This window comes from Cricetulus griseus, chromosome 3, assembly GCF_003668045.3.
Source record: "Cricetulus griseus strain 17A/GY chromosome 3, alternate assembly CriGri-PICRH-1.0, whole genome shotgun sequence".
Taxonomy (NCBI): domain Eukaryota; kingdom Metazoa; phylum Chordata; class Mammalia; order Rodentia; family Cricetidae; genus Cricetulus; species Cricetulus griseus.
Genome location: NC_048596.1, coordinates 266,881,030 through 267,025,208, shown reverse-complemented (window position 1 = coordinate 267,025,208; position 144,179 = coordinate 266,881,030). Strand labels below are relative to the sequence as shown.

General features: G+C 43.8%; 1 protein-coding gene across 1 annotated transcript; it reads right to left on the bottom strand.

The window, feature by feature from the left end:
* Positions 1–42,463: 42,463 nt before the first annotated feature.
* On the bottom strand, positions 42,464–91,890 carry Rnf144b (ring finger protein 144B). The gene is made up of 7 exons (XM_035441533.1): positions 91,726–91,890; positions 71,482–71,586; positions 60,862–60,922; positions 49,753–49,948; positions 47,712–47,856; positions 44,002–44,091; positions 42,464–42,604 (listed from the first exon to the last, which is right to left on the bottom strand). The coding sequence occupies exons 1-7, from the start codon at positions 91,888–91,890 to the stop codon at positions 42,464–42,466; spliced, it is 903 nt and encodes a 300-aa protein (XP_035297424.1).
* Between the last annotated feature and the right edge of the window lie 52,289 nt (positions 91,891–144,179).

Genomic DNA, 144,179 nt, shown 5'->3' with positions numbered 1-144,179 from the left:
CACACACACACACACACACACACACACACACACACACACACATTGAATAAATAAATTAATCCATCCTTAAAGGGCTAAGGAGATGGCTCATACAGGACTTGGTGCTTGTCAAATTTGAACTTTCATGACAATCACCCACCCGGAGGATATGTTAAAACTCTCACTACAAGCCTCACTCCCAGAACCTGATTCATGGTCTCTGGGGGATGGAGGGACAGGATCTAAGTCCCCAAGGGTTGCTGGTGCTGCTCCTGAGTCCATGGTGTCCTTGATGGAGCTTCCCTGTCTCACACTGACAGGAAGAAATACTCAGCAGCAGTTTCATCTCCAGCAAGATTATCTCCCAAATGACCCCAGCGTCTATTTGATGACTCACAGCTGCCTGCCAGCTGGGTACTTATTATGAACAACTTGGTTGCCATGGAATTCTATGGGATGGCACCCTGAGAAGCTCAGGTTAGGCTCTTCCCTGGTACAAACATTTAAAAAGTGGAAACCTTTATGGTAAAGGTGCTTTGCAGCCAAGCCTGATGCATCACCAGGACCCACGTGGTAGAAGGAGAGAACTAACTCCTGTGAGTGCTCTTTTGATCTCCACACTCATAAAACACAATTGATATTCTTGTTTTAATTCAGCTTTTAGCTTGGACAAGAGAAGGAGCTGAATTTTTATCTACATACAACTTCCGGATTGAAATTCCTTTCCCAAATCATGTATCATGTACAGGGGTGGGGGACACCTTATGAATGATTTTTCAAAAGTGATTAGATGTTTAATGCTGATATTCATGTCATGTATCCGGCCATCAATCAACCTATCAGGAATGGGGTATAAACCTTTGTGTCTGTTTTTGTTTAATTTGTCTACCAATAATCTACTTATAAACGGGGCAATCTCTTTTTCATATCCGTATCGTTACCCAACTCTGTTCCTCTGTCTTCATCCTCTAAACCTCTCCCACTATACCCTACAGGAAAAATCTCTCCTTTCTTTTTTGATTCTGTCTGATGGGGGGGATGGATCAGTCTGACTCCATCTTGCCCCTCCGAAACTCACTAGGCTACCTGATGGCCTCCAGTACTCCAATCAAGCAGCAGGTGGCACCCAAAAACCGTTCTATGAGAGCAACTGCACAGGAATGCTTGCAGTCTATCTTAAGGAAGCCAGTATTTCACAGACAGGGTGGCCTCAGAAATTCGGGAATGACTGAAAATAAACTGATACTCTAGCGATATAACCACAGTCAACCCTCTGATTCAACTCCAGGCACAAGCCATGCTGCCTCAAGGCACCTTCACAAGCCTCTGACCTTAATCGACTTGGCTGCTAACAAGAATCAGAATTCCATATAGCCACCCTCCCCCAAAGGGACCATGTGGGAGTCAAATGCCATCCTGCATTCAAAAGGCTCTGGTAAGCTGTGGCAGGGTGCTTGTTAATTGCCATTAGCAAGCGTTTCCCCCGAGATCAGAGAGCACCCAGGAAGGAAGCACTGTTCAGAGACACGAGACGCTGCCTAAGAATGGACGTGAGCTCCAGCTCACTTTCCATCCTCAACTGCGCAAGTGAAGATCAGACGTGCTCAATTCAGGTCCCAAGAATTTGCCCTCCAGGCTCCCTGGTTGTCTGACCATACCTGCTTCAGTTGCAGCCTTAGGCAGATGTCCCAAGGGACATACTTCCTTTCATCTCTGGAACTCCCAGTGAAACAAACCAAAGCAAGATGAAAAAGAGTCTCCTGGCAGCCCAGACTGTCCCCTTCTAACCCTGAGTGCTTTGTCCTAGGAAAGTACCATAAAGAACAGAGTGACACTGCCTTGGAAATGCCCACAAGGACACAGGGAAGTGGTGGATCCTGTCAGCCCCAATGACCTGTTGATGGACGTAGGAGAGAGGAAGGGAGGTGAACAATTGTCTCAGTTCCTTAGTACCCGATGCTGAGCAAGACCCATTGTAACGTTTGATTATCTCAGATTCAACCTTGGACCTTAAATGTTTGAAAAACCCTGAACTAGGGAAAGATAGGGAGCTCTAGGGAGCAAATAAATCCAGAGAGAGTGACCCATGGTATGTTTGTCTTTGTGTTTGCGTTTTTTGACAGTGTCTTATTATGTGGCTCAGGCTAGTCTGAACTCACTATATAGCCCATGCTGCCTGCAAACTCAGAATGATCCTCTTGTCTTGGCTTCCGGAATGCTAACATTGCAGGTGTAAGGCACCACACCCATCTCCAAACCATGTTCTTGATGCCAGAGTTCCCAGCTCCCTGTCTGTGTGGCAGGTATAAAGTTGTTGTCTGTCCTCTGTGGCTTACCACACTTGTCAACACTGGTTCCTTCCCTCGAACTGCTCTTCTGGGGTTGCTGTGTAGCTCACTGCTTAGTAGCTGTACTCTCTTGGGCCAGTAGACTCAACAGGCATCCTCCCTGGGGAGCGTACAAGGCCACTGGAGAGACCATTTGCTCCAAAACAAGACTATAGAGCCAGTCTTCCTTTCTGTCCTGAGAGTGTGAAGTAAAGAAGAAGTAAACTGGGCTAGAAAAGTACCAACGAGAACTCAGTGTGGTGTCTGTCATACACCTGTATTCCCAGCATTAAAGGGGAGAGACACAGGCAGGTGAGGAGTTCAAGGCCAGCCTTAGCTACAAAACCAAGTTTGAGTCCAGCCTGGTCTACAGAAGACCCTGAAACAGAATTACAAAGAGCTACCAAGGAGGGCCACCAATCTTTGGAAGAGACTTTTGAACAGTCGCCCCTTTAAATAATCCTTCAAAACTGACATAAAATTGGCATGCTTTCGAATGAGACTGGGGAAAGCAGGCATAGCTCTCAGGGTACCCACTCCCCCCACACAGTCCCCCATGTTGTCTCTTATACGAGAATGACTTCCACAGACATTATCAAATCAGAAATGAGACACGAAGCTCATTTGGTCATCCTCAAAGACAGCAGAAAGCTTTGCTTCAAAGAAGAGGCTGAACAGCCCACTTGCATAACCAGGGGAGCAGTGTTTGGACCAATGACAGGATACCTCGCAATCAAATGAAGGGTTATGTTTGCACCAATCATTGTACAGCTCTTATGCAAATGAAAATGTGTGTGTGTGTGTGTGTGTGTGTGTGTGTGTGTGTGTGTGTGTGTGTGTTTTACAACAATCACAGCAGTCCTTCTAAAAGATACAAGGGAAAGAGCTCCTTCTTGGCCTTGGTGGAAATGGCTACAAGGTCCTCCAAGTTCACTGAGGCTTATGAAAGCAAAAAGTTTTATTCAGACTTCGTGAAATAGCCCTGGCTGAAACTGCACCTACAGGAGCCCATGTAATCAGCCGCAATTGTTGTGTAGTTTCCTAAAGACATATATGCAGTATTCCAAACAGCTGGGACTGGCATAAGGGTAGTCCTGCTGGCTGTTCTTTTTGTTCAAGGCTGCTAGGGAAGAGGGGGAGAGTCCAACAGCTGCTGATGGGGGAACCAAATTGCCCATCTCCCAGTAAACATCAGGTGTGTTTACAATGGGGCCTAAAAATGTGATGATTTTAACTGATAGTGCCTGTGCTGTAGCGATGTTTTCGTATCTGCCCAATGCCCCAGGGAAGAGGGAGGGTGCCCCATATTCTGTCTTGTCATGCGAGATGATGTAGAATTTGAAGAAAATTCAAAGAGTGACCTGATTCCCTACCTCATGACATTGATAGAGGCCAAGTGGAAACTGTCCCTGTTCAGATGTTCCTGAAGTCTTAGCCTCATGGCAGTGGCTTCCTTAGTCTCCTGACTTCCTGTTGAGGAAGCTTTAGTTAATAGATACCTTATCATAAAACACATCCTTGATTTCTCTTTATCTTCCACACTATTGCGGTAAACCTTAACATGTGAAGCAGCCATGTTTCAATGAGACCACAATGCAAAGAAGTTTGTTTCCTGACTCAAATCATCACAAGTCTTTCCTTCTGGACACACTAAGCCTGCTCGTACTCTGCCTCATAGCACAATATGTATCACACAGTATGTATCACTATGCTAAAGACTGTAATGATAACTCTTTCCACCACCCGTCTGAGTTCCACTGCCACTTAGGGCCCCCAAATAACACACAGAGACTTATGTTAGGTACAATGCTGCTGGCTAATGACTAGGATTCTCATTTGTTAGCTCTGTCTTAAGTATCAACCATAACCATTAATCTACACATTTTATAAGGACTTATCTTATCGAGGACGCCAGTGGTATGCATCCTCTCTTGCCAGGATCTCATGGCGACTCCTGTCTTTACTACATTTCCCAGAATCCTCCTCAACTCCTAGTCCTGCCTATCTTGCTTCTCTGTTGGTATTTCCCTATTTAAGTATTGTTGGCTAATAGGGCCAAATAAGACAAACATATTCACAGAAGGACTTTCCCCCATCAAAAGACAGTAGCTGGTGAGCACTGCCTAGACAAATCAGGGCTTCACTCTGTTTCTGGAAGTTTTGGAACACAGTTCAGATCCCTGAACAAAACACAGCCTGAGTTTTGACTTAAGAGGTTTTGATCTTATCACATTTTCCAACATCTCCAGATCTGCTACTGTATTTGTTAAAGGTGTCAAACCAAAGACAACCCTGCCTGTGGAACCATGAGCTTATCAAATTCCCAGCACTTGATAAACTACCAGGTGATCTTCAAAGGCAGCCTACTGAAATTAAAATAAAGTACAGTACATGTTTCAGAGACTTTTCACTTTGCAGCAGGGACAGTCAACAGCCCTTGTTGGAGGATGGAAGAAGCCCTGAGATACACCTAGCATTTCAGTCAACTGTTAAAAGACAGAAGCCAGTGAGCTTTGTCTTCCTTATGCGGGTCTGGAATCATGAAGGTTGGACTAGACAATCCCTGACATCCTTCCTTCTGCAAGTCTCTGTAATTCCATACTGTTTTGCAGATATTCTCATAGATAGTCATATTGATGTGACTTAGTTGCTTCCACCCAGTAGAGACATGTTTATGATAGACTGCCCTGGAAAACAAACTACTATAAGACACTCACTGTTGCAAAATGGGGTTATCCTTGCTGCAATTTTCCCAGTAGCTGCTTTACTTGGCTGAAGGGCCTCAGAAGCCTAGTAGCCACCAGCTATTGCTGAGTCTGTGGGATTCTTTTTTTTTGCAGCCCAGGCAGTATCTTGAAAGCACCCCAACAAAGGCCTGCTCTGACTCACAAGGTTCTCACCCTGTTTAAACTCCCACTTTGTTTCCCTTGAAACATTATCTACAAAGGTCTAACTACTGCCCAGCCCTGTTTATCTTAGATGTATGTTCCAAATCTTGTTTTTCCTGGTACACAGGTAGAAAAGTAAAGAAACCACTCACAGTTGCTGCTGCTGTGTGTCTTCCTGAACAAGAAAAAAAAAAAAAAAAGAGTAATAGAGGCAAGGGACAAAATAGATGACATGATCTATTAGTCAGCTTCCTGTCAGCACAACAAATACCTGGATAATTACAGAGATGATGTTAATTCCCCCTTGTGAATCTGAATGTTTCTGTCTCTGATCAGTAGGCTCTGCTCACTCTAGACTTGGGGGTTTTAAGAGGTAGGACATAGTGGGAGGTATTTTGTGAGGTGTGGTCTCCTCTCTCATTCACTTCCCGGCCTTGAAGTAAATAGTGTTGCCCTGCTGACCATCCTAACCAGGAGACCTAAGTCTATCATCTCCCAATAGCGCCAAGCAGAAGACCAAACTATAGGGTCTATTGGGGAATACTTAAAATTCAAACTATGTCACCTGGAAAATACTAAACAGGAAAAAAATGGAGGAGAAAAAAAGCATCAATAAATAGTGAGTTGGGAAGGAATTGAGACATGACCTCTCTACATCTCATATTAGACTAGTCACGATGGCTGACAGGTCAGTCGTGTGGATTGCTTCTCAAATGCTTCTGGGAGATTTTAAGCATAAAGTCCTAAATGAGAGCTTCCCTTTCTAGCGTGAGGAAGATGTTGAAATCAGGATGGCCTTAGAGGAGCTGGCGGACAAATAATGAACCAGAGTGCATGGGATGCCACCTCCCTACAGCAAAGCTGGGGGAGCAGATGCTCTTTCTTGACAGAATTAAAGCCTTCCAAATGTTACAACCTTGTGTCCCACCCACCCCACCCCAGTTCATATCTTAAAGCTGGTATTCTGAGCCCCTAGTGTGGCAGTGTTGGAAGTGGGGTCCTGATGGGGGAGGTCCTTCTGTGTATATGATTGTCTTATTGGTTGATAAATAAAGTATTGTTGGCCAATAGGAAAACAAGATGGGTGGAACTGGGAGTCAAGGAGGATTCTGGGAAATGTAGGAGAAAGACAGAGTCACCATGTGAGCCTGGGAAGACAGGATGCTCGCCACTGGCATCCGATAAGATAAGTCTTATAAAATATATAGATTTATGATAATTAAGACTGAGCTAGCAGATGAGAAATCCTAGTCATTGGCCAAGCAGCATTTGTACCTAATAAAAGTCTCTGTGTGTTACTTGGGACCTTAACATGGTGGCAGGCAGAACTTTGGCAGCCTGGCAGAAAGCGCCCACGTGGCAGCAGAGCTCAGGCGGCTTGGCAGAAAGACTTATTGTTACAGGGTCCTTTGGAAGGTTTAAGTGAGGTCATACAAATGAGAAGTTGATAATGAAACTGATATTCTTATACTAAGAGTCCAGAGCTCTCTTAGAAAGGTCACGTGAGCACACAGTGAGACAGCACTGATCTGCACGCCTAGAGAAGAGGCCTTAAATGGAGCCTCCACTGTGGACCCCTTGAATCTGGACTTCCCAGACTCCAGAATCAGGAGTAATAGCTTCCATTGCTTTGGCTGTTTCATTAAGGCACACTGAGAAAACCATGACATCAGCAGAGATCCCGGTCCATCAGTGAAGATCTGTATGAGCCTCTTAGGTAGATGCTAGAGGCCCTTAGGTGGGGGCTAGAGCCCCTTACATGGATGCTGGAGCCTCTTAGGTGGATGGTAGAGCCCCTTAGTTGGGGGCTATAATGCAGAGATGCTTTGAGCTGCAGATTTAATCAGCATCTGCTGTGTTCCTAGGGAGACATGAACAAGCAGCCATTTGCCCCAGAGAAGGCACTGACAATAGATCAAAGAGACGATCCCATCCTAGCTGGATAAACCAGTGAGTTTATTGAGGTCACTTAACGCAGCATGGACAGCTGTGTCACTGAAAAGTCTACCAAAGCATGGGTGAGTACAAAAACTTCATCCCTAGAGCTCCCTGACCAACTTGCCATCAGCTGCCCCAGGGAGTCTCCCCTCCCCCACATCTGGCATTACTCATGTGGGAAGGGATCTGTTGAGTCTAATACAGCAGCGCCCTGAACCTTGTAAGTTTGATTTACTTCCTGAGCCTCCTGAGTTTCATTTACTTCATGAATCTTAAGAACCTCCCTCCTCTCTCCAAGGAAGAAGGCTTCAATTCATTAGGAGGAATTCGCTACTTGACAGCGCCACAAAAAAAAAAAAAGTGAAAATAAACCCCAAGAGTCATTATTAAATTGGATTTTCAAGATGAGCAGCCATTCACCATTATTCAAATGTTCTCCATGGGCAAACCTTCACAGACTACTTGATGGTGAAAGAGAAAGGAAAAGGCCTAATTTTAAATGCAATTAACAAACTTATTTGGGAGGCATTAGGTTACTTACATAGGAATAAGAAACTCTGCCTATACTCTGAGACAATAGAGTTAAAACTGTACTAACTTATGCTCTGGTAAACCTAAATGCCCCTCCCTCTTTTCTGGAAAAGGGCATGGCCAGCAGGTTCTGTTTGCTGAAGACAAAATTGTCTTAACCAGAAACCTGCAAATATCAGCCTCTGTAGAACTTGCTCAGCTTCAGGTAAAGTCTCTTTGGGGTGAGCATAAGAAAGTCAGGGGTCACACAGACAGGGTTATGACAGTGCCTAACCCCATATAAACCGTGAAATATTTCTGACTGAGGCTGGATCTCCCAAGGCAAGGGCTAAAGGCAGCAGCTGCGTGCTGACCAAAGAGATTTTCTCTCATCTCCGAATACTGAGAATTTTTGTTGGAGAAGAGTCTAAGTTTCTCTGACTTTTCCAGCCATTTGCCCATACCCATGGCGGCACTAACCCATGTGCTGGCACACACTGTCACTGGCTTTTTCCATTTCTATCCTCTCTGGGGATCTGTTTTCAGCAGGTCCCATTTATTTTCAACCTCCACAAATGCACAGAATAATATTTGCATATAAAGGGAAATCCATAAACATTTGATTTGTTGGCCCATGAAGATCATCAAGTTTTGTGGACACAAGAGCGTTGATTTGTTAGCGATCACTTGTGTCACAGGTGGAGTTCTCTGAGAAAAATCTCTACAGCCAACGGCACAAAGCAGATGTGATTCACTTCTTCACATTCAACCCTTCTCTCCATGAGCCAGAGCTAGGCTGGGGGCTTCTGGAGTGGGAAGGTTCCAGAAGCAGAATATACTGTGTGTGTAACCTTACACTGAAGCAGAGCTGGAGGCTCTAGGAGACTTTTGGCCTGCGTTGAGGAATACTAGAACTGAAAGTCTTCAAGTGTGGGGCTCAGGGGTCGACACTGAGACTAATTGTTCATCTGACAAGAGATTTATTAGGAGAGATGTCAATGCCTAGACAGGCAGACAACAGCATAGGAAGTGGGAGGGGCACTGAGGAGAGACCATGCCCGTGTGACAGATGTGGGGGAGGTGTTCCTTCTTATTGTTTTTACAGTAAGGAGGGGGATGGGAAGGAATTTGAAAAGTTTCTCCCCCCTTTTTTTTTTTTTTTTTTTTTTTGGTCCAAAGTCCTCTATTGCTGGGGTAATCAGCGAGTACTCAGTTAAAGAATGTCAGGTGATCAATAACTATCTTTCCTCACTGGCTGTAACACGGGGTATACAGGGTAGGAAAAGGCTGGAATCTAGAGAAACAAGTTGCTTTTTATTTTTTTCTAGGATCCAAATGACTGCAGTTTGGGGAGTTGTCACAATTGAACCAAAATGAAGGAGCTTCATGGCCCTGGTTAGCAAGAACCAGGCAACTCTCCCCACCCCACCCCCCGATTTTTTTTTATTTAGAAACAAGATTTTTTACATGTGGATCCCAGTTCCCTCTCCCTCCCCGCCTCCCCTACCATCCCCCCAACTAAAACCCTACCTATCACATATCCTTTCTGCTCCCCAGGGAGGGTGAGACCTTCCATAGGGGGTCATCAGAGTCTGTCATATCCTTTGGGATAGGGCCTAGGCCCACCCCAGTGTGTCTTGGCTCAGGGGGTATCCCTCTATGTGGAATTGAAGGGACCAGCTCCCCATTTCAGCAGCCATAACAGCCAAACACATGCTTGTCTGACTTTGCCTTAGTCACTAAGAGGTCAGATGCCTGCCTTGTGGCAAGGAACCAATCAGAAGTTAGCTGGTGGCGCTATGCTTTACGGCTCTGGATGTGCTTTATGGACAAGTGCACAGCAATGACGCACAGAGCATAGCAACCATCCTGGGAGGGCCTATGGGCCATAACAATCAGTTGACCAATCAACACAGGGCAAGCCCTCCAAGCCTGGAGCCACACCAATCCTGAGCCTGTGTGTACCCCTAGACATTCCCCTTATGCTGCCCTACAAGATCTCTATGCAGACGCTTGGAGCTGTCTTTTCTAGCCATCCGCCATGGTGGATGGATGAAAGGCCCTGGCTAACATGGAGTTAGCTTGTTAAACAACTATAATAAAGCCTCATGCTGTTTGCATCAAGCTTACAACTCCGCATGGTGATTGGGGTGGCCGAGGTCCTGGGCTGAGATCCTGGAGGCCTGAGCTTTCTGGGGGTCTTACAGAATGGGCTCCACACCTATGAACCAGGCAGCTTTTATGAAAAAAAAAAAAAGAAAAAAAAAAGAGTAACATAGTGTCCTTTCGCCAGAGGGGATTATGGGAAGTGGGTAAGAGGTTGACAGAAATCGTTTGTTCAAAGTTATGATCAAATTCCCACCTTGTTACTCACTAAGAGTGCTAACACTGCCCAGCCTACCCCAACCTGCAAGGTCTGGCCCAGTTTCGTAAAAATCAAACTAACAAAGGACTACAAAAGCAATCAATAGTGCTTACCTCTTAGGCAATGCAAGAACTGCTTCCTGAAACTTTAGAATTTTATATGTAACATTGTGCTAGGTAGGTCTTCCTATAAACCATACTGTTACAATTTTAACAAAGTTTTCTTAGCAGCAGCTGTTGGCACTTTCTCCCTAGCTAGAACTGGAGCTTTGAAAAGATCTGCAGAGCTTGTTTTGCTCAGGCTGCTGTGCAGGCAGGATTCTGGCCTGGGAATCATGGATGCATCAGGAGAGAGATCAGCCTTAGGGAGTTGCTAACTTCTCGCTGTCTGGGTTCCTTCCTGGTAGTACAGGAATCCTGCCCACTTCCTTGAGTACATCTCTGAAACTGCTAATGCAGCAGAAGACTAGAGACTGAAGAAAGCTGCATTAAGATGAACATATGAAAAAATCCAGCAGGCAAAGGAAAAAAAAAAAAACAACAAAAAAAAAAAAACAAAAAAACCTTGGTCCAGCTGCAGCTGGGGTCTGTGTTGATGTCTGTAGCCTGTAGCCCCTGTCACCTCAGGGGCCCATAGGAACTATTTGAGATGAAATTAGAGGGCCATGCTACCCCAGCCCTGCCCTTTACTAGCCCAGGGAAAGCTCGTCTTGCCTTTCACTGGACAGCAAGAGAGCTAGCCCCAGCCCTCATGAGAGAGCAACCTCCCTCCCCACTCTGCACTGGGGAGAGATGGCCCCAGCAGTCACCCTGGGTGAGGGAGAACTGACCCTGATGACAAGGGCATAGGAGACCTGGCTCCAGCGCTTGCCTGAGTTGGGGCAGGCCCAGTAGCCTGGACTGACCATCTCAACTACCACCCAGGCCCTCACCCAGGCCTGGGGTTTGCCCACCCTAAAATCTACCCCATCTAGGACCCGCTGGAGCTGGTGAAGGGAATGGTACCTGCAGGATCTCCATAACTCGAAGCAGCCACCAGATATCCCAGAGGAGTTTCAATGAGGATCCAGTGATGATGGTGACCAGAAAGCAGAGGCCTTGAACCAGACCAATGACTCATTGCAATGAACACTTGTTAGTAAAGCTGATTGGACAAAAGGGTATATGCTGTGTGACACACCACTCCCAATGTCACCAGGACAAATGAAGAGGTGTTGCAGAGGGGGAAAGAAGGAGAAGGAAAGACTTGTTTTGTTTTGTTTTGTTCTTATTTTTGTTTGTTTGTTTGTTTGCTTGCTTGCTTTGTTTTGATTTTTTAAAATTTTCTTTTGAAGTGTTGCTGAGGGATGAGGGGAGATTATGGGGAGACCCAGAGGTGAGCAGAACTGGGATGCATGATGTAAAACTCCCAAAGAATCAATAAAGAAGCCGGGCACATGCCTTTAATCCCAGCGCTCAGGAGATAGAGGCAGTAGGATCTCTGTGAGTTCAAGGCCAGCCTGGTTTATAAAGCTACAAAGAGAAACAAAAAAGAATCAATAAAAAGTTAAATTAAAAAAAAAAGACTAAAAGCCTTGAACTGAGCATGCTCAGAAAAGTCTGCACTAGCGGAAAGACAAGAGAAGGGTGTGCTACTGAACTGTCACTATGGTTTGAAGGTTCATCCACTAGTGCTTCAGCACTTTTTGGACTTTTCTCTCACTTGCTCACTCCCATTCTTGAAGTGCTTTCCTCCTCCTCCTCCTCCTCCTCCTCCTCCTCCTCCTCTTTTATTTTCCTTCTTTGGTTTTTCATGACAGGGTTTCTCTGTGTAGCCCTGGCTGTCTTGGAACTCACGCTGTAGACCAGGCTGGCCCCCAACTCACAGAGGTCTGCCTGCCTGTGCGGAGAGTAAAGGTGTCTCCATTCTAATCACGTCCTTCATCTGTTTCTTTGCTTTGGGATGCAAGACCCTGGGAACTTCAGCAGATAGCCTGGGATTCAGATCTGTACCTAAAATACTAAGATATCACCAACACCATACCCCAAATGATGCCTGGTAGATACTATTATCCAACGTGTCTATCTTTCTGCCCTGGGGAACACACCCTACTCCAGGCCACCACCTTCAACACAGTTCACAGGATCACATCTGCATCTCTCTATTTTACTTAGGGTAGGTTTTGTTGAACTAGTTCGAAATGTGATACTCCAGCTGAAACAGATGAGTGAGTCACAGTCTCTGTTCAGAAATGCTGGTTTCCAAAAATACATGAAACAGATTCCAACGATGAAGCATTCTTCGCCATGGCTTGCACACTAAGAAAGGTAATCTGATAGGTGAATGTTTTCTGTGCTTTCAAGGTCTCTGAAAACATCAAAGTGGGAGGAATGCCATAACTCAAAACATTATAAAGAGACCAGATCCCCATTCATGCCAAATCCCCAAAGCATCCCCCAAACAGAAAATCTACCACCATCCTCCACCCAAACAGCAGAATGGCACAGCCCAGCAGAATCAGCCACAACCCAAAAGTACACATCTGTCTTCATTTGCATGGTGGGAATTGCATGATGGGAAATTTATGGGGAATGTACTTCTGTGTATGTTCATCTCATTGATTGTTGATTATTCTGTTTTGCCAATGAGGCAGCAAGTTAGACGGGAGGAGTCAAAGAGGATTCTGGGAAATGTAATAGAGAAGTGGTGATCCAGGCAGGAAATGACATAGCAGGGAGACTCATATTTAAGGAAGGACAAGCAGGAAGTGGCTCCCTTTTCCCCTCCGCTCTTCCTCCAGATTCACGATGTGATCCACCAGCAAGGGAGGACTCCAATGGAAAGTGTCTGATAAGTCTTATAAAATATATAGATTTATGATAATTAAGACTGAGCTAACAGATGAGAAATCCTAGTCATTGGCCAAGCAGCATTTGTACCTAATATAAGTTTCTGTATTATTTTGTCCATCCAATGGCGGGCAGAACTCAGGCGGCTGGCGTAAAGCACACAAGTGGTGGTAGGGCTCCGGCGGCTTTTGGTGGAAAGATTTATCGTAACAGGAAATAGCAAACACAGTGACTTGCCTATCAGAAATGATTATCAGCCAATCAGGACAGCCCTTGCTTATATGTCAGGAATTACACTACTGTAAATTGCTGCCACTGTGTCTCATCCTTGTGGCTATTGCCAGCAGGCAAGTGGTGCTCCTGTTACTTCAAAGAACAAAGAATAATGTCGGTGTCACACAACAGAATGCATAAACAAAGAGAAAGCTAGCTCTGCAAGGCAATTATTTTTGCAAGCCTGGCTAACAAGCACACTAGACCGAGACTTTCTTTTACCCAGGATGTCAGTGGTGACTGTGTCTCATCCCATAGGAGGAGCACTTTAATATTATCTGACTCTATTGGCTAGTGCAAAGGGGAAGGTTTTGGAAATCAGTGCTTGCCAGGCTAAATACATTTGATAAAAAAAAAACAACTTTCTCATATGTCCATGTATAACGAGAGCAAAGACGATCCATAGTCCGTGAGGTTAAGATATCTTTATTCAGATAAACACTGGCCAAGCATAAGCCAGAGCGTGCCCAGAGGCAGCAGGCTAGGGAGGGAGAGAGAGGACTCCCAGGTGTCTGCTGCCCCCTTAAGAACTTTGCATCATCCTGAACCTCCCCTGACCACACGCTGGCAGGCGTGGTCAAGCACTCCTGTAGCTAGCTCCTAGGAGGCCGGCCTACAGTGTCTCCCTACATCCATGACCGGCTCTTGGCATATGCACTAACCTAACTGTTTTCTTTCTACTCTGGCCTAAAGTGTGAATTCTTTTACCAAGCAGATACTATCCCTGAGAGCTGTTAATTTCTGATTCTAACCAATAAAAGCAACTCTGGTGCCTGCCCGGTCCAACTGCACATTCCTGTGATTAGAGGATTTCCAGGGTGCCCAAGAGGTAAGTGAATGCTAAGGAAGGAGCCCATAAATAGCTTCGACATTCTTCCTGGTTTGGCTGCTTAAGTGACAAACGTCAGGCCTTTGTGTTCTGGGCATTCCTGTGGAAATGACTCCCATGTCTTCTCTTCCTGCTCGTGTGTTCCTATTCCACACACTCTCACATACAGAGTGTGTGTGCACACATGGCTTCTGAGGAACAGTACTTGAGGCTGACATTTGACTAACACACACACACGTGTGTGTAAACACACACATGCACACTCACAGATGTACATATGCAATACACAAGAATAATTTCTAATGTTTTACAGAACACTGGGTGTGAGACTAGATTTCACCATTATCTGTTATATATTTTATAAATAACTGGAGGAAGTAGCTTCCAAATAAAAATTCTAAGGATATCCAAGTGTCAGTTTTCCTGGTTTTATCAATACATATTGCTGTATGCATGTTGAAATATTACACGTGCCCCAAAAATATATATAATAATTAATCAACAAATTATCTTAATGGAAAAAAAAAACCTTGTGAGGTTTGATATGCAAGCTGACCTACATTAAAGTCACAATTTCATGTATACATAATAACAGTCTTCACTAAATCTCATGTTCCGCTCAATTCCCAGCCACGATTCTTTCCCTGGAAAGCGAGCTGAGCTGAGACCCTTCAGAGGGGAACAGTGTCCTACAAACCCATAGTTTCTATGTCCCCTTTCAGGCCTCCCCAGCAACTCACTAACTTCGTGTGTGTGACTCTACGGTACAAGGCTGGAGCCCCCTTTGCAGTGGTTCGGACAATATTTCTGGCCTTAGCTTGTTCCCAGGATCAGAACAATGGCAGACCTCCTCACTCCCCCACCCAGGTTTGAAGAACGCCCTTTGTGAGGCCAGTCTGTGACAGAAGACAGGACGCTCAGTGGCCTTACAGCAGGACGCCTGGTTCATTTGCATATGGTGACTCCCCTTCAGTGGCTACTAACAGAAAGGAAGCTTTCTTTTTTCCCTTTCAGGCTCACTGTAGCCTTGATGCTTCAGAATACATTACCTGAGTGAGAAGAGCCAAAGGAGACTGCACAGAGGGAACGGTTTCTCTGCAAGTGGGTTCCACCCAGTGGATCCGGGGGCGCTGAGCAGCCCAGGAGCTCCAAAGCAGGACTAAGACCCATCCCCTCGCCCGAGGGCTCTTCTCTATTCACTCATAGTCAGACCACCAGTTTAAATGGCTTAAAGACATTACATAGATCCACCCTAACTTGAGCAACCAAGAGAAGGTCTGAGGTCTATCACCTCTACGTGGGCTTTCCTTATCCACATTGCTGGAAAGCCTACACTCTCATGTACGTTCCCTGGAAAGCAAACATAGGGGTCAAGGTCTATGAACCCAGCATGTGCTCCCCAGGGAAGCCCATGAGTCACTCAAGCTGCAGGCTTTCCCCTGCCCGCCCTCCCGCCCGCCCGAGTGACTCATTCTATCACTCTTTCCTCTTCTCCCTCCAGCTGTTTGCATAAGGCTCACTCCTTCGTGTCCCGTAACGCCCTGCCCTCCACGAATCTAGTAGCATAACTTGCTTCTCAATTTTAAGTCTCGTCTCCACGGTGCTCAAAATTTCTTCTGCGATGCTCTATGCAGCTTAGAGATAATAAATCAGACTCCCTGGGTGACTTCAAGACCTGTCTATCCACCCTGACTACCCTTTCTCCAGCGATGCCAACTTGGACCAAAATAAGTTGTTAGGTACCTGTTGTATTATGGGGACAGACTCACCTCTGTGCCTTTGCACAAAGCAGCCCGAGGAGCCTCCTTAATCTTTCAGGGACGTCAACACAGTAAAACTGGAACCTTCTCTTCAACACATAAAAAAAAAATTTTTTTCAAAGGGAAGCTAGTATGAATCAGAGTTTAGGTTTATTCAACACACACACACACACACACACACACACACAGACTGCACACCAAAGAACATGAGTGTGGGCTTCTCAAAGAAGAGCTGCAGTTTGTCAAAAGACATCTTTAACTTGGACTTTGAGCATAGGTGTCAAGAGATGGAGTATCATCTTGGTAGGAGGCCTCTGTAGGCAAGCAGTCTCAGGCAATAAAGAGCTAGAAGAAAGCCCCAGCTGCTAGCATTTGTACACACTAACCAATGCTCATAAATGCTCATACTCAGATCCCTGAGGAGAACTTTGTCACCCTCCTTCAGCCTGGCCCATTTAGGTAATGACTTTGCCAAATTGTCCCATGGGTCAGGTGGCCTTGAGTCCTCAACAGGCTCTTGCCCATGTAAAAATAAACATTCACTCAGTTCCCTCTTGCCATGGTGTCTTCTCACAGTGGTGTTTGTTTTATTCTACTATCTATAAACTGAGTTTATACACACCAGATCCTTTATTCACTTATGATACAATTGATAATGATAGTTTGGAAAGTCTGTCTGCTTCTTTATATATGTCTTTATATATGTATGCTTCTAAATATATATATATTTAAAATTAATGAGCACTTACTACATGTCTGGTTATTGATATCATATACATAGAAAACGCTGAGACATCGGGCAAGGGTTTGGCAAACCACATGTACAAGCAATCTGGCCCCCTTCCTGTTTATATAAATAAAGTTTTATTGGAACACAGCCATGCCCACTGATTTACATGCCATCTACATGTGCTTTCTCATTACAGCAGCAGCACTGACTACTTCCCACAGAGACCATAGGGCCCTAAGAGACTAAAATATTTATTATTTGACACTTTACAGAAAAATTTTGCCAGCTTCTGCCAAAGGCAGTTCTCCACAGCTAGAAGTTCTGCTTCTAATAAATATCTCTCTACTTCCCTGAAGGGTGGGTCAGAAGGGCTCTTAACCCATTTATGTAGACACTGTCCCCATATCACATAACAGGTCTAGAAAGCAAGCATGGGGATGAAGAACAAAAATTAAAGCACAGATACAAATGCATTTCAAGTTTTAGAATTAATTGATACCACAAGTGAGATTCAGACCCCTTAAGTGACTGTTAGGAACCATGTTGATAGATGTGCATGACCCAACCCAGCTGGTACCAATGAAAGCCCAAGCAGAACAAAGGCACTAATTTTCTTCCCTTCAATCCTCTTTCCATCCTTTCCTGGGGTGCAGTGTGCTTCTCAGAATACAGCCCTTATTTCAAGAAGCAATATCCCATGGGTACATTAAGCCAAGCAGCCCCACTCTGAGGCAATTCATGCAAAACTTAAAATATAGACATTAGATTCCCTATCATAATTTCTCTTTATTCATCTATACTACCCTGCAGGTAAGTTCCTAGTCCAAATAAAATACAATTTATTCAGTTTGTGTGTGTGTGTGTGTGTGTGTGTGTGTGTGTGTGTGTGTGAGAGAGAGAGAGAGAGAGAGAGAGAGAGAGAGAGAGAGAGAGAGAGAGAGAGAATGTGCGTGTATGCACAAATGGAGCACTTGTAGATGTCACCACAGTGTGCTGGTAGTTTCCACAAATCTTTTTATGATACGAGTGGAGTTAATTATTGTGTCATGCTGAACCCAACAGACACTGGTTTGAATTTGTGCATTTAGAACATGCTCAGCAGAGAAGCATGCATTTTTCTTCCAGAAACTGGAAATTTCCTCAGCAGTATCCTACATCTAAATCTCAGTTCTCCAGAGTTGGTAGAACATCCAAGATGAAACACTCTACCCAAGCACAGATGTGTAGATGGAAGTTTCTGTCCTGCCCGGTCCTGTAATCCTACAGTCCCAAATAAACACACAATTGTAGGGGACAGTAATCCACGCCTGTTAGAGGCTGTCTACAGGTGTGCCTGACTATGCCTATCAAGGTGTGGTCAAGGTGAGGTCAGGATGACTCAGCATGGGCTCTTAAGGGACTACAGAGCACATGGAAGCCCCTTCTTCTCCTTGACCTCGCTGCTCAGCTGCCCTGGGCACACTCTGGCTTGCATTTGGTTGGTATTTATCTCGATAAAGGTATCTTGACCTTATGGATTATCGATTGTCTCTTGTGGTCACACAATATACAGTGCCTTATATTAATTATAAATTGTTTGGCCTATTGGTCAGGCTTATTACTAACAAACTCTTACAACTTAAGTTAACCCTTTTTTCTTTTCTTTTCTTTTTTTTTTTTTTTTTTTGGTTTTTCAAGACAGGGTTTCTCTGTGGCTTTGGAGGCTGTCCTGGAACTAGCTCTTGTAGACCAGGCTGGTCTCGAACTCACAGAGATCCGCCTGCCTCTGCCTCCTGAGTGCTGGGATTAAAGGTGTGCGCCACCAATGCCCAGCTCCATAATTCTTATCTATGTTTAGCCACATGGCTTGGTACCTTTTCTCAATAAGGCATTCTCATCTTGCTGTGCCTGGCTGGCAATCACATCTCTCTGTCTTTCCTCTTCCCAGAGTTCACCTACTCTGGTAGCCCTGACTATACTTCCTGCCTGGCTACTGGCCAATCAGCATTTTATTAAACCAATACGAGTGACAAATCTTTACAGTGAACAAGAGCATTGTCCCACATCATAGATCTGTTCTATAACCATAACTCCCTTCCCTTTCCCCTGCAGCCTGCTATACCCAGGAAAATGAAAGCAAGCCTGGTAGTTACTTGTTTGGTTACCAGTGAAAATACTTGAAAAAAGTAAATGGAAGGAAGGAAGGAAGGAAGGAAGGAAGGAAGGAAGGAAGGAAGGTCAGGCTTACTTTGGCTCACATTTGGAAGGTATATAGTCTGTCACTGAGACAGGTACTTGAGGCAACTGGTCATTTTTCAGCTGCAATTGGGAAGCAGAGAGAAATGAATGCTGGCACTCAGTTGGCTTCCTCTTTTTATTCAGCCTGTGAGCCTGGCCCATGGGATGGGTGTAGCTGTAGCATGAATTCTAATTGGTATTAATAATAAAAACCCAGAGTCAGATATAGGGGTAAAAACTGAAGATAAAGTGTTATGCCCAAATTCTGAAACCCCCAAATCACCAACAGGCCTATTTCAATGCAAAAGCAGAGTCTTTAATTGCAGTTGTTTAATGAGCTAACCCCATTAGCTGGGGCCTTTCATCCATCCATCCATCCACCACGGCAGATTGCTGGAAAAAGACCCCAAGAAACCACAAGGAGAGGGGATCTTATAGGGCAGTGTAAGGGGAGTGTCTAGGGGTACGAAACAGTCTCAGGATTGGTGCACTTCCAGGCTTGGACAACCTGCCCTGTGTTGATTGGTCAACTGGTTGTTATGGCCCATAAGCCCTCCCAGGGCAGTTGCTATGCTCTGCATGTCACTGTTGTGTACTTGTCTGTAAAGTACACTCAGAGCCATAAAGCACAGCCCTGCCAGCTGACTTCTGATTGGTTCCTTGCCACAAGGAGGGCATCTGACCTCCTAGTGACCAGGACTGGAGGGGCAAGGTCATTCGAGCACATGTTAGCCTGTAATGGCTGCTAAAAAGGGGGTGGGGGGGAGGTGTTCCCTTCAAGAGAAGCAGAGTGGCCAGCTACTACAGAGTTCTCACCTCTGCCAATGTTCAGACTGAAAGGGCAATCCTGTCCTCAGACTGCTTAGACTGCACTCTTCCTCAGACTGCACTGCTTCCTCAGCCTGACCTGCACTCCTGTCTCCACCTGCCTTATATTTCTCTGTAGTGTGTCAGGGCCTCTATAATATTTTGGAAATATATTCTACCTGGTCATGAGATCTGAGAGCTCAGAATTTCTATTGTCTCTTAGATGACAGCTGATTACCACTGGATGGCCTGGCCTCAGTGGGGAATGGCTCCTATTCTAAATAACAAAAGACTTGGACCAGGGCAACTCTACACCCACCCTGAGGGCTAGTGAGACATGCTGGTGTGGGGGTATCTGAGGGCTTGAGTACATGCTGCAAAGAAGGATTAAGGGAAATATTTGCTACCAGCCCTTTATATATGATAATAGATGTCTTCTGCCATTGTCCCCACCTTTGGATGGTTATTTAAGATGGTGCTACAATAAACCGTGGCCTTCAGTATTAACTGACAGCCTTCCCTGATATGATCAGATGTCTCTGTCTCGTCTTAATTTAACGCCATTGGAGAGTTAGCATATCCCTCGTCCACATTCCTCCACTCAGGGTCAGACCCGGGGCTGTTCGTCTGGTTCCGATTGCAGCCCCAAAGACATGGGTCCATGATGAATGGCCTCTGCAACGTGGGGCTAATGCAGACTGGACACGAAAGTAGTGCTGGGATTAAAGGCATGCACCAGCTTCTACGGCCAACTAGTGTGGCTGTGGGGATTAAAGGTGCGTGCCACCACTGCCTGGCTCTACGGCTGACTAGTGAGGCTAGCTTTGCACTCTGATCTTCAGGCAAGCTTTATTTGTTAGATAAACAAAACATCACCTCATGTGACCATAGTTAAGGCACTCTTTCGACCTTGATACACCTAATTTAGGAACCCCTAACAGGCAGTCTTTCTACCTTTATTTCACCTAACCTAGGAGCCCGTCACAGGCATGTCCAGAGGCCTGTCTCCTAGGCAGTTCTGCATCCCGTCAAGGTGACACTTAGTATTGACCATCATCTGTGCCCTAATTTGAATAAGGGCACCATAACCTCCTAGTATTAAAAGAAAACAAAGGGGATGGAGAGGTAGCCCAGTGGGTAGTGCTCTTGCCACACAAACGGGAGGACAGGGTCCACAGAACCCTCCTAACAGCTGAGCTGGCATGGTGGCCCACCTGTAGTTCTGTAACTCAGGAAGTAGAGACAGAATGGTAACCTGGGTCAGCTATTAACTAGACTAGCCAAAACGATAGCTCAGGGTTCAGTGAGGGACCCTGCCTTAATACATGAGGTGAAGAGCAATAGAAGTCATTTCCTGTCAACATCCAGCCTCTTATGCATGTACACACATGTGCACATGTCCATAAACACATGTATACACATACACATACACATGAGCAAAAAGAAAGCAAAAAGTTGCCGGGTGTTGGTGGCACTCACCTTTAATCCCAGCACTCGGGAGCCAGAGGCTGGCGGATCTTTGTGAGTTCGAGGCCAGCCTGGTATACAATGTGAGTGCAAGGATAGGCTCCAAAGCTACACAAAGAAACCCTGTCTCAGAAAAAACAAACAAACAAACAAACAAACAAAAACAAAAAAAAAGTTGAGACATGGAGAGACTAAATTTCTTTTTTAATTTATAATAATTTTTGTGTTTTGAAAGTATAATTACATAATTTCCCTCCTTTCCTTTCTTCTTTCCAACCCCTCCAATGTACTCTCCTTGGTCTCTCTCAAATTCAAGGTCTCTTTTTTCTTTAGGTGTGTGTGTGTGTGCATGTGTGTGTGTAAATAGATACAACCTATTCAGTCTATATAATGTTATCTGTCTGTCTGTGATCTCAGGGCTGACCCTTTGGTATTGGATAACCAGGGAGGACTTTCCCCGGGGAGAAGACCAGTTTTCCTGCAAAAGATTGAGTTTCTGTAGAAGGCATTCTCATCTCCACTAACTCAATGCCAAGTCCAAGATTTAAGGTTAGTAAAGACTTCTGTCTCTTAACAGACAGGCAGTCACAGGCAGTAGTCACCACAGTGGAAAGTTGGCCACCAGTACCTGCTCCGGGTGTGTCTCATACATTTGCATCTAATTGGCAAGGCAGCTTTAGGACATCCGGAAAATATAATGTCATACATGGCTCAGATCAAAGCCAAAGTAAGCCTCACTAGCAACTGTGGGCTTCAACTGCCAAAACCAGGCGTGGAGCCCTGGGATCTGTCTTAAACACAGGCAAACACCCACTAGTTTATTTAGGGAAAACCTCTAAAAACAAAAAACAAAACTTGATTTAACTATTTGGGATTCTAAACCTGAAGGAAAACAAACAAACAAACAAAACCCCCTTCAGGGCAGCTGCAGTGGGGATAGTTGGGAAAAGACCATCTATGTTCATCCTGCCTCCGAGCAAATACAAAATTAGTTAATATTCTCTCTGGTCTTCCATGCAGTGAGAGAGGTCAGCTTTTCAGTAAGATTTGGAAATGTCAACTGTACCTGAAAACACAGTCTTAAGAGCAAATAAAATGTATCCTTTCGCTCAAAAAAGAAAAACAAAGAAAACCAAAACCAAACAAAACCAAAAGCCGTGCTTCTTTCTGATTACAGTGTTATACAAAATAAATGATAAGTGATTTCACTTAATCTTGTATTTAGATTCTTAAAAATCACGAGTCTTTCCAGAAAAATACCCATAATACTCTTTTGCATGCAATTTTAGTCAACAGCTTTCTCAAAGAAAAAACCTCCTCAAAGGTCTGTGTATGTATTGTTTGTGTGTATGTGTGTATGTGAGTGTGTGTGTGAGTGTGTGTATGTAAGTGTGTGTGTATATGAGTGTGTGTGTGTGTGAGTGAGTGTATATGAGTGTGAGTGTGTGTGTGAGTGAGTGTGTGTGAGTGTGTGTATGTGAGTGTGTGTATATATGAGTGTGAGTGTGAGTGTGTGTGTGTGAGTGTGTGTATGTAAGTGTGTGTGTATATGAGTGTGAGTGTGTGTGTGTGTGTGTGTGTGTGTGTGTGTGTGTGTGTGTGTGTTGTAGGATAAAGATTCCCTTATTGAATCTGTTCAGTGAAAGGACAAAACTAGTCACTAAAAGATGGTTTGCTACATAGGTTTATCATCACTACTGTATAATTCAAGCCAGGCAGAGCCAGTGGCCCACGCTACAGGACAGTCCCACCACCACCACCACCCCACCCTCCCCCCTGCTCTCCTCACTAAAAATTGCTACTTCTACTTTGTATGTTCCTTAGAATGTTTTCTGTGCACAATAGGAATGATACAGCCCAAACTCTCAAGGAATCCTAATATGAAAAAAAAAAAATTTTTAACGAGACAGTGGAAGCCAGCATCCAGACACAGGCATCATTCCTGCCTTTGAATGTTTATTGAGCATCTCTCGTGTGACTGGTGCTATGTCAAACATGAGAAGCAACATGCTAACCAGGTACTCATAGAGCCATAACCAAGGTTCAGCCTTGATTTACAATAATGTCATCAAAACTCATCATAAAAAAAACGATAATGACACTTACGCCTTATGAGTGAATGTCAATATTGCTCTAAAATGTGACACCAAAGTACCACAAACAACATCTAAATGCCACCTCTTACAGTTCTGTAATCACTGCTGTGGGAAAACATGATTATATTATGAATAATAAGAATTCGAGTCAAGCATCACCCCTGAAAGAGCGTGGCAACACTGGAATCAGAACAAAGCATCCCTGCTCCTAAGACTTAGGTACAGTGTTAACATTTCCAAAGTAAGGCCTGAGTCACAAACCTCTTGCTAAACATACACACATCACCAGTGGATTCTACTAGAGTAGGGGACCTAAGAGTCGAGGGAAAGAAATGAACAAGAAACAAAGCCATGGGCTGTCACGTCCTTGAATGTACCTACCCCTGCATCGTTTCTCTCTGCAGCCCCCTTTCTTTTCCCCTCCCCATTTTAATGTTACTGACTAGTATTTCAAAATACCCAGTCAAATTCTACATTACCAGATAAGGGACACAAAGAAGCCCAAACTGTATAAAAGCCTCAACCATGGAGTGTTGGGAAGGGGGGGGGGAGTCTAGCCTCTGGATACCAATCCCTTGAAGCTTAGGTGCATCCTCAAAGGAATGCCTGGGTACCCTGTTCTCTGTCCGAGTGACCCATAATAGTGCAATCACTGGAGGAAACCCAAGAGGAGGAGATCTTGGCTCATGTCCACCGCAGTTCTGCCAGCCTCAGCTGAGGGACATTTTCAGGATGTGAGTCCATCATTGGTCATCTATGATCATGCCTCTCAGCTGGCACAGACCTTACAATGTATGTGTTACTGCTGCTATCTTCCCACTACCCCCAAAACATCCAAGTCTTTTCCCATATATTCTTGGAATGCTCCTTTTCAGTCAAATTGCCAACAGCAGATTCTGAAATGCCTTTTTATTTTTATTTATTTTTTTAAGATTTATTTATTTATTATATATAGTGTTCTGTCTGCATGTTTGCCTGCACACCAGAAGAGGGCACCAGATCTCATTATAGATGGTTGTGAGCCACCATGTGATTGCTGGGAATTGAACCCAGGACCTCTGGAAGTGCAGGCATCTCTGAGCCATCTCTCCGGCCCCCTTATTTTTATTTTTTTTAAACAGGGTATCAAATGCCTCAGGCTAGCTTCAGGTTTGCTATTTAGCTGAGGGTGATGTTGACCTTCTGATCTTCCTGCCTCTACCTCCCACCTGATGACACTGTAGTATTGAGACACCATTTGTGTGTGGCAGCCCTGACTACAGTCAGGTTGTCATATGTGTTAAGCCAGCACTCTGTCATTGAGCTATGTCCTAAATCCCTGGACTGCCATCTTTGACTAACTGTAATCTCCCATGTCATAAGGTAGCTTTCAACACTCAAGTGACTCCACATGACCCATGGTACCTGCTAAAGTTGCTAAAACCAAGGGGCAGAAAGTCTGTAGAATCAACAGGAATTATAAACTATTTCAATTGTGGGAACTTTGTCTGAAATCAGTATCATGCCAGGCATCTCACTGAGAATGTACTCCAGTTTATCACCTATATCTAAAGAGTAATAACCAGTTCTGCAGGATTAAAAAAAAAAGTAACTACAACTCCCACTAAGGAAGAATCTTGGGTTTCTTGAACTGGTAAAGATGACTCATTGTTGGCTGGCAAGATAGTTCAATGGGCTTGCACAGTGCCCCTCTGCCCCAACTCGAAGGAAGAGGAGAAGGAAGGGAGGGAAGAAGGAAGGAAGGAAGGAAGGAAGGAAGGAAGGAAGGAAGGAAGGAAGGAAGGACAAGAAGAGGGAGGAGGAGGAGGAGAAGAAGGAAAAAGACAAAACACCTGATGAGAATGGAGAAACCAGAGCCATGGAGAAGGACCCAGTGAGAGAAGACAAGACAAACCAGCCAGGGCACACTGAGACATCAATTTTGTAATTAGAAAATCATCAACTCTTACTGATCTATCAAGGCAGAGACACAGCACTAAGAAATTCAGACCGGTTTCTGACTTTCATTCCTCAGGCAAAATATTGGAATAGAAATGTCAAAAGCTTTCTGAGCAAATATTGAGATAAAGAAAACCAATAGACTGAGCGTAACTAAAGAGATGAACATCCAGGGGAAGCACTTGAGAGAAAAAGTCACACAATGTCCTTAGGAGAACGGAGGCAAAGAAAGCAGAGGCTGGGTATGGAAACACCAGGGGAGGGGGTGCAGCCAGAAAGAGGATAACCTGACAGACTCGGGAGCCTGAACAACAGAGGGCAAGAAGAGGCTCTGAAATTGGGAATTTGCTGAAGTACCACAGCAGGAACAACCAAGCACACTGCCCGTCTGTCTTCCCCAACCCACTTCCACCAGCAGAAGATGGAAACAAGCACTTATTAGCCCTAGGCTAAGTAAGTTCTCAATCTATGGGTCATGTCCCCTCTGGGGGCCACATATCACATATCCTGCTTATCAGATGTTTATATTACAAGACAAAACAATGTATAGTTGAGGGTCACTATAACACGAGGAATTATTAAGATTGTATTAAGATTATATTAAGATTATTAAGATTGTATTAAGAGTGGCATTTTTGCCATTTTTATAAAGGATTTTATGTATATATCATGCATGCATGCGCACCTTGTACATGTCTGGTGACCACAGGAGAACCTCAGATTCCCTAGAACTGGAGTTATGTATGGCTCTGAGCCATCATGCAGCTACTGGGAATTGAACCTGGGTCCTCTGCAAGAGCAACAAGTGCTTTTAACCACTGAGTCATCTTTCCAGCAGTGATTTGTCATATTTTTTAGGAAAAAAATATGTATGTGTAGAAAACTAAACCTGCCTGAGTAAAACAATTACTGAACTAGAGTAGAAATTAGCATGATTTGTACTATTGTCGAAATATCAGCAATTTAGTCATTCATTCATTAACTCTTCAGATTTTGTTGGAGACTTCCAGAGCTGATGTCATTGTGTTAAATGATGTTTTGATTAAACAAGAAAGAATGAGAAGTGATGCTCTCTACTAAGAACAAATGGTGATTGAAAAAGCCTTTAAAAAGAGTTAAAATCAACAGAGACTTAAAATTAAGGGCTGGGGAAATGGCTCAGTGGGTAAGATCCTTGCCATGTGTCTTAGGGTTACTATGCTGTGATGAAACACCATGACCAAAAGCAGCCTGGGGAGGAAAGGGTTATTTGGCTTACAGTTTCACATCACAGTCCATTGAGCGAAGTCAAGGCAGGAACTCAAACCCAGCAGGAACCTGCAGGCCTAGTGGAAGCAGTCCATAGAGGACTGCTACTTACTGGCTTGCTCCCAGGACCTACTCAGCCTGCTTCATTTTTTATAGAACCTAGGACTACCAGCTCAGGAGTGTCCCCACCCACAACAGCTGGGCCCACCCCCATCAATCACTAATTAAGAAAATGATCTACAGGCTTGCCTACAGCAGGCTCTTACAGAGGCATTTCTTCAATTGAGGTTCCCGCCTCTCAGGTGACTTTAACTTGTATCCAGTTTATATAAAACTATCCAGGTCACCATGCAGGTGTGAGAACCTTCATTTGGCTCCCCAGAACCCATGTAAAGGCCAACAAGTCATGTATGTCCATGATCCCAGGGCTCTGGAGACACCCCAGACACTTGACAGCTAGTTGGCCTACTGTATACAGAAGCACACAAGAGAAACCAAGGAAGAAGGCTGGGTTGACCTATGCACTCCACCCCCCCCACCCCCCATCCCCCCACCCCTGTGCCTCCTCTGCAGGGCGGGGGTGGGGTAGGTGGGGGGAGTGAGTTTGTGTGTGTGTGTGTGTGTGTGTGTGTGTGTGTAAAGATTAAAATTAAATAAGCAAAGTAACATGCACTTATAATTGCAGCGCTCTGGCTGAAGCAGGAGAACTACAACTTTGAGGCCAGCCTGGGCTATGTACAGTCCTTATCTAAATAATAATAATAATAATAATACATAAAGTAAAATGTTCTTAAATCTAAGAGCTCATTGTTTGAAAAGAAATGAAAAATAGAAGTAGACAAGTGTCTGGCTATTAGAAAATGACTTCCAGGAAACCAGATAAAACAGGCTCAAATTCAGAGATTTTTTTTCTTTTTTTTCTTTTCAAAACAAAATACATGACTCAGTTCTTTAAAACTTCACCTTGGGTGCAACAGACTGTTGGCAGAATGATGAAGAAACTGTTTTTGATACCAGCATCTACAAAACAGCTCAGGAGGAACAGCCTGTATAAACGGAGGACATGACCTCTACAAGGTATCGTTAAGGAGAACGGTTTTTATTGTAGGTGTGTGGGAGCGTACAGCCAGAGGCATCTATCTGGAAGAGTCCAGAGCAGAGAGAGAAAGCGGTAGACAGAGCCTGGACTTGGTCATGAGCAGGATGTGGGGGGAGGGGGACCTGAGTGTGGCCAAAGGAGACCAAGACTGCCTGGGGCGGGGTACGGGGGGGTTGGAAAAGACCCATCTATGTGCAAGAGCACATAGATGATAGACGAAACCATAGGGTTATAAAGGAATGGGTGGTTGGGGGGTCCATGACCTGGAGAAGCTTAGGGTAGGGGCAGGGTGAGAAGAGCTGAGGAGAGCCAGGATGCCCCGTGGACTCTGTAACAGGTGCTTGTGACAGGAGGGAACCCGGAGGCCAGAATGGGTTTTGGTATACCAACAGGCACCACAGGTAGCTTTTGTCCCGTCTGGCAATGATGAGGAAATGGCACCAGGATTTGAGGGTGTGGAGTTTCCTTGGGACCAGACACTGCCTGCACAGTCCTTGAAGCTTGGCTTCCCCGCTCTGAAGGTCAGCCAGGGAGCTTTCCTGCGTGCAGGGTCACACCTCATGAGAGCCATGCAAATTCCTGGTCCTAGCTAGCAGCTTCTCTTTTCTTTGCCCCACCCTCCTCAAATGACTATTGAGGAACACGAAGCCAATGTGGACACAATAAGGTAGTGTCCTGCTCACTCCTTCCGTATCCTGCTAAGCAGGGTACCAACAGCTGCAGTCACACACACAAACGGGCTCCATGAGCACAGCGCTGAAGAAAGTTCTAAGCCGGTCCTCGGTAACCGGATTACTCTGGGGTATCACCACATCCTTCAGTTCTCTGGGAAGATGGAAGGGCACAGCAACGGTTTGTCTCATGAGCAGACAGACAGCCATGGGGAAAGGCATGTTCAAAAGAAATTCCTTTCCAAGGAAATGAAAGCAACACAGCCAATTAACTTCCTGAAAACATTTCCGGAATGCAGCACCATTTCCGGTGCTGTTGAGCTGGTTCTGTACCTATGTGCACAGCAGGGCTTTCTCCCGAAAGAGGTAGTGGCTGGGTGGAAACTATTTCTTAGACAAGTGAGTTCATAAATAGGAGAGCCTCTCCTCTGCTTTTCCTAAGAATGAACTCTGCTTGCTTACATGCATGGAGCCAGGCTGTTCTTTGTCAGAGCAGTGGGTCATTTTGTGTATTTCCTGCTTTGTTCCAGAGATGATTTCAGGGTGAGTCCTATAAGCCTCCATTACAAAGCCCGCTCTAAACCTTCTCTGGAGAAGAGGGATAGCAAGGGCACACACGGAAGCTTTAAGAATGGATACTGCAAAGTGCTCAAGGCAGAAAAGCAGGGCTGTGGGGGATAGCTCAGTGGGTAAAGGGGCTTGCTGCCGAAGCAGTGAGAGCAGAGTTCAGATCTCAGCATCACATAAAAGCTGGGCTTGTCAGAACACACCTGTAACCTCAGCACTGACTAGGGAGGGGAACAGGACAAAGAGGTTCCTGGAACTCACTGGACAGCAAGTCTAGCCAAGATGGTGAGCTGGATGAGTCTCTAGAGACACAGTGGAAAGAAAAGGAAGAAGGGCAAAATCAACGTCTGACCTCCATATGACACACGGACAAGCACACCCACACATGGTCCACTCGTGTATCTCTGTTCCCTCCCTCTCTCCTCTCCCTCCTTTCTCTTCTCTCTCTCTGTCTCTCTCTTCTCTCTGCTCTCTCTCCTCTCTCTCCCCTCTCTCTCTCCTCTCCCTCCTCTTTCTCTCCTCTCTCTCTGTCTCTTCTCTCTCTCTCTCTCTCTCTCTCTCTCTCTCTCTCTCTCTGCTCTCTCCTCTCCCCTTTCTCTCCTCTCTCTCCCCTCTCTCTCCTGTCTCTCTGTCTCTCTCCTTTCTCTCGCCTCCTCTCTCTGTCTCTCTCTCTCCTCTCCCTCCTCTTTCTCTCCTCTCTGCGCTCTCTCCTCTCCCCTTTCTCTCCTCTCTCTCCTCTCTCTCCCCTCTCCCCTCTCTGTCTCCTCTCTCCCCTTCTCTCTCCTCTCCCCTCTCCTCTCTCTCCTCTCCCCTCTCCTCTCTCTCTTTCTGTCTCCTCTCTCTCTCTCCCCTCCCTCTCACCTCTCTCCCCTCTCTCTTCTCTCTCTCCTCTCTCTCCGTTTCTCTCTCCTTTCTCTCTCCCCTCTCTCTGTCTCTCTGTCTCCTCTCTCTCCCCTTCTCTCTCCTCTCCCCTCTCCTCTCTCTCTCTCCACTCTCTCTGTCTCTCTCTCCCCTCTCTCTGTCTCTCTCCCCCCTCTCTCCTCTCTCTCTCCCCTCTCTCTTGGGAGAAAGGAGATGAGAAAAATATAATGAAAAAGTTTTCTTTTTCTAAGATAGGATTTATCTGTGTAGCTGGTTGTGTTGGGACTCACTATGTAGACCAGGCTGCTCTCAAATTCACAGAGATCCACCTGCCTCTGCCTTCTGAGTGCTGCAATTAAAGGTGTGTGCTCAGCTTTAATGAAAAAGTTTGAAACCACTGGTTCTGTTGATGATATAGTCATCCAAATGTCAAAATGCTCTTGATTTTGTTATGTCTTCTTTGTCTTACTCAATCTCTCTATTACTATGGACCAAGTCTTCATTGGCAGATGCCTGCACTATTGCAGTAGTACTCTAACCCACTATGCTATTCCCAGCTTCCTTCCTTACAATGCAGGTGTACACTTCTGACAATTCTGACACACCGCTGCCAGAATAACCTGCTAAAATGCGGCTTTCACATTAGCACCCTTCATTCAACCTTAGACCCCTCAGCCAGTTCTGTGATACAATGCTTTGGCATCCAAACATGTCTCTCTGCTTTGTTCCAGTGCCTCTCTCGTCAATGGCACCGTTTCCGGAGCCACCTTGCTTTCCTCCTGATCACTGTCTGTAGCACCTTTGCTGTCCACGCTGCTAATGATCTTTCAGGGCTGATGCAGTACCACATCTGCACAACTCTAATGGGCACACTTCAGCCAGGTCCCCTGTCCTCAGCACCAGGGCACCTACATAGGCATTCACACAACCTGAGCCAGTGTGGTTATGCCATCTCTCTTTAGAGCAACGAATTGTTTCTCCTATACCAATCTAAGCCACTGCTGTCTCAGAGGGTAAAGGTTGCTTGCTGCAAAAGCCTAAGGAATTGGGTTCAGTTCCCAAAACCCACATAACTTGGGAAAAGAGAATGGACTCTGTACAGTTGTCCTCCATATGCATGCTATGGTGCAGGCAAACACACCACACACACACAGACACACACACACAGACACACACACACAGACACACACACACACAAGCCATACAAGCATACACACAGTAACGATAGAGTTAAACTACAAAAAAAAAAAAAAAGAGGGAGAAGGAGAGAGGAGGAGGAAGAGGAAGAGGAGGAGGAAGAGGAAGAGGAGGAGGAGGAGAGGTTGAAGAAGAAGAAGAAGAAGAAGAAGAAGAAGAAGAAGAAGAAGAAGAAGAAGAAGAAGAAGACCACCTAAGCAAATAAACCAGTACAATTTTAAAATGAAACATGAGCTGTCAAATATGCGTCAAATAACCCTCAAAAGTTATTTTGAACGACACTTTTCCAGGTCATCTGTTCCTTCTAGATGTGAGTTTCTTGAACCAGCAATGAACACTTGTGTGGCAATGCTAAGAATTACTCTATGGATTCCAAATGAGGAACAGGAGGAAAGCACAGCCATCTCCCCTTTCATCTTTATTGATGCAATTGATGTTTACTTTTAATTGCATCAACACGGGTAACAGCAATTAACTCTGAAGCTTTCCTTCCAAGTCTGAGGCTCCTTTGGTTATTGGATGTTTGTGGTATCAGATGTAAATGCTAGGAATACAGTTTAGTATGAATGTTCTCAAAAAGGCCTAAATGGAGACATTTTCCCCCAAACAGGAGCTGTCCACAGCAAGAGCCTCTTATTATGCTTTCAAACAATCTAAGGAATAAAAAGCATGTTTTAGTTCAAAACAAAAAAAAATGTTTTTGAAAGCATTTTGAGGGTTTAATTGACTTTTTCTCTTAATTTACTTGTTTTGAAAGCCAGACTAATTTTTGTCTTCTACTTTCGAAGGTGAAATTTATTATTTGAACCTGAACAAAAATGTCTTTGTCTCCGAGTAGATGTGCTTATCCATACCTGTCTCTCTCCCTATCTTCTACTCCAGCTACAGGGGCTCCAAAACCCTCTTCCAGCTTCCGCAGGCATGGGTACATATGTGGTTCCCGTACACAGATGAAGGCAAATACCCTTGCACACAAAATTAAAAATAAAACTTAAAACTTTGAAATAATGCCGGGCAATGGTGGTGCACACCTTTAATCTCAGCAATCAGGAGGCAGAGACAGACAATTCTCTGTGAGTTCCAAAACAGCCAGGATGACACAGAGAAACCCTGTCTCGAAACAAACAAAAAACACCCAGCTTTTAAATACTAGTGAGACACTCTAGGATGGTTCCTGTGGAATGTGAACTGAGGTTTTAGCTTTCCGCTTAGCGTTACGCCACTTCCCCCAAAGTCCCATCTTCATTCTGTAAAGTTGGGCATGTTAATAACCTCTTTGTGAAATAATAGGAAGAGTGGAAGAAAATGTTTTGACTGCACCATGCTGGGCTGGAGATGTGTCTTAACTAGTATCTTAGTCAATGTTCTATGACTGTGAAGAGACACCACGACCACAGCAACTCTTATAAAGGAAAACATTTAATTGAGGTCTTGGCATTAACATCATGGTGAGACATGGTGGCATGCAGACAGACATGGTGCTGGAGAAATAGCTGAGAGTCTTACGTTTTGCAGGCAATAATAGTAAGTAGATTGAGACAATGGTTGGTATCCTAAGCATAGGAAATCTCAACCCCCCCTCCCGCCCCCACAGTGGCACACTTCCTCCCACAAGGCCACACCCACTCCAACAAAGCCACACCTAATAGTGCCACTCCCTGTGAGATTCTGGAGGCCTTTCACATTCAAACCACCACAGCTGGTAAAGTGCTTGTCTGGCTGGCATTTAGAAAGCCTTGAGCTCAGGCTCCAGCACTGTTTAAACTCGGGATAGCACTGCTTGCCTGTGATCCCAGCACACAGAAAGCTGAGAGAGGAAGATGATTGTGAGATCAAGGGTCAACCTGGGCTACATGAGAGCCTGTCTCCAAACAAGTAACAACAAAAACCTGATGGAAGGCACACCAATTCCAAACAAAAACTAAAATATGATGACAGTCAGCATAAAAATGCAAGTGGTTTGTTTGTTTTGTTTTTGCTTTTGTTTGGTTTGGGGTTTTTTGAAATAGAGCTTTTCTGTGTATTTAACCCAAAGTCTAGAACACAATCACCTCCGTGAGACCAACTTCAACGCAAAAACAAAGTCTTTATTTTTGAATTAACCTGGATCCTTCCATCTGTCTGAAACAACAGCAGCAGCAATGATGACATCAGCAGCAGCAGCAGCAACAGTGACAGGAGCAGAGCAGGAAAGACCCAGAGCAGTGAGAGAAGGGGATTTTTATAGAGAAGACATGGGAATTCCAAGCCTCCAGGCTTGGGATTGGCTGCCCCCATGGGGTGGGTGAGGGGAATTCCAAGCCTGCAGGCTTGGGATGGGCTGCCTTTCTGGGCTAGGGTCTAGAAAAAGTCAAAGTATGGCTCTAGGGGGGGGGGGGGGGGGGGGGGTGTTACTACTTCCCCAGGCTGACAGTCTATGGGAATCGCGCCTCTAGATTAGGGGTTACTACTTCACTATTTCTCTGAAAAGGTTGCCCCCCCCCCATAGGCTGGAGGTTACTACTTCACTGCTCAAGGATTGGTCAGTTATCCCTGCTCAGAGATTGTTTGGTTTTGTGTCAGGGGCAGAGATGGCTCCAGTTTCAAGCCAAACTGTGTTAATTTCTATGGTTCTTTTTGGCTTTTAGACTCCAATTTTAGGGTCTACGTGAATTTCTTTTACAGGTTCCAATTCTAGGGGCAGAGTATGTTTTGGAATCAGGGTATTCCCCCCACTCCCGACTCTAGGTTTAGGGATAAAGTGTCTTTTTCACTGGCTCGGGTCCCAAATCTGTGGTGTGTTTCTTTCACTGGGTTGGGGCTCAGAGCCAAACCATTCAGGGACTGTGTAGGGGCTGCAGATCAGGAATCTGCTGGGGCCTGGGTCTCTCACTGTGTAGCCCTGGCTGTCCTGGAACTCACTTCCTAGACAAGGCCAGTCTCAAACTCACAGAGATCTGTCTGCCTCTGCGAGTGCTACCACACCAGGCCCTTGTTTTGTTTTTTAACACAACTTTCCCCAGCAAAAATCATAGGTTTGAGGTTATTTGCTTACCTGACATCCCTGAAGCCCTGGGTTTGGTCCCCAGCACTGCATAAGCTGGGCATGGTGGTGAATACCTTGTAAGACTTTCTAGCACTTGGGAGATGGAAGCAGGAGTATCAGAATCAAGGTCATCTTTATCCACTGAGCAAATTGGGGGTAGCTTGGCTACATGATCAAAAAAAGCTACTGTATGGGAAAAAAATTAGAATGATTTAAAACATATATTTTTTCTCTGTCTACCATATTCTAACTGAACAGAATATTATTTTATTTGGGAAATATTTATGAAAAGCAGCATATGGGAACATTTCTTTTTAAACTATAAAGACAATACATGTACAGAGAGGTTCTAGCTGCTCACAAACAGAAAGTTCCAATGTGTTTCAGTACCCACTGCCAACTTCATCTAGGACTCTTTTTGGAACCATGTCTGGCTGTTGTGGGACAAAATCTTTCCTGGGGAGAAGAAACGGACACATCTACTCACCGCAGATAGGGAACCGCCAAAGTACAGATAACCATCGAAGTCCAACTTGGTGAACCAATGAGTTTTATTGGGTTCACTTACAGAAACAGAAATGACTCAAAGACAGCTGCATCACCAAAGCCCACCCCAGCATGGGTGACAGCTCACAGAGCTGGGGACATGGAGCACACAGCACAGCCTGCAGGCCGATCAACCGGTTGGAGAGTGTCCTTCCCAGGTGCCTCAGTTGGTCTAAACCTCTTCTAGGCAGCTCAGCTGGATTTTGCTTCTTTCAGGAAGCTGGTCTAGTCTTAGTCTCCTTTGCAGCTCTGTTCCACTAGTGTTAGAGGGACTCTCAGCTTTTTTGTTTACTTCTTGCAGGGAGGGACCTAGTTATTCTGGTCAGTTTCAGGGACTTCCTGGAGATACCTTGAGTTGTTTACCTTCCTGCTCCAGGAGCTTCCCTATACATTAGAATTCTTCAATCTTAAAGAAAACTGTTATAAAACACTCGTCCCTTCTTTCATCAATTACATTCTTTCTGCCCCTTTTTCTGCAGTGATCACCAAGCCTTGGAGGGGGGTTGACTGTATAGATGTGCTTCTATGGCTAAGAAACAGTTGCTTGCTCAAGAGCTTCAGCAATCATTCTGAGTTGAGGTTGACAACTGTGATCTATGGCCTATGAGTGTAGACACAAACATAGTTTAGAGGGCAGTTTGACAGGCTCATTAAACCCACATAGTAAAACGATAGAAGTTACTTCCCACTGGAACCTGGGACCTCCCAAGCCACAGGTTTTTGTCCTGGCTCACAGTACCAGACATGAATTTCCTCTTGTGGAGCAGGCCTTAAAGCCAGTCTGAAGGCTGTTGGTCTTACCCAAGATAGCTGAGCCAACTATTGCACAAGCAGGCACATCTTGCCTAGCATGTTGGTATTTCAGCATGCAGGGTCCATATAAAGCAGGGATGTTGGTGACAGTTCTCCATCAGCAGTCTGCATAGCCCCTTCTGGCACCACTATCAGAGAGGTCCCATCAGTGGTGGAGATGTTATCCTGTGTTTGTGTTTGTACTTCTTCCATTAGAAGTTGTGTTTGCATGTTTCTGGGTTGGATGGATGACTTGTTGGTTAGTGAGACATAAGCTGGACAGCAGCCTGCACTGAGCTATACCCCTGTCTTCTTCAAGGATGCCTTACAGAGCTTAACTGCGACCTCTGGTAGATCTCAGGAGATGGATTTCTAGCTCTACCTGAAAACAAAACTGGACACTCTAGCCAGTTCTCCCAGCTAACTCCCCCAATCCCCTTGCATCTCACAGAAACACCTATCTGCCATGACAGCCTGGGTATTCTAGAGCTGTACTGTCCCAGGCTCCTTGCAGCAAAGACTGGACATGTGATGTGATTCCAACCAATGGGAAGGTAAAATGAGACCCATCACAGGGCTTCTAGGACAAGACCTGGTCCCCAATACCATTCGTTGTTCTGTTTCTGACAACAGACATGTAAAATTTGACATGGGTATATGTGACTACCTGCTTAAGCAGCTTCCCTCACAGGATGGAATGTTTCAATCTCAGAGGACACCATTACACAACACTGGCTCAGCATTCGTCCTCCCCCAAGCAGTGACATGCACAAATGCCATTGTGCCTCTCATTCCTCTTGCCTCCCTAACAAATACCACTTAGAAGCACCTTGACCTTGAGGATTCCACCCAGTCTTCCTGAACTGACCAAATGACATGTATAACAAACAGTTGTCCCCAGACCACACCAGCAGTCAAGGGGGGAACCAGGTTAGAACTGAAGCCTTCTGGCTGAAAGCAGAGCTATCAGTCCCAACCCGACGCCTCCTGGATTGGCAGAGGGCAGGGAAGACAAACAGATTGTGACAGCACATTGTCCAGCCCTCTCCCAGCGCTCATTCGCGTGCTCCTGCTATGTCAAAGTCCCAGCGCCAAGCTGGAACTTGGAACAGGCCAGTCTGAAGCCCATTAGGGCTCTGGGTGAACTGTAAAAATTCATTTGTTCTTGAACAAATTGGCTTGGGTCCAAAACGTAAGTCCATGCTAATCAATGGTCAATTTTATAACTCACCTCAAGGAAAGCTAGTGTCTGTTTGAATGTGTTCATCACCAAAAGGAGATACACACCCTTGAATCACGGCAGACCACTGCAGAGCTGGAAGACAGACTTAGTTTCTTCATCAGGTGCCTGGTGTGACTGGCTTCATGGTTCTTGGGAAAGTATTGTCCTTGTTTCTTTGGGTGAAAGGAATTAGCTGGAACAAATCAAACTGCTCCTAAGAGCACTGATGGGAAAGTTGGACAGGAGAAGTGCCCCCTCTACAACTGGGCCGAAGAATGTCACCACAATAGGCCTGTGGCCATGACCATTGAGAGAATAATCAGAAAAGCAATGAGCTGATCCCAAAGCTGCCTTTCTAGAACTAGTGAGAGAGATTGCCAGGCAAGCAGAGTGCAGCTACTACCATGCTTTAGAAGGCTAGAGGAGAGTATCTGGTGAGTTTGTTTGACAATATTCATCTATGTGCCATCCATGCCAAGAGAGCCACCATCATGCCCAAAGGCATCAGTTGGCTCATCAGATATGAAGAGAGAGCGCTTATGTGAAGGTAGTTTTCACAGCATTTGGTAGCAAGTTCTATTAAGATACTCTTAATTTGTGACTTTTGGGTAAGAAAGTTCTTTACATTTCTATTATATATAGTATTCTGTCTGCATGTATGCCTGCAGGCCAGAAGAGGACACAAGATCTCATTACAAATGGTTGTGAGCCATCCTGTGGTTGCTGGGAATTGAATTCAGGACCTCTGGAAAACCTGCTAGTGTTGTTCTTAACCACTGAGCCATCTCTCCAGCCCTAGTAATTTCTTTATAATAGGATGTGTTTGAATTTAAGTTACTCCAGCTCCCACTTAGGATGAATATTGAAAAGTGACTGCCCACAGACCTCAAGGATGTCACTCTGGCTCAGGACTGACAAGCTGCTGTATGCAGAAGGGGTGAGGAAATGCTCTTGCTTCCGCCAATTCACAGCTGTGCGTGTTAATGACTTGGTAGGTAGAAATTCAGGTACTAGAATTGATAAACAATATGCAGGATCCTATTGCAATAAAACTGCTGATAGCCTGGGGAACAAAGGCAAAAATGAGAATCAATATAGCACTGCTAAAATTGAAAACCATAAAGGCAGAAAATGGAATACAAAGTACAATTTCATGCACATCAGAAAACCATTCTGTAGGTTCATTAGAAGCTCCTTTCTAGTATCCGAAACTGTCAAGTTGGTTCATTTAATAACTAGCCACACACTCACAAGTTGGTAATGATTCCAGGAGAGGATCTGGATCTGTGTTAACTCTGAGTTGGCATGGATGCATGGAAAGGGAGCTATGGAAATGTGCCTGTAGGACAGAAGCAAGCACTCTGTGTCTGAAGTCATGACCTTGGTGAGTGTTGTGCTCTGACATTAGCAAGTGAACTTGTTACTTCTGTAGCAAATCACCCTCCATCTCCTGTCCTTCTCCAGGCAAGTCTCAGGGATGATGGGATGGGGGATGGGCTTGATTTCATGAGTACCACCTACTCTGGGAATGTTCTCACACACACAAACTTTAACTATGATAACTTCATATATATGTACAGGTATGTATATATCTATAAATACATATATAAAACTATACCTACACACACACAAAAAAAAATCCGGTCTGTTAGGGCACTGTAATCCTTTGAGGAAGGCTTGCACTCTTTTTCTGGTTGCTATTCAATATCTGACCCTTGCGTTGACAAGAACACTACTAGCCCATTGCTTTCTCTGAGAAATGAATATGGATCATCTTATGGGAAGATTCCCCAAATTCTTTAAATAATTTATGTAAAAATATAAAACGTTGTAATTCCTTAAAGTTATAATAATTATAAGAAATACATTTTTTCCTCATAATCTAGATCTGGACGTGCTCTTTAGGGCCTGAAGATAAAATAGATTTATTATCTACCAAGGGAAAATAATTGAATTGCAGGAAAACCTAATCATAATTCTCCAAATTCACTAGATGCATAATTTACATTGCAACAAGTTTGCTGGCTAGGGCACTGATTAAACTCACTGCTTTATGAAATGGTTCATTCAATATTTCTTTGGGAATGCAAATTGAAGCTTAGAAAATAGCAAGCATACTCTGGAAATTCACTAATGTTGGCATTCTAGGAGATGATTAAGAAAATTAAAAAAACTATAACCCCAAATGTCTTACTGCCTCCCCCCTCACATGCACACACAAACTTGAGTTATTACAGAGTGAAACTGAAATAGTCAGTTGGTTGCAAATGTTAAGGTATCACTGAAAGGGGAAAATAACATTAGCAAACAGACGACATCACTTCAATAAAGTGAATCTTCAGCCCTGCAGAGACACAAGGCCTAGCTGTTAACCAACTTCTGGCACTCAACCTTAGGGGAATCCTGCCCTGAATACTAATCAAATGGAAATGACCATAAGCTAATACTCTCATATAATTCCTTTCTTTAAATCCATAACAAGGAAACCCATCCTTCTAAGAGGTTTTCAGAAGGTAGAACTGACCTTGGCATTCAGTCTAATCCTCGTTTTTTACCCAACCCTACTTTGACACAAAGCAATGGTTTGTGGTGCGGTTGTTAAGATGGCTAAAGATGCCTTATTTCGGATTGCTTCTCTGAGTGGTATTGACCCCTGTGTACTGCTGAGGTGAACTTTCCCACACAGTATGATGAAGTCTGCATTGAGGGATGCCTTTGCACTTCCCCTGTTCTTCAAGAAACACAACACTAAGAATCATTATCTAGATATACATTTTGGTTGTTTTTGTAAATTCCAAGCCTGGGATTTCATAGTGGTGTAGTTGGTTCTTAGCGAATAAGACTGAACATTGTACAGGACAAAGGCTAACACGTTTGGTTTCCTGCTCACATTTATTGGGGCTAAAGAGACTAAAACAGTTAATTTTCTTCCCAAAGAATTGAAAAAATATATATAATACAACAGCAATTTAAGTAAGCACATGACAAAACTTCCTAGATCATGAACCAACATGAGATGTGATAGCCTATAGATATCAATTGAGACAGCTTTATACAATGTCATTCATCTAAGGCATGTGTGAACCGGTTCTCACGGCCGCATGTGTGGACACAGTTTCACATACATAAAGGCGTCTGTCTGCTCATGGACAGAGAGATATGTCCTTTAGGATCACCGGGCACAGAAGGATAAAACAGCAAACTTGGTTACTGAGTAATTTTAAAGGGGAAACTTGGCTTCCAAGAAACAGTTTTGTACATCCAAAAATCAATGAGGATTTTCCACTTGAATGAAGAGAATTATTTTGTGATGCAAACTACAAGAAAATTCACACGGAATTATTTGCTTTCCAAAGGCCACTTTCAAAGTACAGATTTCAAATGCAGAGCAAATACCCACGGCATGAACAAATAGGATGGCTGGGATTCTAGCACTTGCTTCTGCATGGCTTCCCACCTGTCTTCCCTAATGGATTCTAGTGGGGGAAACCTCAGAGCGGGCAAGGTCTGGATGATGGACCATCGTATCCAGTAAGATTTCTGGAAGGTGTAAACCTGATGGGCTTTGAAACCTATTTCAAATGGACTAGAAAATTTTTGCCACAGCCCAACACTTTTGATAAGAATCTTCCTAAAGGACAAGGAGGAGGCTGAAGGACAGAGTAAGCAAACTCTCCAGAGGACAATGCAAGGTGAAAACACCAGCCTCCCCCATCACGGCTCCCTCTTTGTGTCTTGGTAATCAAGGATGAGTTAAGCTGGTGCTGTGCCCTGGGATGTGCCAGAGATACAGACACTTGGGTTCTAGCTACCAAGTTCTCCAGTAGGTTCAGACATACCTTCTCACACACATTTTGCCACATAAGGAAGAAGACACCATTATTCAGGCACTTTGCAACATTAAAAAAAAAAAAAAATCCAGTTAGGTAAAAATCAGTTTAACAAACAATCCCCATCCCAGCCAAAAAATAAAATCAAAACTAACGCTTTTATAAAAAATCCCTGGAAGGCAATTTCCCTCAATTTCCCCAGGGAAATAGCATAGACCCTCTTTTCCACCTTTACTCCAAATCCACCAGCTCTTACTTCTGAGACAGCCGCATTCAGGTTTCCTGAAGTCCGTGCCAGTTAGAGCCATGCTCAGAGAATTTGCTAATGTTGGCTAGTGTTGGTGTTGCTGACACTCTTGCTACAAAAATCCAAATTCAGTTGTGTTCCTGTCATGCCCTGAGCTGCAACAAAGGCCGCTCCCCCTCAAGGGAGGCCGCTGACTATGCCTGTGCAAGTTAACCACTCACACAGATGCACATTTATATTGGGACTAATATGACATACCTTTTCAGAAGAGGGTTTTTGTTTTTCTCAAGTGCTTAGACATTCAATGAAAAACAGAGCTAATTTATATGGAGACATTTCTAATAAGTGATTCAAATGACTTGGGCTGGTTGCCATTCCAAAGTTTTCCAGCATTCTATGATTTATACAAACTGGTGAATAAAAAAAGTACACGGCCAATAATATGTACTGCACATATACATCAGCTATTGATACATGTGTGTATGTTAAAGATCCTTGAATATATACATTCCCCCTTAGGAAATGTCCATCCCACTGCAGAGGCAAGGCGTCAGTCTTTGATAAGAGATCCAGGATAGCAGCAGTTTAAACATTCTAGTCACCAAGTTACCGTGGAAAACAGAATAGGCCCTGAATAGTCTCCCTGCCTTGAGGAGACGTCTCCATTAACACGGAACACAAACTGCTCTTAAGAAGCACCAGGCTGCATTGCTAATGGCAACTGTATAATCCTGTCACTAGAGAAAATATGTTCACCTTTTTAAAATCTATTTGCTGACTAATGGTCTAATGGGCAGGATGAGTCACACTGAGGTGGCACAAATCCAAACTACTAAAGACACATGAAACACTTCCATTTGATTTCTTGTTGTCATTTTATCTGTTTCTTGAGGACACAGAAAGTGCTCAGATTGTCTGAACAGCTCCCAGGAGAACGATACTAAATTAGGCTGAGCAAAGAGCTGCTCTAACTTGCGTCTGAAAGTATGTAAATAACCTGATTATCACTTTACAGACAGCATAAAATCACACTAGGCATTGTTTTAAAAGATTTGTTTTTGAATCTACCCTCCTGGGTGAGTTATAAACTTATAACAAAAATTCACATGTGTACTAAGTAAAAAAAAAATACCTTTTATGCTGACAGATAAATCATTTAGTCATAGAAAGGTACAAGGTCTTTTATCTAATCTTACTTTGTGTCATCTGTTGGACACCTCCATGCTTGTCTGGGAGAGTCACATGGATTCTAGATGTATGTATGTATGGATGGATGGATGGATGGATGGATGGATGGGTGGGTGGATGGATGGACGGATGGACTATAATGTGTACTGCTGATATACACTTTCCAGTCCAACTCCTAATCTGAGGGCCCAAGAAAGGACCCTTCCACAAAGGCTTTGAAGCTGGCCTACCCACACCCATATAAAACACTTTTATAGACCACAGCTGCAGGCTGTGAGCGGTGCACTGGTTACTTTAGAAGAATAATGTCTGCCAAACAACAGACACTAAATTAGGCCATGTAGTTTTACATGTTACAACCTTTTCCTGGGAAGGGACAACTCCCTCTGAACAGCAGTTTCTTCTGCCTGAAGATGAGATTACACAGGGAGAGAGCTATTATGTTTCTGCCAAGTCACTGTGGGAACACTGAAGAAGTGCTCGCAGTAGCTGGCACAGGCACGCCAGCCAGTGCATCGACTCCTGAGATAAGCAGCCAGCTCTATTGCTCATAGAACTTCTTACTATGCTAGTCTTATCCTTCCCCTCTGACTCTTGGCTTCTGCCATGTGACTCGTGGCAGTGGAATCAACACAGACTTTTGCTCAGTTTGCAATGCCACCAAGCACAGCAATGCCATTATTACACTGAATATTCATCCAGGCTCCTTAGGTTTGGACGGAAGATGAGCAGCCTGGTGGGATCCTTTGGATGGCAAGATGGTGATGCGTTAAGAGTTTCCCAGGCAAGGGCGAAGCTCCCAGCCTGCTCCACAGACACAGTCTGGACTGTTGCATCTCGACACGCAGGAACACTGGCACCCGGGACTTGGCCTTTTCCAACACCGAATGCTGTCAGGCAAGTTCAGGGTCTGGACACAGAGGCACTTCCAAAGTTTGGCAAGGAGAAGGAGGCAAGGTTGCTAAGTGGGGCTTTATCGCTGCGCTGTCTCATATAACCCAGATGTCTGTGTAGGTAACTAAGTTGTGGATGGATCATGCTTTTTCTTCTTGCCTCGACAGGACTTGCAGACACAGCAGATTATACATGGAGAGGCCAGGAGTAGCAGGGGTGAAGTCACCAAGGCAATAATGCCTAATCCCACAAGGATCCCTACCACCTATAAATTGAAGAGAAAATCCTGTTTCAGAAGTTACATCATCGTGGATGTGTACATGCTTCCAAGTGTAATGGCCTTTATGGTGTGAATGTGTGTGTCTCCCCCTTCCAAATCCCCATGTTGAAACCTTCATGCTCAGTGTGATGGCACTTGGAGAGGGGAGCCCTAGCTGAGACTCTGGAGCCTTGGTGGTACCAGGGAGCTCAAGAGTTCTCCTCCACTCTCAGCTTTCTGCCGTGGGAGAACACAGCAATAAAACTATCATCTATGAACAGGAGGAGTGCCATGAGTGTCACGCCTCATTGCCAACATATCTAGATCTAGAATCATCTAAGAAACACACCCCTGAATGTGTCTGTGGGCACATTTAATCAGGATTAACTGAGAAGGGAAAATGTGTGATGCCATCCCATGGGCTGGGCATTGGATTGAATAACAAAAATAAAAAAGAAGAAAGCCTGATGGATGCTCGTATTCCCCTTTCACTGATTCCTGCTCTGCTAAGACATAAGGAGGCCCAGCCTCAAGTTCCACTGGCGTGAACTCTGCCATGTCTTCCCCACCATGATGGACCATATGTCCTCAAACCATGAGCCAAATTGAACTCTTGCTCCTTTAAGTCCTGAGACAAGTGTCTAACATAAGGACCCTCAGCAGAACCCGTCCACATTGATACCCGAAGTTCAGACTTGCAGCATCCACAACTAGAAAGAAGCCATCTTTGTTGTTCCAGTCACCCGGTCTATAATAAATAGTCTGTTAGATGAATGACTAGGATGCTGTCTCAGGCACATTTAGCAATGTTCTAAACTGGACACAAATTACAAAGCCACAAAGGACTAAATCAAGGGAACAAACAAAAGGCTGACTCAAGCTTAACGGTTAACTCCAAACCCTGAACTGTGGGTGTTGGCTCGTTCTCTATCAGGGCTTCTCTAACAGTCTCACAGGGACATTAATAATGTTTGTTAGGATATGAGCATTGGTTTCCTCAAAGGGAGCATAGCCTTTGATAAATACAAAACACTATTAAAAAACAAACCACAACTCCCTTTGAACCTGCCACATAAACACACAATGACATGTACAGAGGGATCCGAGGCCCGGCAGGAGCCCATCGTATTGGGGAACTCTCCTTTGATGGCTGGTGTGCTCTAACTGCTTGGAGGAAACTCCTCCCATGTTTTGCAAGAGCAAAGAACATGGGTATTCACTTGGCTGCTCACTGTAGTGCTCAGTTCTCTGGTGCCTCTGTCCCTCAGCAATTGTGCTCTTGAATTAACTTCAGGGGGCTGCCCCATTGTTCTCTCTCTCCTTGTACCAGAACCTCCCAAGAGGGCATGGGAAAGCAAGGAAGCTACCTAAGTCCAATGCATCTCATGGAGGAGGGAGGGTACCTGTGTTCGGTTCCACATTACCGATGCTCTCGAGTGGCCCAGCTTATTCCTGCATGGCCCTTTGTCATAATGCCTGAGGAATATGTCATTCTGAAACACAAAGAGAGGAGTTTCAGTAAGTGCACAAAGTGGAGTCGAGAGGTGGATATTAGGTGCACAGGTCACCTAACGATATGAATGACTTCTTCTAGGAATCCCAACCCGTCCTCTTCAGCTTGGCTTGCAGCTCTGTAAATCACCCAGGAGACAAATCGTAACAAACTATTGGCTGAGGCAACAGAAAACCGAATGACCCGATCAACCATCTCCGACAGGTAACTGACAGTGAGCTCTAGCAGAGGTTTGCACGGAACATGAGAACCATAAGCCAGGAGCATGCCTGACGTGAGAAATGCCACCAACTGACAGCTAATGGGGAAGGGAAGCCGGTTAAGAAAGTAATGAACGAAATAAAGAGACAGGGAAACAGGAACTTGATGAGAGGGAAGCTACTGAGGAGAAAGAAGGCAATGGCTCTGCCAAGAGAAATAACTCGGAGCTGGATTTGTGGGGGGAGGGTAAAGATGAACTACAGTTTGGACATGCTGAACTTGTCATCCAAGCAATACAACCAAAGGCAGCCCATTACTTACACCTGGTCTTTGAAGGAGAGACTTGGGCATTACTATACAAAAATTGGGGGAAAAAAATCACAGAACTCAAGGAGATTAATCTAGAAGGGTAGCTGCCTGAGAAGCAAATGTCTTCAGAGAAGACCCCATGAATAGATGAGGAGTCCTGAAAGAAGACTAAAGAAACTGAGATACAGTCGGAGAGGCAACGTCAAAGAGATAGAAGAGATGGCAACTGGCTAAGACGTCCAATGCAGCAGAGAACCTGGGAAAGCTAAGGATGTTGATCTTTTCCAGTAAGAAGGAAATTATGCAAAACCTTGGAAAGAATATATTCAGGGTGTAGCCGCATGGCTATGTGGCATGTCTTATGCTGACTGGAGGAAGGCGGATGTCAGCAGCAAGAGGTGACTGGGCTCTCTGGAAGCTTGGCTTCTGAATACAAAAAAAAAAAATGGACTGTCAGTTTAAGGAGGCTGGCTCCTCTCCAAATGGTAAAGGAGTAGAAGTTGAGGTCACATGAAAGAGAAAACAAAACTGAAGGTAACAAGTCTGTGAGGTGCCATTGCAGCCTCTGACGTGGCACGGTAGGAGCAAACTCAGTGCCCAGCACAGAGTCTCTCTGTTTGGTGGCTGTCTCAGACGTGGGCCTTAGAAAAGCCTCCTTTGTCACAGGTTCTCAACTTTCCCACAAACACATCAACACCCACCGAGTGGCACAGAATACTGCCATGCAGAAAAGCATCTTTGACACCAGCCGATGCCCTCATCTAAAACAGAGAAAGCAAGGTCACAAGGCACAGTGACAGAAAAGCGTGCTTTAACATCTGAAGTCCATGTGTTCAGACATTTAACATCTGTCCCATTGCATCTCGAAGGCCCACACAGCACAAGTGTCTGAACAGAGTGTTCACAACACCACTCGGCAGACATACTCCAGCCAAAGAATGGGGGTCTGGTGCACACACTGAGTCCCTTACGTTCTTCCCTCCTGAAAAGAAGCACGCGGGCTCAGCTGCCTGGTAGACAGAAACGCAGTTTCTGGTCTGGGGACACCAAGGAGAAAACCCTAGGATCTCTTTCGAATGTGTAAATCGTGTAAAATACCACACCCACTTGTCATCTAAAGGACAATGTTGCAGCAAAGTTACTCAAAGTGGAAACCATTTGTGTGCCGTTTAAATTCTTTTCGAATCCACCTGCAGCTCTCCAATCTACTGCACTTCCTTTAAAAAAAGACCAAGCTCACAGAGATGTCTCCTCACGATGTCCTCAACAGTTTACCTAACTTGCAGCTGACTTGTGCCAGTAGGCATTCCATTAATGACACCTTCGCTTAGGATACTACAGCACGCAGCAAACTGCTAGTTGAATGAAACCCGGCTGTAAAGCAAAAGCAAGAGCCGATGAAGAGACACCAGTGTAAGTGTGTACTGTCTTATGTCACTTGATACAAGCTAGTCAGCGGAGGAGGGAGCCCCAACTGACAAAATGTCTCTACAAGATTGGGCTGTAGGCAAGCCTATGGGGCATTTTCTTAATTGGTGATTGATGGGGGAAGAGCCCAGCCCATTGTGGGTGGTTCCTCTCTTGGACTGGTGGTCCTGGGCTCTTTATGAAATCAGGCTGAACAAGCCACAAGGAACAAGTCAGTAAGCAGCACCCTCCATGGCTTCTGCATCAGCTCCTGCCTCCAGGTCCCTGTCCCGCTTAAGTTCCTGACCTAACTTTCTTTGATGATGAACTAGGATGTGGAAGTGTAACCAAATAAACCCTTTGGTTACCAAGTTTCTTTGGTCATGGTGTTTCGTCATAGCGATAGTAACCCTAACTAAGACATGTGTGACCGAGGTCTGACCCCAATATGGACACCCATTGTAGCTTCAAATTGCCCTGACAGGAGTATCCATAAGCAGTTTGCACCACCTCAAACGTTAAAAGATTGGGAATGAAGCCCATCGTTCTCAGCCACCCTTCCTACAGCTGAGGTCACTGTTCACGTTGGCACAGGGCTGAATGGAAATGCAGCTGACTGTGAGAAGACACACTATCAGGTAGTGAAGGAGAACATGATAAGACAAGTCCCAGGATCTAGCAAGTGGCAAGGCAGTACTTCCTGTCACACCGCCACACAAAACACAGGGACGAGAGACAGCAGCTTCTCTGATTGCAAGGAGGCAGGATGCCGGCCCCTCCAAGATGCTCATGGCTGCGTCTCCAGTGACCATGTCTGCACGTGAAGGACCTTGGCCTGGAGGAGATTATCCTTTGTGATACAAATGTGTCTGGTCCCATTTCATGGGAGAGCGAGTCCTTCCTGCTTGTGGTCAGTGGGAATGAGAACCATGACGGGGTCAGAAAGAGGCGATGTTGCTACCATTGGAGATAGGGAAACAGAATCAAGTCTACAATGCAAGCAACCCCATCTCTAGAAGAGAGAAAAGCAAAGAACTGGATTCTCAGCTAGGCTGCAGACAGTGAGATTCATATTAGACTTCTAATGCACAGACACAGTTCTGAGTTGCTTTAAGCCATAAAGCTTGCCATCATTTGTTACAACAGTATTATAAAACAAATGCACTATTTACATGACATTGACATGATATTTACATGACAGACGTAACTTCCTCCAAAGCATAAAATGCCTTTAAAACACAATGCAGTCTTGAAAGCAAGAGTGGCATATCTAAGGTACCACAAAGAGGTCTCATGGTGTCTGCAGCGGCAATGGGGATGTGACTCGGTGGCACGGTGCTTACCTAGCATGCACAATGACTGGGTCCAGTGCCCGGTGCCATGGAACAAATGAAAGCGAAGGGAACGAGGATGTGAGAAGTAAAAGGAAGGAGGGGGAGGGGAAGAAGGGAAGAAGGGAGACGCGGAAGTAAAGAAGGACCAATGGAAGGCACCAGGCTGAGGAAATCTCGCTAAGAAAAGCAACTTCCTTTTGCAGGGGAATAAGAGGCTCTGAGGTTACGGGAAGGACAGTAGGGCTCTGACTGCTGCGGCACAGACTACAGAAAGGACGGTGGGGCTCTGACGGCTGCGGCGCAGGCACAGCAAAGGGCAAACGAGCAGCCTGTTGCGAGGCGCGCTTACGTCCAGGTTCTGCAGACAGTACCAGCAAAACGTGTGCTTGCAGTTTTTGCACATCATCTGGGCACAGCCTTCATTGCGCTCAATGTAAATGCGGCAAACCGGGCATTGTTTAATGGGGGCGTTGGCCTCCGTCCCAAAGAGGGCCCTAAAACAAAACAGATGAGATGTGTTCAGTCAGGGGTCACCCACCTGATTGCCAGGGCCGCTAAGCGGATGGTCAATACATTCTGTTTGCTGTGTTTAGTTCACTTCCAAAGAAAAGGGTGGGAGGAAAAAAATGGGAGACATGGATTATTAGTTGTTCAGATAGCTCAATAAGAAAGAATTTATTTATTTTGGCTCCTAATGAATTATATAATTACACTTTCCACAGCTGGCTGACTTTATTGCTTTGCCAAATTAATACTTCATTCCTGGATCACACATTCTCTGAATGAGAAGTCCATGGAGGGAGTTAGACTGTGAGAAGTGCGATGCGGTCTCTATAATGACCTGCTCATTAAATGAGGGGAAGAGGTGGGATCCAGTTAGCAAAGCTCACAGAGGTGCCAACTATTATCGAAAAGGCCTCCTCCAAGTTGCTGAATAGGCCAGTGTGTGACCGCAGCAGAAAGGGACACAGGACACAGTGGTTCAGGTTGAGCAAGGAGGGAATCAGAACACCCCATCTCACTCCACTGACAGACAGCGTATCAAAGCCAGCACCCAGCACACAGAGACATGGCAATTCACAAAATGTTGTCAAACCTATGGTCAGATGTGGTGCTGGAAATAACATAGCGCAGACAGTATTTCTATTTTAATATTCTCCTTTGGGCTGGAGAGATAGCTCAGCAGGTAAAGATACCTGCTGCTAAACCTGATTACCTGAGTTTAATCCCTGGGATCCATGTAGTAAAAGGAAAAAAAAATCTCTCACAAGTTGCTCTCTGACCTCCACATATGATGGCACAGGTCCACACATGTACACATGTGCACGCACGCGAATGCACACACACACACACACACACACACACACACACACACACACACACACACACGAGTAAATGTAATAAAAACTTTAATACCCCCTTTTCCCAATGGGGATACATACTCATAAGAGGCTGAGTGTCTTAGATGAGGCTACCTGGATGTCACAAATAGTGCCAGAACTCAAGTCACCCCTCTCCTCTGACCTCTTTAAACTAACAGGGGGAGGCTAACGACTATGCAAGACACTGCTTTAAATCTGATGGAGATGGCACAGAGCACTTCATGTATCAGTGTTCTCTTTCCTCTGGGCTTGGTCTGATATTCAAGCATAGCACCAAAGCCAGGCAGTATGACTATTCCTGAAGACAGGTTCTGCATAGTCTGAGGGCAGTGGGTGAGTAAGCCAACTGGCCAGGAACACTGGTGTTTTGTTCTTGCTCATGCAGAACAGCCTTTGCCTCAAGCGAAGCATGGGATCCAACACAAAGGTCTCTCACTCTGCTCCCAGCTACTGCTATAAAAACCCAGGCACCCGCCAGTTGAATTGCTTCACAACGTAAATCTCAGGCCTGGCACCACCTTTCATGACATAAAGCATTAGGAACGACTCTTTCTTCTCGTATTTTCTAAGCACTTAGGAAGACAGTCCACCTGTCTGTGTGCTCTGTAGGACTGGCATACCCCACAAGCTGGCCATTTAATCAGGTAAGATCATCTCTCTGTTATTTTGTAAACAGGAAGAATGGGCTACACCAGTGATGGGTAAATGTGGTTTTAGACAAGCCCTGACTTTCTGCTGAAACCTACTGAGCAATCAGCCTCTCCACCCAAAGGGAATGAACTGAAACAAATTTAACATGACCTGGAAGGTTCCCCATAGGATAAAGAGTTAGAATCCCTTTAGACATACTGTTCTGGTTAGTGTCTGTTACCATCTTACTAATTTTTCTCAGGATATTTCTACAGTGAATGCCTAAGAGCCATGCTCTAACTCCTTCCCAAAGGTGCTGATGTGAGGTTTGAGAAGAACACTGGGGATAATCCCAAAGATACTTCATCCCTTCCTTACCCATGCTCTGGCACAATGGACTGTTCTCTACAGGCAGCCTCCCCATGCCAAGCATCCTTGCAACACGAGCAGAATTTCAGCTGGCAAGAAGGACACTCCACCATCACAGGCTTCCCTGGGTCTCCTGCTGCAATATGGCACACTGTCTGGCAGTCTGCCACAGGGCACCATGTGCGTAGGGGGTCCATGTGAACCTCTGAAACATAAAGAAGGAAATGGTGATGGGCTTTCTCCCATCCAAGCATTAAGCTTGCTCCCCTTCATTGGCCTTTTTTTTTTTTTTTAATAGAGCAACACGTGTAGCATAGTATCAGTAGAAGAGTGGCCATCTACATGACTGACAGTCTTCATAATGGATCCAAGCCCATCAGCTACCACCCACCATCCAGAGCACAAGGTCATCCCCACCACACTCTCAAGGTAGGAACAAATAGAGCAAGTCTCTCTGCTCTTGTTAATAGGTATGCTATGGTCTTTAACCAAAAACTATATCTTACCTTTAAGCACTCAAAATGGGCAAAAACTTGCCAGGCAATAGTGGCACATGCCCTTAATCCCAGCACTTGGGAGGCAAGGGCAAGTGGATATCTGAGAGTTCAAGGCCAGCCTGATCTACAGAGCAAGTTCCAGGACATCAAGGACTGTTACACAGAGAAACCCTGTCTAGAACAAACAAACAAACAAACAAACAAAAAGGCAAAAACATGTCTCTTCTATGATGAGCTAAGGTACCATCTTGGAGGAAAGGGTGCAGAACATCAACACAGGAGAACAAAAGCATTCTACATAAAAGAACATGTGCATTGGGCTCTGAGATACAGTTCCTACAGCAGGTAATTGGAAAACAAGGATTCAAATAGTTTAGGATCAAATAACATCCAGTGTGGCTTAGCTAGAAAGTCAGACTTAAGTGGTTTGCTGTCTTCCCAGTGAACAAATTAGGGACTATTTACAAAGTGCCTGTAGGCTCTTAAAACAAACAGGAACTTTCTCAGGCTATAAAGTGATAGCCAGCCATTTAACAGTGGCTAGATCCATGCAGCACACAGGAGAAAGGGTAAGATCGGCAAGTGGATAGCCAGCCATCTGGTTAAGTTTTAAAGTCTCTCTTGTTTTCCCATTTCTTGCTCAAGATCAGATCCCATTTCTCTTCATCCACTATGCCTTATGATGAGACATATGAGGCTAGTAGAGGGCAGCAGTAAAGTAGCCTTTCTTTTTCTGAATGGATATACTTTACAAATTTCTTACTGATGATGTTTCCCTCTTAACCTCTGAGGTTAACTCCAACCCATTATGACTAAATTAATAAGTTGTATAATGGGAGAAGTTATGACATGTTTCTATCAACATATTGTTTCAGGCATCCAAAGCGGTACAATGAAAGCAGAAATGATGAATGAGGGAACAATTACAGATTCTGATAAATTGCTATAAGGTAGTTTAGAACCCAGGGAAGCTGCTGCCCATGGTCCAACACAACAAACACCAGGAAAGGATCTGAGCCACCGAAAACAGTGATCTGAACTTCCCAGCATCATGATAGGACATGAGGACCAGGCAGAAAATCATGGCATCAGGGCAAGGATGGCAGCATCACAGTTCTCCACAGAGATGTGTACCAGATGCAGCATTAGGGGAGTCTGTTGTTGTGCTAAGACCTTGGTGAATTCAGACAAACGTAATGGCATGACAACACTAGGTGGAACAATCTTAATAGGCCACTGTCATAGAGAGGTCTCATTTATGTGGTCCAGATGTTATCCTGTGGTCATGTTTGTTCTTCCTCCATTAGAAGTTGTGTTTGCATATTTCTGGGTTGGATAGATGACTTGTTGGTTAGTGAGACATAAGCTGGACAGCAGCCTGCACTGAGCTATTTATACCCCTGTCTTCTTCAAGGATGCCTTACAGAGCTTAACTACGATCAAAGGCAGATCTCAGGAGATGGATTTCTAGCTCTACCTGAAAATAAAACTGGCCACTGTAGCCAGTTCTCCCAGCTAACTCTCCCAATCCCCTTGCATCTCACAGAAACACCTGTCTGCCATGACAGCCTGGGTATTCTAGAGCTGTACTGTCCCAGGCTCCTTGCAGCAAAGACTGGACATGTGATGTGATTCCAACCAATGGGAAGGTAAAATGAGACTCATCACAGGGCTTCTAGGACAAGACCTGGTGCCCAATACCATTCATTGTTCTGTCTCTGACCATAGGCTTGTGAAGTTAAGACACTGGGACAAGCATAAGGACTCTGAGGAACAGCTGGTTTAAGACATTTGAGCTGACAAATCAATCAAAGACACCACTGCCCACCTAAGGACTTCCTGTATAAGAAGTAGGAAGATGTCCTTGTGTTCAAGACATTTTCAGACACTCCATTCCCTGTAGCTGAAAGCATATTAACTTACAAAGCTACTTCTAGTAACAGTGAGTAAATAATCACACTATAGTGCTGTTTCTCCCACAGGGAAGATTTTACTGAGAGAACTATAGGACCATGTCCGAGATGACCTTAGAAGTTTTTCCTATACCCATAGTTTTATCAAGATGTACAGCACATGGAAATTATACAAGCAAATAGAAACAAATCAACACACATTATTCTGTAGAAACCTCGTGCACTATAACACAAATTCATGTACTTTTTAAGAAAAGTTAATACATTGTATCACAAAATAAAGTTTTATATAATACATTCATGTAGTTGAGCATTGTTTATATTTTTTAAAAATATAGGGAAAATGTATAAAATAATAGTAGATGTGTTAATGAAAAGACCAGATTAGGAAATAGTATAAATGAGAAATATTTCTAAAACTATGTATATAGAGACATATTTCAACTGCTTCCAGAATACTCTTTAAAGTAACAGCTTTTCCTGAGATGAAGGTCAATAGTTAGGTGAAAATGGATTTTCTTTATTGTGAATGTGAATTTTTAAAAATTACACTTATTTATTGTGTTTTGTGATTGTGTGCATGCCACTGTGTGCATGATGTCAGAGGACAACTTGTAGGGCCTGGCCCCTTCCTTCTGCCATGTGAGACCCAGGGATTGAACACAGGTCTTCAGGCATGGTGGGAAGGCCCTTTACCCACGGAGACATCTCTCTGGCCCATGTGATTTTTTTTTAAGGCACAAATATCACTTGTGTAAGTTTTTTTGTTTGTTTGTTTTGGGTTTTGTTGTTGTTGTTTGTTTTTTTTTTTCAAGACAGGGTTTCTCTGTGGCTTTGGAGGCTGTCCTGGAACTAGCTCTTGTAGACCAGGCTGGCCTCAAACTCAGAGATCCTCTTGCCTCTGTCTCCTAAGTGCTGGGATTAAAGGCATGTGCCACCAACGCCAGGCTGTATAAGTTTTTAAATTGTTTTTTTAAAGCTATTTTCTGAAGCCAAGCATAGTGGCTCACATTCGTAACCTCAGCACTCAGGAGGGAGGTGTCACTCAGAAAGACAACAATCATTTTTCCTGGTATCAAGACCAGTTGTTACACCTTCTAGAACTCTGTTCTTGATAACTCTCACCCATTTTACTTCCTGTCATCCTACCTATCATATCTTCCCGAATGTTCTGAAGTAAAGGGTTTGCTGAAAACACCTTAATAAATTGCTCCCCCCCCCAAAAGTCACCAGCAAAACCCCTCTGGGTGCACTCCCAAGTGCCCCTTCTAGCTGATGTCTCACCTTCCATGTCCAGTGGTTTGGGCTCTGTCTTCTCCCTTTCTGACCATTACTCTCCTTTCTCCTGTGCCACTAATACTGCTCTTAACTAGCATCCCTGGATACTGTTCTTGCTCCTGACTAGCATCCCTGGACACTCTTCTACTTATTTATGTCATAACTAAGGCTCAGCTCTCATAATTTGACTTTGAGGCACTGCCTCTCTTCACTAAAAGACTGAAAACTAGTCATGTCTATTTCTCACTCTTAATTCAATGACTGATTTCAAGTTCTTGTTAGGGATTTGGGCATATGAAACACAAAACATAAAGATTTCTGTGCTCAGAAATCTCAGAGTATGAAGATCACCGTATAGAAGGAGAGAAAGATTTAAAACAAAATAACACCTAAGAAACAAAAAAAAAACTAGCAATGCAAATGGTTGGGAGTGCATCTCCCAAGACGACAAAAATGAAATTATTAATAAACACCTGTGAGCCATGCTTGGGGATGGAGATAAGGGTACTTAAGAGCTACTTACAGAAAGCCCTCTATGCTTTCCTTCTTGTCCACATACTCATAATAAAATTTCCTGTTTTAATTAAGTCTAACATCAAAAGGCAAAAGTGGTTTCTTCTAATCACAGACAAAGCAGATAACACACGCTGAGATGAAACATGAGAAGATTAAGCCAGAAAAGGGCAAAAGCACTATATAAACACAGATTTTTTAAAAAAGAAGTCCCTTAGGTGGCAAGGGTGCAGCCAGTCTGCACATGGAGGCACAAGGGGAAAAGTCTCTATCCAGATGTTAGAATTAAGCTTCTGTACTTAAAGGACACATCCTGATGGGCCCTGGCAGCTCTCAAGCCAAATGCATCTCTCCCCAGATCCAAGGTGAGTGGTACCACACTGGCAGATTGAAATCAACCACAGCAAAGTGGCAAGCATTACCAGCTAGAGGGTCACAGAACAGAGGCTAAGCTGAATAAACACACCAATACACAAAACCTATGTCATTCAGCACATAAAATCACGAAGCACCCAGTAGGAAAATAAAGAGCCAAGCTTGCATAGCCTAAAAGGAAGAGTAGCCAGAACCGCCAACAGTGACGGGGCTTTTCAGTACAGCTCGTGGCCAACGGTTTCTCCTTCCTAATCATCCTTGATACGGACAGACACACACACCTGTAATAAAACCCACATGTGTACACAGCTTTCAGATGGTATTTGTTTTTATATGCTAAACTTGGTATTCATTAATGGCTTGCTGCACATCTTCCTGGGCTCTTCGACCTGAGTGAGTGGGTCCCCTACCCTGGAGTACAGGCTGTTTCCACCATGTAGGATGGAAGTACATCCAAGGCAGGTGCCTCTGGAACCCTCTACAAGGTTTCAAACACCTCTCCTGCTCTCAATCAGAGGGTTACACTCTGTGCGTTCTGGTCAACCTCAGCAGTCTAAGGTCTTTCCTCTTCTACACACAGAGTCAGAAGAAAAAGACAGATGAGGTACATGTGAATGCAGTCACTATGTGAGTCTCCATCTGTCACTCAGCATCACTACTTAGGTTACATGATTAAAGCCTAGGGGGCATCTGTCCACACAGCAGGGCACTCAAGGAACAGGATGTCATCATTTGTGCCTAAGAGGTCTGCTTGGATGGATACTGTTTCCACACAGACTTGAACAGGCCCTAAGAGGCTTCTAAGTACTGTCCTGGTCTTTACTCTGCTTATCATGCCCTAAACCTTAAAAGTAACGTTAATGAATAATCCGGTAGAAAGAGACAAATCAAGTCACACTCCTGAAAGTCCTTCCACTTCTGCTTCTGTGGTAACATCGGGAGTTAAGTCAAGCAGGGGTTAGGGAAGAGTAGACTGTCCAAAAGAGGAAGTGGTTCGGGAACACAGAAACGGGAAAAAGGGAGTTTTATTTCTTGCAATCCAACAGCCATGCCCAAGACTTCTACAGATGCACACAAAAAAACATTTTTGAATGAAAAAAAAAAAAAAAAAAAAGAAGTGTCTTGGTGCCTCTGGTTGAAAAGCACAAAGGCCATTTAAGTGCAAGGCTCCTTTCTCTAGTCTCCAGTTTGTCAGGGCCAAGTCCCCAGAGAGCTGACGCACATTTTCTGCCCTGTCTATGGGCTATTACTAATTTGGTTATTATTACTAGTCGGGCGGTGGTGGTGTACGCCTTTAATCCCAGCACTCAGGAGGCAGAGGCAAATGGATCTCTGTGAGTTCGAGGCCAGCCTGGTCTCCAGAGAAAGACCAGGAGGCCAGGACAGGCTCTAAAGCTACACAGAGAAACCCTGTCTCAAAACACAACAAAAAAGAAATTACTAGAGATAAGCTTTTGAGAGTGGTCCTGCTTTCATGCTTATTCATAACTGTACATTTTTAATAATCACATTTAAGCCCCTTCGGTTGGAATCATAAACTGCAAGTGGTTTTGATCTGCTTCTAAAGTTTACCTAGATGATGCATATGTAAAGGATTGCCCACCCAAGAAACCATCAGCCACACTTTTCAAAAACAGAAGACAACCCAGAGTGGGAGGCAACTGAAGCCAGCTAGGGGAACCAAATGCTCAAGAACACGGAGTCTCACCCCTTAGAAAAGCGACTGTTTAACCCAACACTTCCCGGCTTTGAAATGAGATGGTGAAGATTAACATCCCACTCCATAACACACTAAACACACTGACTGCACACGGCACGCTCGCCACAGTCCAAAGTCAAATTCTTCAGCTCCCCAACCATTCTTGATTTTGAGTAACATCGAGTTCTTTGAAAGAAAACCTACAAATATGTGCTTCTTATTGTGATGCTTTTCATGTAAGGGATTGAGAAATCAGTTTGATGAGTTGTAAGTGTGTATGTGCATGCATGAATGAGTACATACATTCCAGGTACAGATACCAAAACCCTGAAAGTCCTTTACATAAAATGGCACAGTATTTACATGCTTTCAATCATCCCCAGCTCCCTTAAAACACTGACAACAATGTAAATGCTATATGGATAATTGTTATATTATTTAGGGAATAATGAAAAATGGGTATATATATATATATATATATATATATATATATATATATATATAATATTCAGTACAGAAGTAACTTTTTTAAAAATTCGTTTTTTGATCCAAGGTTGGCTAAATCTGTGGTTGCAAGAACCACAAATATGAGGCTGATCATAAGATGCATTTCTTACTCTAGGTTACTGATAACCGAAAAAACACAGTAACCTCCACAAGGCAGGCTCTGTCATCGTGTAAGTGACTTACACATGTGTGAAACTGGAAGTCTCTTTTGGAAGACTCATGTGCCAAACTCCCAAAGACACTTTACAGTACATGAACTTCCTCCCTTGGCTTCTTCCATTCTGAGGGTTCCCTATTTCCCCTCTCATCCTCAGCGGTGGACCTTCCCTCTCCTTCCACCTGTGAGGAAAGAGCACGTAGAAGAAACAGCTGTGCACATCAGTCTGCAAGCCTGTGTGCACCGTGGCTGGGCCTTCCTCCGGCAACCCAGGATAAGAAATACATTTTAGAGTCAGTCCTCTCTGTCTGCAGGCTCTTCGTGCATAGATTCTTCTGTCTAGCAACCTGCAGTGTGCTCCACTGCTCATAGTCTCAAGAATTTCCTGTGTATAATTGTACCCATTCCTCTCCTACATCAACCCCTCTTCTTCAGACTTAAATTCACATGCAAGACGCTTATCAGGCAAAGGCAATTGCTATGCAACACAGGCCTGGGGACCTGATTTTAATCCCTGGAACCCACAGACAACTCCATGAAATTGACCAGCTCCAAGGAGAGACCAACTCCACAAAGGTTTCCTCTGACTTCCATACATGCCCTGGCACGCATGCCTCTCCCCTGACATCACACACATACAGCATGATAATAATAAATATGCAAATTCAAAAGACAAGCAAACAGGAGGGAGCTGTAGGGGGAAAGGGTTTCAGTTGGGAAATAGTTAAAAGAGGACACTGGGGGATATGATTGAAGTTTATTATATAAATTATGAAATCACGAATGAGTAATTTTTTTTAAATCCATAAACCTAGACTATAAGAATCTAGACAAGCCAGGTGGTGGTGGCACACGCCTTTAATCCCAGCCCTTGGAAGGCAGAGGCAGGGGATCTCAGTGAGTTCACAGTCAGCCTGGTCTACAAAGTGAGTTCCAGGACAGTCAGGACTGTAGCACAGAGAAACCCTGTTTTGAAAAAAACATAAAAAAAAAAGAATTTAGACAAAAGCAGTCTACCCCAATGGTGACCTCAAAACTATACATTATGGTGAGCATGACATAATATATGTCCATGCACATGATTTAAAAGTGATTAATCATGACATACTTCATCGGAGAGGCAAATTCACAGACTTTGAACTTGGAATTTATTCTGCAAAGGAGATCTGGTGGCTGAAGTAAAGACCCAAGGCTATTTATCTTGTGACTACTTGTTCATGCAGCTGTACAAAGCAAGAAAAGCCATTTCAAACTTCTCTACTTCTGTATTCTGACAATTATTAGGAAATCGAAAAAGCCTGGGAAATGAAAATTGCCACGAGATCTAAGATCTATGCCTGCCCCACATGACTATTCTGTTTTCAAAACCTGAATCCAGTCAAGCTCAGCATTGGGGTTGGGGTGAAAGGGGAAGAGGAAAACAAAACAAAACTGAATCCTCAACTCTTGTTTTCTCCACGTGACAACCAGCTGCATTTGATGCGTGCCATATGCAATTTGTTTTTATTCTGTTGTATACCTTCTCAACCAACAACAGTGGTTTTCCTGTCATCCTCTGACATTGTGAGCCTACTCCAAAAGAGATACCACAGGAATTTTTATTATTGTGGGAAACATCACACACCCAATTTAATTTAATTATCAGCTGAAATAAATCAGGCTGTATTAATTTTTATGACCCAATACATATTTAATTATGCTGAAGTTAATTTGCTTTTGATACCTCAAAGAGGAGGGGTCCTCTGCAGATAGTAAAAATGCCACTAAACTAAAGCAATCAGAATTAACATCTGCTATCGTCAATATGGTCCATGTAGACAGGGTAGCCACCATCAAACAGACTGCTCTCAAGAGAGCTGGAAAGACTCAAAGATTTTTAAATTTGGAATAACATCTAAAGTCATTTGTTCTAACACTATTACAAGACCCACAAAAGTTTACATAACTCAAGTTTTGTGAGTTTCCGATGAGCCCTTAAGTTACAGCTGGCTATCCAAAAGAAATCATGGTATTAAATAAAAGTTAATAGCTGCTATCTCCACAGGACTCTTTTCTCTTTAATATGACTATGTTGGATATCCTACCACATTAAGTCATAATCTCTTAGAAGATGGTTAGAGAAAGTAGGATTCGTACCTAAAATAAGGGGAAATTATTCTAAAGGAGATGAACATGGTGTGTTGTATAGAATTTGGACAGAGTGTCAAGCTTCTAAATGACATTCTAGAAGCTAGGAAACTAAGGATGGAAACCCTCAGTAAAATATGTAAGCTAAGATGAAGAGAAAACAAGTGATGCTGTTGTACTCTACTGAAAGAAGTGGCTGTCGAGGTACAGGAAACATGAAGCTGAGGAGAAAGTGTGCCTGTCAAGAAAGTTGTGAGGGATACGGCGGATCATCATTGTCCAAAAAGATGGACTCAAGACTCATGCTTGAAGACCTGTCCAGAACTGTAAAGCATTACACAATTTCTTGAGCTAGTCCTACAGTAGAACACCTACCTAGACTTTGTAGGTGGAGAAAAATAAATTGTATGCATAAATAAAATTATTTGATTGATTTATCATGGACAAAAGTAGAGACATACAACACCATCTACAAAAGATACCCTGGTTGTAAAGCCTGCCTAACTTTTTGTAATTAGGCAGAACACACTACCACATGTCAAGAAGGTGTGAGCCAATCATAAGAAAAGTTGAACACTAGGGGACTCAAAAAGTCCCACAAATCGAAATACCACCTGGGGAAAGAGCATGAACATGTCTGTTGATTTTTTTTTCCATGTGTACCTCACTCACAAGGTTAGTAACCCCACTTGGATGCAAAGACCTATTTGTCCAGGTAACTAAAAACTGTTCTGTTTCCATTAACAATATGTCAATCATTACACCTATGGCAATATGAAGATGTCCATCCTTTGAGGGCTGTTAGTATGATCTCATTTAAGGAAAGGGGACACAAGAAGAATAGTGTGTAATGTAAAGGAGATTAATTCTTATTACCAACAACTGTTGATATTTTGAACAAGACAAGGCAATAGTCAAAGGACATGACTTACGGATAAAATATTCATCATTGAGAACCACAGAAAGTTTTAACTTTGGAAGCCATTAGCACTTGTCTAACTAATGTTATTACATCCCCTATCTGTAAACAATAAGAAGAAAGCCTGCTGCTGAGGGCTAGGTAGTGCAGTTGTTAGGGAGGATGACAGTAGAGCGAGGGAATGCTATTATGGAGGCCACAAGATGTCTCTTGATATCAGCTTGATGTATCAGCCTTATGAGTTTAATTGGGTGATCCACCCATGACAGAACAAAATAATGCAGAGTTCACAGACCATAGGACCAAAAAAGACTATAGCTGAAGAAAGTGACAGTTCCAAACCAAGACGTTGGCTCTCAGAAGCTTTGTTCACACTAGATTAGGGCTGGGAATCTACTCAGTGAGACTATACTAAGCCTATGCAGGAAACATCTTCCTCCAACTTCTCAAACACTAAAAAGATAGACAGGTTTAAGGGTGGCAGGAGGGAATGGACTCCTTGAAAGGATCTGTCAGAGCCAACAGGAATAAAAACACATACCCTACAGATAGACAGGCTGTGTAAGGAAAAAGACTATGAAAATTGCTCCAAGGCCAAAGTAAGGACATAGCCCAGCACTTTGTAAATGCTATTATAATAACACATCCAGATTGTTAGGTATCACCATGACTACAAAAGTAGTACCAAATGGATAGCCAAAGGATACTTTGTCATGAGGACCAATAACAATGTTTTGGCTGGTTAATGTTTTAAGATGATCTTCAAGAGTGAGAAAAATGGTGATAAAACTCTATGTTGAGAGTTATTTTCCTCCGAGTTATTATTATGAAACCATCTTACTTTCGCAATGCCTTTCTGGACACAGCCCAAATTAAAAATACAAAGCAACCGACCTAATGAAAAGTCCATTTCCTGCTAGTCTGCATTTTTGTTTGTTTATTTGCTTTCTTTCCTGCTAGCTACGGCTGGGAGAGTTGAAATTGCATGTGGCAATTACTGTTTGACACCTTTTGTAATCCCCTTGTGGTTCTGAGGACAGCCCACGAGTGCTTTAATCTTGCATGAGAGCTCCTATAAAGACAATCTGTGTAAACACCACGTTCACCACCACAACAAACAGAAGAAGGTGTACCTCGTTCAAACTTTAACCGCTGATAAAGTTGATACTCGGCCACAGGCACCAGACAGGCAATCTGAAATCAGAGACATTGGAAAGAGATGAGATTTTGGTCCATGGAGGGTCCCGCATCACCAGCCCTTCTGCTGTCTTTCTCTGACTTTGCCTCTGTACCCTCTCTTCCTGGGGTCTGGAAACCATTGTCTCCCCTTGTCCATGCAGTAACACATGCAGCAGTTTGCAAAGCATCCCACTCCTCTCGCCACGGCTAGGCATCCGCTCAGGCCGCGAGTAACAAAACTCACTGGTTGCCTCCACTCCTTGGTCAGCAGCTACTAACCAAGTTTTGATACTTGGGGCTCTCACATTGTGTACAGGCATGGAAGAAGCTCTTCCCTTCTCTACACTCCCTGAAAAAGAAACTTTCAAAAGACCATCGCTGTAGTTTTAGATCTTTAAAAACTAAGGTCAAGTAGACATCGCCTCAGTAAATATGCAAATTTTACATAGAAATGGTACACTCTGGCTGGGCAGTGGTGGCACATACCTTTAATGCCAGCACTCGAGAGGCAGAGGCAGGCAGGTACCTGTGAGTTCGAGGCCAATCTGGTCTACAGAGCAAGTTCCAAGACAGGCTCCAAAGCTACAGAGAAAGCCTGTCTCTAGGAAGAAAGAAAGAAAGAAAAAAGAAAGAAAGAAAGAAAGAAAGAAAGAAAGAAAGAAAGAAAGAAAGAAAGGGTGAAAGAGAAAAGGAAAAAAAAGAAAGAAATGGCACACTCTGAATGATACAAACTTTTCTACTGGCCAAATTCTCTTGACTTATACCACACTGACATTATTATACAATGGCAACAAGGGAATGTCCCATTTCCACTTTGTATAGCAGTGATTCATAATAACAGAGACACTTCACATTAAACATCTTAAAATTATATTTCAAAGTCAGAGGGAAGAAAAGCTAACTGTTCTTATAAACTAGAATTCTAAAAATATTAGTTACATTGACAGCAATATATAACTATGCTGATGCCGCCAAATTACAAATGAGAAATAGAACAATTTCAGACCAGCCTCCCAAAAAATTCAACAAGTTAATATGGGCCCCTCCTCTTACCCTTGGTAATTCCAGCATTAAACTGTTAAGCTACTACATGTATGCACTATTATATACATTATGCTTATATGAACTATAGATAGGATTTTGTTACAAAATACACTTAAATAAAAACATTTTTGCAATTGACAAAACAAAGCCTGCTTTGAGAAAATTATAGTAAGAGGATGATGTAAATAGAATTGTGTTTAGTAAATACAGAATATTTTAAAAGAACATTCAAAATATAATTATGTACCTCAAAAGTAGTCTCAATATGTTTATTTCACAATCAGACCAAGTTAACAAAATGAATTAAAGACCACAAAATAAGCAAGTTCAGTCTTCTGCATACCTAACTCAGTATGATAAATTCAATTTGTTCTGAAAAATTATTCCCTTCAAACTTTCTTTTACCAAATTCAGAAAAAAAAATGTGTTTTCATCTGGTACCTTAAAGAAAAGTCCCTTAGCAAACCTTGTGAGAAAAATAGGGCCACTTTCATGATACATGCATTTTGCTATAGTTCTGTTAAAAGTATGATTGGACTTCAGCAATGTGGAAAGTTAGATTCGTTCATTTGCTACAAAAAAGCTCCCCTGAAAGTCAAAGGTATTGTGAATAAATTCAGAGTTGAAGAAAGAAAATCCAAGCAATAGACACTACAAAACAGAGTTCATTGCCTGACTTTGTCACTGGCCACTATGTGTGGAGGGCAAATGATCCAATGCTACTTCAACTTTGGGCCCAGGCTGACTGGGGTAGGCATCATCTGGTCCTGAGGGGGTGCTCCCTCACCCTGTCTCTACCTTCCTCTTCCCAAATGCTACTGAGATCACTGATTCTATGCAACAGTCATGAGACCTCCTCACCCTCCACTAAAATGGTGTGTGGACTGATGCTGACCTTCTTTAAGCCCATCAAAGGAAGCGCCTAATATAAGCGGTTTTATAACCTATAATAGCCAAGCCACATAATATTTATGGAGACAAGCAAATAGGAAAGTGTTTTAGAAAGAGATCATATGTTAATGAGAAAAATGACAGAAAGTGACACAGTAAAAACCACTAACAATAGGGTCGGATGTTTATTTTAAATTAGAAAGGCAGATTTCATCTGACCAACACTTTATGACCAACAGGAAAGGTATAAATCTCTAACATTTTGTGTGTTGACCTAGTTTACTTTTCCCATTTATTATTTCATGAAGTCAAATATTTATTTAGAATCCAGGCTTTAACAAAGAAAGTCGACTTTTCCACTGAAGTTTGCAGTCACAGAGAGTTACCAGTGCTCACTCTGACCCTTCTGGAGTACAGATAAAACTCACAGCACACTCATTTCTCTACCAGCTCTGCCCTTCAGGCTTGTATCTTTTCAATATGCTTGCTGACAGCCCACCATGGGCAAAGGACTTGGCAGGACATCTGGGCTACGCACAAGATGTGCTCAAAGAGTGAAACCACTTAGAAGACAATATACACATTTAAAAGGCAAAATGAATCTACTCCCTGATTTTGTCACCTCTTATATTTTGTGAATTAAAACTAATGTCCTAAAATGTTAGATGAGAGATAGACCTGGTTTAAAACACACACACACACACACACACACTATCCAGAGTATTAATTCTTGGCTACACTGTCATTTGAGAGCTAAGTTATAACTTTTAACACTTCCATTTGGACAATTATAAAATTTAAATAATTCTGTTAGGATGAGTTCTGGAAGGTTCCATAAGGCTGCAGGTGAAAGGGTTGCTGCAGGTACTTGAGGATATTCACAAGTGCCCAAAAACTTTCAGGTAACTAGACTGAATCCCAGGAGACAATAAATGAGATTATAAAGAGCCATCTTACATCTACCTTTATCCTCTTTTCCCCCAACAGAGATATTCAAAATTGTCCAAAGTCATGCTGTAATGCTCTTTTGAAACTTTTTATTCCCAAATAAATGTCAGACTCATAACTTGTCGTAAAGGTGGAATAAAGACTTCCCAAGTGCTGCTCTCTCAACATCTCCTAAAGGGAACCTTGTATAAAAACCATCATTAATTATTAAATTGGCATAATACAACTAAATGATTGCCAGGAATTATTAAAATTTCACACATTCTCCCACTAATGTCCTTTTCCAGTCTGGTACCCAATCCAAGCTGCAGCCTGCATCTAGCTGCAGTGTCTCCTGGGCCTTCTGTGGCCGTTTTTAGTTTCTCTTTTCCCCTCCTGCTCTCCACATGTTTGAAGTATACAGGCCAGCTATCTGCATATGCTGTTCTCCAACTGTGGCTGTCCTGATGCCTTCTCGTGATTAGGTTTAGGCTGCTATCATATGTGACTTGGGGGCTATCAGAAGGCACATGGGGACCACAATACTGGTGATGTTAACACCTTGATTTGATTAAGGCAATCAACACCAGATTTCTCTGTCCTTTGTAATTTGTACATATCTTGCAGGAGGGTTTTAAGTCTGGGTCCTTTTTAAAACCTGTCCGTCACATGTGAATGGATGCCTACAGAAGGGGGAGATGGGGTTAGAGTTTGTTGTAAGCAATCCAACCTGGGTACTGGGAACCAAACTTGGGTCCTCCAGAAGAGTGGGAAATGCATTTAAGCATTAAGGCACCTCTCCAGGCACTTAATTAAAGACATTTAAGATAGATATTGCCCTTTCAATAATTAAGAGACACACAAGATGGAGACAAAGACACAGAAGACTGTACACACACACACACACACACACACACACACACACACACACACACACAAGTCAGAGTACAGGCAGAGAGAGAGGAAAGGACATGTGTAATCACCTTCACTGGTTCAGGGCATTATCTGAACAGGTTTTGTGTTTTAACTGAGTTTTAACTGAATTTTAAGCACACAAACATGAGTTCTAGGTGGTCTCACTGCGACTGTGAGGTGGTAAAATGTTTATGCATTAGATACCAACTAAAAATTAAGTAACTTAGGCTAGGGCAATGGCTCAATGGATAAAACCACTTGCCCTCAAAGTCTGGTAGCATATGTTCCATTCCCAGAACCCACTGTGGAAGGGAAGAACTGGCTCCCAAAAGTCATCCTGTGACCTGGACATATGTGTGTCCCTAAACACATCTCAGGCACCTTACTAATAAATACAAATAAAATAATTCTACTGTAGCGGTTCCTTTCTTCCCTTGCTTACTTATTCACTTTAAACCTCTATAGACACGTGGGCACTGGATACTATGTCATTCACTGAGCTTCTCTATTAGCAAACATCTGTATTTAAGGACAGCTCTGAGTGTCTTCCAAGCATGGAGAGACACTGCTGCAGCTGGAAAGAGGGCTCAGCAGCTAAAAGCACCCACAATCCTTGCAGAGAACCTGGGTGTGGTTCCTAGCATGCTCATGACCGCCCACAACCATCCATGACTCCAGTTCCAGGGCATTCAACACCCTCATCTAACTGCCATGGATACCATGCACGCACCTGGTACACAAGAGGCATGCAGACACAACACTTACATACCTAAAGTGAATCTAAAAAATTTTTTTAAGAGATTGCAGCCTGATTCAACTAAAACTCCCCAGTTTAATTTAGTTATTGTTTTTCCATATCACCTTTGAAATTTGTTCTAATCCACTAGTTAAGTAGAAATTCCCCTCTCCTTGAACCCAAGCATAAAAAATACTTTTCTTCCTCATCCTTCCAGACAGTCTTTTGAATAATTTTTAAAAAAGAAAGAAAAAGAAACAATCTAAAGAGAGCAAGAGAAATAACATCAGACATTAAAAACAAAGATCTTTGTTTTAATCTTGATTTTTGGTAAGAATGAACCCAGGGATGCTTACTCACTACTCAGCTGCATTTGTGCTGTCTTTTCTAGTCCTTCCACAGCACAGCAGAACCAGGAAACCAGAGTTCTTGCCCATGGGGAACCAGGACAGCTACACACATGGGAGCCTGAACAACTAAACACATGGGAGCCAGGACAGTTATGAACATGGGAGCCAGGACAGCTACACACATGGGAACCTGGACAACTACACTCATGGGAGCCAGGACATTATGAACATGGGAGCCAAGACAGCTACATACATGAGAGCCTGAACAACTACACACTTGGGAGCCAGGACAGCTACACACATGAGAGCCTGGACAGCTACACACATGGGAGCCAGGACAGCTACACACATGGGAGCCTGGACAGCTACACACATGGGAGCCAGGACAGCTACACACTTGGGAACCTGGACAACTACACACATGGGAGCCTGGACAGCTACACACATGGGAGCCAGGACAGCTACACACATGGGAGCCTAGACAACTACACACATGGGAGCCTGGACAGCTACACTCAACAGCTGGCGGGGCATCTCCAACAGCCACAGCTGAGGTGAAACAAAAAGTGGGCTCAGCTTTTTAATTCACTGTTTGCTAGAACCATAATATGGAAGCAAGCGCCCCACCCATATTAACACTCACCCCTAAGAATAAGAAGGGAGGGAGGAGAGAGAAGAGGGAGCCCACCCATCACAAATACTTATGCAGAAAGCTATAGATGACCCCAGAAGAAATCTGGGTCATGCAGCATATCTTTTTTCTAACAAAAACACAAAAATGTCATAGTTAATTTTAAGTTAAGGACAGGCTTCAGGAAGTACTGCCTATTGGTTTATAAAGTCCGGCCAGTAGGAAGAAGAAGTCAAGGTTTTATTCAGGTTTGGCCCTTTAAACCAGCTGCTGAAAGAAAGAAAGAAAGAAAGAAAGAAAGAAAGAAAGAAAGAAAGAAAGAAAGAAAGATAGAAAGAAAGAAAGGTAAAGAACCAGGTTGAACAGTAGACTACAATAGATGAGTGCAATTGGCCATGAATAGATTGTTATGACCCGTCAAGCAAGATCTGGGCTATTTCTGAGGTGCTGTGACTTGCAAACGTGGAGACAGGAAAGATCACTTGTTCGAAGCTAATACAGAAACTAGCAAACTCTTCTGTCTCAACCCCCAAACACAGGCGGCCCCTTCTACCAGCAGAAAGGAGTGCATCCACCCATTCATCTGAGTACAACACCTAAACTAAACACCAAATCCTGAATGGAAAGAGCCAGAGGGCATCACAGCAGGAAAGGGCAGGGGATGAAAGGTTCATCCTTAACCCAGATGGCTGCTCACACTATCCCTTGCCTTGCCTCAGGCTGCACACCTAGGGGTTAAAAGACACACTCAAGCGTACAGCTGAGACAGCTTCAGCTAAACAGCTGCCTAGTTTTCCTGTGTAGCTTTTAAAGAATCTCAGAGATTTTATTTTTCACTTACATGGGGCTTTAAATACCTCTCAAAATGAAAATTTAAATGTGTTCAAAAAAGTAAATTTCAGCTGGGAACCTCAAAAATATCTCTTCACTATGGTTTGGCAGATCCCTTTGTCCCCTCCTGCCTCCAAAGTGTAGCTTTTCTCCAGCCCACACATATCACAATGGATGGCTATTAGAAACACAGCCGTCCCTTCCCATTTGTACCCCGCCGTCACAGTCAGGGGAACAGTCTCACTAGCCAGGGCATCTTCTTCTTTCTGTCCCTGCTCCCCACTGTGGGAGGAAAGACTGTTAAAGGGTAAGGACAGCCAGGTGTGAAGAAAGTTTGGTTCCTATAGCTCCAGCTGCCTCTCCCAAAGCCACCTTAAATAAACACTTCCCCCCCCAACCCCCAAGGAAAAACTGTGGTTTGCCCATGTAACCTCAGATGTCCTTAGCCCTTCTCCTTCTCGCCATGCCAGCGGGTTCTACGCTCTAAATCCATTCCTACAGAAGTTCTGAGCCCCTGTTCCTGGCAAGGCCAACTGTACCCACCCTTCCTCTGGTGCATGCTGGGAGTAAAAGGCATGCTGGTTATTCTAGGGCCCCAGGACTTGGAAAGAGGCTTGGTGCCTGAGAGGCGGGTGAGAAGTGCTTGCCTCCCCTGCCAACCGCCAGTAGGGAAAAGCCCAGTTTCTTTGGCCCTGCAGTGACAGGTACTGTTCAAATGGTTTTATGTGCTTGTCACACTAATGTCACACAGCACGGACAAACAGTGTAGGCTCTCCCCACAGGGGCATGCTCCTTCTCCAACACTGCAGGGAACTGCTGAGATTAAACATCGCCTTTCAATACAGAGCTTTACTTAAGGTAATAATGACAGAAATAACAGTCTGCGTCCTGTGTTCATAATTCCATGTTGGACAAGTTCCTGGTTCTGGTACATGGGAAAACCCTGCGGAGCAATGGGTGAAAGTACCAGATGATGCAATGGAGGAAAACATGACTTTCCCCTGGCTCCCAGAAAGGTCACCTCTAAGCCACGAGTCACTGTCGATCACCAGCTTTTGGGACAATGAAAGGGAAGCTGCCATGTTCTCCTGTCTCCTGTGTAAGCAAACAGGGCTTGAACTGGGCATTAAAATGCTTTACTAATGAGGCTCTTCTTGACAGATAAACACGAAGAGGCAGAGCCACAGCTGAGCCAATTTAGAGGCTTCAGGAAGACAGACAGGGAGGCCAGCCAAGTGAACAAGCCGGACCTACACAGGAAAGCACACACACAAAGAGCTTAACCAGCTGCAGGCAGAGTCATTTCTAACAAGTATATTAAAGCATTACCTGTATGATTAAATATTGTCCTCAAGTGCAAGGAGGAAGACCATCATGGCGGAGTCCAGTCATAGGAATGGGCCCCCCTATGATATAGTTACAGTGGCAGACTATGGGCCACGTAGTAGCATAAGGATTATACAGAATGAAACCATTATGTTAGGAAGGGGGTGGCACAGCCCGAGTTCATCTGTGTGTGAATGAGTGAATGAATCCCAAATAAAACAGATAAAAGCTAATTAGATCTCCAATATAATCTGGGCTCGGGTCAAAATTCCAAAGGAGAACCACCCCCACTGCCATGACACGGTTTTAGCACTGGAGACTGCCAAGTTGTAGCAGGTTGGTTAAGAACTTGACTGTCGTAGCTGAATCCTCATCATTAGCTGAGCTCTCTGTAAAGCCAGGGGGAATAGAAATGGCCCACAAATGCCCTGGCGAGTCTTACTGTTCAACTAATGAGAAAAAGACGTGGTAAATTTTAAATTAGTTTAGTGTAGAATAGTTTTGTCCTGTTTTCCCAAATATACTTTGAAATTTTTATGAATTTTGAGAAATATTATGGACTTGTTTGGTTTTAATATAGCCTTAAAGTAAAATTGCTTTGGGGAGAAAAACTAAATACAGCTAGTAGCAGCTAGAAAGGCGAGAGACTGTATTCCAGGAAAGAACAGGCAGAATGCTACCAGGAAATGGGTATGCAAGGATAGTCAGAAAACCTAAGGTCTGCTCCGTGAATGGCTCAACTCCCCACGTGTCTGAACACATTGGCCCTAGCAGTCAACATCCAAGATATTGCTGCCATGTGCTGCCATGTGATGTTCAGGGTAACACCATGCAACTAGGCTTTCCACAGTGACAGACATTTCCTGCTCTGAGCTGTCAATCATGTAGCCAGCATTCACCATGAATAGCTATGAACACTTCAAAGCAATTTTTAAGTGACCCACCAGAAAGATAAAGTTTCTTTTATAGACTTTTAATTAAACTACAATTAAATATCCATATCTGACTGTCAACTGCTGGGCTGGGTCTAGATTAATTTCATAAGCTTTGTTTGAAACCTCACCAAACTGTTCATTTATATTTAATAGATTTTCTATATAGGAATTGAATAAGATTTCTCCCAAATGCAGCATTTACAGCCTACTCTACATCTCTTGCATTTCACTTTTTTGTTTTGTTTAGTTTTTCGAGACAAGGTTTCTCTGTAGCTTTGGAGCCTGTTCTGGAACTCTGTAGAATAGGCTGGCCTCAATCTCATAGAGATCTGCCTGTCTCTGCCTCCCAAGTGCTGAGACTAAAGGTGTGAGTCACCACAGGCATTTCACTTTCATAACTGTCTGGCTCATTGCATGTTTACAGCCTCTCTGCTAGGTCAGACACTCCTCCAGGATGGTGCTGGGCTGCTTTGGCCTCCACTCAGTCCCTGCACAGGGTGGTACCTGAAACTTGTGCTCTATGTATCCTTGGCACAGGTTAGACATCAGAAAAATGATTCAGAAACGACAGCACCAAGATTGATGCTCTCAGATACTTAGACTCCTTTTAAGAGTGACTGTTACATAACACCAGTGAGCAGTGTCGTGGGCAGGTAGTCTCTTGTATTTTAGTCTCTTGTACTTTAGTCTCTTCATACCACTATTCAATGCAAAAGTAAGCAGTGACCCTTGGGACAGGATTTGTGTGTTCAATACTTTCAAGAAAACTTTGGCTTCAATATTTTCTTAAAATGAGTCAATTCTACATCATTACAAACTCCTTTTAGGCTTCCTTTAAAAGCTCTTCTTAAAAAATAAAAACTTATCTCACTTATACCAGTGTTCATAAACAACACACAGGACAGACTGAGTCAGGGTAGAAGGAGATATACCACTTTCTACCTACTTTTCTAACAAATCAAAGGATATGTTTTAAGAAATGTGTATTTAGAAAGATGTCTATCTATATGTACACACAGATATCTCCCTATATACATACCACAGAGCCCTAATTCTCAAGTCTTTTGCTGCACATTTGGTCTACCTACTTTGTGGGGGTCAAGAAAACTGGATGAGAATTCTAGTTCTTTCTAGATCGGTCCTTTGAGGTTAAGTCACTTACAGCCTCTGAACTTCAGTTTCTGTAGCTAAAGAAAACAACAAACTTCACGAGGCTTGTGGGAAAGTACACAAGCCAAAGAAGCAACAGGAAGAGTGCCCGGTGCTAAGCAGGTGCCCGGTGCTTATCGAATGGACAGCTTATTTCATCAGTTTCTTGGGAGCACTTCTGGAGGATTACACATTCTCTTACACAAGAGTTCATTATATTCAAGCGAACAGAGCCTGAAGGTCCAGAGGCAGATTTCAGGCCAGCCAATGAGGGGGGATCAAACAAACAAAAGAATGAGATAAACTGCAACCTGGAGAGAAAGGAAAACTTGCTCCAAGAGGAAAGACCTACCTGATGCCTGAGGCAGCCCCACTGAAAGGCCTCTCTCCTCACTCTTGGGAAATGTTTCAACCTCGGGCTACCTCTGCAGAAGGCTACCTTATGAAACAAACAAACTCCTATACACCCGGGATCATTTATTTATATATTGCATAACTCCCTCACTTATGGTCTATCTATCTTCAAAGTTTTCAGGCTTAAGAGACCATTCACTGAGCATCCTTCAAGCCTCACCCTTGGTAAGTTTGATTTCTAGCATTGTTGCCTGTTTTAAGAGCTCCTACAATGCGTGACGTGGCATACATAAACAGAACCGAGATAAACGGCCGTGCTCACAGCTTGTATAAAAGATTCCAGCTCTGTGTGGCAATAAAACACTCCTTTAAAAAGTTAGCCTCTGTATTTTGTCACTAACTCCCTAGTATGCAATACTTAAGAGTCCAGATGCTAAGACATAATTCAGCAGGGCAGAAGGGAAGGCGACAGCATGCATCCATACCTCTGTTTCTTGCAGGGTCCCGTGTTTTATGCACACCATGTCAGGACAAGTGATGGGAGACCCACATCCTTCTCGGATTGACAGCATCATATACTGTCGCAGGCACTATAAGAAGGGGGAAAGAAGCAGATATTTTAAACATCACATCCACTACAGTAGCGCAAAGGTTACATAAGAGAGCATCCACAGCGTCTTCCTAAATTGGCTGTCCTGGGGTTCCTGTACTCAGGAAACATAAGTTATCACAAGTGTGGGTACTAAAGAGCCATCACTTTGGAAAGAATGCAGAGCCAGAAGATTAATCACAGATGACTTCATTTTAAGCGTTTTTTCAAGTCAGACTCCCACGTGCTCACTCAGTTTGTCTGCCTTAGACTGGGAAAAGAAGAAGCACTTTCGAATCCACAGCAAAAGCCTCCATGCTTAGTTTCTTTTCAAACCCGATTTGATTTCCCAATTCTAGTTTGTTTGTTTGTTTGTTTGTTTTAATTTTGTATGTATTATTTTATTTTATGTGTATGAATGTTTTTCATGTGTGTGTGTGTGTGTGTGTGTGTGTGTGTGTGTGTGTGTGTGTATGTGACACAGAGGTCAGAAGGGGGCATCAGATCCTCCAGAGCTGGAAATATGGATGGTTAATGAACCACCACGAGGGTGCTCAGAACTGACCCCAATCCTCTGCAATCCTCTTAACCATCCCCCCATTTCCCTAGCACCCCCAATTCTGTTTTTAATCTAGTGAACCTCTCTTGTAAGTTTACCTGAAAGTAGAATGACCCTCACTCTGGGATCCCGGACCTAAGATACCCAAACAGAATCAAAATACTGATAAGGACTGAGTTATACAGGAAAAAGTCAGGTGGCTTCCTGCTGGCTTCGGATAGCAAAGACAACTTGAAAGAACAGGCCATCCCAAAAACAGAAGCCTTACTGGATGCCACCATGTTGACAAGGGTTTTGATGTGTTTTGTTATTGTGTTTTGCTTTCTTTTGTTTGTTTTGTTTTTGGACATAGGGTTTCACTATGTAGCCCAGGAAGAACTAGAACTTTCCGTCCACCTGCCTCAGCCTTCCAAACTGCATGTCCCACCAGGTCCTCTTGAAGAGCTTGGGACAGGAAAATTAAAGAATGAGTTCCAGGACAGCCAGAACTGTTACACAGAGAAACTCTGTCTTACAAAAGACAAAAAAACAAAGAATCAGTGCTGTGCATCATTACATAAACCATTAAATCAGAGTCTGTGGTCAGAATCTAGCACAGAATCGTGAAATCTATGACTTTTCCTGACCTCTTAAAATTAGTTTTCTTCATGTGAAGACGGAACCCAAGCAGCACTGTTATATTTCATTTAAAATCGTGTATTTTTCTAACTGAAATGACAAACCATACACTGTCACACAAAGGCTGCCATCCCAGGGGACCTTGCAAAGGGCTGCCTACCACTCTGCTTCTAGAGATTCCCCTGTCTCCCTTCAGCCACACGGTTCCAATACTACTGCCTTTACCCTCTCCTGCCAGCAGCCACTCACAGAAACTGAGGAAAACAGGCTCTAAAAATATGTGCTGCCCAGGCTCAAGGGGAAAGTATATGAGAAAAACAAAGTGATACTGTGTGACAAACTTCAGAGCATAGCAGCTGAGGTGTACACCTGCTGACAGTGGCAAATGACTCTACCTAGGACCCAGATGCATGTCCTCATCATTTGTAAACTAGGGAAGATAATGTCTGTTTAGTTACAGGGTTTCATGTGTGCACACACAGAGAGAGACAGACACACACACACACCCCTAAAACGAGGCCTTTGTAAGTTTCTGAATTGCTTCATCTTAGACCAGTCCACCCTTTGGAGTTCTGACATCTCCTTTCCAGACTCTCTCCAAGGAACCGGTTAAACCACCTGGAGCAGAGACGCTGCCCAGACAGAAAAGGTGTGTGAGCCAGAACATTCCACCAGCCTGTAGACAAGCTTCTCCTCAGGACTCTTTGGGGTACAGAGAAAGCTTAATGTTGCATAGTAACTAGAGAGCTATCACTCAAGTTTAATAGGCAAAAATGATTACTTAAACTTACATTGCAAATTTGTACAGTTGAACCATCAAGGTTCCCCACTGGCTTATAGTAGATGTTCCATTTGCTAATGCCAGGTCCATAGGTGTTTTGCAAACCATAATATGTCAACTAATGAATTTAGAAGATTTCCACACAAGCATTCCCATGTCTCCAAAAAATACAGTGTGCTGCAATTTTTGGAGCAAGGTTGGAGCTGTATGCACAGTTGGACCACAGGTGTTGAGTGCATTCTTTTTATTCTGAGACACTTTTTTGTTTGAGATGCTGAAGCATTAGTGTAGGTGGTTAAGCAGCTGGGAGCTCAGGCACATGACAGGCCATCAGTGTGGCCATGCACTTTACCCAAAGTAGAGGAAGAACAGTTAGTCCCAGCCACTGCTCCGTATCACATTTTTCAAGTGCCTGTGTTCATGGTTTCCATTAGCTTTCACTGAAAAATACCATCTCAAACCTTCTCCTCATCCCTTCAGCTGGCTAAAGAAGCACAAAAGAATCAAAAATATTTTACAAGAACTAAACAAGTCAAACTCTGGTAAAAAACTAACAATTCTGGAGAAAAAAAAAACCTGGCACCTAGCTTACACAGAAAGAGAAACACACAAAACTACCACCATTTGCTACGTTTAACAATTGCATGTCATTAAACTTGAGCAGTGTACAGATCTTGCAGTTTTCTATATGACTGACAAAGTCTAAGGTGATGTTTCAAAAACATTTCAAAAGCCCAGATGACTAATAAAAGGGAGAATTGGTCTTTTTGTGTCGTTACCTTTCATTTAAATGGCTTGAAGGAGCATAGATAAATACTTGAAGACCTTAAAGGTCATAAATAAAACCAAGACTCCTCACCTCACTCACTCTACAGCCCACAAGGATTTCAATTCGATGTAGTCAAGCATTCAACCACCAAACACATGGCAAGCCAGGTGATTCGTATTGTTCCTTCCAACTCAGTCTATGAGTTATGTCAATGGAATTTTTCAAGGAAGGGTTTTTTTCAAGGTTGTTGTTCACCCTATGTCAAAGGACATGGCGTTCTTCATAAGATGTTCTCAACAGTCTTAGAGACATGGCGAAAAAGCTTGTAATGTACCCATCTAAGAACAAGCTACGGGCATAGACAGATAGGCAGAAAATAGCTGGATAGATGACAGATAATTGATAGATGATAGATGGATAATTGATAGGTGATCGATTGTTGATAGATGATTAATGGATTATAGATGATAGGCAGATGATAGATAGACAGATAGATAATACATGAATGATAGGTAGACAGTCAATATATAATTGACTGATAGACTGATTGATGGATGATAGGTAGATAGGGGATATATAGATGATTGATAGACCAATTAATGGATGATAAATTTCTGGTTTTGTGTGTCCTTTACTATACTGCTTGTTTCACTCAGAGCTTCCATCTGTACCTTGTCAGAAAGGCCTTCTCAGCTAAGACCAATTCCCTACCTCTATGGGTCTCTTTCCATGGTGTATTTCCTTATCTACTTGTATTTCCTCATCTATCTTGTGTTCTGAAGGATCCTAGAAAAATGCAATGCCCCAATACACATCACTGAATGACTCACACATCAGATGAACTCTGAATTCTCTTCTCATGAAAGTATCACCCTGTTTTTGTTTGTTGGTTTGGTTTGTCTGTTTTGTTTTTTTGAGACAGGGTTTCTCTGTGTAGCAGCTCTGGCTGTCCTGGAACTTGTTTTGTAGACCAGGCTGGTCTCAAACTCATGGAGATCCACCTGCTGCCAAGTGCTGTTATTAAAAGTATGCCCCACCATGCCCAACTGGCCCTTCTTTAGATTACTATAGCTTTGTTGTTGAGTTCTGTAGTCAGGAGGTGAGGTCTCTGACTTTGTGGCTCTTTTTCAAGGTTACTTGGACTGCTTTAGTTTTTTTTTTTTTTCAATTTGTAACACGTGGCCACTTGACCAGTATTGAATGCTCCAATAAAGTGTCTTTCCACTTATTTAGTCTCTCTTACTAATAATGTATATTTTTCAGAGTATCCATTTTACGTATTTTCATTAAATCTATTCCTCAGTATTTTATTCCTTTTTAAGTTATTATAAATGTAACTGTTTTTCCACAACTGCACTGTATTATTCCTTGATAGAACAGAGAAATACTGTTGATTTTTGTACACTGTTCTTGTCTTCCATCACCTCACTAAACTGATACCTGAGATTTTAAATCTGGAGTGATTGCTATGTGCAGCCATGTCTGAGAACGCACTCCACCCCACCCACCCCCACCCCAGTGTTACTTTGGGAGATACAGTTATGTCTTTCATTACTTCTGTATCACTAAGTGGTGTTGACTAAAATGAATCTCAGAGAGATGAGTCTCTCCATCAAGATCCACAATGAAAATAGGCTGTAACTAGTTCCAGGCGAAGGACTAAAGGAAACTTAATGGGGAAATTACATTAACAACATTTAAATGCCTTTCCTTTAGGGAATCTTTAAATGCTTTAAAATGGTTCTGCTGCTCTTTCTGGAAAGGGTACAAAGCTCCAGTCTGTAAGTCTGAGAAGAGTCATTCAATATGGGGGATTAAGTCTGGGCTCCAGTCAAAAGTGCCTCCAGTCCCACCAACAGAGAGCAATCAAACACTTCTATCTTTATCTCAAGTGATCAAATACCCAAATTAAGACATTTGGTGACAGGAATAACTGTGAGGAGAAATTCCATGAAAAAGCTGCGGTCTGGTCCAGTCATCACGACAAAGCAGTAAGATATGGGAACTGAAAGAACATTCCCCCCAGAGCAGTGAACAAGGTCTTGTGGCAGAGACATCTGCTTCCAACAGAAGGAACTCAAGAACTCTCCTAGAGACCTTGGGGGCTTTTTCTTTTGCCCTATCTGGGCCTCCTTTGTTACCAAATCGTACTCTGTTCCCAAAGAGACCCATCTGGCCCAGCTGCTACCTATAACACAACACACCCAAGAAAGTCACCCACAACTCAAGGAGAAAGAAAGCAAAAGGCTTGCCAAGTTTACATCCTTCCATTTCCTCCAAAGAATCACCACCCTCAAGCCACAGCCCTCAGCTGGCACTGGGGCTCCCGAAAGACTGGCACAGGCAGGGAGATAAGCATACCCCGATTCCACACTGGTAGGCTACACACATCAGTCTCCTCCCTGCTCCTGTGAGAGGCCCAACCTGACCTCTTAACACAGCACCTCTCATCCTCTTAGATGTGAATACAGACTCAGTTATAGGAAGGGAAACGAAACTCAGATTGATAAAGGGTCAGAAAATCTCCGGCCATGATGGAGGGTTTTGGAGATTATTTAAATAGAGTACCACCATTCAACCTCGTCTATGAAAACACGGTGAGCTCGGTGTTCTCTTAGAGAATTCAGCGCTGCGTGTTCAAATCATGTAACAAACATAAAGAATAGTGAGGCAAATGAAAGGGGTGTGTAATGAGTAGAAGGGCTACGTGTGTGAGTCTGCTGTGATTTGAAGGAGTGTGCCCCCTTCAAAACTCATGTCCAATTCAATCCCCAGTGTCACAGGATTGCAAGGACTGATCTTTGGGACTCAACTAAGTCTCGTGCCTCTTAGAATTCCTTTCAGCATTATTATGAGGTTGAGTGACTTCAAAGGGGACTCTGGGGTTCTGTTCTCTTCCTCTTTTGTGTGTTGCTGTCCTGATGGTGAGGTGAGTGGCTTCCTCTGTCAAGTACCTCTGCCATAATGTACTGACTTAACCACAGGCAGAATGCACCAAAACCAGCTGTGAGCCTAAGCAGCCCTTCTCGTGAGAGCCTGGGTTGATTGGCTCAGGCATTCAGTGTGGGGGTGGGGAGTTAACAAGCATTCTATGGGAAGCCTGGTTGCTCTCTCACAGAAACTCTGAAATTGGTATTATCCCATTTCAAGTGAACCACACGAATAATTTAGCCTCAATTCTCATGACCAATGGTTACAGAATTTGAGGTTTAAACCAATATCTAAGTGAGTCTCTGTCCTTCTATGTTTTCCTACTGTATTGGCTGATTTCTCAGTTGTTAGAACAAAAGGATGAGAAAATACTAGAATCTCTACAACTTGAAAACAGCATTTTGGGGGCTGGAAAGATGGCTCAATGGTTAAGAGCACTTTCTGCTCTTCCGGAGGACTACCCAAGTTCAGGTCCCAGCACCCACACTGGATAGTTCAAAACTGCCTTTACTCTAGCTCCAGGAGGTTAGACATCCTCTTCTTGCCTTGGCAAGTACCCACATACCTCTCTCTCTCTCTCTCTCTCTCTCTCTCTCTCTCTCTCTCTCTCTCTCACACACACACACACACACACATATGCACCACACACACACACACACACACACACACAAATAAAAAATAAGTTAATAAGTTAAACTAAGAAATATTTGAAGAAAAGTATTTTTTTCTTTCTGATGATTATCAAGTGCCACCAAGATAGCCCAGTAGGTGCACCAAGTGCCATGAAGACTGATGACCCACAAGACAGAAGGAGAGAACTAACTCAAACAAGCTGTCCTCTAACCTCTGCATGTGTACCAGGGCAGGTGCTGCTCCCCACAAAATAAATGAATAGAAGCATAATAGTGAAATAATACTACCAATATAATAAAACAGAAAACTACTAAAGATCAGTCATGGGTCATATTAAACAGTCTGCCACTGACACAGAAGCCAGGACAAGCAGGCACTGCAGCCATAACTTTTTCCAGTTGTGAGAACAAACAGCCTATGCCCTATGCAATCATCTACAACCCACTCACAGCAAACAGGAATTACCTGGAAACTGAGCTGTTCCTGGGAATACCGGCAAGCAATGCTCCTAAGCTGGGTGAGTGGAGGGAGCAGGGGAGACAGCTGAAGGCCAAGGTCTGGGCTTCTGCATTGAGTTTTCTCAACATCAGCTAATGTGCCAGTGGCTGGGAGCTCCAGCCGAGCAAACCAGACCTCTAGGCCTCTCAGACTTGCTCTGCTCAAGAAGCTTGCCCGAAGTCACACTGTTGGCAACTGAGTCCCATGGCCGTCACTGTGCTGAGATTACATGTTCACTCTCTGTTCTCTGGAAAACTTGAATTATTTTCTTTAGTGAGTTACTCCTTGTATCTGCTTTATGCCAAGTTGTCCTACACAGAATTTTCCAGAACCGGCTGTCTGATTTGCAATAACAGGAACTACAGGTAGGTCATAAAAACTTCATGTGAGCCTCTACCCATTATCTAACAATGAAACTCTAGAGAGCTGGTTATGGATGAGACCATATTATTGTGTGTTTTTTAAATTATTTTTTATTTAATTATTATGTACTTTTATAGAACTAGTTCTTGTTTCATCCAAACAACATTACAATCCAGGAATCAAGGTTATGGATCTAGGGGGTTGGAGAGAAAGCTCAGAGGTTAAAATCACTGGCTGCTCTTTCAGAGTACCTGGGTTCAATTCCTAGCACCCATATAGCTGCCTGTAACTCCCATTCCAGGGGATTTGATGCCTTCTTTTGACCTCTACAGGGACCAGACACATGCTTGGTAAACAAACAGAAATGCAAGGCAAAACATTCATACAATAAAATTTTAAAAGATACAAAAAAAGACTATGGATCTAAAGCAAGTCACCTACTCACATTGGTTCCCTTATCTGTAGACTGCTGGGTAGAAATGAAAAAATAAACAAAACACAAATATGCAGTACATAACACACTGAAGATATCAAACTTCTATGCTTTTTCTCTTTCCTTGATTCCACTTTACAGATGTATAAGCTGAAGGTGGGAGAGACGGAGTCAACATTGTAAATCCATGTGGCAAATAACCCACATGCTTTTCAGATGGTCAAACCCCAAAGACCCAGACTGGGTGCTGGAAGTGATGTAGTGCCTTCAGTTAACACAGCCGTTTATTCCCATGGAAACCGGGTGATGATTTTTTTTTTTTCACTTGATTCGGAAGGGACTGGTTATGTATCTGGAATCCACCATGTGGGTATACATAGCAAATCCTTTATGTTTGGCTGAAATGCTAAAAAGGAAAAACTGGATTTTTGGCTTCAATTTACATAACTCATTCAAATATCCTTTCGCATTTGGTTACATCTTATCACTACACGTGACAAAGCACCTTCCACTGCTGTAGAAACATTATTACTGCATTGTCCTTTCACTGTTACATGCTCCCTTTGTATAGTTGTTTTCAATTATAGTCCATTTTTTAAAATGTGATAATACAGTATAAAATCAGACAAGACTGCCCTGGTATGGGGACACTGTAGACTTTGTTATAGGGTAGATTCAAGAGGTTAGTTTATTTTGCTACAACTGACTTCCTCTTGAGGAGGCAGTGTGCATGCAACCCTAGCATGTACTCTCCTCGCACACAGACTAGAGAGGGTGAAAAGTTTGAAAAGACCCAGAGTGTCACAACAGAGCCTATCACTATGTTGGGAAGGTCATATGGCCTTGACTCAAAAGGTAGGTAACTTTCAATTCTCCTTCTAGAACTTTCTATATTTAGATGTTCAAGAATTTCCATCTGCAATAGCAAAAACTTAATATCTTAGCAGAAACTTAAAATCCATTATTATAGGAGGTGCCTAGTTAAGCAAATTATTATATATGTGATATGTGTGTTAAGTGTGGGTGTGTTCATGCCATGGAGGTCAGACAACAGCTTTCAGGATCCAGTCATCTCTTTTCACCTTTATGTGGGGTCAGGAGATTACACTCAGGTCATCTGGCTCGTGAGGAAAGTATATTTACCTGCTGAGCCATCTCGACAGCTCTGGGTCTTTTTCTTTCTTCAGTGTGACACAGCTATACCATAGGACACTATGCAACACTTTGTTGTAGATAGGTCTATCTATTCTTATATGGAAATGTCCACAGTATACTAAATTATATGTGTAAAACTCAAGCTAAGTGGTATGTGCTGATAACATACCCATATCTGTGTATATAAGTTTATATACTAGAGAAGATCCTAGAAGGAGTATAGAGGAATTATTGATATACTAAAGAGTTTTTTATTTCTTTTTATCTTCATTTAATACCAGCACATCATGATTATAATTAAAAGTTAGCCCCTCTAATGTAAAGGGAGTGAGGAAAACAGGGCAGGAGGAAGGGGGGGGAGTAACTGAGGTCTAGTGTTATTTCTAGTTAGTTCTCCAGTCTCACACGTGTACTAAAAGCTTTACATTGATCTGGAGTCTCTGACACTGAAAGCCATTCTGAGTTGGCAGTGAAGGAAGGCGAGTGTTCATCCGGGCAGCCTCTCCTGTGGGCTCTGCTGTCAGGGCCCTCCTATCCCTGCTGGCTTCCTGGCTGCACAAAAAGATCAGCAGAGGAGCCAGATTCTGCACGTCCTGTTCCTAAATCACTACAAATCTGCAGAAGTAGTTGGAATTACCTGGAGTCTGGCGACAATACAGAGGACTTGCCTGTCTCAAATACTTTCAGAAATTGGCAACTAGGCAAAGGATTTGCTGGAAATGGCTGAGTGGGCCTCAGAACATGGATGAGCAGATCCGAAAGTACCATTACCTCAGAGAGCAAGCCACTGTCATATATCAGTGTCATGATCTTGACAGTGGGATGTTCTTTAATGCCAGATTGGAGTCACAATAAGGACACAGTGGGTTGAATAAGGAATGGAGTTCCTTGACCAGGCGATAACCTCACTAGGAGTTAAGCTGGTGGAATAAGAAAGGCCCCAGTAGAAAAGCATGGAAGTGTCAGTTGACTCCTATTAAGAGGTAGGAGCAAGTGACCTGCACAGACACTATGTGACATGAACGAAAGAAGTTGGTTGGCCGCACAAAGGGACACAAGCATTCTCATGTTGGTGACTTGACAAGAAGAGCTAACACTTACGAACTCTGACATCAAAGTTATCCTAATGGATAACCAAGAGGAGAAACTGGGGACATCCAGACCACAAGTTGGGCTCTGTCATACCACAGAAGTTGAGAGGCCTGTTGTTCCACGAGCCCTCCTCCCAGCCTGCTGCCCTTCCTTACCCTCCTCTAGCATGCTCACTTCCCGCCCGTTTTCCACCCTATTCCAAAGCCACCCTCATACCCTTCTCAAAAACAAAGCCCCAGCAGCTCGTCTGTCTTCCCCTTGGAACTGTCCACATGACCTCTATCTAGTTTCTGCCTGTCTCTCTAGACTCATGCCCGGGCACAGGCCCCCTGCCAAGCAGACATTCCAGAATGATCTTTCACTTTAGTTTCTTTGTATCCTACTCTTCCCTCATATTGTGCCCTCAGACAAGGCTGAACCTCCTTCTCGGGACGCGCAAGACCCCACCAACACCATGATCAAGCAGTCTCCTACATTAGCTTTCAGTCTCTGCCCCTCAGAAAGCTTTTGCTGTCCTCTTCCTTGTGATTTGGCTGGGCCTCCACATGTGCCCACACCCTGCCTCTTTATCTGAGGGTCTGTTCCCCCCAAAGCAGCATGGGGACCTCTGACATCCACCTTTCACACTCTAGCACTGCACCACGGCAACAGCAGCAGATGGGTAGAATCTGGGCTAAGATGAGAATAGGCTTAGGAAAAATAGGAAAGGGGCACGTTTTCCAGGTATCAATAAACTAACTTCTGTGGCTTGGTGAGACGTTCTGAACACACCTCTGACTGTGGTTTTTGCTTTTTGGACTGCTGTCACAGTATGATACATCATATGAAGAGTTAAGCATGAGCAAAACTCTGCCTCGGAGAACTTGAAAGTTGAGTCGGGAGAGAGGTGGGGAGGATCTGGGAGGACTTGGAGGACTTGGAGGACGGTAAAGAATGTGATCAAAATATATTGCATGGGAAAATTTTAATAACTTTAAAAGTGCTTTACAGTATGGCTTGGAATAAAAGAACAAGCTACTGAGCGGCCATTTCTATTGACCAACCCACCACCTTTCTGGAACCTTCTTGTGAAAAAGAACTACAACTTTGATCCATATCATAGCACGACCTCCTGACTCCAGTTTTCTCAGACAGAGGAAAACCTGAAGTACTTGTTCAGCTCCCAATCAAGTCAAGATGCTGCAGATTTGAGACTTTTTCAAAAGAACTGTGGTGGAGAGGATGAAATACTATTTGTTAATTACATGTACCAAGAAGTCGAGTCCATTCCAAGAGTTTCACCCACGGAAACAAAGCATATCAGTCAGTTTCTATAAAACTGTGTGGCTGCACTAATAAAGCAATAAAGAACGTCTAAATTATCATGGGTTGTTAATCTAGACAATAGAAGGGAGAAGGTTATGTCAGGATTGTGAGTTGCTCACGTAAAAAGAATAGAAAACATGGTTCCAGGTTATGGATCTTAGGGGCTTTCATGAGAAGAAGAATTTCAAGACTGTCTTCAACTGGATTGCCTAGAAATGGGATCTCATTGGCAGGGGAGACAGTTCAGGGGACAAAGTGCTCACTGCCCAAGTGTGAGAACCTGAGTTTGGGTCTCCAGATGCCATGTGAAAACCAAGTAGGTGAGATGGCTGCCTGTAACGCCAGCACTCAGGAAACAGAGATAAGAGCTCCCCGGGACAAACCAGCTACCGTTGAGTTCCCAGTTCAGTGAGAGAACTTGCCTCGGTAAATAAAGTGGAGGGTGATTGAGAAAGACACACATGCATGCACATTTACACATATACCCATACGCCTGTAAGACATGGACACACATCACACATATACACATGGAGAGAAAGAGAGAAAGCATGGAAGCACAAAAGTTGTTCTAGGATCTAGAACATTCATGGAATGACCTTCCCCACAAATGCTATTCATGAAGAAGACAGCAAGTAAGAGACCCCAGTACACAGCACATCTGGAACCACTGGAATTCAGGGAGTCCTGACATCCAGAAAGGGGCTTTAGCGATTGGCACGGCCTTTCCCACTCATGAGGAGTGGAAGAACACGAATGAACGTGCAAGGAGAGGATGGAGTCATGAGTGAGCGTGCACTATTGGCATGGGTGCAGCTGTGTCAAGGATCCCGATGTCTCAGACCCACCCACTGGAATGGCAAAGCCTTCCCTGGGTCAGGCTCAGGGATCTGGCAATGCCTTCGCTGGTCAGCGTGTGGATGCTGACAGCGTGTGCACAAAACAGCCATCACAGTTCCCGCCCTCAGGATGACCGCAGCCTGAGACTGCACCCCTCCAGAGTACACAATACACGTGCTGAGGTTCCCAGCTGTGTAGTAGTATGTATTCCATCAGAGTGAGCACAGCCCACCTGACCCTTTTCTGTATGCGTGTCTGTCTTTTTTTTCAATCCCTCCCCATCCTGGAGCGGTTTCTAGGACCAAGCCATCTAGGATGTGGCACACACCTATTGCCTATTAAACCAAAACAGCAATACTTTATTGGTCTGGAGCCATTCCCTGGGACATGGAAGATGGAGCACAGGCTTGAAGAGGGATTTAATTCTTTCCCTCACCTATAACCAGGGATCTAAAGGTGAAAGACAAATGCCTATCGGAGCAGAACCCAAAGCTTAATGAGGTAGCAGCCTCACAAACTACTATCTCTCATAGAATGAACTGGCTAGTAGGACTCTCAGTTCAAAGAAAATTAAGAAAATTAAGCCTGGTGTCATGGCACACTCCTATAATTCCAGCATTTAGGAGCCTGAGACAGGAGGATCACAAGTTTGAGACCATCCTTGTTTACCTGATGAGACCCTGTTTTTTTTGGGGGGGGTGTTTGTTTTAAAGAGAAATAGAGAAGAGAGGGAAAGAGAAAAAATTATGAGAAAAAAATCTTATGAATTTCTACACAGTAAGAAACCAAACCAACCCCCCACCTCAGGAAGGATGTGGAGATATGAATGAAATCAGAGAGCTACTGGTGCATTATGAGCAGAGCTGGAACCCAGCCAACATCAGAAGCTGGCCCAGGAGGGCTCCCTCACTGTACCAAGGAATGGCACCAAAGAGGGATTGTACAGTGATTTAATCCAGGACACAAAGGACCTTCATTCAAATAACAGAAAGCCAGTGAGTAGAGGTCATGTTCAACCACTAAAAGTCAAATTAGATTTCAAGCAGTTTTGTTTCAGTGTGTACAATTAGTACTTACAGATAAATTTTATTCAGAAAACAGATTTCAATCAATATAGGTGAAACATTTCAAATTAGTTTAGCTGAATAGACAGCGTATTCATCCCAATCTTCAAACTTTTCTAGCCAAATAGAGCCAAAGCCAGTAGAAGCACACTGCTAGCTAGCTGTTGCCCGGGTGTGTATTAAGTGTTTTATCTAGGTGATCTATACATTTGCCATGATCTTCTGAGATGACTTTTTATTGTACTTGTATGATCAAAAAGAAGCATGAAGGTATTTATGGCTCTGAGACATAACCAGCTCTTCTAAGCCACTGTCATTTCTGGCTTGGATTATCCTATTTGCACTCTGTGCTTGTTACGTTTCCCAATACCTGACAGTGACTATTCAAGGAGGAAGGGTATGTATGGGCTCACAGTTCTAGAAGTGCTTGTGCATCATAGGTAAGAAAGGCATGAGAACAGAAGCAGCTTAGTCTGTGGCAGCTTGCTCACATAGTGGCAGTCAAGAACACAGACAAATAGTCTGCAGCCAGGAGGCTAGGCAAAGTATATCACCCCCTTTCTTCAGAGAGCTCTCTCTGTCTCTGTCTCTGTCTCTGTCTTTCTGTCTCTGTCTCTCTGTCTCTCTGTCTCTCTGTCTCTCTGTCTCTCTCTCTCTCTCTGTGTGTGTGTGTGTGTGTGTGTGTGTGTGTGCGCGCGCACATATATGTGCATGCATAAATGTCTACCATCCACATTAACGTCCTTCTGCATCAGGACCCACCAAGCACACTCTCAGCTTCAGACTTCTATCCTGCTTCCCTCTTCTTCTAGGTATTTTGATGGCTTGTGCCTCCTTTCTCTTGGGTTTCCACTCCAATAATACCCTACCAATGAGACTGAACCTAGAATAATGGAGAACCCCTGTCCCCATAGCCCTCACTGGCTCCCTTGTCTTCCTTTGTGCTTTGAGTTCACATATTATCTGACCTCTCTATTTACACAGCATTTTTTTTTTACCATGAACTATTTGAAAAGCAGGCTTTCATACAACTGTTCACCGTTACAGTCTAACCATGCCAGAATTATTCCTGATACATAAATACTTACTGAATTAAATCCAGGCAAGACTTGATGCCCATTCTCTTAAGTGACAAACTACACAGGCTTCCAGGACTTCTTCCTTGGGGTGAGGGACCCGGCAACCTAAAGTCCCTTCCAACACCAGGACAGTAAGGCTACAGCAAAGTCATTAGACCCCTGGGAACGTGGTTTTCAGTTGCTTCTCTTCCTCTCCTGACATTATTTACTACTTGCCTTGAATAAGTGAGTATTGAGCACAGGGCTTGGATGAGATCATGGGTCCAGGAAATCAGCGCCTTCTTGAGTCATCTCTAACCTATTTCCCATGCTGTTACTATTCATTCTTAGCCCTCAGATGCCACCAGACTGGCAGGAGCTCAGCTGTCAGTAGGAAAACAACATCAAACCTGGCATTGTAAGCCAGTGATTTAACCGGTGGATACAAAAGCCATCACATAACCATTAAAACAGATAAACAGAGAGTGCACTGAGGTCATTTTACAAGACAAAGTTAAAGTCATTTGATTGATGATTGACTGCTCAAAAGCCAAGCCAGGGAAAAGCATCAATCCAGCCTTGTAACTTCATATGACCTAGACTCAGATGCTACAGAATAACAGAGTGACAGGATACATCTATCCATCCAAGATCAGTCAAATATACAGGAATCAGGACAGGGAGACAATTCCAAAGCTTCAGGACAAAGCTGCAGGGTACGTGAGGAAGACCAACAGAAAAGGGCTGTGACGTCACCCTGAAATAAAAAGCCTCCTTGTTTCCATGAGTTCTGGGTAAAATTAACTTCAAATGGCTGTGCCCTTTCACCACCAAAACCCAAAACAGAACAACAAGCAAACAAAAATCTGCAGACTAACAAATAATGACATCTGGGGAAAATCCCATCTGGATCCTGTAGGTCTGCCAAAGGTGTGATCATTGGTCCACCTTAAAGTTGTCATTTCAACCTTACAATCATTTTTAGAGTTATTGTAAACAATGCAAATATCATGTTTTTTTAAAATCTTTTCTGACCCTAGTGTTTGCTTTGCAAACATCTGTGTCTTGTATCTATTCTGTAGAGTTGCACTTTAACACTGTAATGAGATACTAGCTTGCCTGATATGAGAAAAGTAACTATTGGGTACTTATTTGCTAGCCTGGTTGCCTAATCTTTTTTTTTTTAATTAATAAGGTTTAAACTTTTTTTCCTAAATCTTTAAGATGGGTATTCACAAATAAGGTTGCAGTGAGGCAGGACGGGCAGGGAGAAAACTAGTCTTGAGAGTGTCTTTGATTAAAACACAAGACTAAGATTTGAAGATTTGTTTTTACTTTTCCTCATTATTTTCCTGTCATTATCGTTGAAAAAAAAAAGGTTGTTTTGTTTTGTTTGGCTTCGTTGGTGACTCCTGACCTACTTTTGGGATGTAGCCACAGTATGTTTATCTCTGCCTTTGGGTAAATGGCTGATGAGGAAGATGAAGATGGTCAAGCTCACATCTTTATCAGCACTCCTTCCTCTGGAGCAGTTTTAAAAGATGGAATGGCTCAATGTGGAGTGGGATGTAGGAAAGGAACAACAGCGATGCTAGCTTACTCCAGAGTTGGAAGTGAGCTAGCCGCCTCTTTACGAGAGTTCTCATTTGATGAACTTCTATCCCAAGACAGGCATTATCAACTCCTCTTGCTCAGAAGCAGAAGTCAGATGGCTTGACCTTGCCTCAAATCTACCACCACTTGGGGGCAAAGCCTGAGCCAGTCTGGCTCCTCCTGTCTTTCTCTCTGGGCTCTCCACCACAACTGGGCTGCATCACAAGGGGGGAAGGGAGGTGGAATAGGAAAATGTCATCACTTTCTCAATAAGGGTACCAGTTAGGACCCAGGAAAGAAGAACTACAGGTTCTTGGCTTCATTTCAGTTACCAACCATGTGCACACATATGAGCACACACACACACACACACACACACACACACACGCACGCACGCACGCACGCACGCACGCACGCACGCACGCACACACACGCACACGCACACGTGCGCACACACACGCATGCACATACACAGGCAGTTCTTCCTGAACTGTAAATGTCTTCCAGAGCATCTGGGGGCTTTTCTTAAAGGTCACCCAACAGGCCTTGAAGGAAAGAAGGGCTTGATTGAAAAAGTCTTGTTTCCTCTCACTTTTTAAACATTGGAAAATCCATTTGGCTGCAAGAAATGAATAGTAAAAGAATTCTAACTACCCAGAGCCAATAAAGGGTAATGGAAAAAGGCAGGAATATGGCTGGACTCTATTTTCTTTTCACTGAACACATCCTGTCTTTAATCTGGAAGGTAAATAGGCCATGCCCAACATACCAACTCTTTCCAGGTGAAATTATCTAGGTTATAAAAACAAGCAACAACTGTGCCCTCATTATCCTTCATTCATGGCTGACAGGAACAGTATCCAAAGCAAACCAGAGGTGAGGCAAGTACTGCCCGCAAAAGAGCCAATCCATGATTTCCACCACTTTGAAAACTGACTTTTGTAATTTTTTCCCCTTGACTTAAACTGTCCAGAATTATCTGAAAGAACAAGTTGCAGTAGCTATAAATGAGTCAGGTGTGATGGCTAAGGCTGCACTCTTAGTCCTTGGGAGGCTGAGACAGGAAGATTGTTCAAGAACAACCTGGGCTATCCACCAAGTGTGAGGCTAGCCAAGGCTATACAGCAAGGCCCTGCCTCAAAAAAAGGAGAGAAAAGATCCAGAAAAGATGTGGTTTGAAGGAAAATGACCGCCAAAGACTCATAGGGAGTGGTGCTATTAGGAAGCGTGGCCTTGCAGGAGGAAGTGAGTCGCCAGTGGTGGGCTTTGAGGTTTCAGAAGCCCAAGCCCAGTGTCATTCTCTCTTCCTGCTGCCTGCCAATCTGGATAGAGAACTCTCAGCTCCTTCTCCAGCACTGTCTGCCTGCCTGCTGCCATGATTCCCACCATGATAATAATGGGCTAAACAAACCTCTGAACTGTAAACCAGCCCCAATTAGATACTTTTCTTTATAAAAATTGCTGTGGTCATGATTTCTCTTCACAACAATAGAAACCCTAAATAAGACAGAAGTGAAGCTTGGATTTTGATGTTTCCATTATTTGTATTGACAAATGAAAATAAAGAAAAAAGGAAAGAGAAACTCTCTTCATTCCACCTATTGTTAATTTACAACCTTCCTGAGATATTTAGCCTTCAGAGCACAAGAAATAATTCCACAGTTTCTCTCATTATAATCCTAACATATCTACCCCTTTGACTCCATAGTGCACCTAAAGCTTTCATCCATATAATGAGGACTGTGCCCACATCTGTATCCTCAACTTCCTTACTTTATGCTGCACGTTCTTCTCCATATTAAAACCAAGCATGGGGCTCAACAGAAGAAACCACCTCCACAGGCAGAGCTTCTTAAGGGATGTTTATTGGTAGTGAAATGCTCTGTACCCCTTTCTCTGATGTCGTTTAGAGCCAGGATTACCTACATTAGATGGTCTAAAGCAGAATCTTCAGAGCACCTGTCGTGGGCAAATCAATATGTTAAAAAGCATCAGGGGCTGAAGAGATGGCTCGGTAATTAGGAGCACTGGCTGCTCTTCCAGAGGACCCTGGTTCAAGTCCCAGCACCCACATGGTAGCTCATAACTATCTGTAACTCCAGTTCTAGGGAACTGCCTTGAGCACTGGGTATACATGTGATACACAGGCATACATGAAGGAAAAGCACTCATACCAAAAAAGAAGGAGGAGGAGGAGGAGGAGGAGGAGGAGGAGGAGGAGGAGGAAGAAGAAGAAGAAGAAGAAGAAGAAGAAGAAGAAGAAGAAGAAGAAGAAGAAGAAGAAGAAGAAGGTGGCAGAATCTGGCAACTGAACCCAAGTCCTTTGCAAAAGCAGCAAGTGCTTTTAAACAATGAGCCATCTCTCAAGCCCCTAGAACACTTTTTTGGATAAAATGAAGAAATAAATCTCTAAAAGTAAAATATGTTCAAGTAGTACTTCAGGCAGGTCCGACTCTAATTGCAAATTTACAGGCACTAATGCAATCACACACATCCAGTTTACTGCCTTAGTAGCTCATAGGTAATGAGGTATCAGGAGGCCAGGGAAGGCTAATGCTTATAGGTACAAAAACTCCCAGAAAATGGAGAGTACCGAAAATATCAAGCCATGTGACTTTCTGCTTCTGAGCCCTCTGTAACAAGGAAGTATGAATCTAGCTGACAGAATAATGCAATTATTCAAACTCCAGCTCCCAAATCGCAGAAGAAATGAGAAACAGTGGTACTGTTTTTAATTAGGAACTAAAATCTATTGAAACAACAGTGTGTCAACATTAGCTTCTTGTAAAGATGAAATGCAGCCTTTGGCTTGCTATTCTTTTCCCAGCACTGACATACAAGCTTGAATGAATCCTGCACTATAAACTCTCACAGAAAAAAATCGAATCGCATATCCTGCCCTTAAACACCAGGCACCCTCAGAGGAAAACTTTCATCCTGGTTCACACTAAATGTTGCCTCTGGTTTGTGTTCCTAGGAGAGGGGAGAGTCAAAAAAAAAAAAAAAAAGACAGAGAAGCCATTGCTTCTGACAGACGGGTTCAGAATCCAAGCAAGACCAAAGGAAAATAGTCGCCCTGGGATGGTGACACCTCTTCCTCCCTTTCCTTAAAGCAACACATACTGGCAAGATGAAGTAACATCAAAGTGACTCCTAACCCCCTAAAGCTCAGTGTCTTCCCTGGACCCACCCCACCCCCTCTATTGGACTCTGCTTTCCTCCCAAGCCCTGTCTCCTAGTCTTCTGTAACTCTCCTGTTTTCTATGCAACCCTCTTCGGTGGATTATGACAGTGACTCTCAACTTTCCTAATGCTGTGACCCTTTAATCAGTTACTCACATTGTGGTGACCCTCAACCATACAATTATTTTCATTGCTACTTCATAACTGTAACTTTGCTACTGTTATGAATTATAATGTAAATATCTGATATGCAGAATATCTGATATATGACCCCTGTGAAAGGGTTGTTTGACCCCCAAAGGGGTCATGACCCACAGGTTGAGAACCTCTGAATTATAAGTTCCTAGGAGCAGAGATCTTTTCTGGGTTTTGTTTCTATGGCTGAGAATTCCTGGTGCCCTAGAACAGTTCCCAGGACACATGTGCTGCCTGACAGCTGCCTGTTGGATGAATAAATGGTGTCATCCTTTGCTGTCTTTCAGTCCTATGAGAACCTTTCCTTCTGGCTCCTGTCTTGATACATTAACCAAGCATCCTTCAAGGAAACCAGTAACATAGGTGACAGGAATTGATAACAGACATCACTCAAAGAGGCAAGTTCATCCCTGGACACCCATGTCACTGTCGTTGCTATTGACTAGAGCAGAGGAAGAATTATTCAGCACATCTTAGAAGAATAGAAAATATGAAAGAATATTCATCATTATCTGATTTTTTTTTTTATCATTCACAACACCTGGTGAGCTAGAGGTGACGGTTAACTCAGACATGCTGAAAGTTTTGTTTTGTTCCTGAACTAGAATTGTCAGAATAAAAAGATTCTCCTTACTCAGTAATTATATTTCTCTGAATGTTGTGAGATGCACCTATAATCCCAGAACTCAGGAGGCTGAGCAGGAAGATCATGAGTTCAAATACAGCCTGGGCTACACAGCAAGTTAAAAGCAAGCTGGAGCTACATATGTACACACTTCCCTAGCATTTTTTAGACTCTGGGGTTATACCAAACTCTGCCTTCACCACATAACATAAAACCTAAATAAATAAATAATAATTCATTATACACATTATTTACTTAATAAAAACCACTAATCTGTTCACTATTCTTGATGCTATTTGCAAAGTGAACCGAATGTGTTGTGCTTTCCACAGCAGGATCAGACTATAGCAAATTCAATACACCACAGAAGTATATCCTGTAGCTTTCATAATTTTTCCCATAGTTCTTCATGGACTTCTCCATGGTAGAAAAATTAAGGAAAACTTACAGATGTACAGAAGATGCACTGGCATTCTTGGAGCATGGTCACCTTATCCAAAGGTTGTTCACACAGGCAGAGCTTGCAAGTGACAATGGGGACAGGAGTCAGGTCTCCGGAAGTTGGGTTTTCGGCAGTCATGGTCAGATAGTGAAGCCCGTCGATGGAGTCCATCAGTCTGTCTTCAACTTCCTCTATCCCTACAGGAAAACCCAAAGTAAGAAACGTCATTGACATCCATACAGCTAATGTCAAACACATGTATTTGGGGGTCTGGCTGGGCAAATCCTCCTCACCCTCGGTGAATTCTAAAAGTGCAGTTGATGTGTTTTCGAGAGCCGTGGATAGAGTACTGCTGATCTTGGCAAGGTCTTCTCCATGCCCTGAAATTTAAGCTGACCTCACTTCACTGTCCTGATTCCTATCATGTAAACTAGCTGTGGGAGTTAAACGATCACTAGACATCAAGGAGAAGGGATGAGGAGATGTTGGTCAAGTGCACAGTTCCAGGCAGACAGGAAGAGTAAGTTTTGGAGAACAATAGGGCAGCACAGTGACTCCAACTAATGATGATGATGACGATGGCAGTGTGTACTTGGCAATTGCTGAGAGCAGATTTTAAATGATTCTCATCAGGAAAACAGAAATAAGCATGAGAGGTGATGATTGCATTAATGATCTTGATTTACTCATTTTGTGTATATGTATACCATCTTAAAACGTCACATTGTGTATCGTTAATTATGCCTTGTAAAGCTGGCAGAGAAGATAGAAAATTAGTGCTATAAACAAACAAGCCTTCTGGGAGGCACATGTATTGATTTGAATAAGAAATGTCCCCCATAGACTTATGCATCTGAGCACCTGGTCTCCAGGTGGTTGCCCTATTTGGGGAAGTTATGAAACCTTTAGGAGGTGGAGCTTTGCTAGAGAAAATATTGGCTGTGAGAGTTTATAGCCTTACCCCACTTCTAGTTCTCTCTCTCTCTCTCTCTCTCTCTCTCTCTCTCTCTCTCTCTCTCTCTCTCTCTCTGTTTCCTGGGGTATCAAGGAAATGTGAGCAGCCAGCTTCCTGCCCTAGCTACCTGTAGCCATGCCATCCCTCGCCATTATGGACTCTAACCTCTGGAAGTGTCAGCCAAAATAAACTCCTTCTTCCTTAAGTCACTTCTGGTCTGGTTAAAATGGTATTTTATCAGCAACAGAAGTAACTAATACAGCACATCACTACAATCACCACAGTTCATTCAACTGGCTCAGAAAATATAAATAGGGTGTCTCTCAAATAAAAAAAAGGTTGGGCTGTAGCTCAGTGACATAGCACTTGTCTAGGATGTGTATGGGCCTGGGTTCTATCACCAGAAACACTAGAAGGAAATTATCATGTGGTCCAGCAATTTCACTACTGGACATGTGTTCCCAAAGGATCTGAAATCAGGGTCTTAAAGAGGTATTTCTAGCCGGGCGTTGGTGGCACATGCCTTTAATCCCAGCACTCGGGAGGCAGAGGCAGGCGGATCTCTGTGAGTTCCAGGCCAGCCTGGTCTCCAGAGCTACACAGAGAAACCCTGTCTTGAAAAGTCAAAAAAAAAAAAAAAGAGGTATTTCTACATCTTTGCATTATTAATATTATTCACAGAAGCATTGTTCATGACTGCCAGAAGGGAAATCAAGCTAAGCACGAATCAACAGATGAATGAACAGAGTGCAACAAGCATAAGAAGAGCAATGCAATCAAGAAACACAGTAAATACAGCAATTGTGAGGCTGCAGCTAATCCAGTAGACCACTTTGAAAAAAAAAAGTTTTATATGCCAGAAGTACACACTAAAATACTAAGAAAAGGTTTAGTGGAACAAATATATAAGCCATTGGCATAGTTTCTTATTATCATTAACCAGGATTCACTATGTGTAATTATACATGCTGTTTATGACTGGTAATGCTATGTAGGTTTGTTTATACCAGTGTCACACAAACATGGGTAATGTGTTAAGTTACAATATAATGACAGCTGTAGCTGTCACTGAGGGATGGGGATTTTTCAACTACATGAATATCTTTTAGGACCATCACCGTATACATCAGGATGAGCTTCATGACTTATATATAAATACAAGAACACTAAAGTAAGAATGAAAGAAAAATGGAGTTGATAGAAAAGGGAAAAGTCAATGGCATCTTCACTCATCCACTAGAAAGAGTCAGCAGTGACTAAAATGAGTAACAATAGATAACTTGGTTTGAAATAACTTAAAGAGGAAACTAAGCAATGATCGGCTTCCAATATGGAAGTCATGCTATTCCCGGAAAAGGCCCAATAAAGTGTTCTCATTCTGCTAATAATTAAAGACTTAGCATCCAAGAGCAGACTGAAATCAAATTAACGTACACATCAAGCTTGAGGCTTTGAAACGTCAGACTTCCCTTTAGGGTCATGTAAGAGAGAAAAATAAATGATGTCACCTCTTTCCAGTCTATGACTAGATAATGATCCGATTGGTCATCTTCTTAAGACTTCCCAGTGCACCACTCTCGAGGTCTCACCAATTTCCCTTCAAGTGTGTTTTCTCATCTGAATGCAACCAGTGAATGCATCCTAAGTAGGGCAACAGGAACTGGCACAATTCAAAATCACTGCAGACCTCAAACGTGACCCTTCAGAGCCAACTAGAGCCAGGGATGGCAGCACACATCTGTAATCCTAGAACTCAGGAGGCAGAGACAGTAGACTCTTTAGTTCAAAGTGAGCCTGGGCTACATAGTGAGATCATGTGTCAAAACTAATTAAAGAAATAAATAAGAATTTAAGATGCCAGTTGGAGGATGCTGCTGGGACCAACGCTGATTGTTCTTTAAATCTAGCCACTGCTCACTTTCTTATGTCTTTGCCTAGTATCACTTTCAAGAAGGAAACTTTATATAGGACAATTTTAAATTATTACTATTATTAGTGTGTATGTGTGTACATGCACGTGTGATGTGTGTATGTGAGTGTGGTCATGTGTGTGCCATAGTGCATGTCTGGAGATCAGAGGAGAATTTGAAAGAGTTGGTTCTCTCTTTCCAAAGTGAGTTTCAGGAATTGAACTGTGTGTTCTAGAAACCAACTCGTGTTGTAAGACTTGTACTGGAAGTGCCTCACTGTCTCCAGCCTCCCTTGTGCTGGGATTAAAAGCATGGGATCCCAAGTGCTAGGATCACATTTGTGTGAGCTCTGTTTCTGTTTTAAATAGATTCAATCTCGTGTAGCCCGAGGTGGCCTTGAACTCACAGAGATCCATCTGTCTCTGTCTCCAGAGTGCTGGGATTAAAGGTATGTACCACCACTGCCTGGTCTCTATGGCTAGCTTTGCACTCTGATCTTCAGGCAAGCTTTATTTGTTATAGCATAAACAACATATCACCACACTGACAATTTACCTCCTTTCCCTTTCAGGATTCAGGAAAAGCCTTCCTTCCAGAGAGAGCTGCCAGCTCACTGGGACTGGCCTCCTCCTGGTTTGTATGACTTGTTCTGTCTCATACCTCACACTCCTAATCTAAGATAAGAAATCGGTTTGATTTATCCACCCTTCCACTTGCAAGGTGACAATGCTAATATTACTTTTACAGTTATTCCAAATGCAACTGTGCCTCTTACTGGGTGTCCAGAGTCCCCTGGGAAAGAAGCTTGGCAGAGCCTACCAGGGCATGTTGGAAAGAAGAGAATTCTGGCAGCCACCTTCACGTTTCAACTTTCAAAGGCTTGTGGCAGGTTTCGCTTGTTTACATATGTCTAACTCCTTGGCCAGATCCTGTGAGGAAAGCAAGCAGCTTTAGACCGTTCTGTGTTGTACAAAACTACCAGGAGCGGAGAACCTTCTATGTGCTCCAAGTGTTGTTATGAGAAGCAAGTGCTGTCCGATAGGGAAGGGCAGGAGAGTCACTTCCCTCATGTGTTTTCATTAGGCTTGCCAAAGAAAGGAATACTTGAGACACTGTGCTAGAAGCACGGGTTGCATGAATTTCCATATTCCACTGGAGGCCTGAAAAAGCAATCTGCTCCTGAAACTCCGAGGGTGGTGAGAGCCGACATGCAGAGTATTTTTAACTTATGTAGCTTGTGCTTGTTTGACTATCCAGAGTCAAAGCAGTGTGTGTGTGTGTGAGTGTGTGTGTGTGTGTGTGTGTGTGTGTGTGTGTGTGTGTGTGTGTGTGTACACACGAGATAATCTAACTGGAAGGTAAAGCATTTGATTAGGGTACTAATATAGTTATTTGGGAATTTCTCTACATTATCTTACCACCTTGCAAAACATTTAGAGAATCGGACAGGGCACAATTTCAGAAACTGAGCAAAAGAGAACACCAGTCAAGTGAACCAGCTGGATATTACTGACAAACCAGAATTTCAATAATGGTCCAGCTTATCTGTACTGAGGTCTTAATTCCTAGCTACACTGCAGTGACCTGAGGTCAAGGACCAAGCAGGAGGAATAATCTCAAAATGTTGTTATGACCTAGAAAGACACCAGACCATCCTATGAGGAGGGAGCTTCCAAGAAAAGGCTTCAGGAAGGGTAGACCACGGGTGGTACAGTTCAAGTGCCAGTCTGTGCAATGGAGAGAGTCTTGGGCTTTCTCTACCCTAGTAGAACTAGTAGAATGGGAAATAGCAGCATTCTGAAGTTCACTCCCCTGCCTCATTAAGAAATCTCTTCTAATACTAGATAAGCACAACACTGAAAACTGATGTAGTTAATCCCTTGGTATTCACTTGGTTCAAAACACCCTCAGACGCCAAAACTCATAGATGCTCACATCTTACATAAAATGTCATGATATTGCATATAACCAATGCATAGCCTCCCAGATACCTTAAATAATATCTAATACAATAGAAAATCCATATGAATAATCATTATATTGTACTGTTTAGGAAAAATCTGTATAAGCTTAGTATACATGCAACTATTTTTCCCAGTTGGCTTTTTTTTTTTTTTTTACCAATTATTTTTCAAGGGATGGAGGGGCACAGGCTTGCCCCAGTGCCCATGTGAAGTCGAGACGGAAACTTGCAGGTGGCAGTTTCTCCTTCCACCATGTGGGTCCTGGGGATCAAACTCAGGTTGCCGGCCTTGGCAGCTCTGTGAGCCTTTATCAGCTGATCCATCTTGCTGTCCCTTCCTGAATACCTTTTAAGTTGTTTTATTTTCTCATTATTAGTAGTGCATGCATGTGTGTGTATATCATGTGTGTGGAGGTGCCAACAGGAGACAGAAGAAGGCATCAGATCCCTTGGAGCTAGAGCCACAGGTGTTCTTCCTGATGTGGGGGTGGAAATCAGTCTCTGGTCCTCTGCAAGAGCAGTGATTGCTCTTAGCTGCTGAGCCAACTTTTCCAGGCCACTTTCATCCACTGTCAAATCCACAGGTCTGGAACCTGAGGATACGAAGTTGGCTGTACTGTGTTGACCTCTGCTTGCTGCCCAGTGGAGTGGTTTATTTAGTGACTGGCCCATGTTTTTTAACAGGACCTATTGGTGCCTTAAATGGTACTGGCTACAGCTAGTAAACTGTTGCCATTAGCCATTTCTAAAACTGCGCTCTAGACCTAGTGTTGAAAGGAATGCAGGTGTATTCACTGGGGACGAAGCGAGAGCAACAGCAAGGGCAGAGAAGGTGCTAAGGGAAGATGGGCTCCTAGCAGCCCTCCACACTAGCCAGTGTGCTTCTCTTTCCTGCTTTGCTCTCTGACCAGTGTTCTGATCATTCAGGGACGAGATGAACTCGTGCATATCAGTAACATCACTAACAGTTGCCCCATGACAGCAAGAACAGATGGGTCACAGGCAGACCCAACAGTATCCAGAGAAACACAACTTCTGAAGCATATGTAGTTCAAATCTTTGCAACTGCCTCTAAGGAAATAGTGTTCAAGACCAGGGAGCACAAACAAGGTGTCCCTCACGATGGACTTGGCCATTACTGATAACAGAGATAGGGGAATCTTCACTGGAACCATCACGTCCAAATATTTAGTTCGTAGTTGCAATGAGACTAATACCCATCCCCTGAGCCTCGAGGCAGAGGTGCTGAGAAATGTGGCTTATGACTTGTACAGAAGGACTTGTCTCCTCTCCACAGCCTCATACCTTCATCCAGAGGAATCGAGAGACAAAAACCAGAACCCTAAGTCCACAGTTCCTGGGTCTTTAGCTCTTTATCTCAACAGTTTGGAGGATAGAAATAAGATCACAACTTTGTAGCTTGCAGACCACAATCTTCTGGGAATGGCACTGATGTGTGAACTCAGCCACACACTGCTTAACAACTGGAGAGATGCAGTCACTGTGTGAGCACCATAGTGTGCAACACTAACTGAGAGGATGTGGGTCAGTCACTCAGCCTGGCCTCTTGCTGTAATAAGAGACATGGCGAACACAAGATGAGAGAGGCTGCTCCCTACCTGTGAAATGTGGCATGATGCACATTTCCAAATACACAGTGTAATCATAAATAATATGTCACTTACGGGTAATAGACCCAGGTAATAATAAAACAAAATATAACACAAATCAGTAGCATTGTTGCTTATTATCATCAACTATGGCATACTGTATATAATTATAATATATACTGTACTGCTGTGCAACAGGTATACCAGTGCCTTCATTTACACAAGAATGGGGTGCTCACTAGGCAATAGGAATGTGCTGGATTCATTACAAGCAGCGGGACCACCATCACGTGCGCAGTAGGCAGGCCATGGATGGAAACGTCATTATCTAGGTATATCTTGATCACTGTCATCTTCCTGGTGGGTGGAGAGGAGGGATGAACATGAGGAAGAAGGAATGGAGGCCTCTTTGGGGAGGGGACAGTGTCACATGTAGCCCAGGATGGCCTTGAACGTCATCACTGTCCTCCTGCCTCTACATCCTGAGTGCAAGGGTTCTGTGCAAATACCTCTGTGCCTGGTGTTGTGTGGTGCTGGGCCTGAGCCAGAGGTTCATGCATACCAGGCAAGCATTCCATCAACTTAGCTACATCTCCAGTACCACCAGGGGTGTCTTAAATCTCAGCAAGGACTGTTTTTTTTAAAAAAATATATTTGCTGTTTAAAATTCCCTTATGAATAAAGTCCAGGAAACTATTTTGATGCAACCTAACTTTAAAAATGTTTTCTCTACAAAATAAATATTGGAAGAGATATGTGAACATGACCATATATATATATATATATATATATATATATATATATCATGAGATGCTAACCCAGAACCCACCTGAGCATAGAGCATCTGGGATGTCTAGTTTTATACTTTACAAAACCGTGTTCCTTTTTCTAAAAAAACTCAGTTCCTTTTGCGTGTCTTTGTTGCATGCTCTCTTTATGCTGGAAGGTGATGTTCAAGAAGTAAAAAGCCATTCCAGCTTTCTGAACAATGCAAACTTATCAAAGAAGGTGGGGTGAATATGAGAGCCGCAGCTTGGCACTGTTCTTGGCACTGTGGTTTTACATTCACCAGGGCAGCTCCCTCCTCAGCACCACCATGTCCCGCCCACCCCTTTCTTTAAGCATTGGTTCCCCCACAATTATTCATCCAGCCCTACTGAATAATTTTCTTCCCTTTGCCTGGCACAACAACAAAGCCCCGGAGCAGGAAGGAATGCCTCTAACAGGCGGGTTGGACAATAATGTAATCAGCAGATCAAGGAGACCTGGTGCTCAGAAAGCCCTACAGAACAAGAACCAGGCTGACTTCTAGGACCAGGACATTGCCAGGAAACCACAGCCACCAAAGTATGAACATCTCAACCAAAAGACTTTTCTCCAAGTGAATAAAAGCATAGGTAAATATTACCTCCTCCTGTAAAAGCCGTAAGCTTCCACAGACATTTTAATTAGAAACAAATTTTCATGAGACCAGCTTGGAGGTAGAGATGCTTACCTCACACATGGAAGAAGGTTCCGGGTATATATTTTTGCATGCCATTCCCAAATAATCTCATAACCAGGGTCCATAATGCCGTAAACAAAGTCAAGCCACAAAGGACCAAATGGCATACCTGTTAGGCGACGGGATGGTAAGGTGACAAAACCCAGGCCCTCTGTGCCCTCTGTGCAGAAGGAGGCTAGTTAGAGGTTCTCCAGAGATGATACCACATAATTACATAAAGAAAAACTTGTGGATTTATGGTCACAGCCACAAGCCCATGAAAGAAAGGCATTAATTATCTTATTCTCACTTCCCAAGGAACAAGTTGATGGAAGGGGCTAATTTGAACTCATGACTTCAGGGACATAAACCTCCCACAGCATGTCCCTAATCAATATGACCAGCCATGGGACCTCCTGCTCTGAACATGAGGCCCGTACTTGATTGGAGTGGCGTTTTCCACTTAAGGGAACTGGGGACTGGAGAGATGGCTCAGCAGTTACATGTCCTTACTGCTCTTGCAAAGGACCCTGGATCTCTTCCCAGAATCCACAGTAGGTGACTCACAACCATCTATAACTCCAGCTCCAGGGATCTGATACCCCCCCCTTCCCTCTATGGACACCTGCACATACACGGTGCACCCAAACTCACATAGGCACATAGGTGCACATAGGCACCTGTGAATCCAACAGATTTGGTGTATTAGTAATAAGGATGGAAAACAGAATCCAGTTACACACAAGCTGTTCATCCCATGTTGGAGGAGTGCTGGTCACTTTTACTCTCTGAAGTGTAGTTTTCTGTTCTGTTTTGTTTTGTTTTCCAGACTCATTTGTTTTATGTGTATGACTGCTTTGCCTGCATGTATGTGCGTATACTACATGCATGACTGACACCCACAGAAGCCAAAAGAAGCATCAGATCCCCAAACTGGAATTACAACCAGGTGTAAACTGCCATGTGGATGGTAGGAACCAAACCTGGGTCCTACATCTTAGTCACCTCTCCCATCCCCAGGCCCCAACTTTTCTGTTTTTAATAACTACTGAAATGTGATACATTAGCTTTGGAACTACTCCATGACTAGTTCATAGCAAATGCCAAATTCAATTGAAAAAAAAATGTTAGCCCAAAATTAACAGCTCACCTGTAAGTAAATGAAAACATCTAAAATAGGCTGGCGAGGTAGCTCTGCTGTAAAGGCAGTTACCGCCAGTCCTGACTACAGGAGTTTGATCCCCACAACCCACAAGGTGAAAGGTCCTGAAAATTGCCCTTTGACCTCCATACACACAGTCAGTCAATCAATGTAATGCATTTTTTTTTCAAAAAAAATTAAATGTTCAAGGCTGAGGGTGTGTCTCAGGGGTAGAGAACCAAATCTTAGGTTTAAACCTCTTGCAATGCAAAAATCAGACAAAGTGAAACAAACAAATATAGCTGCTATCATAACTCTCTAACTTACATAAGTCTCAAGTGACATCAGGAAGACAGTGTCAAAAAACAAATAACAAAGAGACATGACTGAAATGAGAAACAACAAAATGGTTTTCACATTCTAGAAAAACAACATAAATTAAAGGTTGTCACCTTATCCAAACTCAGTTCCAAGTTAGGACACAGGCCACCACACCTAACACATCTTTACATTCCCAGCCAGCATCTAGCATAGAACCTTGGAAAGAATCACTCAACAACAGACAAATTTTATGACTATATATTAAAGGCCTGGTTCTCATCCACATTCACTCCTGGCAAATCAAACGAAAAGATATTGATAAGTTAGTATAACTAGGGAGCGTCTACATGTTGAAGCAGAAATTTCTAGAAGAATGTCTCTAGACTGAGGAGCAGCAGCCTCAGATAATCTCCTTAAAGTGCCAGACGTGACTTGTGTCAGTCTGGTCCCCTTCCACAATGTCCAGAATAATCAGCCACACAAAGCATAGTCAGTCAGTCCTCTGAACAGTTTGGACTTTGCTCTTGCAGCAGCCTCTGAGGGCTGTGTGATTCCTGACTGCTGTCTACCTAAGGGGACACAAGGCCATGTCAGAGCCAGGGGACAAACAGAAGGCTGGACTCACAGGAATATCGGAGAAACAATTTCCAGTGTGTCTAAATGTTCCCAGGCTTCTAAAATATTGAAACAATTTTTCCAAAAAGAAATTTCAAGTACATTTTTTTCTTTCTGATTAAAAGTATTCACACTGTTGAAAAAGAAAGATGTTTTCCGGAAGCATCTTGCTGGGTAGATAAAATAAGCTTTTTTCTTTCTAGAGAGAGAGTACTTTTCCCTTTGCTTGTACAATTTGGCCACACACACACACACACACACACACACCCCAAAAAAGGCTCATAATCTGAGATCCCAAAACTGATTATTTAAAAAAAAAAAAAAAGACATGTCTTACACTGACCTAGTTTAGGAATCTGGATGCCTTTAAAACTGCCAGTGAACTGAGATCCATTCATGAGAATGGGGCTTTTGAACGAGGAGAATATTCTTCAGGGCTCAGCACAAAGATATTTGGCATCAATGACTGTAAATATTTGTGAAGCCCTGGGTAAATGGTTGGTGTTTGACCACACTCAAGCCTACCTTCTAGCATGATACTGCAAGCCTGAGTTATCTAGGGTGATTGGCCTGGGGGATTTTAGGTCAAGTTTTCTCTTACTGTTTATTTTAAATAAAAAGCCAAGCCTGCCAATTCTGCTACTTGACGTCTTTTCCACATTCACTGTGCATGTCAATCTAGATAGTTCTCACTCATCCAGACAGACACTTAGAAGGCACTCTGGAAACAGAATTCTCTCCCCCTGCCCTCGCTCTCCTCTCTCCTTCCCTCCACCATTTCCAATTTGATGCCCACTCCAAACCAGAAAATACCAACCAAAGGTACCCAAGGAGGTGGAGGAACGAGTAGCCTTGGACTCCAAGTGGTTTTGTGGACCTGCTTTGGATCCCTTTCCTTTCTCCCCTCTCTTCAAGGTAGTTTCAGAAGTGCTTAACGGTCTGATGCCCAGAAAGAAAAGAGAGAGAGAGAGAGAGAGAGAGAGAGAGAGAGAGAGAGAGAGAGATTTACAAAGATCCAGTAAGGAGGAGGGGGAGCCAGCGAGGATTCAGACGTAAATGGAAGCAGAAACCAAAAGGCTCACCTCAGAGAAAGCTGCAGCAGATATTTTAACTGCCAGTAACCCAGTGAAGACTGGCTGGGCTCCTTCTGCCTTTTACCCACACCCTAAAACCTGAGTCATCTCAAAGTTCATTTATTTTGCTTCTGGGCAGAGACACCCCTCATCTGCTGCTTGGGAAATGCTGAGGACATTATGCTTCCGTTCCTACCTCCCCGTGTTCAAATCAACAGTCAGAAATGCCTAATCAAAACCCTGAAAGTCATGCTAGGACTTCCAGCTCATGTTTTGGTAAGGTACCTGAGGCAGAAAGCAAGAAGAAAGTGACAGACCCAATGGAAACATACAGAGAACTGTACTCCCAGACATCAGAGTGTAAAAGGGGTGCACAGCTTGAGGGAACACGCCAGAAAAAGGGGCTCTGGAAGGGACTAGCCACAATACCTTTCCCCTGTGAAAACAGGATCAGTTTCATTTTAACATCAACTTGAAAACAGGACAGAGCCTCTCTCTTTTCTATTAGCAATTACCTGATAGAAATAATCACTATAATGTACAGACTCCACCGTTAACATGACATGTTATTCATAGCTCTGTGTGTCAACATATTACCGTGCATTTCCAAATAACAGAAGGTAGAGAGCCAAGACGATGCCAACTGTCAGTCTCTACTCAAGACACGCCAGAGGACTGGTCCAATATGCAATCTATGATACATTCTATAAAGTCCATTTTATTAGAAATGAAACTAATTTGTTTTGACCTTTTCAAAGACACTTTTTTTTTAAGTTAACAGGTGTTTGAGGCACTCGGAATATATGCAGTTCTGCATGGCTTAAGCCCTGGAAACAGCATTTAGCAAAAACCACCGGATAGCCGCGCTCCCTTCCCTCTCGGTATCTTACGCTAACAGCCTTCCTGGCTTGCACCGCCTGCATCCTGCACACAAGCACCCCTTCTAGACCTACCTGACTGGGGCTGAGGTCTTCGGGCTGCTGGATTCTCTCTAGCAGGTCCAGCCTGGGCCAGCCGGGGCAGCTGGCACACCGGGAAGGAGGGGCTCTCTCATTTTCTCCCCTCTCCCTGCGTGCTAGTGCTACGCCTGGCTGACAGCTTTACACTTTTGCAGGATTGCCACAGGACTCCACGCCCAGACCTACAGCTCGGGAAGAGGAGGAGTCCCTCTCCGCCTCCTTGTCTTGACAGGCAGGAACCTTGCAGAACCAGCCAGCAGCTTGGGGCGCAGCAGCCAGAGCGTTTATTTATACAGGAAGCTCGGCGCCGCACTTCCTACTTCCCATCTGGGTCGCACTTCGACTGCAGGTGATGGCCTTAACCCTGTCCGATCCCATGCAGGCAGAGCACAAGGCAGTGTGTCTCTCTGGTCGGGACCTGGTGCTGCCGCGGGAATTCCGAGCTGGGTGCGAGCAGCCATCCCACTGCGCTTCCTCCTGCCCACCCGCAAGCGGCACCCTGGCCTTCTTCGCGCTTGCTGTCTCTCTATGTAGATCATCACAGGCCACCTTTCCTCTGCTACTTTTAACAGCCCTAATTTGCCTTCTCACCTCCCTCCAAACTCTACCCCTGCACATCTTCTCAAAACTCAGTGTGTACCTGTGTCTGTGCCTGTGCGCCTGATGTGGGCAAATCAAGTTAGGAGAGGTCTTAGTTTACTTACAATGATTTCACTTCAAGTGCTTTGTCAACAAATGATGTGGAAAAGCACGCCAGTAACGTACCTAGTTCTGTTCTCGCTTAATGACAATCTAACAGCTAACCCAGAAACAGGAGTAGTGTGCCACCACTGCGGACATTTAATTAAGTACTGTGTTTTTAATAGACGGCATGCCTCCTCACTCTCACTGCCAGCCTCCATAGGTCACAAGATCAGGCCCAGACCTGTTGAACATTGCAGGTTTAAAAGATCCTTCCTCTGGCACAGCAGTTTGTCTGTGGGCTCTCTGCAACCTTACTTTACTGTAGCTGCTAAGGTCAGCATGGGCTCACAGGGGCTTTCTGGGGCAGGTGAATATGTGCAGTGACTTAGCAGCCATCTACCCCTTGGCCCCAGTGAAAGCCAAGTGCAAAAGAAGACTGTGAGTGTGTGTGTGTGTGTGTGTGTGTGTGTGTGTGTGAGAGAGAGAGAGAGAGAGAGAGAGAGAGAGAGAGAGAGAGAGAGAGGGAGAGAGAGAGAGAGAGAGAGAGAGAGAGAGAGAGAGAGAGAGAGAGAGAAACAAATAAGTTTAAAGACAATGTCTAGGGAGATTTAAGCAGCTGGCTCAATCGAGACAACCACTGTAATAAGATCAAAATCTGTATCAGTGAGAAAGATATATATTAGTGAACTGGGAGGAATAGCTGGCTTCAGACTGAGTGGGTCCCAAATAACCTACCCCCAGAAAGTAGCCATTCCTGATGGACAGGAGACAGGAAAGATAAGCAGAGCACATCCAGACAGGCCAGTTCATTCCTTAGTGTTGATGCCAATCTCCTGAGCCTCAAGCCAAAGCTCCATGGAGTCCACTTTTGACATCACCACACAATTAAGGTGCTGGCTCTTATCAGCAAGATAGGGGAAGATGCCACTGCCAATATGAATGAAAATTGCATGTTAGGCAATAACCGTGCTGCCTGCGAACACAGAGATTCTCTGTTTTTTAACAGAACTGAATCACATCTCCATGGATTATTTTCAACCATGTGAGTTTACAGACATCACAGTCAAACAGTTAATACTAAACACTCTGAAAGTTACGGTACTGTGCAAAGACTCTTTCAGACCTGCCTAAGGGGTCTGTGGGTGAATGTTCACCCACTCCAATGGTTTACTGATCTCTCAGATAAGCTGCCTGGGGCTAGAAAGGTAAAGGTAAGTGAGACAGGTCCCTGTCCCCAGAGACCTCTCAACCCAGTGCGAGAGTGAGACAAACACACCATTTAGTAGGACATCATGACCGTATGACATCCTTGAACACCATGTGCTGTGGCGACACAGAGAAGAACCGTCTCACCAAAGGGGGGGCTTGCTGGAGAGGATCAAGGAATGTTTCTTTCAAGTCATGGTTTCAAACTGGGTCTTGAAGTGGCTTAGAGGGACATGTGGAGAAGCCTGAGCCAGGCAGACAGGTGGCTAGTGGGGGTGAAGTCAGACTTAGACTGAAGCTCTTCATCATGTAGACAGAGCCAGGGTGTTTAGGTTGAGAGAAGGACTGAAGGGCAAATGGAAAGGGACTTCAGGAACAGAATTGGTAGAATTCGGCATCTATTTGGATGTAGGAGAGGAGAGAAAGCAGAGACTGGGCTGCTGGTGTAGCTGCGGGTGGGGAGCGAAGAAAAAGGAAGTCGATGAAGACCCAGCTTCCATCCTGCAGAATCCGATGAACCTTTAGGCCAATTGCAAGGGCCATCTAGTGGACTCTCCGAAGAGGGCTGACTGTGTAGAAAGCCAGTCAGGAACTCATTCATTTAGGCAGTGGCCACAGTTGAAATTACCAAGAGGTAAGGTTACCCACCAAAATTAGCACACTTTGAGGGAATCATGGACTTCTGACCCTCACACTCTACCGCTCACTTTTAATAGCCATGTGACCTCCCTCAAGCTATTCAACATTGCAGAAATTAACCGCACATGGGATAAGGATATAGTTGGGTTATTTATTAAAGGGAGATCACTTACATGAGAAACCGATAACCGCGAATCCAGTCTCAGCAGCACTCCGGGACCCGACCGGAACCCCGAAAAGAGAACGAGTCCCCTCTCCTCGGATCTTTATTCCATATACCTGTAGCCACGCCCCCCAATGGGCGTGGTTAGCGCCAAGGTGCGTACAGATCTCTCCCTACATAACATAGTCCAACTTTTACACCCATCAGACAGCGTTTTCATCTAATATTAAGAAGGGTGAGAGACTGGAAAGATGGTCCAGTGGTTAAGAGCCCTGGCTGCTCTTCCAGAGGACCAGGCTCAATTCCCAGCACCCACATGGCAGTCCCAACTGTCGGTAACTCTAGTCCCAAGCGAATCAGACCTCCTCTTCTGGCTTCCAGGGACACTGAATACCTGTCACACACAGACATACATGCAGGCAGTACATTCACACACACAATAAAATATTTTCTGAAAGTATGATGTGCAATGTATAGGTTGCTGCGAAAGTAAATGAGAGCTCTGTGAAGCTGCTAGAGCGGTGTCGGAAGAAACAGAAACTATCCAAATCCTGGGAAGGGGATAGAATGTCAGCCTCTGTCACTCTGGCACGGAGGGTGGTGCAATGCTCAGCTGTGCACTGTTTTCCTGGCTGATACAAAATAGGAACTGAGTCAATGATACACATCAAGGGGGGAAGTGAAATAAGGAAGGAGAGAAGGGGTTAGAAAAGGGCCCAGAGATGCAGCGGTATTTGGTAGGTACGAAGAAGGAAGCCTTCGTGCGCCTGAGAAAGAATTGCTTCATTTAGACCAGAAAAACAAATAGCCCACTGATACATCTCAGAATCTAAACACTATGAGAAAGTCTTCTTCTCTTTCTGAGTGAGAGCATGGTTTATAAATTGCTCACCAGTCTAATCCTAGGATCAGGATCTTAATAAAGCATTCTTTCTTATTCAGAATCTCAGATCTTCCCAAAGAAAAGCCATACCAAAATCTTGATTAATGATTAAAATATATTAACTTGTAATGTATTCAGTCATAGAAAAGCGATACCCAATGGAATCCAAAGCAAATTTAAGGTTTTCCAAGTAGATACTTGTAATGCCAGCACTTAGGAGGCTGAGCTAGGAGGATTGCCACATGTTTGAAGCTAGCCTGAGCTACATAATAACATCCCTATCTTAAAAGAAAAACAAAAAAACTAAAAAGGAAAAACAGAAAAATTTTCCCTGGATCTGGAGCCAATGAATTAAATATAATTAACAGTCTATGTATGTATAAAACAACAATAATATGTATCCATATTTCATGATAGGCATTATACAATAGGCAATGTTATAAAATCTTGTAGTCTGTCATAAGAAAAGATTGACTGGGCTATCAAGGTGTTCGGCAGTAAAGGTATTTGTTGCCAAGCCTGTGTTTAATCCCTGGAACCTACATGGCTGAAAGACAGAATGCTGACTCCCACAAGTTGTCTTCTGACCTCCACATCCACAGGGTTCCCCACATATATTCAATATTCACCTTTTTATTTAAAGAAGTCTTGACAGGTATGGTGGTAGACACTGTAAATCCAGCACTCAAGTGGCTGAGACTAGAACATCATGAGTTCAAGTCCAGGCTGAGCTACACAGCAAGCAAGACCTTATCTCAAAAAGAAAATTTGTCACGATAAACTTTTAAGTCAGGCAGGGCCATGGTGGTGCACGCCTTTAACCCCAGCACTAGGGAGGCAGAGGCAGGCAGATCTCTGTGAGTGCAAGGCCAGCCTGGTCTACAGAGTGAGTTCCAGGACAGGCTTCAAAGCTACTCAGAGAAACCTGTCTTGAAAAACCAAAATAAACAAAAAAGAAACAAACAAACAAAAACACTTTTAAATCAAACTTAAGACAATTCACAACATTATTAAGAAAGATTTTCCTAACAGTTCTGCTGGAGCCAGCTATATCAACAGCTATCACGTCATTTTTCATTCATGCATAAAGAAGGCATTACATTCAAAATGGGCAAAATCGGTTTAGAAGTCACTGATCTTAGTGAAAAGTCACAGTATGGAAACAACCACAGCAGGAAACAGACAAATTCCTGAGGCTTACAGGTTCGTACTGTCCTCTTGGAGGCAAAGGATTCTTCTGTTTTGTTTTGTTTTTCAAGACAGGGTTTCTCTGTGTAGCCCTAGCTGTCCTGGAACCTGGTAGTCTTCCTGCCTCTGCCTCCCAGTGCTGGGATTAAAGGTGTGCACCATCACCACCTGGCTAGGGCAAAGGATTCTTAAGACAGTAACAAACATTGGAGGTTAATATTGATGCTGCTTCAATGTATTTGAAAATTACACATTCATTACCACCTTCTCGGAAAAAAAAATGAAATTAGGTCGTTCAATTTTCATGTAACTTGCACCTTTTTGGGGTTATTTTCTGCAGAAGGGTTCCCTTCAAAGTGATTTCTAAAGTGGTAAACTCATATAAATCATAGGTTTAGAGCACACAAAAATGGCAAAAAAAAAAAAAAACACTGTGCCAAGACCAAGTAGACTTATGCTTCCATGTGACCTCACTGGCAGGCAGCCTGGCAGCTTCCTGCCACTGTGGGATGGAATGAATTAGTTGTACTTAGCTACCAAGGTAGCGACATTTCTCATCTGCCCATCAAGTATGATGGTCTTTAAAGTAGATGGTTTTTATAATTAATATATGCTAACCAACACATAAAGAAAGAGGGAATGGAACAAAAAGAGACGGAAAGGATGGCATTAGCTCACAAGCATTTAGGGGAAAAAAAAAAAAAAACAGGGAAAATAGGGATTACACTCATTATGTCTCAAATGTAAGGATGGGTGAAAAGCACTCTTCCCAGCATCATGTCCTAACACTCTATTGGACAAGACTAGTAAAATCTGTTTTGTACAAGGAAGACTAGCTTCCCACCTTGTTCCCATGAATTGAAAAAACAAAAACCCAAGCAAATACCAAATGGGCTAGGAGGTAGTATGGTGGCACACGCCCTTAATCCCAGCACTTAGGAGGCAGAGGCAGGTGGATCCCGGAGTTCCAGGCCAGCCTGGTCTGTACAGAGTGAGTTCCTGGACAGCCAGGTATTTTGTAATATTCCTTTACACTGTGTGAAGATGTGTCACTGTGATTGGTTTAATAAAAAGCTAAATGACCAATAGCTAGGCAGGAGGTATATCGGTGGGACTTTCAGGCAGAAAGAGCTCTGGAAAGAGGAAGAGGGAGTCACCAGCCAGGCATAGAAGAAACAGGATGGGCAGTACAGAGTAAAAGTAACAGAGCCACATAAAAGAATATAGATGAAAAGATACGGGTTAATTTAAGTTATAAGAGCCAGTGAGGAACAAGCCTACGCTACGGCTGAGCATTCATAAGAATTAATAAGAAGTCTCCGTGTAGTTATTTGGGGCTGGCAGGAGGGACAGAAAAGGACTGGTTATAGCCAGGGCTACACAAAGAAAACAAAACAAATAAAATAATAATGATGATAATAAAAATCAAAAATCAAATGGCTCACAGAAGCAGTGTGGGACTTCTGCAGTAACTGACCCCCTGGAATTCTCTACTTCAGTTAGGTGGCGTCGTTTACACTTCACTTATAAAAGAACCATTTCTTACATATTTTCAAATTAGTTTTCATTGGCTTTGGTACTTCTTATCTATATATTTAATTCTCATTCTACCTTCCCTAAGACCTGCATATGTGTCTATCATTACTAATCTCCGATATTTTTACTCCATCTTTGCATGGTTTTGTCATTTCTACCCCTCATATATTTTTCTTTTGTTCCATTAACTCTAACTTATCAGGTCTTCTTTCTATTCATGTGTGTGCAAGCATTATTTTGAAAAGATTTTCCTTGCAGGAGCAGGTGTTTCATCTGGCTTTTATTTCATGAATAAAAACATTTTCTGTAACAGAATTTTCCTTTGGTAAAGCTTTGAGTATATGAAATGCCCGGAAGAGTTGAGCATAAAGTTCACTTTTCTGTGGCTCTCTAAAAAGCCTATTATTTTTCTTTGGAGGAATAGTTCCTCATTTTCAAATTGTTAGGTTTGGGTGTATATAGTATTGATTTCTCATATCATGGCTTCTGATGTGGGGATATAGCCTCCAAAAGTCCCCTTCTTATGTTTGCTACAGCTTTACTTTGGGCCCAGTAAATAAATAATTCTACTTTTGTTGCACATTTCCAAAGAATTGCTCTCTTAAATGTCTCATGGTCATGTGATCAGGTCACTGGTCCTACCCTTCTCAAGAATAAGTCCAGGGCTAAAGTTGTACCTAAGTAGTTAGAGCACTTGTCTAGCTTCTGTGAGACTCCAGTTTCAATCCTCAGTATCGGAAAAGACTAAAAATAATAAATGAATCAGCTGAGCCTAAGGCTCATACCTGTGATACCAGCAAGCAGGAAGTGGAGCCAGGAGGATTGCCGTGAGTTTGAAACTAGACTGGGCTGCATAGTGAATTTCATATCAGCCTGGGCTACAGAGTGAGACCGTCAGGAGAAGGAGGAGGAGGAGGGAGGGAGGAAGGGCAGACCACAGTGATAATTGTTCATGTTTCACCCATCACAAATGTATGCTAATTTGCCAATCCAGAACCATCACACCTCTAGATAGAAAACAAGGCAACTAATTATTTTAATAGTCGGATGATTGTATGGTCTTGGAATTTAATCAAAACAAATCACCGGCATGCAAGCTCCTCTCTTATGCCTGACAGAAACCTGTCTTAAATTTTCCCCTTCAGATATTTCACCCCCACCCCCACCCCAACCCCCAGCATTGCAACAGGTACACCCACTGCCCACCTGTGGTACAAGAGAAAAGCCCAAATCTTGCATATCAAGAGGCCTCGGGCATGTGTCTCCCCCCCCCCCAAGCCTCCAGGTAAAAGGGACCATGGCTATTTTTAAAACAAGTAACTACTGAAATGTTTAGTCCCAGTGAGGTTCTTAGACCACGCCGGGCTTGACAATCAGCGGATATTTCAGCCCAGGCACAAACAGAGTTTGTTTTCTCCGGGTCTTCTAAACGTTTGTCACTAGAGTCAGGGCTTCCTCAGCTCAGGGGAGTCTGAGGGAAGAGCAGATTCCATTACTGAGTGACTACTGCATGGTGGCCGTGGATCTTAGCACTCCCCATTTTATATACATCATCTCTTTTAATCTTCACAAAAGTACTCACTATAAAAAAAATAATCTAAGCTTATGTACTTAGAAATTGTATCTCTCTCTTCCTTTCTTCCGATTATTTGTATGTCTGTATTGGGGGTGGGGGTGGTGTTGTCTCTAAAGCAGGCCTAACCATCCTGGAACTCACTATGTAGACCAGGCTGACCTCAAACTCACAGAGATGCCTCTGCCTCTGCCTCTGCCTCTGCCCCTGCCCCTGCCTCTGCCCCTGCCCCCTGCCCCTGCCCCTGCCCCTGCCCCTGCCTCTGCCTCTGCCTCTTGAGAGCTGCTATCTCACACCGCAAAGTATCCTATTTTTAAATAGTGTCAGGAAAGTGTCAATAAAACAGTGTAAGCATAAAGCTTTCCCCAGCACAAGCTTAGGCATTTGGGGTTCTGTTGAGACTCTAGCACTTCTCCCTGTAAGTCAGGAAGAAGCTTGAACCTTTTTGAGTTCAGGCTGTGATTTCAGCAAACATTTGCTTGAAGATGGACATACCCACCCTTTACTTTGAACTGACTATTACATAATATATATATATATATATATATATATATATATATATATATATATTTAAACTCTTCTAATCAAATGACCTAATGAAATTCAGTCTTACACCCGATTTGACACTATTGATCAGTGCATCACAGAGGTGAGTGGCTGAGTCTCAGTAACCATTGTGACTGGAACAGAATTCCAGGTAGCAGCCCCTTCAATTCTTCTCATCCTTACTCACTTCCGGTCTGAGTTCCATCCACACCACTACAAGCTCTCCTGAGGGCTTCAGATTCCTCACTTACAAACCCTTGTGGTTTGCCATTTATTCTTCCCTATCCGGGTCACTGACAGGAGCTCCCCCTCCCACTAGAAGTTACTCAAGGCTGATCATCTTTCTAATTAATCTGAAAAGTCAGACTGTAAAATAATAGGGCTTGTTATGGCATTTGCATACATATCATTGGCCCTCCTTCTTACTTGCCCCTCCCATAACCCTGTCTGTCACTTCTCTCCCTTTGGCTGGACTCCCCCCCACACCCCGCCCCCAACACCTCCAAATAGTCCTCTCGATGTCTTGTCATTCTTACGGAGAGTTAAACAGAGATTTTTGCTTATGAGACAAAACATAAAATGTTCTCTACTCCTACTGTGTCCCTCACTAGTACCCTCTCCCCCTTTAGAACTTTTCTACCCTCGTCTTAGTTCCTCTTCTACATTTATGTCACACACACACACACATGTGTGCACATATATGACACATATATGCATATGTGTATATCATATATATATATATATATGCATCATTTTGTGGAATCACAAAGGAGTGAACGTTGTTACCCCTTTGGCAAGGTATATCCTGGTGTGTGTGTGTGTGTGTGTGTGTGTGTGTGTGTGTGTGTGTATTTAAAGTCAGAGTCTACACATTAGGAATACATGATATCTACCTTTCTGAGTCAGGCCCATTTTGCTTAAGAATGATCTTTTCTGGTATATTTCTTCCACCCATCCTTCCCCCGCACATAGAGTTGGATACCCTCTTCTGTACAATGTTAAGACAATGTTCTTATGTTGATTACACCTATCAAACAATCATTAAGCACTTACTGTATACCAGCTCCTTTATTGGGTGCTAGCCATGCAAAGTTAAATAAAACAAGCCCAACAGTAGAAAAGGCTTGGCAAATTGACCATAAGAGCAATCCTTAGACAGTGGGATGTAGGAAGACAAGCATCTTTTTTGAGTTCTCCACTTACCCCACTCCACCCAATCTCATGTTCTGTCTATCCCCTGCCTCCCCACCACTACCAGGGGACATGGAGAACTTAGTGGGTGGGAGCGCAGGGAGACTGCAGAGAAGAGAAAATTCCCCCTGAACAAAAGAAATTCCATGCAACAAATCTCTTCAAGCTATAGGAAAATATAATCATGCAGAGTCAATCCTAACTTTATTGCTAATTGTGTATTAATATCCAGCACTTTCCTGAACCTAAGGAGGCTCATTAGTGACGCTACCATGATAAAATGAGATGGTCATCCTAATCCATACCACGTTCTAAATTATACTACTCTGTGTTTTATACGGAATAAAAGAATCAACAGAGGACCTAAGGTATGACTCGGTGGTTGAGGATGTGCTTAGAGAACACAAGGTCCTGTGTTCAGTCCTGTGTACCTGCATGCACACAAATGAAATGAGAGATGGGATCACAAATGACTGAACATCAATACCCCTTTCAGCAAGGACAGAGCAAAAGGCATCCCATATAACAGTTTCGGAGTAAGCAAGCCTTTAAATAGATTACTCCTTGCTCAATGTAGGCTATTTCCTTACAGAATAAGGATGGCTTCAGTCTCAGAGTAATCAAAGCCTGTGAACACAACAGTATGTTCTTACCCAAGAGCTCTAACAAGCAGCACGTCATTTTAATGTTTAGCAACCTATTCATTGAGACTTCATTATTTGGTAAAGTTGTACTGTAAATGCATCCTGAAGTCACACAGAAAGCTGCTGGTACAAGCCGTCACTGGAACACAGGGTCCTAGGCAGCTAAGGTCCACTACAGCACCCCCATGTCCCAACCTAAGATTATGGGTGAAATCGAGCTCCCCTTTTTCTCTTGTCAGCACCTTTGGGGAGCAAGGAGGTGGACAGAAAGAGAAGGTTGACATAAAACTTTCAATTTAATTTTTTTTAACATTGACTTGGGGCAAAAGGCCAGGTGTTCTGCCAAAGCAAATTAGGCAACGTTGCCATATTAGCAGAATTCCAACCTTGACAAGGAAGAAAGATATAAAGCACACAGTGAGAGTGGAGGCCAGCAACAGGGGATGCATTGAATCCTCTGTGCTGGCCCTCTGTGAGAAGAAAGAGGCAAGTTTCCCACGTAAGTGAAGACAGTGTGACTCAAAGACTATTTCAGTACAAGATCCGATTTCAACCTTGTTGTCCATCTGTTTGCTAGGAGCGTAAAGTTGCCCGGTTCCAAGTTAGAAAGGGAGATGAAGTCATCAGCTAAAGCTGCAATAAGCAAAAGCCTTGAAAGGGCCCACGGAGGTTGCATAACACAGCCATGAAGTAAGAGGCCGGGACACACCTGCTTCTCTGACTGGACATACAGAAGGGCCTAATCTCATCCCAGGCAGGTGAGTTCAAGGATCCAGATAAGCAAATAATAACTTCTAGAAAATCCCTACTCTTTTTTTACTGCTAGTAAACGAAGGAGAAGAAATGGTTCAAAAAAGGGCATCTTTCATGAAGAGGGACCCGTCCCCATCATCCCCTCGCTCCTCTAGAATACGGACACATTCCAGGGAGCACCAGACAGCCACTTAGGGGAACGAATATGCAGAAAGCTGCTGTGTTCGGGGCTATTGGCAAGAGTTCAGAATCCAATCTTAAGGGTAAAGAAAATTCCAAGGTCATAATCATAATTTCGTCCATGTCTTAGGCCAAATGAGTCTTTATAGTTTGGCGAGAAACCTAAACTGCAGGGACAGCATTATTTGTGTGATGTAATGAAGTCAGGTTCTAAACAAGTGACCTGCAAAAAACTTAAAACAAGTTAAGGCCGCTATGAAAGAAAGAGGTCACAACTCTGACCCCCGCCACCACCTCTTTTTCTCTACAGCTGCAGGAGAAAATAGAAAGTATAGTGACCATTGAGATCTGATGACTTTCCTTAGGAGAGACATATGGGTGCCCAAAATGTACTCCTAAGGGCCCTAAGGAAACCTTCGCCCATTGCAAGCAACAGTATTCATTTGTGGGGAAGCAGGGCTTGTTGTTGGGAAAGGGTGCTCAATACCAAAAAGAAACAATGAGCAGTAAGTTCAATGGGGGGGGCGATATTTACTTCCTGTGGACAAAAAGAGCCTGGAGAATTGTTATTACAGCCCAAGGGAAAAGTCAAACAAACTCCCGTGGTGTGATGGAGGATGGTGTCTTTTTTTTTTTTTTTTTTTTTTTTTTTCAGGGCTGAGGACTGAACCCAGGGCCTTGTGCTTGCTAGGCAAGCACTCTACCACTGAGCTAAATCCCCAACCTTGGAGGATGGTGTCTTTTGAGTAGGTGTGTGTGTGTGTGTGTGTGTGTGTGAGAGAGAGAGAGAGAGAGAGGGGGGGGGGGAGGGAGGGAGGGAGGGAGGGAGGGAGGGAGGGAGGGAGGGAGAGACAGAGACAGAGACAGAGACAGAGACAGAGACAGAGACAGAGCGCATGCATGCACGCATGACATACTCTTTTGCAAGTGTCTGCACACAGTTGCGTGATAAGGAATGACTTGGAGGAACATATATTGTCAAAAGAGTAATCTCATTGCTACAGTTTGGCCAATCCTGTTTTCAAAGAACTACAGTCATGGGGCAAATGTGGAGAGACAGTCTTAGACTAAGGATGACAGTTAAAACTATACAGACAAAAAAGCAGAAGAAACAGGCTTTTTTTTTTTTTTTTTTTGCCATGGTGGAAAGTGCCACAAAGGTATGGCATGCTCCTATGATTTCAGTACTCAGGAGGCCGAAGCACAAGGATTGCAAGTTCAAATCTACCCCAGCCTTCTCTAAAGTAACAAATACCCACCCTAGCATGTGCTAAGTCTCAATGTGGTACCCAGTACCATTCTATACCCTCTACCCCAATAATTGATAGTAGAGTATATTATCCATGTAGTATAGTATAATACCTTCAGATTGCATGGTAGACACATTTAAATGATGTCAATATTTTTTTAACCTCTTAGCTAAAGTTGATTGGCCCCAGCATAGGTCAACTGAGACAGTTGTATTTAGGGACAGTTTATCTCTGTGCATGGTGGAAATGGTGCAGCAGCCATATTTCCTTCATCTGCATGTCTACAGACTCAGCTGAGAGAGGCAAAGAGCAGCGAAGCAGATATTCGAGAGAGGAGGTAAGCCAGTGAGAAAGAATTGCAGCTTTCTGGTTTTTGGTTCCAGTTCCTTCTGGAAGCCATCTGCATTCCTTTCAGTTCCTCAAGACACTCTGTCCTTGTAATAAATTGTCTTTTTTTGGTGTTGTTAAAGCCTGTTTGAATTTATTTCAGTTATTCGAAACTGGAAACACCCTGTGTAAACCATAGAACCTATAAAATAAATCAGACTTGGGCTGTGAAAAGAACACAGACTTCTGATTCTGGTAGATCCAAACTAGTCTCCCTGGAGATGGGCTGTCTAGTCCACAGTTTCCTAGGCCGTTTGGGCCTTGTTCCTTGCCTATCAAATGGCATGTATAACAGTGGATATCGGGAAGGCATGTAAGGGGTCCCAGGCATATTGCAAGCTTGAGTCATAATTTCTAGAACTCAGAGCAGGGGTCACAGTGGCCACGGTAGGTGCTGTACACAATAAGAATGGCAGATCCAAGGTGTTGCCTTGGCACTAGTAGAACTTCTCCCAAAGGACTTGAGCCTTTGGCCAGCAAGAATTCAAGAGCGAGTGCTCCGGTCTAGACTACATCAAGCCCACATTTCCCCTGCTTCTTTCAAAAGGGCCATTAGTCATTGACAGGAGAATTTAAAAGGATTCCCACCTAGTCCTTTACATATTCTCTGGCAGCCTGACCCTCTCCCCCCCTCCCTCTCTGTGTAGCCTCTCATTCCTGTCTGACTTTTCAAATTCCTATCTTAGTGACCCCTGAAGGTCAGTGGGTTACTGCCCAACTCATTGTTTCATCCCTTACCAGGAGCTATAAATAAAGCCTTTGCACTCCTCCTACTATGGTGGTGTACTGAATCTGTACCTCTTATCAAGAGATCCAGGGGCTACCCAGGTGGGTAGAAGACAGACAGACACTAGATAGTGGTGACATAAGAGCCATCATAAACAAGTTTCCCATGTGAGGAGCTCTCTGTTCACAGGTTGAACAATTGGGCAGTAAGACCACCCAATGCCAGGTAACAAGTGCTCCCATGCTAGATACACTAAGCACATGCATCCATCTCCTCTTTGTTTCCTGCTTGGTCAAGGCTGCTACCTATTCCAGTGCTGGAATCCCAGTGTATTGCTATAGACATCTCAACAAGATAAAAATTAAAGCTTGGGAATCCATAAAAATGTTTAAGTTCTTTTTTATGGTGAATGATCTTCTTTAGTAAATATTTTATTTAATATTCATATGTATATATATACATATACATATATATAGTGCTTAGATCTAATCCACTCCCCATTCCCTCTCCTCTAAATCCTCTCCTATCATCCTCCCTATTTTTTCATCTTGATTTCATGTGCTTTTTAAAAAAAATTAATACCTGTTGAGTCCATTCAGTGCTGTCTGATATATATGAGCTTGAGACCATCTATTAAAGCATAGGCAGCCCACATCCCTGAAGAACACTGACTCTCCCTCCCGGATTAGCCATCAAAGCCAATAGATTCTCAGATAGGGGTAGAACTTCATGAACCCCTCCCCGATTCATGCTGGAATTTGGATGGTTTGATCTTGTGCAAATCTTGTGCATGCAATCCCAGCCATTGTGAGTTTGTATGTGCAACTATGCTATCATGTCCAGAAAATATTGCTCACCACAGATATCTGGGCCCTTTAATCTTTCTGCCTCTTCTTCCTCAGCCTTGGCGGGAAGGGCTGTGGTACAGATGTCTCATTTTGAGGAGTACTCCACTGTCTCTTATTCTCTGCCCATTGACTGGTTTGGGGGCTCTAAATTAATGATCAACTATTGCAAAAAGGAGTTTCTCTGATGAGAGTGAGAGACGCGCTAATCTGTGGGTATAAAGATATGAACTTGGGAGTGGTTTATTATGTCTGTTTAGCAGAATAATAGTACTAGAGGCTATGACCTAGGCAGCCACGAGTAAAAGTCCAGTTAACAGTACCAAGCATGGGGTCCATCTTGTCAAATAGACTTTAAATCCAGTGAGGAAGTGATCCATATTCCCATAAAATTTCTGCCACTATTGTTAAGTTCTTCACAAAATTAAAACTCTTTATTAGTTTCCCTTGTATATGTTAAATATTGTTTGATAAATACATTTTTAAAAGTATCCTTGGCCACAGATTACTTCTATATTCATGGGGGGTGGTTCCGAGGGAAATCCCAGTTTTACTGTAGGCACAGTATCACTTCTTTATCAGGTCTTGTTGCTCTTCCTTCAGTTTACACAGCACAGAACCTAAAAGAACAACAAACGCACTTCAAACACCCTAACCATGTCAATATGGGCTTTGCATATTTTCTGATACACAGGGTCCTACTGAATCTCATCCATGAGTCCTAGATGCTTGACTGGTTTCATAAAGTCCTTGGCATTTCTTCTAGTTCTGTCTCGGGCTCTGCCCTGAGGCATGGCCCACAGACAACAGATAACCTGCAACCTGGCCGATGCTCCAGGCGGATGAACACAACCAGCAGGTCTCCACTTGTCCACGAGGAACACTGGATATTTCCAAGACTCTTCACACAGTTTGCCATCACGTTAGTTTAGTCTGGTGTCTGTTGCTGAAACAGAATCCCCAAGGTTGGGTACTCTGTAAAGAAAAGAGGTTCACTTTGACTCAAGGGCTAGAGACTGGAAGTCCAAAACCAAGCACTGTGTCTGTGGTAGGGGCCTCACGCTGCCTCAGTTCATGTCACAACACAAAAGGGTAAGCCGGTGTGGAGACAATGTGAGGAGTGGGCTTGTTTCAAACTCCCCACTCTTTCAGTGACTAACCCAGGCTCCTAAATGTGAAAACTCAGGGCGAGTAAGACAGCTCAGTGGGTTAAGGCACTTACCATCAAGTCTGTCCAACTGAGATGGATCCTTGGAACCTAAACTCCTGTAAGGGAACCTGACCTCTCACACACGAAAAGGACTGTTTGCCTTTTGAGCAAGAAAAATTGTTTTACAGGGCAATAGTATTACTGTGTGCTGAGTGCCATGTGGCGGGCTGCACTGTGGGTTGGAAGCCTGCACTGGAGCCTAGCCCTAATTTAGACCAATGGATACAAACAGTGGTTCCCAGACCGGTGACGGGACATCACTGGTGAGGATTTGCCAGTCTGCCCAGGTGAGTCCTGATTCACACCCCGCCCAGCTCTCTGGGATGGGGTAAGAACTACATCACTGAGTTCTTTTTAATACTTCCTGAGCAGCTACTACTGTGAAGAGCTGAGACCTGACAAGGTGGTGCATGCCTATGCCCCAGCATTTGGGAGATGGAGGCAGGAAGAGCATGAGTTAGAGACTACACAGTAAGAAGAGCTTCTGGTTTATCCAAGGAGGAAGACAGATCTCCCTGGAGAACTGACGTTTTAGCTAAGCTGAGCTCTGCAGACATGGTCAGAAAATAACTAGTGAAGAAGAGATGGAGGCAGAGAAAACTGCCTGCTTGAGGGGCAGAGAGAGGACAGAGAAGTCTTAGAAAACTGAGAAATGCAAAGGCTTCAATAAGGGCTGGACTGGAGAAAGCTAAAGAAAAGTTTTAAGATTAGAGTCACGGGGTCAGTCTATCCATTAAAGACTTGACCCAAAGAGCTGTAGAAAGCCTTTTGAGACAGAGTCTCTCTATGTGGCCCCGGCTATGCTATATAGGCTGCCTTTTAAAGCCAGTTGGTTGACTTTACCAGTTCTGCAGGGAGTGAAGGGTGTGGTTTGTTTGGGTTTGGGTTTGGGTTTGGTTTGGTCTGTTTTTGCAGCACTATGGTTTCATACCTGGTAGGCAAGCACCCTGCACTGAGCTACAGCTACAGCTGCAGCCCCAGATTTTGTCTGTTTTAAGTAATCACTTTGGCAACAATATAGAACAAGGTTCCAGGGAAGCCAAACTTAATGGAGATACTTCCAGGCCAAGGACCATGGCAGTCTATGTTCAGAGAAGATGCTGGTGTGTAGCAATAGTGTGATGAAGAAGTGATCAGCTTCATGCATGAGAGCGAATGCGGGGACCAGAGGAGTAAGATGTTGGAGATGCTGTATTCAACAATCCAGTGGTGGTGGCCATGTTTCCAACAGAAGCCCAGTCCAGACCGGAGCTTGTTGATGTCAAGGTGAAATATACAAGTGGAAGGATCTGCTAGGTGCTATGACATCAGCTCTGTGAGAACACTCAGGTAGAGGTATACTAATGGCATGGCTATTGGACAGAAGCCATGGGTATGAATGATTTAACCTGCACAATGGTATAAGTTTGAGGTAAGAATGCACAGAGCCAGAGCTCTTAGGAATACTAGTAAACAGAGATAGCAGAGGATGGAAAACAGGAATGACCAGAGCAGTAGAAAGAAAGCCAAGGGACCTAGAGAATGGAGTGCCCGAAAAACGGGGGGAAAGAAAGCTCTGAGAAGCAGAGAGGGGACTTCAGAGTTGAGTGGCAATGAGAGTTCAAACAAGGCAAAGAGCAAAAGGGCTCATGGGACTGGTGACAGTGAAAGTCAATATTGACTTCATGAAAAAAGGTTCAGGCACGGTGGTGCACACTTTTAATCTCAGTGCTGGAGAAGCAGACACTGGACACTAGCCTAGCCTACTTGGCAAATTCCAAGCCAATGAGAGAGTTTGTCTTTAAAAAAAAAAAATGAATGAAACTTTCAGGAGATATGCACTTCCTGGGCCCAGGGACAAGCTGAAGCTGCATCATCTAGCCAGGGGAAATTCATGGATGCCAGCTTGTGGAACTTCGGGTCTGAAACCTTACCCCTGGGAGCAGCCACTGGCACCTCAGGATTCTCATCCTCAGGCCATACATGTCTGATTCAGATTCTGGCAGCACACCTCAAGATGGGAGTTTCCCCAAAGCATCTTTCTCACCTCCAACAGCATCCTGTCTCTCACCTCAGAGAGAAGAGGCAACAGGGCAGTGGGCATGCTGGCTGGAACAGCTGCAGCCCACACTTAAGAATGCCTCTGAGGTTTTTACTGCATTTTTCTGCAGCCCATTTCTGAGCAGCATCAGCTTGGGCCTTGTGGGGACATTCCAGGGCTTCGGCTACCACCTGGCCCCATGTCCAGACCAGTGTGGTTTGACTGGCTGCTTGGACTGGCTGAACCACTTTTTGACTGATGTCATATTCCTTGAGGACATTGCCTGCTGGATCAGGAAAGCTGAGTGGGTAGCGGTAGCCCTGAATTAACATATAAGGACCCCATCCTGAGCTATCCTCTGGCTCCTATTCTGAAGGCCCAGTTTATAGCACAAAAATTCTTCAGATCATGATTCCTGAGGGACCCTTTAGGGTCTACGACACTTTGAAAGAGAAGGGCCCTCATAGGTGCCTATGTTTGAATGTTCAGTCCCCAGTTGGTGACCTATTTGAGAAGGATTGGAAGGTACAGTCTTAGTGTCTTGTTGTAGTGTCACTGGAGGTAGGCTTTGAGGTTTCAAATATCCACACCTCTCCTCATTAACTCTCTCTCTCTGCCTCTGGCCTATAGATCAGATGTGAACTCTTTGCTCCAGCTCTAGCACCATGCCTGTCTACCTGCCTGCTGCCATGCTCCCACCATGATGGCCATGGACTCTAACTCTCTGGAACCGTGAATGCCCCCAAACTCAATTTTTCTGTGATAAGTTGCATTGGTCATAACGTCTCTTCTTAGTAATAGAAATATAACTAAGACAGAGTCCCAGTTCAGACACCTACCTGAGCCTCATCTGCAACTTCTCCTTACCCATTTTCCCCTGAAGCAGTCCCCCCATGGCTTCAACATTACAGAATACTTGAACTCCATCCCCCATTCCATGCTCCTTTCCTGTCTTCTAGGCCCTCTTTATTGGGGCAAGAGTGTGTCAGAATTGGCATTATCAACTTGACACAGGCTAGAGACATCTAAGAGGAAAGCCTTGGTTAAAGGTTGCTTAGATCAGATTGCCCTGTGGTTAGGTTGCTAAACAGGAAGGCCCACTGTGGGTGGCACCGTCTCTAAGCAGGAAGTCCTGAGATGTACAAGAAAGCTAACTAAGCATCATCCAGAGAATGACACAATAAGCAAGCTCCCTCCATTGTTCCCACCTGCAGATTCCCGCCTTCAGTCCCTGCCTGGATCTCCTTCGGTGATGAACTGTGACCTAGAAGTAAACTGAAACAACCCCATTCCTGCTCTACAATGCTTTTGATGAGAAAGACTAGAGCAAAATGCCTCTGAATTATACTCAGTGTGGGGTGGCAAGGCAGATACAGCCCACTGCCCCCCACCCACCAACTGTGTTAAGAAATAAAACTGTACAATATTTTTAAAGGTGAAAGATGCCTGAGAAATAACATAAATCTCTAAGTGACAACTGTAGCAAATTTTGCACAAACTATCAGTGCCAACAGGAGAAAATAGTGTGTACAGAAACTAGTGCTTTTCAGATGTGACATTTATACACCTATAGAAAAGGCTGCAAATGTACAGTATTAGAGAGACAAATCCCCCTCATTCTTTCTCTAGACCCACAGAAATATACAGTCTCACAAATGCATACATATCCGACAGTCATTGCAAAGGGTTTAGGGTAGCCTAACAGGAAATCACGTCATCATATCAATGATGCTAAGGCAAAGACTGAGCAACACCTGCTGAACTTCAGAGATGGGCCCTTTGCCATAACCTCATGCTCTCTCCATCATGTGTCCCTACCAGAGGCCTACTTCTATGATCTCATCATTGTCATCTGCCTTTCTTTGTTTATATGCACAGTAGGACTGCTACATTACACATTGTCACACATATAAATTATGGCTGTCCAATCGTTAGGCAGACTTCTTCACATTACACAAGACCAGCCATGCCCAATCACATATTCTTACTATCTGCATGAATACTCTTTGACAATGGCTGCGGCCATTGGCCAACACAAGCCTGTTACAGGCATTCATAGCGATAAGGTTCAGTGCTGTTTGCTCTTCTCTAGCAAAGGAAAGGAGAAACAGGTCGTTTGGGCTTGGTTGAGTTTATCAGAGTAAGTCTATACTCACAGTGCCTCAGTGGGAAAGAAAAAAGATTGTGACTCAGAGCTCACCAATGAACTTCAAGAGCTAAAGCAGCTGGAGACATGTTGGAAAGTCTTGTTCTGGACGAAGGAAATAAAGAATGACATGTGATCACTTCATGTTTCTGCCTCTGGCCAGGAAAGAGGGAAATCGCTGTCAAATTGGTATAATTGATAGCCTGGGAAATTAAACTGAGCTTTGATTTATCATGAAGACTCCTCAGATATGCAAGCACTTAAGTGACTTCGTAGAAATGAAAATCTAGAGCTGTCTTTGTCCCCTTCAAGTAGCTTGGCTACAGTTTGTCTTTGACAGTCTGTTCATTTACCTTCTAGCTCCCCATTGCCAAGGTTCTTGCTGTCTCTAAAAGGGCCACTGAACTTGGTGGAGGGAAGAGAAATGCACACGGTTCGCTCACTTCCTCAGAAGTAACACTACATTGAACAGTCCTCATGAGCCACTATTTTGAAGCTTTCTAAGCTGTGGAATCTGCTGGGGGTGCACATTAACGCTCAACCCCCCCAGATTGTTTGAAATAGCCAAATGTACCTTGTTTTAAATTAGTTCCATATGCCTTGATCCCAGCACTGGTCCCCGTGGCCCCAGAAACAGAACGTGTGCCAGAAGGATATCAGAAAAGCCCTTCCTCACAGTGAGTAGTCACTAAAGAAGGCAGTAAAAACCAGGAGCCCACTTTCACAGTGCAGTAGGCAATGTGTCAGTCTCACAACCTGAGTCGGAACCTCCGAGGGGGCAGCCACAACCTCTCATTCTGCTGCGGCAGAGATGGCTCGGTAGATGAAAGCACTTCTCTACAAGCATGAGGACCTGAGCTCAGATCCCCAGCACCCATATAAACGCCAAGCATGGCTACACACACCTGGAACCCCAGCACTGGGAGGTAGAGACAGATAGTTCCAAGAACTCACTGGCCAGCCAGCCTATCCTAAATGGCGAACTTCCAGTTCAAAAAGAGACCCTGTCTCCCCACAGCTATACACTGAACTGAACTCTGGAACCCAGTTGCAGAGAGGAAGGAATGAAGATCAAAGGGGTCGGTACCAGGCTGGTGAAACCCACAGAAACAGCTGGCCTGAACAGGGGGAGCACATCGACCCCAGACTGCTATCTGGGAGGCCAGCACAGGACTGATCCAGACCCCTGAACATGGATGACAATGAGGAGGCCTTGGCACTCTATGGGGCCCCTGGTAGTGGATCAGTATTTCTCCCTGGTGTAAGAAGGGACTTTGAGAGCACATCCCACGTGAAGAGATGCTCTCTCGGCCTGGACACATGGGGGAGGGCCTAGGCCGGCCCAGGATGATGTGGTGGACTTTGGAGAGCCCCCATCGAGGGCCCTACCCTGCCTGGGTGTGGAGGGGGCATGGGATGAGGGGCAGGTAGGAGGTTGCGGGGTAGGGGAAGGAGAAGGAGGAGGGATTGACATGTGAAGCAAGCTTGTTCCAAATTTGAACTAATAAAAGAAAAGAGAGAGAGAGAGACCCTGTCTCAAGGCAGTGGGGAGGGAGTAATAGCAGGAGACACCCTGTGCCCTGCTCTTGTCTCCACACATGCACACACAGGTGCACATACCTCCATAGTCATGTACACAAACACACACACACACACACACACACACACACACACACACACACACACACACACTATTAGGACATTGGCTCTCATCCTTGGTCACTCAGAATCACTTGTGTACTTTAAAAGAACGACACTCGCCTGGAGCCTATGCTAACCCAATGAAATGAGAACCTCTGGAACTGGTATCCAGACAGCACTAGTGTCAAGTAGAGTCCCCAGATGATTTTACAGCATCCCAAAGTTTCATTAAGTAAGATTTAAGTTTGACTGTGCATAAACGAAAATAAACACCAATGCCGTAAGATGAAAGGCTTTTCTCTCTCTTTTACAGAGGTTTTTAAGTTTGAACACAGCTGTGCCTGACACAACTCCTTGGAGTCAGGGACCTCAGCATACTCTGTCTTCCTCACTACTGCCTTCACATCAGGCTGCTATCCCAAAAGCACCTCATGGTCAGGACCAACGAAAACAGAAGGGAAAAGAAGCAAATGACCCCTTTCTGGAAGGACTCACCAGCATCCTTGCTGGAACTTCACACTGCACTCCTGCTTACATCTAACTGGATGGAGCTGAATCATATGGCCACATCTGGTTACAAAGGAAGTAGGGGAGTGTAGCCTCTAACTGATGTATTAGTGACTTTTCTCATCACTGGGACCATATACCTAACAAAAAGCAACTTAAAGAAAGGAGAATTTATTTAGCCCATGGCTTGAGGGTCCAGTACATCATGGCAGGGAAGGCCATCCTGGTAATGGTGGCTCACAGCTGTGACAACAGGAGCATAAGGCTGCCCCTTACTCACAGACCAAGAAGCCAAGAAAGGACGGGAAGCAGAATCAGGCTAGAAATATCCAGGCTTGTTTCCCAGTTACCTATTTCTTCCAGAGGAGTCCCACCTCCTGAAGCTTCCACAGCCTCCCAAACACCAGCAACTGGGGACCAAAACTTCAAGCACACGAGCCAATGCTTTTCCCCAGACCGTGACTACTGGTCTGAGGGTCTGCAGCTAAAGAAGAGGTGAAAGTGCAAGGCAGGGTGTCAGCCAGCATTCATCACACTAACGAAGAAATCTGTGCTGAGATTCAGGCTCACTCCAGACTTGTTCTTTTGCATCTCACAGTGTGTGTGTGTGTGTGTGTGTGTGTGTGTGTGTGTGTGTGTGTGCGTGTACTATACATTAATTGTGCACATTCATGGGGTTCAGTGTGATATTTCAGCACTGGTATATAGCAAATGCCTGGGTCAAATCAGAATTGACATTACCTCTCCTGGTTATTTATGTGTTTAGAACGTTCCAACTCCTGTCTATCGTTGTTGCATATACAATAGGCTGTTGTGAATTTCAGTTCCCCCCACACCCCTCTACTCCCCCCCACACGTGCTAAGAGAGCAACAGAACTTATTCCTTCTATCTCTCTGTGCTTTGTACTCATTGGCCAGGCTCCTTTCACCAAGCCTCTCCTGTCCCTCTGTATTCTCCCTGCCTTTTATAACATCTTTCTACACTTGGGCCATTCCCCCAAGCTGGTACTAGACATGTGATATGAGATCCTAAAGGCCATGCTTACCTTTTGCCAGAACCAGACATGCTGAACGCACAAAACTGCATTCCCTAGCAGGTTCTCTTATCTGTGAGATCATGATAAACTTGGGTGGCTTCAAAGATTGGGCTTAGGATCCAGGGATGTGTGTTTACTACATAATACCCATCCCTGCTCTGGTCAAGGTGCACATTCGAGTCAGAAGCTTTTCGTAGCATGACTCTAAGCTAAGAATAGAGGCAAAGATCCGTCTATGCCACACTGACTGGCAGGTAGGTAAAGAAACAGTTACCCTTGAAATAATCACCCAATTTGAGTTAGGGATAAACTCAACTGTAGAGTGCTTGCTTGTCTAGCACATTTGATGCTCTGAGCTTCATCCCCAGCTTTACAAAAATAAAAAAGCAAATAAATTACTGATTTTTCTCCCATGTATTTAGCACTGAAATCATTCTTACAGATTCTGGGTCCAGTCAAGCAGCTGAAGACGATGCTTTTCAATAACGGCAGAGCCATCTCACACAAAAAGCACATTGCCACAAGTCTCCTAGCTAATGTCCCACACCTCACTTTATCCAGCTTGCCTTGAATGCTCGTGGTTCCTCTAAACACATTTGGGCCACACGGTATCATTATGGCCACAGCAGAGGGTCCACGGCTGCAGCACTCTGATTGCAAAGCAGCTGACTTCCAAATCTCCACCATTGACTGCTGTTAGACTATGGCCTCACAGCAGGATGACAGTGTTTGTAAGGTAAACTACAAAACACAGGCCATGTCTGCCACTCCTAGTTAACACTCGACAAAAATGGCTATCTCCTCAAGAGGCCTTTAAGCAACAGCATGAGCCAAATGATGTTCCTCTGAAATTCACGTTCTAACCCCATCTCTTCAGTACTTCAGGACTTGGCCATATTTCAAAAGTGGTAATAGGTAATAGGTTTCAGTGAGGGAATGGCAGCTGTGTTTTCATCCGTGCTCAGGCATGTCCTTGTAGAAGTGGACATCAAGATATGGACGCACACAGTGGACAACACAGGGAAAGGGCTGCTATCCACAAGCCAAGGGAAGCTGATACTTTGAGCCAATACTTGAAGATGGCATCACCATGGGAAATAAAATTGTCAGTTCATCCCCTCAGTGGGTGCTTGTTACAGCGACCCTAGCAAACTGACATAAGGAGTTACTTAACCAACAAAATTAAGTAATATTATCACAGCACAAACATAAAAGTAAATATTTATATACCAAACAGATGTAAATAAGTGACTGAATAAGTGTGAATAGAGAATTGGCCAAGCATTCATATGGAAAAATTCCAAATAGTTCATACATATTGACACTCTCCTCTTAAGGAAGTGAGTGTAACACCCATTCCTTACAGGGCACACAGTGACTTCCCTCTATGAGTACTGGAGGGGAGAAAAGCAGCTTTCCAAGTGGAAAAACCCAACCAGCACTGACTCAGCCTGATCAAAGCGAATCTCCACACTGTAAGTCGTCTTTACAGTCTTAGACCCAAACACAAGGGCTAAGAACACCCTGTTTTGGTAGTCTTTCCTCCTAAAAACTGGTAAGCCTGACCTGAACACGGGAAAAAAAAAAAAAAAAAAAAAACACCAAACAAATCCCCAATCCCAGCCAAAGAACAACCTAAAAATACTTCTCAAAACTGCCAAGGTCATCAAAAACCAGAAAAGGCCAAGAAACTCAGCCAAGAGCAGCCTACAAAGAGATGACTAAGTGTAGCGTGGTGCCCTGGATGGGGTCCCGGAACAGGAAACGGACATTAGGTAAGAGCTCAGGAAGTCTGAGTTAAGTGTAGATGTTAGTTAATTTAAAGATGTCAAATTTACCACACTGCTGGGGAGGTTGTTCTGTGAGGTAGGAAACATGTAGGTTTCTGGGCCCTCTTCATTTTTTTCTGTGACCCCAAGTTTTTTCTAAATGTCTATAAAATGAAAACATTCTAATGATTTCTAGACAGATGCATTCCATAGAATTGCTATGTATATGTATGTGTCTCATGTAGTCCAGGCTGTCCTTTACCTCACTTCGTAATTAAGCATGAACAAGTTCTGGGATTACAGGCATGCAGCCACCATCCCTGGCTAGCCCATAGACCTTCAAGAAGTCTCTTTTCTTCACCATCTGCAAAGGCCCCAAAGGTGGCTGTGGAGCAGGCTCATGCCACAAGAGATTTCACTGGTGTGCACATGCCAGAGCTGCGATAGCTCCAATGGAGTGATCTGCAGGAATGTGTGGTTGCTTCAGATGTCTGAAATTCTAGAGGACCCCAACCGGCTACCAGTTCAGTAACATTCTCTTGATAGAGTCACCTCTGCCCAGAGTTAACTCTGAGCCTCCCAGGCTCGGCAATTGCTTTCTCGATATCTTAAAGTTAATGGACTTACAGATGCTGACTCACAAGAACAGAAACCAGTGGGTATCATACAACACAGCAGGGTGCCAGGCAGTCAGGCAAACCCAACAGGTTGAGCCAGACAAGGTGAGGCCTGGGAATGTATATTCTAGCCAGGGATCCAATGCTACTGCTCCGTGAGAACCTCACATTAAATAGCTTCAGTCCAGACAGGCCACAAGGGAAATGTGAAGATGCTTTTCAATAATGGCAGAACCATCTCTCACAAAAACACATCGCCACAATGTGTAAATTGTGTCTGAATTTGGTCATCGGAAAGGTTGACCGTGTGACTGTTCAATGAATCAGGCTATACAATAAATACCACCTTACACAGTGGCAGAAAGAGCCGCATCATTGGGGAGCACTATTTAAAGTAGGAGATAGATAGGATGGGGCATGGAACAAGTCAACATAGTCTTCAAGGGGGTGTGGCGGGCTAGAAACTGAAGAAAGCTGGCTGTAGGTACACGACAGGGAGAGAGGAAGCTGGGCAGTGGCTAGGAGTGGCTAGGGAAGGAATCTTGAAGGAAGGGAAGCTGTGGGCGCTATGGAACCTGGGAGTCACACAGGCTATGTTCAGTTACCCAACTCCATAATCCAATTAAAAGAGCAAAATTAATCATGGAAATGTGGCCACATGGGGAACAGAGACAAAGAGACCCAGCAGGACTCCCAAGTCTGTTGTTGGGGTTCTAACGTAAGACTGAAGTTTAAATAGAGGGTCAAGGATGTACACACTGCAACAGTCCTAGTCTAGGTGTGGTCCTGCCCACTGCCAACCCATTATTTTCTGGGCTTCCGTCTCATCCTGTAAGGTAGTCTGAGAAACTTCTAGAACTATGTGAAATCTCTTCCTGAGAGACAAGCTTCCCACTCTAGCTGCATCTTTACTTTCCCCCAGGATGAGATTCCTGGGGAAACTCTCATTTCTTTTGGGTCCATTGTTTCAGCAGACTGGCAGCCAGATTGAAGGAGATAAGTGTCTCCTGAAAAATACCTTCATTTCTGCAAGGCCAGGTGAAGATCTGTAACTCACAAAGAATGGGGCTGCCTGGGGTCTGAGAATGCGATAAGTCTTTCGTTCAGATATACTTACTTCTTGGGGCAAATCTTAACAAGTCAGGGCAAATAGGTGAGGTCCATTCACTTTCAGAAATGACAAAACATGGAGTTGCCTTTGGAGAAAGTCTCACGTCTCCAGCTCAAATAGGGCAACAGAACAGCAGTCCCTTTGTTCTGCACCTGTCTGAGCTTTTCTTCCCATGCAGTGAGTGGTACAGGATGAAGAAGAAGGCTGCAAACCCAAGTCTTTAACTCCAAAGTACTTTAAACATTTGGCCAATAGCCTGGAGCTACTGCTCATGTCTTCAGGGGAAACACTGATGAGTGGCAGCTGGAAGTTGCCCTCTCCCTATCTCCATCTGATTAGGGCTATCTAACAGCCCATCTGTCTAAGAGAAGGTACACAACAGACCTGCCCTAAAGAAATCTACGTGTTTTCCAACATTCCTGAGGCAGAATGCTATTTGTCAGATATGACGGTTGATCTCAACTGCCAACTTGAGATGAAGAATCACTTGGCTTCTGGGCGTGGCTTGGAAGGATTGTCTTGATTCAGTTCATTGAAGACGGAAGATGTACCTAATGGGGATGGAGCCATTCCCTGGGCTGGGACCCCAGAGTGGATGGATAATCAGGAGAAAGTGAGCTGAGTACAAATATCCATCACTCTGTTTCTTGACTATAGATGTGTTGTGACCAGTAGGTAGCCTCACGTTCCTCCTGCCTTGATGTCCCTGCTTGAAGGACTGTCTCCTTGAACTGTGAGCCGCCATAAAGCTGCTCTTAGCACAGTAACTAGAATAGTAGTAATACATTAAGCAATCATCACGCAGGAAGGCCTTAGGAAGTCTAGAACTCTAGGCTCATCAGATAAACAGAAAGCATCTAAAAGAACCAAGATGAAGAAATACGAAGACAGGTTTCAGAGGTTGAGAAAGGGGTGTGTATTAGCTCTCTGGGGATGCTGCGACACACTGTCATAACCTGGGACACTTATAACACAAGTTTATTTCTCAGTTCTGGAGGCTGGGAGTCCAGGATCAAGGCCCATGGTGTCTAGTAAGCACCTACATCCCAGTTAACAGGCCACCATTCTCTCATTGTAATCTCACACAACAATAGGGCTGAGGGAATCCTCTGACCACTTTGATAAGGCCACTAATATCATCTCTGAGTGAAAGACCCGCTCGAAATGCCCCTGAGCCCCCTGCCCCGAAGCTGCCGGGGCCTCCCAAGCCTTCACCCCGGCAGGGCTCGCGCCCCCGGCCCGCCCCGCCTGGCACCGCGCCTCGGGGCTGGGGCCGAGCAACGAGCACCAGGTGGGCAGGCCCGAGAACGAGCACCAGGTAGGCTGGCCCGAGCAACGAGCACCAGGTGGGCCGGCACGAGAACGAACACCAAGTGAGCCGGCCTGGAGCCCTGCCCCTGAGCCCCGCCCGATGAGAAACACTCCGTCCCAAGGTCTCCGCCCCCAAGGTCAGCCATCTGGACGCGGAGGGAGGGGGAATTGAGTCTGTTGTACCAGACACCAGACCTTGAGAATATGCTGATCTGGAATGGCTCTGTGTCTCATTTGAACCATCCAATGGAAATGATTCTGTATTTCGCCTCATTTGAAAGACTCTGTGTTTCACCTCATTTGAATAACTCTGTACTTTGCCTCATTTGAATAACCCTGTATAGCGCCTCATTTACATTGACCAATGGGAATAGCTCTGTACAATGCCTCATTAGAATTATCCAATAGAATCCCTGCTCCTAGCTTGCGCCTTTTTCCCTATATAAGGACCCCTTTCCCTTGGCTTGGGGCGCTTAGCCACACAGAAGCTAAGTTGCCCCGGGTACCCGCGTCTCCAATAAAGCCTCTTGTTTTTGCATCCAAGTTCGTGGCCTCGCTGATTCCTGGGTGTGGGTCTCCCTCTACGAAAGTACCTCTTCGGGGGTCTTTCATGAGGGTTCTGTCTCCAGGACCAAGGCCCTCCTGAAGGTTCCATTTCCTAATGCCTTACTCCTAATCTTGGGGTTAGGGCTTGTTACAATTTAAATGTGGATAAAAAAAACAAAAAAACAAAAAACTTGCTTCCCAAGTGGTGGCACTTTGAGGAGATTTTGAAACCTTAAGGGGGAGTGACATCACTGGAGGAATAAGAAGAATGGGTCATTGGGAGTGATCAGTGGGCTTGGGATGGCCTGTTTCCTACTTGGTTTCTTGGTCCACTGAACAAGCTGTCCATGCTCTTGGTGCCATCGCTGCAAGCTATTCCAATCACTGTGTCTTTCCCACACCCTCAAACCATGAGCCAAAATGAGTTCTCCTTTTTAAGCTGCCATGTATCAGCTGTTTGGTCTCCACACTGAGAAAAGTAATGAATATAAGATCTCAACAATGCAAGTGCTGGGGGCATCTACACACTGAAACCACAGAGGGAAGGATGACACGGTCTGACAAGGAGCCTGCTGCAGCAGCAAGAGCATCCGAAACACGTAGCTGTCATCCCAGAATTGGCTGTCCGGGCTCTTCTGTGGGGGCTGTGGACAGCTCTGGGCCCATAGGCATCAACTGGAAGGTTAAGCAGGCAAACACCCACCCTTAACTGAGTAGGGATGGAGGTCTTTAAAATCCTATGAGACATGCCTTCCCTTACAAGGGCAGGTGAAGCAGGCAAGAGTAAGTGACAGGATTGCCAGCGTGAGAAAGCAGGCAATGACAGCCATGGCTAAAAGAAAGCCCAGTGCAAAAAACGGAAACACACCTGGGGGTTTTCAGCAATGGCTATGACTAAGCAAATATTTTACCTCATTCTATATTTCAATCCTTTTTTATTGAATCCCTTCCATCATCTATTTGAAAGTGTGTAAAATATTACCTCAAAAAGAAACCTCACGAGCTGACTGTATTTGGCTGATTGAAAAGTATATTATTTTCCAAACCTAATTACTATGTATTTTATTTCCTCAAGGCATGTAGCTGGGTAGATCGTGTGCACCAGACAAATCAGAATTAATGGCTCGAGGTTTGTTTGTTTCTTCCTTCATCCAAGAAATAGTAGCTGACAGCATTTATAATTTATAACTGCTCCAAGGCGGACCGTGCTCACATTTCCCACCTTGGGTGCAATCTTCTCATGAGCCATGCCCACTGTTACTTCTTCACGGGCTGTAAAGTCAGAATACCTTGTGTGTGCCCCCCTAATAACAGCATCTCAGCCGGCTATTGGTGCTGGACCCGAGTGCAAACCACTGAACCTTCAAAACAAGCAACAGCACCAAACACTTAGTACATTTTGGTCTCCACAACTGCAACACTAGCCTACTGTTCACCACAACTGCAAAGCTGGCCTACTGTTCCCAAGAACTATTTGATGGCTATCCATGAACAATAAACTTGGGGAATTCTAAGAAAAAAATCCATTAAAAATTAGTCTAAGGAAATTATCCTTTCTACTATTTAGAGAAACCTCTGTGAAAGCAAATACTACTCGATATTTGAATGCTTTGATATCAATTTTTCCACATCTCTTGCAACTGTGACCATCATAGAAAACGCAGGCTTTGTCTAGTATTTTTTTTTTTAACCAATGTGAGAATAGTCTTCATGGAACATAACACTCAAGAAACATCTGTGGAAAGAAAGGAGTTGCCTGAAGTGAAAATGAACCATACATGCATTTGTGAATATCCTTAACAAATTAAAGCCATTAAAAATGAAAGGAATTTGACAAGCCTCTCCAACAATCACACGCCTCTTTGCATTTATGTTTTGGGGTATTTATATATCTTACCATGTTTAAAAGAACAGCACAGGAGAGGGCTATCTCATTACCACTCATCTGAGAAACTCAGGAAGGTGGCGATGGAAGTACCCAATCATCATGGGCATGCTGTCACTTCTGGCCACTGCTTTCTGAGAAGTTTCTGACCTTTCTTTTCCTTGTTTATTTCTTTGTTCCGTGTGTGTGTGTGTGTGTGTGTGTGTGTGTGTGTGTGTATGCCTGTGTGCCTCTGTGTGTGTCTGTCTGTGTGTCTATGTATGCCTATGTGTCTCTGTGTGTGCATGTTGCATCTATGCGTATGCATGTTTCATGTGTGTGGGCACATGTTTGTACATGTATGTGCATAGAAAGGTCTGAGGACCATGGGTGTCACCTTTTCTATTGCTCCTCTACCTAACTCACTGAGATCTGTAGGGTCTCTCAGTCAAACCCAGAGCGCAGCAACATGGCCAGTCTCAGCCTTCCAAGTCTAAGGTTACAGGTGAGCCACACACACACACAACATTTATGTGGGTTCTGGGGGTGTTAACTCTGGTGCTCTTAGTTGTGTGGCAAGCAATTTTACCAGAGGCATCTCTCCAGCCCCATCTTCCTTTCTTCTTTGTTTTTTAAGACAGTCCCAGCTGGCTAGGAATTCACTATGTGGTGCAGGCTGAATTTGTGCCAATCTTCCTGCCTTGGTCTCACCAGTGCTGGGATTAAGCATTATGTCCAGCTACCTCTCAACCTTGTTTTTTTTTTTTTTTTAAGATTTACTTATTCATGTATCTGTGTGTGCTGTCCTCATGCACACAAGAAGGTATCAGATCCTATTGTAGATTGTTGTGAGCCACCATGTGGGTGCTAGGAATTGAACTCAGGATCTCTGGAAGAGGAGTCAAGTTCTCTTAACCACTAAGCCATCTCTCCAGCCCCCTACCTCTAGACCTTTCTAAGACTCATCTTTTCCTTATATCTATAGCAGGATTACCATGAAAGTTTCCTATAAGTATGTGCATTACAGCTAACATGTATGCAAGATTTATTGTGTACTAAAAATTGGATAAATACTCCATATTTCATACTATTTTATGTAGCTGATCTCATTTAACCCTTGTAACAATCCAGTGATAACTTTCTGTCCTGGTGATGAAGAAATGGGGGCATTTAGATGTATGGTTACTTGCTAAGGTCATGTAAGGAAAACAGCAAGCCTAGGATGGAAACACAGAAATTCTGTACCCCAACCCCACCCCACGCCCCGACACACACACCTCTATGCTGAGTGTGCATTGGACATCTAGATTGCCTGCAGGCACAGAAAAAAAGGGCGGTAGTGTTGCCTCCCAAGAGAGGAACTGAATGTCTGGGTCACTTAATCAACACTTTAAATTTAAACATCCTTGATGTATCCTTTAAGCTTTACAAAAAATGGCCTGTTCCAAAAAATAATAAACCATAAAGGGTCTGTAGAAACTGAAATTCCTACAAGTGTTGACAAAAATGAGCATACCACTCCTTATACAGACTTAGGGTAGGAATACCACTTGTACTGGTCAGCACTATACAATCTTGGGATCACACAAAAAGCCCATGTAGGCACCCAGGTACCATGGGCTAAAAGTTCTTTTTGTTTTGTTTTGTTTTGTTTTGTTTTTCAAGACAGGGTTTCTCTGTATTGTTTTGGAGCCTGTCCTGGAACTAACGCTGTAGACCAGGCTGACCACAAACTCACAGAGATCTGCCTGCCTCTGCCTCCCGAGTACCGGCTAAAAGTTCTAATGCAGCCTCCTTGGCTGATGCAGAAGCCCTGTCTTCAGTTCTTATAAAGGTTTACTGAATGCCAGCATAGTCCCAACCTCAGGAGTTTGGCACATCCTGGGAGCCTTCATTTCTCAGTTTCCCCAGGCCATCTTTCACTTGCTGCCTTTTAATATAAACAACATAACTCTCATCCTCTCCCTCGTGCTCCTTAAAAACCACAATCTCTTTTTTCTCAACACCATGTATCACCACTGGCTGGCACACTGCATATGTGGCTGATTTGTGTCTCCCTAGCTCAGGCCCTTAGGAGGTTAGCTTCATGAGGGTTGAATCTTCACCTCTCCCCTTCACTGTTCTGCCTGCAGTGCCCAGAGGAGTGGACTCTTAATTACCAAAGGAGTGAAACTACTGTGGCCTCTAGAATTAACCATATTTAGCACCTTCCTTTTAGAATGCATTGTACTTATTTCACAGAAACCAAAATTGTCCAAAGAAGATGATGACATGCATTGTGAAGGGACCAGCTTCCCTTTCAGCAGCCATAACAGCCGAACACGTGCTTGCCATAAACCTGCCTTGGTCACTTAGAGGTCAGATGCCTGTCTCGTGACAAGGAACCCATCAGAAGTTAGTCACTAGAAAGTCAGATGCCTGTCTCGTGACAAGGAACCAATCAGAAGTTAGCTGGTGGCGCTATGCTTTACGACCCTGGGTGTGCTTTACAGACAAGCGCACAGCAATGACATAGAGAGCATAGCAACCACCCTGGGAGGGCCTATGGGCCATAACAACCAGTTGACCAATCAACACAGGGCAAGCCCTCCAAGCCTGGAGGCACACCAATCCTGAGCCTGTGCGTACCCCTAGACACTCCCCTTATGCTGCCCTATAAAGATCTGTGCCCATCGGCTTCAAACTGTCTTTGCTAGCCATCCGCCATGGTGGGTGGGTCAAAGACCTGAGCTAACATGGGGTTAGCTCGTTAAATTACAATAAAGCCTCGTGCAGTTTGCAGCAAGCTCTCGAATCCGCCTTGTGATTGGGGTGACCGAGAACATGGCCTGGGACCCCGGATACTTGAGTTTTCGGGGGTCTAACAATTGTAGTTTAAGAAAAAGAAAGTCTGAGTCCCCAACATGTTACGGGAAGTACCTTTCTGTTGTCAAAATGCCATTCTTGGGGATTCTTCCACAAAACCCCTAACTACAAAAGGGAACAAGTTCCAGCAAGTGTCCCCGTTGATTGAAACTGAGACAAAAACATCACTCACGTTCTCAGGCTAACACACCCTGCAAGTTACTTTTACTTCCTACATCTCAGCCTCTGCTCTATAAAAAGATGATTACAGCAACACCTAACCCATAAACACGATGCACAAGTTTGATTGGCTTAACTGAGAATTAAATGAGTTTCAGTATGAAGAAGGTACTTGGAAAGTGTTGGAGTGTGATATCCCTGTGGACTTAATGCAAATCCTTGGGAGGAGTAAGGTGATTTCTTGACATTCCCTTGTAAAGTTAAGTGAACTTTAAAGTGGAGAAGAGGCTGTATAATTTGATGGGAGGTCTGAGCTTAAACACCTCTCCATGCTGAGTTACCCAAGCTTTGTCTCTTTAAGTTTTATTGAGCAAATCTGTAACAAAACCTGTAAAGAACAATGCATTGTCAATGTGGCTGCCAGGGGGTACAGTTTAAGACCCCCACAGAAGGAGGAAAAGGTTTTATGGGTTTTTTTTCCTTTTTATTTAAATTAGAAACAAGCTTAATTTACATGGCAATCCCAGTTCCCTCACCCTCCTCTCCCTCCCTGCCCCCCCATTGACCCCCCATCCCATCCTCTTTCTGCTCCCTAGCAAGGGTAAGGCCTGAGGAAAAGGTTTTAACATGATGTACACCATTTGATCAAAGTACAAAACACAAGAGCCAAACCCTAACCCTAACCCTCTGTGGGGGTTTGAGAGAATGCCCCTCCCCCCTCATAGGTTCTTACATTTGAATGCTTAATCACCAGGGAATGGCATTGTTTGAAAGGATTAGAAGGACTAGGGGTGTGGCCTTGTTGGAGGAAGTATGTTGTTGGGGGTGGGCTTTGAGGTTGCAAAAGCCCATGCCAAGCCCAGAGTCCCTCTCTTAGCCTGAAGATCAGGTTCTAATTCTCAGCTACTACTCCAGCACCATGCATGCCACCAGGCTCCCGGCTATAATGATACTGGGCTAACCCTCTGAAACTGTAAGTAAACCACGCCAATTAAATGTTTTCTCTTACAAGAGTGGCATCTCTTCACAGCAACAGGACAATGACAAGGACATGCTAACACATAGTAAAACTCAACACAGACATTTCTTTAACTGCAGTGTAGAAGTAATGCCTTGATGGTTAATAGTGGGAAAGGTGCTTGTTGGTTGCTACTCTCTTAGCTTCCATTTATAAAGCTTTAAGTGAATTTTCTCTTCAATTTTAAAAGTATGCAATCTTCAAGAGCTCATACAACCTACTTTTGAAGGATAGGGGATGACTAACAGGTGTTCAACAGCATTCAGTACTCCTGGTTTCCACTGTAATCAGAGCCTGTGAGGGCAGAGGACTTCTGCACTACACATCTGTCCACCTTCCTCATTTTATAGATCAGGGAGCTGACAAATTAGACCTCTTCCCAGCTCTCATAGCCATTCATTTAAAACAAATACCAGTCAGTTTTATTTAGCATGGAAGTTAAGGGGAAAATATTAATTTCCTTCTTAGCCCAAAGGAATAAATTACATTGGATTAAGTTAGTAAAGAGCACAGACCATCTTCTCAGGATCTTTGTCATAGGCTTCCAAGGCTCCTTAACATTTCATCTGAGCTTTTTCTTTTCTTTTTTTTTTTTTTTTGAGTCCAGAAAAACAACAGCTTCCACTCCCCTCCAAGATGAAAATCCAGAGGCTCATCATTTTCATACATATGTTGTGTTTACATATATATATATATATGTGTGTGTGTGTGTGTGTGTGTGTGTGTGTGTGTGTGTGTGTAAGAAGTAAACTTTGACCCCTTTCAGAGAAAGCTCCTGCCTTCCCATTGCACTGTGACCAGCATCCCACATACTCAAGGAGAAGATGCCAAGAAAGCAGAGGAAGATGGTTTCATAACAATGAAACAACCTACATGCAGCACATATGAAACCATCACTGAGATTCACATTTGCAAATGTTTCTATTCCCAGCTGACATAGCCTTCCTGTTAACTGCAAATGTTTCTTTTCCCAGCTGATATAGCCTTCCTGTTAACTGCAAGGAAGGCCAGTGCATTGTGTCAACTAGCCAGCAGAAACTCAGAGGACCCAGAGGATGTGTGCTCACAGGACCTTAAGTGGTCCTCAATACTGCCAGCATCCCTGCCAATCAACACAGCCTACAAAGCATGCTGGGCATTCTACCACCCATCACTTCACTCCATCCCAAGCAACCATGGCAACTAGAATTGTTGTCTCCATTCTAGAGGTGAGAAAACTGCGTCATAAAAAAAAAAAAAAAAAAAAAAAAAAAATCAGTCATGTGCCAGACTTGAAAATTACAGGAGCTAAGATCTTCCAATGTGGAAGTCAGAGTTTTGTGGGGGTTTTTTTCCAGAAGCATCTTTCACCTTCCTCCTACTAGCCTGAAGCTCACACCATCATCTACCCTCTTTAAATGCCTTTGCTTAACAAGAGACACTAACACCAACACCATGCAACCAATGCATTCACTCCCCGAGCACACATGATTTAACTCCCACCCTTCAGGCAAGGACTCCATGGGAAGAAACTAGAAGAACAGAGTGTTTGACTCATGCCCAACAAAGCAAAGGGTAAAGGGTGGTTGACAGGTGTCTAGCTGACCCATGACAGTATGACAGTACTAACCAGAGGGTGGCCCACACTGCCACAGGTGTCAGGAGATTGAATGGCAGAGAAGCTATCCCTAAGTAATTCTAATGAAAGAAAACACATGAGGGGATATCTGCAGGTGAACACAGGGCACATATTTAAGCCTGAGGGTATAAAGGGGTTTCAGGAAGTTGGTGTTTTCCTTAGGGAAGTATAAGGGACACTGACACATTCTAGGTTGGTCTTTAGCAGTGAGTCAGGGGGCTCATTCCACGCATTCATTTTGGGGTTTTTGCTCCATTACTATTCTTTTTACCCTCAGGAAGAGAAGGAGGTACTCATAAAGGGATAGTGTTCGCTGTGTTCACTGCAGTAATTAATCAAAGGGCACAATTACTCTCTGTCATGATGACTGTGATCTAGCCTCGTGGATCTTCCTGGTCCTGACCAGATGGATCACTGGGTAAGGAAGACACTCAGTGCCAAGTCTGACAACCTGAGTTCAATCCCACGACCTACACAGTGAAAGGAGAAAGCTGACTGTCACACCTTGTCCTTTGGCCTCCACGTGAGCACTGTAGCATGTGCTCACCCCATCCCCCACACAAAACAAGTAAATATAAAACTTCAATACGATGTTTTTCAAAAGAAAATGAATACGCATACAAGTTCAAAAGAATATGTATTTTTAAGTTTCCAAAGGCCGTAGTGACGTACAGTTTTTCCAAGTACTTGCGTGTTCCAAGCCAGACTGAGCTTACTGGGTAACCGGAGCAGTGAAAGGGATGCTGGGATAGATGGGGAAGTTCACACGGCAAATCTGACCTGGAGAAAAATCAATTTTTAACTTTCTCTATATGGCAAAATTAATTTCAGCTAGAAATCTAAAAGAGACAAATAATAGCAGTGGCTAGAAAAGCACAGACAGGAACATTTTGATCTTACTGAACTCAGTATAAGTGATTATGCAAAAGAATTCTACTATAATGGGAAAGTTATGGACTATTAATTAACATATTTTGAAATTATGTATATATGTCCCTCTATGAGTAATTTATATGAATTAGCTTATTCCTAATACCAATATTACAGTAATTAGGTGAATTTTAATAATGTGAAGTTGGTAAGTTTACAGTGTAGGTAATTGCCAAATCATACTAAGGTAGTATTGTATATCTTTATTCCTTGTCTTAAAACAAGAATTTCCTAAGGAAATTTTTCATCTTAAAAATTTCACCCAAATTCAGTAAAACATCAAGTATGAACCAAAAGGTGCACTTGACCAAGAGATGTTATCCTCAAAGTTTACTGGTTCACGTTTTAAATACAAATTTAGCATTCCAAACAATCACAAAGAGTGATAGAATTATAATAAACATGGTCTTCGCCTGTTCCATCCATGTTGCTTGTATCGTTTTCTTCAAATCTATAGTTTAAACACAGATGAGTACAGTACCACAGGGTCAGAGATCCCAGCTACCCCGAATAAACTCAAACAACTCTGACCTTTTAAGGGCTTACTTCTTAAATGAAGATGCCCAGATGTCACACACGTGGGGGAAGCTAGCGCTGCTGCTATGAACAGCCCGAGAGCTACTCAGCCAGCCAGAAGCTGAGGAACTGAAAATTGTTCTAGAAGGTAACCGTCCCAGCCCTAGACCAGCCTGAGAAGACTGTATCCTGAACCTTTGCAGCACTGTTAACCCAGTGGGTTCCTCACTGACCAGCCTGAAGAACCTGAGAGCGAGCCATATGCACAGGGCACTATCAAATTTCCTAATTCCTCCAAACATGAGTTAATAAATGTTCATTATCTTCAAGAAAAGAAAAGTGAGTATGTGCAGTCTGATAGATAGATAGATGATAGATAGATAGATAGACAGATAGATGGATATAGATATGCTCTCTAATATATAATACATATATTATATATCACATTATATAATTGTTATATACTATAATATGTATAATTATATATAGAGAGAGACCATATATGTAGGTCAGGCTACACATACTAATATATATGCACTAATATTATATTTATATATAGATGTATATATATAATAGAGAGGAAGACAGAGAAACAGATCATGAGCAAACTATTTAAGTAGAAATTATCTGGTTTCCATTTAAACAGGGTCTGAGCAAAAGCAGCAGGCACTGTGTCTGGCCATAGGATGGTAGAAAGTCCCTGGAAAAGCCTAGAAGCAATCAAGGTGGTAGACAGGAAGTTAATTCCTTGGGGGAGGGGGAGGGGGAGCAAAAGAGTGAGAGAAACTAGGAACCCTGCAGTACCATGCCACAAACCTATAGCCCAGCACTCTGGACCCGGGAAAGGAGGATGAGTCCAGCTCTGTAATTATAAAGAACTGTTGCTTGTCGTACATTTAAGAATAACCTTTATGCTGGGGCTACAGCTCTGTGGTAGAGCTTGCCAAAGTATGCATGAGACCCTAGTTTCAATTTCACAGTGGTGGAGATTGGAGTATACATGAAGCACCAGACCACAAAATAAAATAAACTTGATTAAAAAAAAAAAAAAAAGAAGGAAGAAATAAAAACTTAAGCAAGTACTCTGAATTAATTTCTGCAGAGAAATATCCCTTGTTAAAGACTGATTAATACAATGTATTTTGTAGATTGCATGTATACCATTAAAACCCAACAGTGAGCATAGCACTTGTTTAGAGTTGAAGCGAATACGTTTTCTTCAGGAAAGAGTGTTTCCCAGATGCCGTTTGTTTAGATTAAGGAGGGCATGCTGAGATTAAGCAGCAGATTGACCTCAGCCAGGTTTATTATTGCTGCAAAATTATATACTTAATACCTCCTTATTGTGTCTACTCCGGGCAGTCACCCCGACCATCCCACTCTTGGTGGGCCATAGACAATAAAGGGTGCGGAGTTAATTCCAGAATTAGATAAACACAGACTCACTAAAAGGAATGCAAAGAGCCATGGCAGCTGGAAGCACATACATTTAAGTCATGCCCCTCTCCGTCACACCAAGTCCTCCAGAGAAACCTCCTCTTCAAATGCAATTGAAATAACAGCCGCAGCGACTACATAAAAATGTGAATGAAGAAGACAGTTCACAAAACTGGGCCTGGTGGGGCACATCTGTAACCCCAGCAGCTAGGAGGCAGAGGTGGAGGATGTTAAGGCCAGCCCTGGCTATATAGCCAACTTGAGGTCAGCCTGAACTACAGGAGATGCTGTTTCAAAAAATAAATAGCACCAAAAAAAAAAAAAAAAAGCAGAACACAGTTTCTATTTTTCCATTTATAGTATCGCTGTTATTTGACTGCCGCTATTGATGAGAAAATGCAGTTCTGTTTCTCCAAAAGGATACCAACAAGTCACAAAAGAAAATTTGCTGACAGCTGGAGAGATGGTCCAGAGGACCAGAGTTCCATTTCCAGCATCCATGTCAGTCAGTTGGTTCACACTCACCTATAACCCCAGCCACAGGGCATCCAACCCCCTCTGCTGGTCTCTGGGGGCCCCAGGCACACACATGGTACCCAGACATACGTGCAGGCAAAACAACAGAAAACAAACTAAATTGATTATTTTTCAAAGATCAAATCTACTCATTAATAGAGACTAAAAATAAAGAGAGCCTCTTATTGACAGGCTACTGTCAGATAACTAAACTCAGTCTCTCCCAGGGGAAACCCAGGACACCTGAGCATGAATCCTGAACAAATGCCTGAATTCTCCTTCCCTGGCATCACACCAAAGATTGAACCACACAGACATTTACAACCCAGGAAACAGCAGCTCCAGTGGGAGCCAATGGGAAACCACGTTGTCTGTCTGCAATGATAGGAGCCTTGAATGGCATCCAGTGTGCTGTGAAGTCTCCTGCACAGCCATGTCAGAGCCTTGGATCCAAAATAAGGCTGGAAGAGGTACAGACAGACTCCAGAGTCCCAAATATTTCATGTGGCCCTGTTTTCTGTGAAGGTATTTGATTCAATCCGATTCAATCCATTTCAGGCCAGTGAATGGTTACCGGGGCTGAAGAGTAAGGAGCAGGAAAGGGAGCATGAATTAGGCAACCCTGTCTCAGATGCTCACAGTCTCAAAGGGGAGATGCCAGGAACCCTGAATTAAAGTGACAACATGATGGGGAATGTACTACTGTGTATGTTTATCTTATTGATTATTGAATAAAATACTGTTTGGCCAATGAGACAGCAAGTTAGACGGAACTAGGAGTCAAAGAGGATTCTGGGAAATGTAGTAGAGAAGTGCTGATCCAGGCAGGAAGTGACATAGCAAGGAGACTCATATTTAAGCGAACGAGAAACAGGAAGGGCTCTCTTTTTTCCCCTCGGCTCCTGCTCCAGCAGCACGATGTGATCCACCAGCTAGGAGGGACGCCAATAAGGCGTCCGATAAGATAAGTCTTATAAAATATATAGATGTATGATAATTGAGACTGAGCTAACAGATGAGAATCCTAGTCATTGGCCAAGCAGCATTGTAACTAATACAAGTGTCTCTGTGTATTCATTTGGCCTAACTCTGGCAGGCAGCTGTTGTAAAGCTCACACATGGCCGTGGGGCTCAGGCAGCTTTTGGCAGAAAGATTTATAGTAACAACAACATAGCAGGGTCCAGAGCACAAAGGTA

Bases quoted from the DNA above. Each gene is read 5' to 3' on its own strand.
- Rnf144b (XM_035441533.1), bottom strand. From the start codon at position 91,890: ATGGACTCCATCGACGGGCTTCACTATCTGACCATGACTGCCGAAAAC. The intron at 71,587-91,725 runs GTAAGTTTTCCT...CCCTTCTTATAG, and splicing joins AGTGCATCTTCTGTACATCT to TGCCTGCGACAGTATATGAT. The intron at 42,605-44,001 runs GTACCCTCCCTC...TTCAATTTATAG, and splicing joins TAATGTGGAACCGAACACAG to GTGGTAGGGATCCTTGTGGG.